This window comes from Schistocerca piceifrons, chromosome 3 (genome assembly GCF_021461385.2).
Source record: "Schistocerca piceifrons isolate TAMUIC-IGC-003096 chromosome 3, iqSchPice1.1, whole genome shotgun sequence".
NCBI classification, from domain to species: Eukaryota; Metazoa; Arthropoda; class Insecta; order Orthoptera; family Acrididae; genus Schistocerca; species Schistocerca piceifrons.
The window spans coordinates 94,277,929-94,422,107 of record NC_060140.1 but is presented as its reverse complement, the minus strand read 5'-3'; the positions used below and the strand labels follow the sequence as shown (position 1 = coordinate 94,422,107).

Genomic DNA, 144,179 nt, shown 5'->3' with positions numbered 1-144,179 from the left:
TGCGACCGTAGCGGTCGCGCGGTTCCTGACTGTAGCGCCTAGAACCGCTCGGCCACTCCTGCCGGCTAGCTGATGTTGTAAGCAGCTGGAATTCGCCCTGACTACTGTCAAACGATTGGCAGCTGCTGTGAAGGTGTTGATAGTTGTGTACCAGAGCTACGAAAGGAACCTCAAGTACTATCTACTCCTGCAGGTCTTGGCCTCCTCTGCAGGAAATATGGGATTTGTCACCACCCATCCACTTGACTCTGAGTTGTATGTCAGCAACAAGGGAGAACTAAGGATGTTACACCCATTTTCCCTAACCAACAACTTCAAGATGCAGTCTTCCAGTGAAACTGAAACTGAGTGAGTGAGACTTACTTCTTTTGTTGGGAAATGTGCTCTGTCCCTTGTCAAGCAGAAGTAAACGTACAGGGTAGGAGTGTATTAAAGGCGGCAGTTCAGACGTGCAGCAAAGAATGGTACCCATTAGGGAAGTGGCAGCAGAAACTCATTCACTATGTTGAAGAGTCTGCTACGGAAGCTACGGAGGTAACAGGGTGCAACCAACTCCACAACTCCACAACTCGGACACATTATGCCTGTCGCCTGGACTCCAAGGTCGTACTTGGTTCATTTCACCGACTGGGAGCAAAGTTGAGAAGATCAGAGCTTTTTTCACTGATCTTCAGCGAAAATCTGCAGCGTTGTCCCCAGAATTGATAGTGGCCCGCAGGTTCTGTATCGAATGGAAGGCTAGAACAATAGACTTGGACGGTTCTGTAACAAGTTAGGCTGTGACTCCCTAGACTTGTGCCATAGCGTTGAGAGCTGTAGAGTCCACCTAAGTTGGTAAGTTGGTAAGTTGTGTACTACACATAAGAAGCTGCTACCCATGTAAAACTGTATGAGGGTTTACGAAAGATTTTTTTTTTTTTTTTTTTTTTTTAGATAAGGTGACTCTCCATCAGTACAGATAATGGTAGCTGTACAAGACTCGGAAGTATCATTTTAGGATCCAAAGAAATACTCCCCCCTCCCCCCTTCCCGTGCCCTGCAGGAGAGAGTGTTGACGGCCTAGTGGTTAACTGCCGAAACATTCATCACAAAGTGCTAGAACTTGAAGTACTCCTGAAAAGTAGTGGAGCTCACGTGACACTAGGCAGAGAATGCTGGTTCAAAGCAGAAACTGATAACGGTGCAATTTTTGGGAAGATGTTAAGTATATATTGAAAGGATAGGCTAATGGGGAATGGAGGTGGGGCGATTGTTGCAGTAGACTGAAATGCACCAAGATAGCAATTGAAGCTGCATGCAAGAATTTTTGGGCAAGACTCAGGCACCTTTTAGTGATTACTAGACTTACTTCCACATGCAGCTGAAAACTTTAGAGAAAATCACAGGTTATTCATACGTAAATTCGCCAATCGTACTGTACTCATCGCAGGAAACTTATCTAACAATCAGTTGGGATAATCACAGTTTTGGTAGTGATGGGCGTGACAAGCCACCTTGAGAAAAATTGCTAAACGTCTTCTCCGAAAACTGTCTAGAAGAGATGATCCTGAACCTAACTCATGACATTACTGTAAAAGGTCGAAAATCTTATGTGATGTCATAATTAAAACAGGAACTGATGACGGCGTCCCGTTATGTTTGTTTGCTTACCATGAAGCGGGAGATTTGAAAGTGATTCGACTACAAATTTATTTTGTACGGTATCCAAACAGTTCGTTTCCGGAAGTGGGTCCCCTAACAAACTTTATCTACTACGTCCCCTCTGCAACCTCTAAAAGCCGGTAATTGGAAATGTGAAACAGACTTTATATTGGGTCTAACATCAACAGACTTGACCTCTTTGAGAATTTCCACTATGAAACTGATGTCAGTGACAGATGTAGCAACAGTAATAACCAAAAGTACAAAGGGCAACTAAAACAAGTAGAAAGATTTACATGTTCAGCAAATTAGATAAAGAGGCAGTAGTGTCATAGTCAAAGACGAACTTGAAATACACTCCTGGAAATTGAAATAAGAACACCGTGAATTCATTGTCCCAGGAAGGGGAAACTTTATTGACACATCCTGGGGTCAGATACATCACATGATCACACTGACAGAACCACAGGCACATAGACACAGGCAACAGAGCATGCACAATGTCGGCACTAGTACAGTGTATATCCACCTTTCGCAGCAATGCAGGCAGCTATTCTCCCATGGAGACGATCGTAGAGATGCTGGATGTAGTCCTGTGGAACGGCTTGCCATGCCATTTCCACCTGGCGCCTCAGTTGGACCAGCGTTCGTGCTGGACGTGCAGACCGCGTGAGACGACGCTTCATCCAGTCCCAAACATGCTCAATGGGGGACAGATCCGGAGATCTTGCTGGCCAGGGTAGTTGACTTACACCTTCTAGAGCACGTTGGGTGGCACGGGATACATGCGGACGTGCATTGTCCTGTTGGAACAGCAAGTTCCCTTGCCGGTCTAGGAATGGTAGAACGATGGATTCGATGACGGTTTGGATGTACTGTGCACTATTCAGTGTCCCCTCGACGATCACCAGAGGTGTAAGGCCAGTGTAGGAGATCGCTCCCCACACCATGATGCCGGGTGTTGGCCCTGTGTGCCTCGGTCGTATGCAGTCCTGATTGTGGCGCTCACCTGCACGGCGCCAAACACGCATACGACCATCATTGGCACCAAGGCAGAAGCGACTCTCATCGCTGAAGACGACACGTCTCCATTCGTCCCTCCATTCACGCCTGTCGCGACACCACTGGAGGCGGGCTGCACGATGTTGGGGCGTGAGCGGAAGACGGCCTAACGGTGTGCGGGGCCGTAGCCCAGCTTCATGGAGACGGTTGCGAATGGTCCTCGCCGATACCCCAGGAGCAACAGTGTCCCTAATTTGTTGGGAAGTGGCGGTGCGGTCCCCTACGGCACTGCGTAGGATCCTACGGTCTTGGCGTGCATCCGTGCGTCGCTGCGGTCCGGTCCCAGGTCGACGGGCACGTGCACCTTCCGCCGACCACTGGCGACAACATCGATGTACTGTGGAGACCTCACGCCCCACGTGTTGAGCAATTCGGCGGTACGTCCACCCGGCCTCCCGCATGCCCACTATACGCCCTCGCTCAAAGTCCGTCAACTGCACATACGGTTCACGTCCACGCTGTCGCGGCATGCTACCAGTGTTAAAGACTGCGATGGAGCTCCGTATGCCACGGCAAACTGGCTGACACTGACGGTGGCGGTGTACAAATGCTGCGCAGCTAGCGCCATTCGACGGCCAACACCGCGGTTCCTGGTGTGTCCGCTGTGCCGTGCGTGTGATCATTGCTTGTACAGCCCTCTCGCAGTGTCCGGAGCAAGTATGGTGGGTCTGACACACCGGTGTCAATGTGTTCTTTCTTCCATTTCCAGGAGTGTATTTAGCTCTAGACAGATGCATGTCAGCTGACCATGCATTGAATAGACATGTACCTAGTAGAACAGTTCATGATAGGAAGGAACCTCCAAGATCTACAGTAATTATAAAGAAACTTCTAAAGAAAAGGACACTACTGCATAATAGTTGTGAAAAGTCGTAGGGCTATAAACAGAAAGACGCTGAATGAAGTGAAGACACAAGTGTATAATAGGTATAGAAAAATCAGGGGGTTATAAATAGAGAGACGCTGAATGAAATGAAGACACTACTTCATAATAAGTGTAGAAAAATCAGGGGGCTGCAAACAGAGAGACGCTGGTGAAATGCATGTGGCTCTTAAGAGTGCAAGTCTGAAAACCCAGAACACCATAAATTTAAGAGGTGCAAAGCCCATGTTACGATACGCAGTAGCACCAGCGCTCCAAGTGTCCGGCCAGTGAACTTCGAATAAGGAAAAATATTGCGCTAAAAATCTCATTCTTGCCTTTCGAAAATCGCAAATTAGATGACATCATTTTCATGTGCTAGGTACTTCAGCCCAGTGGTGCTGCGCGTGCCTTGAAACCGAAATGTTTTTATCACCTGGCAGTGAACTCCGAATCCGGGAAAATATGAAGCAAAAATGCTTTTCGCAGTTATTAGATGACAACACCTTTCGTTGATACTTTGTAAATGGGCCTTGTGATCTGTTGGTAAAGTAGGTGGCTGGAAACTAAAAGGGTTCTTACTACCTTGAAAAGTAATATATGTACCGGGCACGTGATGCATTGTGTTACATGTGTAAAAGTGTGTTCACATAGAACCTACAAAATGTGTGTATGCATGACGTATGTCTGTATCCAAAAATATGCGCGCAGTTAACGAAACTCATATCATGTACCAGTATAAGGCCAGTGGTTTATTAGTAATTCCAAAAGATTGGTGCCGTATTTCGTCTTCAGTTTTTCACTCACAGTGTAACAACATAGGAATTAACTGGAGAATTTAATTCTGTCGTATCTTAAGAGAAATAACTGCCATAAAGTGTTTCAAACTGTTGTTACCCTTTCACCTGGTCAGATGAAAAACGATGGACTAACCTTCGCATTAATATTGGGACTTTCTGAGAAATTAGGTTAACTGGACTACTAGAAGTACAATACTAATACATATCAGTCATTCAACTGGTGAAATCAGTTCTGGATTTCAGCTCTAAATGGGAAAGAACTATAACTGTCAGTTCCAATTCGCAAAGTGACAAATAACAGAAACTCCACTTTTTGCGTCCAACATCTGTCTTGCAATTAGATGTTGGTTTCAAGCCGGCAGAGATAGCCCATTCGGTCTGTCGGACGTCCAAAACAGACGCACGATTTGTTTGCCGGTCGTCCGATGAATCTGTGCTGCCATGTTAGTTTATCGAACACATTAATCTCCGACAGCGTTTAAAATTGTTAAGTATTGAAGGGAGAGTGGAATATGAGCTTAAGAATATAAGGAGATAATGGTTGCAAGAATGTAGAGGAAGTCTGGTCCCTTTCACTGAATGAGAAGTTGCCCTGAATTCAGTGTGTCGCGTTTCTTTTTCTTCCGAGACACCTGAACTAAACGACTCACTCACATTTAAAACATAACTACTGGGAAGGAGAAGGAAGCGCATACTTAAAACTGCTGTTTTCGGAACCGCATATTCAATCTGTTGCTAAAAATTAGGAAAGATGTGTAAGAAATAATATTTATCGGGGCGTTTATAGTAACTCAGCCAGCGCATCTTATCAAGGAAGACTTGAAATCAACAATGAAAACCTGACAACAAATAAAATTTAGAACTCTGAGACGTTGTGGGCATGGCAGCTGAGACTACCGCAGGATCCGAATACATATTGTTGGGGTTAGAAAAAGTGCCTAATTCTCAGTGTGTTGCTAAATTCTATTAGAGTAATAGTTTTAAAATTTTAATTTCAGTGCTTTACAGCTACAGAGATATTATACGGTACCGCCACCCCAAGAAACTGCGTGTTCGTCGCAACAACTCAAGATTTGTAAAGGCTAAGTTTTAGTTTATAACATACTAATTTCATTTACGCAATTAGTAATTTTGATTCACTTCAGTGTTACCAGAACATTAATTCATATAAATTATTTGACAAATTTTTATGATTAATTTTATGCACGTGTAATGATTGTCGCCATATCTGGCATTCGATTCTGCAGCAGTTTCTTGAACATCACCGGCACCTTTGTCGTGCTGTATAATGGTCATTAATCAAACTATTGAGACCAGAGTGCCTGTTAAAAAAAAAAAAAAAATGGCCCAAATGGCTCTGAGCACTATGGGACTTAACATCTGAGGTCATTAGCCCCCTAGAACTTGGAACTACTTAAACCTAACCAACCTAAGGACATCATACACATCGATGCCCGAGGCAAGATTTGAACCTGCGACGTAACGGTCGCGCGGTTCCAGACTGAAGCGCCTAGAACCGCTCGGTCACAAAGGCCGGCACAGCCTGTTTTAACCTCGTCTTTTGTGCCTTCCGTAATTTTGATTTACGCCTTTGAATAATTCTCATTTACGATCTTTTTTTGGCAAAATAATCATAGCTGTCGTTGTTTATTAGTTCAATAAATCTTATTAATATTTAAGATGCATTTCAGTGTAGGACAGTATTAAGTAATTACAAGCAGTAGGATCAGAACAATTGTTTGTCTCATAACTGCCTTGCTTATACACCTACATAGAAGTAAGATGCATCCAAATATATATTTTTTTACTTTGTTATTCCTGTTGTAGTCTTCCGAAGTCATGTTTGATGCAGCTGTCAACGATAGTCGTATCTTATTCAAGCCTCTTTATCCCTTCATTTAGTCCATTTGTATCCTAAATTTCTTTCATTTCACGAATTATTTCAATACCAGTCGTGCACTGAGAAGAAGCTGTGTCGGAGAAGTAACTTTTTGACCCTCTTCCTAAGGGAGACTTTTTTTTTTTTTTTTTTTTAATATAAGTTGGTAATTTATGTAATTTATTATCAAGCAAGATCTCCTTATATCTCTTAAAACAATAGTGACATTTGCGAAACCTATGGCCTGTTAAGTGGACCTTGTTATTAGTATGAGTTTGATGACAGTGAATATCATTGTTCAATTGGAAGAGATGCATATTCTCAAGAATGCAGGGAAGATGTAAAATACTTATATTGGTGTTGTAGTAGTGTGAGGTGGTACTTTTTTGTTATCCTTAAAGATTATTTTCTTCATCATGAACCTTTTTTGTCTGTAATGAGCTTCACAAAGATATAGGGAGCATAAAGACAGAATTCAGTACAGGTCATTGTCACATCTTTAATGGAGTACTGTTAAGCCCTGCCAAAAGCTGCTCATTCTTTTAAGTAGCTTATGTCTGTGCACATTCTGTTGTAAAAAGTCCATCTGTATTCTAAGAAAGTTTATTTCTTTCACTTGCTCTATCACTTTGTTATGAAGAAATGTGGGTCTGGTGTGAATTCCATCGCTTTAAGGGACTTAATACCATGAGGGCTGTCCTGCTTCTATTTAGCAATAGTTTGTTGTTATAGAGCAAGTGCAGAAATCTTGCTATCAACTATGTCAGTATTTATACGTTTCAATGAAATGTTCTGGTAGAGCAGGTTCATATCATCAGCAAATCGACAGGATTTGCGCCTGCTAAATTACTGCGTAGGTCATTGATGTACAGTAGGAAGAGGGAAGGCACTATGGTGGAGCCCTGTCAGATACCTCAGGTTACAAGTGCTTTCTCTGGATTGAATTCAACAAATTGCTTCCCGGAGAGATAAGATCAGAATACTTCACTTAAGACTCATCCTATTCCATAAGCTTCCAGCTTATGCAGTAGCAGGGAGCACTTTACAAAATCAAATGTTTTTGTGAGAGCCATAAAGAGCCCAGAAGAAAACTCTCATTAACCCATTAAAGCCTCATTTCAAACTAGAGTGGTAAGGAGCATAGCATTGAATGCACTGAGGTATGTGGAACTCAACAATATGGTGAGTGTTGGTCTTCACCTATCTGTTGTGCTATCACAGAAGAAACAAGACGGTTGACAAATGCTGCAAGAAACATGAGTGTGCACTTTGAGTAAGTTTATTATTGAGTAGCCTACATGATTTTTCAAGAAACGTGTTAGGTAGTGGTGGTATATCTATACAGCTGAATGTGATACTATAATGGCTCTAAGCACTATGGGACTTAACATCTGAGGTCATCAGTCCCCTAGACTTAGAGCTAGTTAAACATAACTAACCTAAGGACATCACATACATCTACGCCCGAGGCAGGATTCGAACCGGCGACTGTAGCAGCAGTGCAGTTCTGGACTGAAGCGCTTAGAACCACTTGGCCACAGCGGCCAGCTGATATTATAATATTTAGTAATTTGAATAAATGATGGCCAGAATATCTTAGTTTGAACATTGCTGCTGCTGTATGGCACCATTAGGCATTTGCATTACCTGTGTTATTTTTCGTGTTTCTTTTATGCTTCATTGGCAGGACCTTCACTTCCTTTTCTATCTCCAACCAATGATGATTCTGTACCAATCCCTTCATTGTCAGAGATACTGAAATGGAGCAATCAAAGAGCAAGTCCATCACAGTGGATAAATGGAGCAGATTTTGACTTTCAATCCTATGCTTCATTTTTTGAAGCTGATTATTCTAAATATAGAAGCACATCAATTTTGGAGATTTTTGAAAAGTTTATAGATAAGGAGATAATTGAGCATTTTGTTGTTAAACAAGACTTCAAGTATTATTTATTAACTGTCCTGATCCATATATAACAGCTGATGAGATTCAATGCTTCATTGCAGTTTTGTTTGTTAGTAGGTTCAATATTCCACCATCTAAAAGATTTTATTGGGATAATATTGATGACGTGAAGAACAGAGCTATGTGTAACTCCTTGAGAGGTGGCACAGATTACTACAAATTTGGCAGTATGTGCATTGCACCAATACCACCAGAATTGACACTAGTGAAAGGCTTGGAAAATTCGTCTGGTTATGGAAATGCTAAAGAAGTAATGTATAGAAATTTTGCAGCTGAAGAACACCTGGCATATAACGAAGGCATGGTTAATTATTTTGATTGGCTCGGTTGCATGTAATTTATTAGGCATAACCCAATAAGATTTGGGTTCAAAATATGGAGCTTCAATGTAAAGAGTGGCTATTTAGTTATTTTTGAGCTTTACCAGGGCAAATGTCTGAAAGGAAACACAGAGTATGGGAAGGTATTTGGCAAGGCAGTGAGCCCCTTACTGGAATTAGATGATGAAATTCCACCAGAGAAGAAGGACTTAACATTATACATTTTTCATGGATAATCTGTTTCCAGGTTCTGCACATTTCTCATTTTTTAAATTCTCCAGATATTCAGCCATTGGAACTAAAACTTCCCACTTGAAAGTAAGGCATATTTTGCCAACAGGGTGGTGTTTCTTCTGGAAAACCTGGAATTCTCAGAGAATTACATTTGACAAGGAAAAATGAGGATATTTTAGGAATTTCATAAAATTAAAGGAATTCTGCATTTATAAGCATTGAAATGGAATTTTATTGAGTTTTATAAATCCTAAATTTCAAAATACTTAATATCTCAATGTGTGTTGATTATATAGATTATCGATGTTTAAAAACTGCAGTTAAATTAGATCGCTAATGGCTGGTATATAGCTCAGTGACACCATTTTCCTCCTCATACCTGGAATTCTCAGGGATTTTTTTGTTCAAGTTTGAGTAGCCATCCTGTTCGAAGAAAGATTGTGGGTACAGTGAATAGTAATTGAGAAAAATGATGGATTGCTGTATGTCTTTTGGATGGACAGTACCATACTCACAATGGTCTCCCCTCATGTGGTAGCCAACCTGTTGGTGCAGTTAATAGGTTTTCTCAGAAAAGAGGCATGTGACAAGCACGAGGCCTCAAGTAATTGCAAAGTATAACACGCACATGACAGGAGCAGACCAAATTGGATAAAAGCTGGGATGCTACTGAAGTGGATTTCATAGCAAGAAATGGTATTGGCCTCTGTTGACATGGATGCTTGATGTAGCTATGCAGAAAAGTTGAGTGGGAAATAACAAATGTGTTGTTGTGTTAGTCCCATGTGGCCCTGAAAGGAGCTATAAGACCATCTGCACAACACTTTGTACAAAATGCAGAGGAGGATTATGCATTGATTATTTCATGCCATTTCATTCCCACTAGATCTGTGATGTATTGTGTCATCTAATAATTCATTTACTATGTGCTTGTTATATCTATATTTTTTGTGAATGGTGCACTCTAAGGGATTGATTGTATATCTAAATATGGTCACATCCTAATTTTATTGAGTGCTTATGTAAATGCGGAATATTAGCTCCTGTGAGTGCCTAGAGTTGCCATATGCCAATGGCATTTATGTTGAAAATTAAAAATCTGGTAATTGTTCTTACACTGTGTTTCATTCATTTAATTAGCCTTGAGATGTAATAAATAGAAATAGAAAAAAAACAGTTCCAGTGTTAATGATTTATAGATGTAATGTAGTTTGTGAAAGTGGAGGTCCCTTCATTATTGATCAGTTTTTTCGAAATCCAAACGTGTTTGGATAATAAGTTGTTGCTTTCAAGTTAAGCTGCAGCATATGTATAGATGCCCTTTTCGGGCATTCTGTAAAAGCATGATACAATGGAGACAGGCAGATTATTGTTAACGTCATTGGAGCTGTCTTAGCCATCTTGAAAGTTTCAGGGGAAATGCAAGGGCAGAGAAAACAGTTGACAATGCCACATAGTGGTTGAACAGTTTGAATGGTTTTTTATTAAGATGCTGGATAGTCCATTGGTTTTGGAAGCATAAGACTATTTTATTAGCCTAATGATTTCAGAACTTCATGGTTGGATACAGGCAGCGAAAAAAAGCTGTACTTTTCATTATGGGTGTTTTAGAAGGGAGTCTGCACCCAGATGACAAGCCATTAGCAATGCTGGTGAAATGCAGATTAAATGCATCATACTTTCTGTTGTGCCAGCAACTAGATTGCTGTTTAGCATGTGTATTCTGGTTGTTGATGATTTGCAATGTTCCTTTGACAAGTGTCTCACAAGGCCTTACATTTGTTGGTGAATTCACTTACATAGCTGTTAGCATGCAGTTGCTTACTCCTCTAAAAGTACTTTATTTGGGCTTTTCTTTTGTTGGGAAATTCACTTATGTACCTGTTGTGAATTATTGGTGGTTATGCTTTGTGCATATTAGTCTTATGTGATATTCTAATTGCCTTCTGCTATCTGCCCATAATTTAGTCTTCCACTTGTGTTTTGTAATGCCACAAACTTTAGAGAAAAGAGATTATTGAAGTCTTTGAGTATTGCATCAAGAAAGGCTTCCTTTTTTCTTGCTTTGTTTCCTTTCTATATACTCTGTGCCTTGATATTTAGATATCCTGTTGGCTAACCATCATCTATCTTTAACCAGTTACTCAGTGAAACATAATTACTGTTATGGAATTGTGGAAACAGGTATAAATACATTATAAACAGATATAAGTGTGAAGAATCTCTTTGCGTTAATGAGGAATATTGTCCACTTCCAATTCATACATAAGAAGTCATGCTGGACACATTTGGTGTTGCAGTGATTGCATCCTTGGTTTACAATATCAGCATTGGAAAAGAGTGGCAGTCAAATTTCAAGTTTATTTGGCTATTGTGCAGGAAGAGTAAGCCCAATTGCAAGCTGCATTTTGCAGCACCTATGTTAGGGCCTGATCGGATCACTAGATAAGGTCAAACCATTTAAGTCCATGAAAAGTTTCAAGAGATGCTGCAGGGCATTAGTTTCAGTGATTCATACACCACATCCAAACTATGGAGGTATTCAGCTACAGTCTGACAGCACGTGGTATTAATATGCAAGGTATCAGTACATCAAGGAAGGAAAATGTTAGGAATTACTTTTTTATTTGTTTATTTAGCCTGTTGGTCATATGCAGAACAGTGCACTAAGTAAGTCTCGACTTAACTTCAATCTAGTGTTTACAAGGAAAAAAGAAACTATGTTTATATGTTCATATTACAAATTACCTATATTGAAGGTCATGTACTGACTTTCAAAATAAAAGCAGTAGTGTTGTAGACAGTCTCTATTAGATCTCCCAAGTGTGTTTGTATTTAATATATATTTTAACATCATCTGGCAACTTGTAGGAGACTTCTATTTCCATAAATTGTGTATCTTTCTGACATAAACTTGCATTTGCTTAGAGTATGTGTAAGTTTCCTTTTAAACCAGCACTGTGATTGCGTATGTGACAATTTTTTCTTATACTGCTATAATTGCCAATTACATTTTTTTAAAATATATGATAATGGTAGCACTTTCAGAATTTTGAACAATAGTTTACATGGTAAACTACGAGTAACATAGTATTTGGTTATTATTTCTTTTCATTGTATTATGTGACTTTTGCCACCACAAGAATTGTCGGTTTTCTTGTTGTTCTTCCATTTGGAAATTAGTGTACGCCAAGAAGGCATTTTAGTTAGATAAAGAGTGTTCAAACTTGATCGTTAGTTTTTTCCTGCTGACTGCAGGACTCTACAGTTTTTGGCAACAAGGATAAAACTTTCACTATCGTAAAAAATGGCCTCCTTAGAGGAATTTCTTCATTCTTTGATGGAAACTCTACAGCAGATTCAGGCAGTGCTCACAAGATCAGGACATCGCCCTCACTCCCCAGTAATGCAAGCGGTAGCTCATAGAGTTGCTTCCATTGTGGATAAATTCACAGCAACTTTGTGGCTCCACCTACGTTTCCGGGTTTCAATAGGTCTGTCGAACCATGATCAAATTATGTCGAATGGTTGGGACAACATTTACTGGCACATGAGATCGACAGCAAAAATCGAAGTCGGGCTTTTTTTTTTTTTTTTTTTTTTTTTTTTTTCGAGCAACAGTCGGTCCACAGGAGTATCGTTTAATTCAACAATTGAACCCTGCGCAGACCCCTCGAGATCTCTCGTTTACCCATATTAAGGACTGCCTTTTTGAGTACTTTAAAGCACAAATACTTGTCACCTCCACCTGCCAAACTTGCTTTTCTTGTCAAAAGTTCCCAGGTCAGACATATCGGGAACGGATTACAATGCTCCAGGGTCTCTCCTGCGACTGCAAATTCCAGTGTGCCAGCATTGCCTGCAAGCAGTCTTATGCCTCTTCATTGATTCGAAATATGGTGGCGTTTCACGCACCAGAAGAGGGTCTTTGGGCTGATTTTTTGAAGTTACAGGACCTGTCCCTTGACAGCTGTCTGTCATGTGTTGGAACAGTCTCACCGGCTACAACCACCATGTCTTGATCCAGCTGTTTTTGTGGCCCACCAATAGCCTAGTGCCGAGTGGGAGTCTTGTTGGTCCATTGGTAAATCCCATGACAGAAAGTCTTTGGCCCATTTCCATCATGTCCGGACACTTTCCGTATTCACCAAATGTCGGAGTGCCCCCACTGGTGAGCAAGGTGCATGGCTTGCAGCCAAACGGGCCATATCACCGTTGTGTGTCAGGCTTCGCAGAAACATCACCTAGATGCCACACTTCGTGCGGATGCACAGGCTTGTCACAAATCATCACTGCCTGACCTGGAAGCCTCGGATTCCATTGACAGAGAAGTATTCTCCATCATTCCCCAGTTGGGAGCCCATTTCCTGCTTACCTTGGAGGTCACGCATATTCCTGTGGTCTTCCAAATAGACACTGCATCTTCCATTTCTTTTGTGGGTGGTATCACATACCAACACTTGGACTCACCAGCTTTGTCTCCGTACACTTGTGCCTTGCGTAGTTTCAGTAATCACCATATATCAGTCGATGGAGTTTTTTAACACAGAATTCCTACAGCGTTCGTTCCTTCACCGCCCAGTTTTTGGTGGTCGGCTCCCCCGGCTTTACTAACCTTCCGGGTGTGGACATTTTTGGTCATCAGTGTTCGTCAGTGCAGGGCAAGATACAGGTGGTTTCGATTCCCTCCTTAGATACCCTCCTTGCCCCATTGCTCAGCAAATACGAAACATTGTTTTCACCCTCCACAACAGGGGTGAAGGGTTTCACTGCACATGTTGAGCTTCTTCCCTCTGCTGTCCATCATATGTTTAAGGCCCGTCCAGACCTCTTTGTTCTCCGCAATACACTCAAGATGTAACTTTGCCGCTTACAAGACAAAGGCATCCGTCCTACGTCGCGTACAGTCACTGGGCGATGCCTATCATGTTAGTCAAGAAGCTGAACGGTGTGTTGTGCATCTGTGGCAATTTTAAGGTCACGGTCAATTCTCAGTCCATCATCGGTGCATATCCTGTCCCATTGGTGGATGACATACTCACACGTCTTGCAGGCTCAACTGTTTTTGCCAAAATTGATTTGCGCGATGCTTATTTGTAGCTGCCATTGGATGAGGAATCACAGCAGATCCTAGTCATCAATACTCCATGTGGCCTTTTCTGGTACAACTGCCTCCCGTTTCGTATTGCCAGCACCCCTGCCATTTTACAATGCATTCGGAACACCTCACAAGTCAGGTGCCCGTTGCGACAAATTATCTGGACGATGTCATCGTCAGTGGCTCGTCCGCAGTGGACCTCATGGACAAGCTGGATAGGCTGTTTCAGGTTTTTTCTGAGGCTAACCTGCATTGCCGGAAAGAAAACTGTGACTTTTTTGCACACGAGGTTAGTTATCTTGGGTTCACGATTGACGGCCGTGGCCTACATACCTATAAGGAGTATGTCGAGGTGATTTGAAACCTGCCTCCTCCCATCAACGTGAAGCAACTAAAATCCATCCTCGATCAAATTAACTATCATCAGAGTTTTATATCCCACACTACCGAGATTTTGGCGCCCCTGACCGGGTTGCTGCACAAGGGTGTGCGTTGCATTTGGGACGTGGCGTGTGTGCAGGCTTTCACAAGTCTCAAGTTGATTCTCTCCTGTCCTCCGTGTCTTGTCGCTTATGACCTTTCCCTGCCCCTCATCATCACTGCCGATGCATCGGACTATGGCCTGGGTACAGTCCTCTCACAAGTGGTCAACGGCTTTGAGAGGCCCGTGGCTTTCGCATCCAAAAAATTGGCCAATGCTCAAACCAAGTGTAGTCAAATTGAAAAGGAAGCTTTGGTGCAGGTTTTCGGTCTGACGAAATTCTACGATTTCATGTATTGTTGTCATTTCACTCTGCAGACCAACCGCAAACCTTTGGTTTGTTTGTTTTACACGGGTGCCACAGTGCCCACTCAGACAACTCACTTCCTCCAGTGTTGGACACTCTTCCTGGCAATGTTTGACTGTGATACTGTCCATCGCACCTCTGAATGGCATGCAAACGCCAATTTCCTTTCCCGGCTGCCTGCTGGAGCGGACCATGAGATTGACACCTTCCCCTTGGTTTATTTCCATGTGTGAACCGAATGTGGACGCAGCTCTGGACATGCTCCCATTGGATGCCGATGCGTTCCGGTGAGCCACCGCTCAAGATCAGACACTGCAAGCTCTCCGCCATCAAATCGCTGCAGGTTGGCCAACCAGCCATCTTAGTGTCCGTGATGCAGAAGTCCATCATTTTAGTGATCATTGGGACAGTCTTTTTCTGCAGTGGCATCATCCTTCTACATAGTGATTCAGATGTTCCCAGGGTGGTAATACCACATGCATTGTGCCGCTGTGTCCTCGACCTCCTCCACACTGGCCATTGGGGAATCGTCCTCACCAAACAGCTTGCGTGCCGACACCTTTAATCACCTGGATTGGATAAAGACATTGCCTCCCTCATGTCAGCCCACACCATATGGCAAACACATCAGGCACCACCCCTGCACCAGTATTTTTCATGGCTAAATGCAGATGCTCCATGGGAACATCTCCACTTGGATTTTGCAGGGCCATTTCATGGTTCCCAGTGGCGTATTCTGATTGACTCCAGGTCAGGATACTCTTATGTATCCCGCATGATGAACACCTCTTCTGCTGAGACTATCAAAATTTTCCAACGCCACTTTGCTGTCGAGGGACTCCCCAAAATGATCATTACGGGTAATGGTCCACAATTTACTTCGACCGAGTTTAAGCAATTCTGTGCTGTCAATGGGATTTCCCTTACCCACGCCACCCTGTTTCACCCTGCATCAAACAGTCTGGCAGAACATTTTGTGTGAACATTCAGTACCCAGCTCGATAAGCTGCTGAGCCATCACCCGCTGAAGGAGGCCGTGCTCCTTTTTTTGCTACATACTGCGCCACCTCCCAAGCCAGCAAAAGTCCAGTGAAGATACTTCACGGTCACCCATTCTGCTCTCCCTTACCTCCCCTTGTTCCTGACACTTCTCATCCTCCTGCCCGCACTCCTTCCACGTCGGGCAGGAGGTCTGGGTGCAGATCTCTCATCCACAGGCACACTGGGTGCCTGCCATCATCACCAAGCTCTATGGCCTGGTGATGGTGTCTCTCCAGTGGGCCAATGGTTCTGCCACCCACTGGCACCTCAACCAGCTCTGCCACCATCTGGTGACCACGATGCCCCAAGGAGCTGCCAGTCCCTGTTGCTGGCTGCCTTGTGACAGACCCTCCGCTTTCGTCTCCACCTCAGCTGCTGCCTCTGCCGCTAGCTGCCCCATCTGTGTCGTCGCCTCCAATCTCTGCCGGCCATGAACCTATGGACATCATCCAGGATGCCCCTACTCCTATGGACGTTTGTGGTATTATGCATTCTTTTTTCCAGAGGAGAAATGTAGCGGACCCTTATCAGTTAGAGGGCCCACACAACAGACAAGCAAGGTGGGCTGTCGACTTCCCTTCAAGAGCTCGCCAGTGGATGTAAATAACAGACTCTCCACATAAACACAGCACTACTTGTGACAAGATCCACCAATTCCTACTAATGTATCTACGTGTAGCACTCCACCAAATCGGTGTTATAAGCACGTCAGCAGAGTCAGACCATTAGTGTGTAAGCACATCAGCAGAGTCAGACCATTAGTGTGTACCCACAGCTAGGCATATTCTGGCCAATACATATGCCAGCTCTAGCCTTGTAGACACTTGCCTTAGCCTTCAGTAGAAAGTTGTTTCTAGTTGGGCGTAACACCACTTTGTAATTGTGTAGCATAGTATTTTGGTTATTATTTCTTTTCATTGTCTTGTACTATTATCAGGCTTTTGCCACCACAACAATTGCTGGGTTTCTTCTTGTTCTTGAGTTTGGAAATTAGTGCACGACAAGAAGGCATTTTTAGTTAAATAAAGTGTGTTCAAACTTGATCATTAGTTCTTTCCTGCTGACTGCAGGACGCTACAAAGTGTGCTGTAATAAGTCTAATCTTGTCTTCATGATCCCAATGGGAGTTATACATATGAGGCTGTGGTATACTTATAGTTCCCTCACTTAAATGCCAGTGCTTGGAACTTCATAAGAAGGCTTTTGCATGATCGTTAGAGCCCAACTTCAGCTGTCTGTCATTCAGATTTTTCAGCATTTACGTGAAACTCTCCCATTCCTCAGTAGATTGGGAGGACATTTTATAAACCAATGACTTAATGTAGCCTTATAGAAAAAAATTCCAAAGGAATGAAATCTGACAATCATGCTGCCCTTTGGACAGGACCCCATTCCGGGAAATGACTGTTCAAGACACTTACAGACGTTAGTATCGAAGTGAGATGATGCTTTGCTGTGTGGAAACCATCCCCTCTCATGGACAATGAGAGGAGGAGGAGATTGGTGTTTGATGCCCTGTCAACAGTGAGGTCATTCGAGGCGGAGCAGAAACTTGGATAAGGAAGGATGGGGAAGGAAACCGACCATGTCCTTTCATATGAACAATCCCGGCATTTGCCAGAAACGATTTAGGGAAATCACGGAAAACCTAAATTAGGATGGCTGGATGCGGGTTCGAAGCATCGTCCTCCTGAATGCAAGTCCAGTGTGCTAAGCACTGCGCTGCCTTGCTTGGTAGACAACAAGAAGTAAATAAAGTCTGTAAGATCACTTACTTGGTTGTAGAAATTTTCTTCCTTGACAGCACCTTTAAACTAGTAGTCTCTTGCCAAAAGTTGGCTTGGCTATTTAACTATTTCGAGAAATAACACTGCAGCTTTTAAGTTCATTACTTGGTATATTTAATTCAGTTTAAATTAGATCAGTTCTTTATATAGTCCCTCATACAGTTATCAGTTTGTTGTTTTATCCCTGAGTCATGCACCTTCACTCATGATGCACGCGGTTTCAGAGATTGCGCGTCCATACAGTTCTCAGGCCTGCATATAGAGGCCAACTGGGTCAGCCACCTGGCGTGCTCTGGTGAGCCATCAAAGAAACAGTATGTTTAGCGTTAAGCACGACCTGTATCTTAACGTGTTGCTGTATAAAGTACTGTGTTCCATAAATCGTGTTTGTTCTCGCTATGGCAAACTCGGCAGCAAATGAGGGTTACATTTTCCCTGCGTGTTGCTATCAATGTCAAATTACCCAACAAACATCTTGATGGAAGAAATGTCTCGTTGCCCAGTAGCAAGCTTTCGCAGAACAACAGCACACTCTTGCCACTGCTCTCAGTCAAGTGGCGTCTACGTGTTCTTGGCAGGTTACTCACCCGTCAGTGCAACCATTGCCATTTCCGGCATACGATGAATCAGCTGCAGATTGGGGCTCCTACAAGGTGTGGTTACATCAATATTTCCAGATTTTGCATATGGATGATGCAAACCTGTGTAGGCCTTTCTTTCTTACCAGGAATTCAATGGATGTTTAACAGTTGTGCCAACTGGCACCTTTACAAGAGCCAGCCAGTTAATCATTTGATGAAATGTGCAAGCTTCTCTCACCCTATTACTTTGAATAATGCATGTCATTGTGATGCATGTAGAATTTTACCATTGGCAGAAATGCCCAAACCAATCTTACAAAACCTGGGCTGCAGAATTATATAGGTTGAGCCGTTTAAATTTGTCAATAGCAGCCATCATGAATCCTTTGCTGATCACAATGGCGCATGATGTTGTTATTTCTCTGGCCCTGGATAGGGAAATCCATGAAAAAGTGCATCAATGTGAGAATCCGATGTTTACAGATGTGTTCAATATATAATAGTGCTTTGAAGTGTCACAGACCGGAGGCAATCAGATTACTGCATGGGGGGGGGGGGGGGGAAGTACTGGAAGTTGCTCAGTCATCCCCTGTTAGGCACGCTGTAAGTGTTCAGGAGAATGGGTGAGTCATTGCAGCGGTACAATTGTGATTCAGCATTCCAGCAGGCAGCATCAGTTACAGCCATAGCACTAACAGGTCGCGTCACAGCAGTATCTGTGTGTATCTGTCTGCCCTCTTTCCGTCTTGCTCACACTGCTTTGTCCAACACGGCCAGCCGCTGTGGCTTAGCAGTTCTAGCCGCTTCAGTCCGGAACTGCGCGACCGCTACGGTCGCAGGTTCGAATCCTGCCTCGGGCATGGATGTGTGTGATGTCTTTAGGTTAGTTAGATTTAAGTAGTTCTAAGTTCCAGGGGATTGATGCCCTCAGGTGTTAAGTCTCATAGTGCTCCGAGACATTTGATCCATTTTGTCCAACACGAGTGTGCTGCGTGCCCTAAACATTGGGCTGTTTGCAACAATTGAAAGAAGTGCCACATTGCATTGGTGTGAAACTCCTCTTCAAAATGTGGCGAACACAGTAGTACTGATGCACATAAACTGTATCTTTTCAATGACTGTCCCCCCCAAACAAATTATTTATTACTTGCTTGTGTTTAATAAACCACTGCAGTGACTTTATTAAATACATGGACATACCTGGACTTGGACTCCACTCTTCCCATGCAGGTTTCGTGGAAGTTGGTTAGCTACAATAAACAGCAGATTACAAACTTACGTCAGTTCTCCACTCCTGTCTCTTGCAAATCTGTTGTTCTCCCTCTCACCTTCCTTGTTGTGGATCATTCCCATACTGCAGACGTGTTCACGTTACATGCATTGACATTTAAGATTCCTCCATTGCCAATGAGGTAAATTTAGTGTCAGATCAATTACCGTATCAACACTGGAGACTCTCTGCTCTGAGTTTTCGTCTCTGTTTTCCTCTGGGCACAGTTGTGCTATCAGTTTTCACGTACCCATTAACATGAAAGAGTCCGCCCACCCCCGTGTTTTTTGTTTGTTTCTTTCTTTCTTTTTTTTTTTTTTTCTTTTTTTGGCAGGTGCCTGTCACATTGCATGACTCTGCCATTGCTCGATGTCATTCAGCCTATTTCTTCCAGTGAGTAGGCTGCACCACTGATCATCATTAAGAAGCCAATGGGTTAAGCTTCACCCCTGCGGTGACTTCAGTGTCATGATTAATGCACAGTCTGTGACACGTACACACCCTTTGCCACACCCTGAAGAATTGCTCGCAAAATTATGAGGCAGCCACTAATTTTGAAGACTGATTTATCAGAAGCGTACCTCCAGCTCCCTTTGGATGAGGCTACTTGGCACCTTCTCATTGTCAATACACCTTTCAGGCTATACCAATGACAATGCTTGCCTTTTGGTGTTACCAGTGCACCCGCAATTTTTCACCATTTTTTAGAACAGCTGACAGCCTCTGTGCCTGGGTGCAACAATTATGTTGACGATATTGTTTCAGAATCTTCTATCAAAGACCACATTAGAAATCTCCGATTATTGTTTTCAGTTTTGCAGTCTGTGGATCTCAAGTGCAGTCTTGCCAGATCACAGTTTTTTCAGCTGTCAATTAATTACCTGGATTTAGAGGTTTCTCGCTTATGGGTCAAGCCACTGTAGCACCATGTTGACACAGCTGACCTTTGCCACAGCTGACCTCTGTTGACTAGGTAAAGTTGAATACTACCATAAGTTTTTAGTGGACACATCCACTATTGCCAGCTGTTTTTTGCATAAAAATATGCCTTTTTTTCTCGTCCCTAGATTGTAATCAAGCATCTGCTTTTCTAAAATCTAAGCTTCAATCTGTCCACTGTGTGGCAACTTTTCAGCCATGTCAGCATCTCGTGTTGGCTACAGATGCCTCTCAGCACGGTCCTGGTGCAGTGTTGGTGCACAAGTGCATGGACAGGTCTGAACAACCCATTGCTTAAGCTTCTAAGACTTAAATCCCACTCAGCATTGGTGTTCTCAGATTGAGAAGAAGCCTTTAGTGATTGTGTTCACCCCCAAGACATTTCTCATCTTCTTGTATGGTTGTAAGTTCCATTTAATCACAGATCACAAGTCAATGGTTGCTCTTTTCAACCCTTTGGCTTCCTCGCTGGACAAGGCAGCACATTGTTTACAGCTGTGGGCATTCTTCCTGTCGTGTTATCGTTATGGAACCGGCCGACAGTGCAACACGCCAATGCCAATGCCTTATCTCACTTTTCATTCGGGCCAGAATTGGCATTTGATCAGGACAAGTTGCTTTGTTTCTATTTATGTACTGAGAACCAGAATGTGGTCGATGGTTTTCTCATCGCTAGTGCACAATAGCATTGGCCATTGCCACGGATCCTCTACTCAGTCGAGTAATAATTGTTTCACCCTCCAGCACCGCCTTTCCGTGTTTGGCGAGTTTCTTTTGTTAGCTACAGAGGACACTGCTCCCTAGGTTGTGATTCCCTCTTCCTTACGCCGTAATGTCCTGTGGTTTCTGCAAGTCAGTCATTGGAAACCTCTCACAACAAAGTTTTGGCGTGCCGGCATGTGAATTGGTGGGGCATAGATGGGGACATTATGTGGCTAACCACTGCTTGTATTCAGCAACAGGTGACTCTGCAGACGTCTCTTTCCCCCTGGCCAATGTCGCAGCACCTGTGAGAGGTCTACATGTCGATTTTGCGGGGCCCTTTCTAAATCATTATTGGCTCATTGTAGTGGATGTCAAGTCCAAATTTCCATAGGTGGCACATTATCCAACCACATCCGCGGCAGCCATTATTTCAGCCCTGTCTAAGATTTTTGCAATTGAGGGACTTCCGTGTACTGTGATTACCAATACTGGCCACCAGTTTGTTTCTTGAGAATTTGCATCTTTTTGTCAAGCTAGTTGTGTTCATCTCACAGCTCCCCTGCTTCATCCACAGTCTAATGGTGAGGCCGAATGCACTGTCCAGACATTTAAACCTCAGATATGGAAGTATGTATCTGGCAGATTTCCTCAAGCTGATCAGACCATTTTTTAAATTCATACTGTTTGACTCCGGTGGGGGACAAGAGCCTGGCAGAACTGCTACATGGATGCCAACCATGGACCCTCCTTCACCTGCTGCATCCGATGCTGCATCCGCCATCTGAGCTCATGATTTCGGCCTCCAGCTGAACTGGGTTCTTGCCGTCATTGAGCATTACCGGGGCCAGTGCCTGAGTGTAACCCACACTCTTGATGGGCGGACATTCCATCACTTCCGACTAGCTGCAGCTGCATACAGCAGAGTCTGTTCCATCCCACGCCTCCCCCACCCCTGCCGCTGTTGATAACTGTCCCGTGTCTTAGACAGTCTGGTTCGCTCTGCAGCAGGGCTCACAGTCTGGCAAATCAGTCAGGGGTTCCTGCCCCTGCCCACACTTCTTGACTGCCATTGCCGGTGCAGCCCACGCCACAACTGATGCTGCAGTTGCTGCCATTTCTGTTGGTGGGTCCTGTGCGGCCGTCATCTCCAACGTCCCCACTGATACCTCTGGTGCCAACCACTGACCTTGTGGTTTTCCACTCCCTCATGATGCACGCGATTTCATGGATCATGCGCCAATACAGTTCTCAGGCCCACTTATAGAGATCACCTGGGCTGGTCCTCTGGCACACTCTGATGGGCCGCCAAAGAAACAGTATTATTTATGTGATCACAAACGAGTGCTTGGCCCTGTATTGATGTTGACCAGTCAATGCGTTCAGTGCCATGCTTAACCTGTGTAATACATGTTGCTTTATAAAGTACTGTGTTCCATAATTCGTGTTCAGACAGCATTACAATAATTCATTGGTAGCTTTTGTACAAGTTCATTTCTAATGCCTCTCTTCATATCACTTTCATGTAACACGGATAGCATGTTTGTAGAGTTCACACATAACAGTATCTATGTAAATATCCAATCATTGAAGTTCATGAGCTAACATCTGTATACACAAGTATGTTCTCAAACAACAGTCCACGTGGAAGACACACTACAATAAGAAATCCTTGCACCTAGGTGTCCAATTATTCACACTGGAGATGTCAACTGTATTGCAGTTCAGAGTTTTATGTAGATAAGTGCAAACACTAACTTGGAAAGGTTACTTGAGTGGATCTAGCTGTGAACTCTCATATAGTGACGTTAACAGTGTGACTGCCAAGCACAGACTGAAGCTTTGCTGGCTGGGGTGGTATATAAAAACTGACATAATGATATTTTGTAAACTGGGTGATTACATTATGATTTATACACTGGTGTGCAAAACTTAAGAATGAAAGTAACTTTAACATCATGTGTCACTGCCAAGTAACATAGCTCAATAAGACTTGGACCCAATGTAGAAAAAACTGCTACAGTATACAGAAGGTAACTAAAAAAAATACACAATGAGACGAACAGAAATGGAACTTTTATTCAAAGACAATAATTACCCTTGAAGTCGCCATGATTTATTATGGTCCCCTAAACATTACAAAAAGCAGGACATGGTTCTTAATAGAATGTGTAATCAATGCAGATGGCATTGCATGCTTTGTGATGTGCTCCCACATTTGGCCACAAGGTTGCAAGGAGTTCTTGTGATAGGGCATTCCGTCCCTCTACTAGCATGGTTGACAACTGTTGGATCGTCTTTGGTGCATTTGGATATGCTGCAATATGTCTCCCCAATGCATCTTTTATGTACTCAATGGGATTTAAGTCATCCACCAAATATCCTCTCATACCTATGCGGTTTACTGTAGTCACACAGTGTCGTCCATAAAAATGAAGTCAGTGCCAGTTGTACCCCTCAAAAGATGTGCATGAGGAAGGAATACAGTGTCACAATAACAGTGACTGGAGTTTATACTCGTACTGTGTTCAAAGATTCAGAGTTCAGTCCCTATGCTGTTTGTACCATCACAAACACTGCTGCTGATGTGCGGGAGTCAACAGAACACAACGTACTGGACATTGGGCAAAGAGACCACCCCCGTGCAGTTGTCATGCCATTGTGGAGCATGAGATTGCATGCCTTCCTGTCATGTTAAATGGACTGCAATTGCACCCAATGTTTAATGTGTACCCCTTCTAGCCTGCTGACAATGTGGTGGTCATCTGCTGCTGCAGTTGACTATGGTGGATCATCTCCTTTCTCTGATTTGGAATGCTACTTATGCATGTGAATCAACGTTGCGAGCAATACCAAACTCTGGGCTATGATCATCATACTCTGTTCGTCTTCAAGTTTTCCAGTGACTTCCCAGTGTGAAGTCATCCAGATGCTGTCTCTGAACCATGTTATAACAAAGAACAGCTCCATATTCCAACATAACGGCTTCCTGATTGACACACACTGTCTATTCCCATTCCTTCAATTGCCTAGTGTTGTGGGGCAAGCCTCATTTAGCACTGTAGTCATGCTGTCCTCATGCCATACGGCATCCAGCTTTCTGTGCATGATTGGGAGACATCTGGCAACATCGCCAAAATGTTAATACATAATGTTACTTTATCTGTCTCTTATTTAAGTTTAGCAGAGCATTGTAATACTGCAAGGTGAATATTTAATAGTGTTGTCAATTTCTTGGATCCAACAGTAATTTTGTTTAACTAAATGATATTTGGTTAGAAAAGTATTAGTTCAAGCTACCATTTGAATAAAGTATTGTATATCTACGTGGTGGATTCACTATTTTCACATAAAATTTCCATGTTTAGACTGTGGCCAATCTTTCATTATGGACATCTTATTAATTAGTGAATTTTTGAAAAGACTGAAGCAATTGCTGTGAAACATGATTAGGGCTACCCATGTAGTTAAGTTTTTTGAGAAGTAGCTGTTATTATCTCAAGTACATAATATTTCATGAATGATTACCTAAACAAGAATTTAGCATTTCTGTATGCACTTGCTATATACATTACATGCATAATTGGAACTATTTGAAAGAAAAGGAGAAACTAATTATTTAAAGAAGTAGAATGGTAGCAGGTGAATGAAATCCACATTCTATGTTTCAAGTCGGAGACAATTATTGCAGCATGTCTCAAATGAACACCAGGTAATGTGAACCATTCAAATGAGGTTGCAGAAAATAGGGTCCTGTTGGTTGATCTTGTATATTTCAACCCACACACTAATAAGGGAATCATTATTGGTTATGGGAGATAAGTGTACCATATCTCTCCAGACATGGCTGTCATAGCAATTGAAAACTCTATCTCAGTTGAAAGAAATGTCGTATCTCAGTTGAAAGAAATGTCGTCCTTCAAACCATAGGAATTCTGGCATTGAAGGACTGTGTTGGGGTAACCTATAGACAGACCTTGGTTCTGGATTCAAAATAATTTAATCATCATATCTCACACGCATTGTTTATGATATGAGTGTAATTGCTGCTCCACCAGGACAATTCACACTACATTTTTTCAAGTGTGTTGTTTCCAGGAAAGTCAATAGGCATGTATTGATTAATCTTCTCCACTGTATCCAAAACCATCTCTTCGATTTCAACTGAGGGAATAATCCTGCATTGAGAACCTTGACTAGTTCTTTGCAGCTTGTATAAACTAGTTCCTTATAAGTTCCTATCCACAGAGATAAATTTCTTCCAATTATGATGATGTCTGTTGAAAAATTTTTCTCTGTACACTCGTTCATCTTTCCTGGCACTAAATCCTGCTGCTCCATAGATTAAATGCATGTCTGCAATTCCGTATAATAATACTCCACTTGTACTCCACTTATCATGAACTGTAAAAAGTGGAAAACTCTACTGTGGAAACATCACAGATGGTTGTGGGTTGTGCTCAAGGTAGCTCAGCCAGTGTTGATGTGGCACTCATGTTATGTTATGAAACATAAGCAGTAGGCAGTAATGTGCCTCACACATATTGCTCATTAAAGACATCATAGTGCCTGAAATATTCATTTTTGACCATTGGTTCCTTATCTCAAAAATACTTGGTTTTGAATCCTCTTACCATGTTTATAATTTTGACCCTAAAGTTTTGGGAGATCATGTATATGTACTTCCAGATATTTTATACAACTCTTTTCCACCATCCCCCTCCATGATAATCTGATGCTTCTTTGATAAATAAATATTAGATTTTGTTGTTGTTTTGGTGAAAGGTTTTCCTTAAATCGATAAAAACTATCAATACACTTTGAATCACCAGAAGTAGCAGAATTAGACTAATGAGAACTTCATCACAGCAATTTTTTGAAGCTCTCATTTGTGATACATGGAAAGCTTAGTCTGGAACACTATGGCCTAAATAGTTTGCATCTCATTCCTGACATTCTGCTTGTACTGTGCCAGGCATCTGCAGAGATCTTGTATTCTCCAGATAATTCAGTCTTATGTGTGTGAGGGGAAAGGAGCAGACCTGTTGAATGATAACCTATAATTCACTAAACTCTTTAGACACCATTGACACCAACTGCAAAAGCCTTAGCACATATATTTGTCAGTAATTACCTCCATTGTTTATACTCATGTATTAATTATACATTCAAGTAATTATGTACTGTTTATACTTGCATATTAATTTTACATTCAAGTAACTTATGTACTGTAAGCAATTGCTGACTATGATCAATCAGTTTACTACATGACGTGTGTTACACCACATTTGCCATGCCTGATATTTAAGTTGTACAATAGTTGCAAGAAAATTACATTAAAATTCTGAAATGTGATAGTTTGTGTAGTTCACTTATGACATGAGATATTGCCATACTATGGTGTTACATTACCCACAAACATCTTAAGTTTGTATTGTTTTTATTTGGAACTTGAAAATACTATTATCAAGAGTTATGGATTAAACAGTAGTAGTACAAATCTGTGCTTTTCCTGGTTGACGACCTCAACAGTTTTGTATGTCACTGTGAGTGGTGCCTCCCCCCCTTAGTAATAAACTGATTAATCTTTTTCTTAGTTAGAGTAACATTTATGTTCTAGTTGGTTTTGTGACTACTCGGGAAACTTTCAGTCCTGGCTGTGTGTCCACGGATAGCAAATGCAGGATTCATCAGCTTGGAACTGGTCACTGCCTTTAGCCGCCTATAATCATAAATGCTGTGTGTTATTTAGCCATTAGCACTAGGCCCTGTGATGGACTGTAGCACATTAAGACTCGTGGAAATCTTGTCTTAAGCAGTTGGATTGTACAAGGTGCTACAAGACTATATATATATCAACATTATCTTCATTACCAAAACGGTAGATGACTGCCGAGGCGAAACAGTTCCTGGTAACCAACCTCTACACATGCTGCAAGAGTTTGTATTAGGCTTGCTCAACTGCATAGAGCTAGGTTAGGTCAACTATCTTCTCCATAGTTCCTTGTGGCATAAAAGTGTGTCATACACTACTGGCCATTAAAATTGCTACACCACAAAGATGACGTGCTACTGACGAGAAATTTAACCGACAGGAAGAAGATGCTGTGATGTACAAATGATTAGTTTTTCAGAGCATTCACACGAGGTTGACACCTACAACATGCTGACATGAGGAAAGTTTCCAACCGATTTCTCATACACAAACAGCAGTTGAGCAGCGTTGCCTGGTGAAACGTTGTTGTGATGCCTCATGTAAGGAGGAGAAATGTGTACCATCACGTTTCCGACTTTGATAAGGTTGGATTGTAGCCAATCGTGATTGCGGTTTATTGTATCGTGACACTGCCGCTCGTGTTGGTCGAGATCCAATGACTGTTAGCAGAATATGGAATCGCTGGGTTCAGGAGGGTAATATGGAATGCCGTGCTGGATCCCAACGGCCTCGTATGACTAGCAGTCGAGATGACAGCCATCTTATCTGCATGGCTGTAACGGATCGTGCAGCCACGTCTCGATCCCTGAGTCAACAGATGGGGACATTTTCAAGACAACAATCATCTGCACGAACAGTTCGATGACGTTTGCAGCATCATGGACTATCAGCTTGGAGACCATGGCTGCGGTTACCCTTGACGCTGCATCACAGACAGGAGTGCCTGCAATGGTGTACTCAATGACGAACCTGGGTGCACGAATGGCAAAACGTCATTTCTTCAGATGAATCCAGGTTCTGTTTACAGCATCATGATAGTCGCATCCTCGTTTGGCGACATTGCGGTGAACGCACATCGGAAGTGTGTATTCGTCATCGCCATCCTGGCGTATCACCCGGTGTGATGGTATGGGGTGCCATTGGTTACACGTCTCGGTCACCTCTTGTTCCATTGACGGCACTTTGAACAGTGGATGTTACATTTCAAATGTGTTACGCCCTTTGGCTCTACCCTTCATTCGATCCCTGCGAAACCCTACATTTCAGCAGGGTAATGCACGACCGCATGTTGCAGGTACTGTACGGGCCTTTCTGGATACAGAAAATGTTCATCTGCTGCTCTGGCCAGCACATTCTCCAGATCTCTCACCAATTGAAAACGTGGTCAATGGTGGCCGAGCAACTAGCTCGTATACACCAGTCACTACTCTTGATGGAACTGTGGTATCGTGTTGAAGGTGCATGGGCAGCTGTACCTGTACACGGCCTACGAGCTCTGTTTGACTCAATGCCTAGGGGTATCAAGGCCATTATCGTGTACTGATTTCTATGCACCCAAATTGCGTGAAAATGTAATCACATGTCAGTTTTCGTATAATATATTTGACCAATGAATACCCATTTATCATCTGCATCTCTTCTTGGTGTAGCAATTTTTAATGGCCAGTAGTGTACTAATTATGCCAGAAACAATCCCAGCAGTGCAGCTTTGAGCGAGTGAATAGTGACAACATCCAAATTATCAAGACATCCAAGAACGTTAGTCCTGATCATATATTTAGTAAGAGAAATATGTTTTAATTATGAAGAGGAGATGTATGAGAAGCTGTATCCATTCATAAGCTGTTATGTATTCATAGGGGCTTGGAAATGATATAAGCAATACTTAAATCAATGAAAAAGATTCACAGCTGTACCTGTGTGTTGCATATAGCCTTGGAACATCAGCCATCTGCCCTTATTAATAGAAAAATCCTAGAGAAGCACCCTGCCCTAATTGAAGAGTACAGTAGTCTAAATTTTAGTAAGTGTGCAGTTTTATGTACGTAAGTTAAATTTATCAATGTTGAAAAACTTGACAGAGAATGATAGGTAAAGTACTTAGCGTGAGTTAGTGACGTACCATATATATATATCTCTGTTTTAACAGACAGGTACTGATACTTCATGAATGAATTAACCCTTTTTAACATCAGTTGTATAGCACCAAGTAGTGACCTACCATAATATGGAATTGCTCATAGAAGTGAGCTCTGCTGTACATGTAAATTATGTCTCAGCACGTGGACAAATGGCATGAGACTAAATATGACAAACTTAAGTACATATTTCCCACTCTTCTCGTGGATTCAGGTTGTGGATCAGCACTGACAAGTACATTTTTCTGATGGTTGTTATTGTTTTTCACATGACATACTCAGTTAATTTTATGTAACAAAAGCGGGCACATATTACATCATTTTTGTTTTGAAAAGGAATGCCCAGTTGTGCTCAACAATAAAAAATGATTTTCCATATTGTGGTATTTGATGAGTGGTTGAACTACTACTTTTTCTGTGTTGTTGTTGGTATTCAGTTTTATGTTTTTATATGTCATTTTGTTATTGTTTGATATATTCTAACTTCAATTTCATTTTATTTTTAATTGGCAAGCTATAAATGGAAGAAAAATTAACAGATTGACTGAAATTTATCATCCACATAAATAAAAATGTGGATGTTTGTTTGTTCAAAATTGTAATCTCCAAAAGTTCTACACCTGTTCCGAAAGGAAGAAAGGGGAAGAAAGGTGGGGCAGTGGAAGATGGAGAGGGGAGGGGGGGAAGAAGATGGGCGTAGAAAAAGGGACGGACATGACAAACAGAGAGGGGTAGAGTGATTGGGCAGGAGGAGATAGAGAATGAGAAGGGAGGAGAAGATGGACAGAGAGAGAGAGAGAGAGAGAGAGAGAGAGAGAGAGAGAGAGAGAGAGAGAGGAGGAAGAGAAGGTGGACAAAGAGAGGGGGAAGAGAAGATGGCCAGTGAAAGGGGAGACGAGAAGATAGGACATATATTCAATTCCCACACATATTTGAAACACATGCTTTCTCTTTTCTTTCTTTTCCATTCAGCCGGACTGAGCCACAGCAAAGCATTGTCAGGAATAGCAAGTTTCAAATTTATATCTTACTTTACTCAAAACATATTTCCAAAATGGAGGTAAAAGAGGGAATGAATTGAAACTGTGATTCTCTGAATAACACTGAATAGCTTTTAAAAAAAGGTTTTATGTGGTCTATTTTGAAGCAGGATTCAGTGCACAATCCCACACCATTTATGTTGAACATTATTTTGTTATTTTTGCTGTCTTTTAGCATTGTAAATTGAACTTGGAAAGTGACATTGTGTTAGCTAAAGGTGTGGTGCATCTACTGATTTTTTTAAATGATGTAATTTTTTTTTCTTTGCTACGCAACTCCAAAATTACACTTGCTTCCTCAATTGATCCATTCTAACCTTTGGTTCAGTGCAGTCAAGAACACATCTGCAATTTCTGGACCTTCTTGCCAGTGTTGCAGCCAGATTTTTTTTCCACCCACTAACTCTGCTATGCTGAAAGTTATTATAATCCAACTTTATTGTATCTTTTGACTGTTAGTAACATATTAGACGGCGCGAACTGAACTTCTCCTTTCTTCAGATATTCTTTCATTGGCAGCATATTATGCTTGTTATTGCGGACAGTGTCACACGCATTTGTAACTCTGCTGTGTGACCAAATAAATAGTGCTGGGCTGGAGCAACAATTGTCCACATCAACAGCACTCCTTTTTGGATTGTCTACGAACACGTGCTATCGGTGGCCATCATATCAAGGAACTTGCAGTGAAGGCACACTTCGATTGGTCTGTCATTAGTGGTAGAAAAAGAGAAGAAGGGAGAGTGTGAAACTTGGTGCTAGCAGTAGAAGGGAGAGGGTGAGCTCGGTTCTGGCAAACAGCTTACTCCTCTCAAATCGTATCAAGAAGGCCATTGAGATATATACTATAATGCAGCGGACAGACCCACTATCAATAGTGACATAAATCCCCTTTCTATGAGATATCGTGAAGACAATTGGAATTTTGTTCATGATTTTATTGTGAATCTGGTGAACAAGAAGTTTATGCCATTATCTCTCCCCACCCTGCTGTGAAATATGTGCCTCCTCATGCGACAATGTTTTAGTGGACCAGAACAAGAGAAATAAATAAAAGTGAAATCTTTGTGCTGCTGTATCTGCAGCAAATATCTTTCTTTGATTTGAATGTAATTGGCCACTATATTACTTTATTTTATCCAAATAGTGGACATTCAGTAGTTGCTCTATATGACTACCATAGCAAAAGTTCTTGTTTGTTTTGTGTTGCACTAGTAGAGAAAGTAGCTACACTTCATCTGCAAACACAGATTAAGAAAATGTTTATTTTAACACACCATTATCTACACAAATATTTGTTCCTGCAGAAGAATAAGTTTGAATAGCAACATTGAAACATGCTAGTAGTATTACTTCTTAATCATGCAACTGAGTTCTGTGGTGCAAACAATCTTTTCTTCGCAGTCCACATACACTGCTTTTTGGGAAAGTCCTGTAGGAATGGCTATATGGAGATTAAATGTTTATGTAACTCACCCGACAGCATGCAAGACCAAACTACAAGAGGTAAACATGGCAGGAACATCAGGATTTAAATTCTTGTAGTCAGAGGGGAGAAGAAAATCTGCAGAAGGAGAAGAAAATCTGCCCTCTCCTTTCGAAAGGAACCATCTTGGCATTTGTCTTAAATGATTCAGGGAAACAACAGAAAATGTAAATCTGGATGGCCAGATAGGGAAGTGAACAGGTAAGCAGTCACATTATGATTAATGAAATTGGGATACAATTAGCTTCATGAGTCTGAAACTTTTAATCTGCAGTAACCTGCGTAGCAAGTTAAAAAAATGTTGCAACAGCCATGTGGTTAACATATTTTTGCACAATCAGTGACTTTTAGTGTATCAAATGGCAATATTGCAATCTTAAAAGAACAGTGCTGTTGCTCCGATTACTGCTGTCAATCAGGTTATGATAAACATAGCTGTTGTCACTAACAAAAAACTGATCAGGGTTTATTTAATATTTTTTATTACTATTTATTAAGTATTTAGAACATAGTGCATCAGACAACTTGAAGTGCTGAGACTGCATATGTTTGCAGCAGAGCATCACAAGCTTCATCACTGCTGATTTTATCATTATGGCTACAGAAACCATTTTGCGACCAACAGAGAATTTATGTTAAATGACGATCATGAAGGCTCTCTCTGCCAATCCACTCTGGTAATCGGAACATATTACTTATTACTTTTGAAGACTCTAGCAGAACACATGTTTGGTATTTAAAAAGGAATACACAACATTATTTACCGACCTTGTTACTAATTAATAACTTAAATGAGTTAGTAAGTTACCAGCCCCCAATAGAGTTGCTATAGTTAGGGAACAGTAAGTTGGCCTCCGGCACCAAGTACTAATCTTCTGATTGTTTTGTGTTTCCGATTGCCGCTACTCTAACAACCACAAAGTTTTGACATATAATTGCCTGTATTTTTGTCTTGTCTTTGTGAGTGGATGATTAATAAAAGTAATTATTGTACTTATATTTTCATGCATTATGATATACAATCACAAATTTTTATTGAATGTTTTGAATGTAATTTTTGTTCTGCTCATTGCATTCTACTGCAACAGCCTTAATTTAGTTCCTTATTCCTTGCTATGAATACTTTCACATCAAAATCACAAGCATTGCCAGATAATCCAAAAGGCAGGGCAGTCAATCAAATATACAACACTTAGCACTGATGCGAAAATATTGTTCTTGTTAAACCCAACTAACTCTTTATTCGCACAAAGTAATAAGTGCTATAGACGGGGGACCTCAAACTGATTCCATATTTCTATACTTCCAAAGGGTTTATGATACTGCTCCTCACAAGCAGCTTATAATCAAATTGCATGCCTATGGAGTATTGTTTCAGTTGTGCGACTGGATTTGTGATTTCCTGCTGGGAAGATTACAGTTTGCAGTAATTAATGGAAAGACATCGAGTAAAACAGAAGTGCTATCTGGCGTTCACCAAGAAAGCGTTATATGAACTCTGCTATTCCTAATCTATACAAACAATTTAGGAGACAATGCGAGCAGCCCTCTGAGATTGTTTGCAAATAATGCTGTCATTTACCATATAGAAAAATCATCAGAAATTAAAACCAATTGCAAAATGATTTAGACAGGGTACTGCATGGTGTGAAAAATGAAAACTGACCTTAAATTTCAAGTGTGAGGTCCTCCACATGAGTACTAAATAATCTGTTAAATTTTGATTACCCAACAAATCACACAAACCTAAAGGCTGTCAGTTCAACTAAATAGCTAGTAATTACTGTTACGGAAAACTTAAATTGGAATGATCATATAGATAATGTTGAGAGGAAGGCAAAAAAAAAAAAGACGTGTGTTTTATTGACAGAACACATCAACGGTCTACTAAAAATACTGCCTACACTATGCTTGTCTGTCCTCCACAACAGGCCTATCACAGAGATTGCCTGCTACGCTTATCTGTCCTCTGCTAGAGTATTGCGCTTAGTATGGGATCTTTACCAGATTGGGTGGACAGAGGAAATTAAAAGTGTTCAAAGAAGGGCAGCTCATTTTGTATTATCGCAAAATTGGGGAGAGAGTGTCACAGATGCGATACGTGAGTTGGAGTGGAATCATTAAAACGAGTATTTTTCATTGCAGCAGGTCTTTTCACAAAATTTTCAGTCACCAACATTCTCCTCCAAATGTAAAAAATATTTTGTTGGCGCACACCTACAAAAGGGAAAAATGATCATTGTCATAAAATAAGAGAAATCAGAGCTTGCACAGAATGATTTAAGTATTTATACGAAGACAGTAACTTGTTCTCGAAAGAACAGTTACTGTTGATGACCGTGCAGCTTTTCCCTGGAATAAATGATGACTAACTGACAACCTCAGCTGCCAGCAGGTGTTGTTGATACACCTCGATGTGGACAGCTGAAAATGTGTGCCCCGACCTGGACTCGAACCCGGGATCTCCTGCGTACATGGCAGACGCTCTATCCATCTGAGCCACTGAGGACACAGATGAATAGCGTCACTGCAGGGACTTATCCCTTGCACGCTTCCCATGAAACTCACATTCTCAACTGTCCACCATTCTACAAGCTGCACGGTCATCAACAGTAACTGTTCTTTCGAGAACAAGTTACTGTTTTCGTATATGTAGTTAAAGGCTACCCAGCCATTGACCTTCGTCTGTGCGAATGCGCGCAGGTTGCCCAAACTCTTACGGGAATCGCCAAAGCATGCGCAAGTAATGAGTGGATGGGCAAATGTCTATAAGGTACAATACATATGTAGAATTGTGGACAGTTGGGAATGAGAGTCTCACAGAAAGCGTGCAAGGGACAAGTCCCTGCAGTCGCGCTATTCATCTGTGTCCTCGGTGGCTCAGATGGATAGAGCGTCTGCCATGTAAGCAGGAGATCCCGGGTTCGAGTCCCGGTCGGGGCACTGATTTTCAGCTTTCCACATCGAGGTGTATCAACACCACCTGTCGGCACCTGAGGTTGTCAGTTAGTCATCATTTAAGAATTTGTTTTTGTCACACACTGTTAAGAGTGTGGACGCATGTGTTCCTGTTTCTATGCATTTTGGCACTGATGACCATACTGTTTAGCACCCGAAAACCTCAGAACACACACACACACACACACACACACACACACACACACAAATAGTGTGAAAGTGGTAGAAGTGGTTCAGTGAACCCTCTGCCAGTAACATACATGTCAACTGCAGAGTAGTCAAGTAGCTATAGATGAAAGCACGTTTATTACTAACACCAGCGTACATCCAAACAGAACTGACTTCCCGGATGGAGAGTGCAACTGTTTATACAAACATTGAATATCCAGAAAATCAAACATATGATACTTCAAGAGCATTCCAGAAATGATAAATGCTAAACAACAAGCATTTGCCGGTAGTCAGATTAGAACTGGCAACTCACAGCATGCGAGCACTGACGCTAACCACTATGCCACACTGCACTCATTGCAGTTTGTCACAGTAAGTACCACATTTGAAGATGTGTGTCTCTATTGTGCAGTTTTTCTGACTCCATATTAATTCCATTTGAAATTTACACCACAGCAGTTTATCACTACAAGTAACTCGTGTCACTGAGCAGTCTGTACTTCTAATCCTACAGTGCCCATGCTATTTATACATCAGAGGTAAGCAGCCAGTTTTATTTAGCCGACATCCAGTTGCACCAGTGTCAATTAAAATTAAGCACATACTAAAATATTACGGTCTCTAAGCATTTGTGTGTGTTATTGAGCAGAAAAATTACACTCAACCCTTTCAGACTGGAAATTTTCTCTGGAGGAAAGAAAATTTTTTTGTTATGCTTGTTCTTAGGTGATTTTTTAAAATGACTTTAGATGCAAGACTTATATGAACATCCACAAATGTGTACATGAGGTTTCCATTGAGGAAAAATATTTCTGTTGCAGCTAATTCATAGCAAACATTAATGTACACAGTTTTAGCCAGAGGGTCTGGAAAGGATTAACAAGCTCTTTTTTACATTAGTGGAAGTTTTTGCATTTGGCTGTTAGTTGCTAGATACATATTACTATGAAATTGGATTAAACCACAGTCCACAAAAATACTTGATTTGGGCTGCAGTTTGACAACCACTGATCTAGACTATGTACACACAGCTTTCATTGTGTTTGCCTTTTCCTTCTAGAGACTCGATATCAAACAGCTGGTAGTAAAGCCTAAATACAAACTTTTCACACTATTGTTGAGAAAAATCATCTTAACCATTGTCATTTTATATAATGTATTGTATGCATAAATATTGTACAAAATGTTGTCTCTGCTGGACATAAATTACATGGAAAAGGAAGAAGGTGAAGAAAGTACGAGAAAAGATTATTATAAACTAGGACTTTATTTACAACAGATACATATTTCGATAATATGTCACAAAGAATCATTATAACAATTTTTTCAGAAAATTCTGTAACAACACAAAGAGATCATTGTTTTACTACAAACCTGTTATGTACTGCTTGCAATTTTTCCCTACAGTATGACACATTAACAAGCAATTTTTGCAATGACAGATAACTGATAGTGCTATACATAGCTGATAAAAATAGACACAAGATACTTTGTAATAGGAACTATATTTCTGTCACTACGTCCTTACTCATCAAAGTTTACACAGAGTTCCTTATATGTAAATAATCAATAATAAATTTCACGACAAGACTTTTTCTGTGGCAACAAAGTCTCACTGCCAATATTGGTACAGTTATAGAATTATCACTTCCTGGATAAAATATTTTTGAAATATGAAGCACTGAAACAAGTCACTCAATTCCTGAAATACCAGACATGAAGGAGAACCACAAACACCACATACTGACTACAACTCACCACACATTGCAAAATAACATTAAGCAGTTTCTCCTGCTATCAGCCATTACAATCTGTGTAATTTCCAAAATAATTTTCTGCTGTGGCAATTTATATGTAATAAATTGATGTAACTGTGTTTCAGAAGCCCTTGATAATGGAACTAAGCCAAAATAATGAAAAAATATCACATTCAAAATACAACTGAAACATGGAATGCAGTTCTGGTCTTGATTAAATATTTGTGTCAAGACTGAAATGGAAAAATACTATTTGAAAAAGGAATTCATAGACATAAATAAAACTAACTCTTTAATCTGCACTGCAAAGAAACAAAGTTTGGAATTTTGAGAAAGAAAATTATTCCAGAAAATGAGGCACTGGGGCAGAGATTTGCGTAAGGAGAAATACCATATTTTCATATCTTTTTCTTTGAAGACTGGAAAAAAATTAGGTCTGCATTTATCTAAACTTCTCTCTCACATTAAGTCATAGAATGTGTGATTTTTCATGAGCTCAAATTATTTATTTTAACCAGTTTAGAATGTTTTCAATATATAATCAGATAACAGTGAAATATTTGTGTCAGTTATCAGCTGCTAACAATCATGTTTATACTACTTTTTCTTTCTTTTTGGTCTAATATCAAAATGTCATTTGATTTGCATGGTCCTCTATTTTCACACAACATGGCTGTCATTACTCCCCAACATGAAACATACATTTTCTCAGTATCTGCATGTGAGGCAAAGAAACATCTCTCCTGTGTCTTCATAGTTTTACACAGAATTTTTCAGAGGTTTCTAGATGATATCAGCAGAGCATCATAACCAGTATTAGTCCTTCTTTCACAACAGCCAAAATGATTTTAACAGTGAGACATCTAATTCATGTGTCACCATTAAGAGCACGATTGGGTGTAGTTTGGTGGAAATCTCAGAAGAAAGAACAAACAATCATGCCAGAAAAACCTAAATCAGTGATGGGATTTGCCATCTCTCAAAATATGCTTCTAAGGAATACAACTATAAACCAACTACATACAAAGAATGCTAATGGTTAGAACACCTCATCTGCAGGAGCAGCTGGGCAATAACTGGAGAGTGAATAAATGTTTCTAAAAACACAATTGAATCTTTGACATACCAAAAGAGGGAATTGAAATTATGGGTTGCAAAATGGTGAGCTGAAAGGCAGGCAAAACTTGCTGCCAAAGAAGCAGAGAAAAACTGAAGTCCCATTGCTAGTTTTGGAATATCAATACCCAATACTTCTTTTAATATCAAGAGTGTGACATTGAACAAATGCATATAATTTTTAACGTGACACATTTTGAAAATTAAGGGAAAAGAATTCTACAACTAATATGAAATAAATGAAAATCAGTTCTACCAGAAGCTGCATAAATGGGACAAAACATTCAGTGTTCCATTAATACATGACTCTGCAGAGCACTAATTTTCCAATCCCTTACTTAGTCACACTATCCTATTTTCAGTCATTGCTATTTGAGAGAAAATATCAAATATAAAAAATTATATGTAACAACACACCTTTCAAACTATTCCATCAACTTTTATTCTCAAATTACATAAATGTAAATGGCTCCCAATAGGTTGCAGAGCATACTAAATACAGCAGTCAATATATTTGCTTTCTTTTTGTTTTTCCAATGTTAATAGGCACACACTGTTTAGTATGAGTTTGGTTGAAACGTAAAAAGACTAGCCTTATGAGCACAGAGACAAAAAGGTTGTTCTAAAAAATACAAATACGAAGAAAGATGTGGGGATATTTGCTCATGATTCTCTGGTTTATGACTTTTTCTGCTCTCTGAACACATTCAGCATTTTTTTCTTTTACTACTTGTATTTAAGAATGCAGAAGATTTTGACGAGGATGAGATAGACGCATAATAGTTTCATATGGTTTTCCATGTCAGTTACTAACAACAGTTTTTTCTTTAAGTACGTTTGCTGAATCAGATTTGCATTCAGTTGTTTCTCCCCAAATTTATGAAGGACCATGTGGCAGCAGCACATCATATAACATTTTAAACCGCTTCATTATGATTGTGTTACAGCAAGAAGAATACTCAAGAAATGTCCAAATATTTGCTTCAGTCTTCAGTTTGGCTAATTGATCTCCTTTGTGCTAACCATCCAGCTGAAAAAATTACTGAAAATTTAAATGTACTTTTTTACAGGAACCAATAAAAAATATATATTACTGGTTTTGCTGTTGCAAATGTGGGAAAATAGTGAGGATTGTCAGATTTTAAACAGCAACATCTATAAGTAATGTCTCATAACAGAATTACAAATTTCTTGCTGGATTTGTAAGAGAATACACAAAAACATTTTAATAGTGACTACCACATACAAATGTAATAAAACAGAGGGTCTAGACAGCAAAAAATAAGACATAACAGGAAGGTTCACATGTACATGAAAATTTTAAATACTGAAAGTACATTTTAACAAAGAAAAAAGTTTTCTGTAGAGTATTAAAACCAAGCAAAATAGTTATTTATAATTACACGGTAAAAAAATATGTAAAACTGTTTATCGGAATTACCTAAGTTCAGCATAAATTAAGTTCCACTGATACCGCCATCACACTAATTTCACGACAATGTTAACCTTAATCAATGATGCACAGAATCAAATAACCTTCGTGAAAACACAAAGGTAAATTCTGTGTTTCCAGTAATTCAGAATTTCAGGCTGAAGCCAGCTCCAACTGCAACACGTCCTTTCTCAACAACACCCATGTGAAACCCACCAGCAGGGACTTCTTCATCATCTCCCTGAAACAATTGAATTATACTTAAAGTCACTAACCCAAAATACATTGATCTTGGAATTCAGTATTTTTAAAAAAAAATATGTATGTACTAGAAACAAAAATTATATAACACTGAAATAAAATTTTAGGGAAAATGTTTACAAACTGGAGGTGTTTCAAGGCAAGAGTGAAAAGAAAACTGGCACAAAGTGGGCTAAAGACAGGAAAAAGAAATAGTGAAAGAATGAAGATACTGTAAAAGAAGAAAAAAAGCAAAAAAGACTAAGAATGAAGGCACTAATGCAAGAGTAAAAAATAAAAATTAACAGTTAATAACAAACTAAAAAATGGAAACTGAGTGTCTCTAAATCTTGCTAAACTTTAATCCATATTATTAGTTTCAGCTGTTGGTATGGCTCTCTGGCAGGAACATATGCACTAACTAACTCAAATTATTAGTATCTGAACAGTTTTACAGGAAAAGAACAGTCACTAAGATGGATAAATGCTCACATAAATCTATGTGAGGCATGGTCTGCAATCCTGAAACTGCCAGCAAACTTTTCTGGTTATGTAGTGTGCTTTGTCTAGTGAAGAAGACAAAATAATTATTATGTTGTGTGGCATTAATAATACATGGCATTGTAAGCAGGTGAAGAAAGGTGCTATTATATGCCATCAGATGAAAATTTATGATGGAAAATGCAATAGAAGTAACTTGTGCAAGCTGCTTGCTGTAAATTATACATTTTCTTCTCATGGGGAAATGCAGCTTAAGAGCAATGAAGACATTTGTAAGACTATATTTTACACCTCAAGCTATAGCTAAGGACAATAAATATAGTACTGTTTTATGACCAATTGTGCTTTTTGTTCTGACAGTGCATTTTAAACATGTTCTTATTTTTGTTTTATTTCATTGTCTTTCAGTATTATGTTGAAAATATTTATTTGCACTGTCATCATCTTTATTTAATTAATGGAAAATGAAATGTTTACCTTAAACCTGTCAAATACAATTGACAGGCATAATAATTCTGTGACCAAAAAGTTTTACAAACTTCAAGTCCTCTTGTGAGGCATTTTGTTGCTGATCTGTCAACATTTCATTATAGTGCGAAAAGAGCCTCTTGGGGTCTAAATTTGACGATGGAAGACAAAGTCCATCCAGGATGAAAGCAGACGTTTGACAATGCCAATATTGCTACTAACTTGCCACATCATTAACAGTCAATCATCATCATCATCCTGGGGGTTGAAACAAGAACCTAGACCCTATAGCAGTTAACAGAGACTTGCATGGATCAGTGGCTGTAAGTGTTGACAGCTTCATCTGGAGGGGCATATCACTGTTTAGTGTCATCATTATATGTTCCTTTTCCCAGAGTCCATCAAGTCAAACTTGAAACAGAGATAACAACATATTTTGGGGCACTTTAAGGCAAATTCTACCAAAAGCAACACATTTTGAAAAGATTTCTACTGCAGTGCATCAACTGGACAGCATATTTTCCATAGTATGCAATTGTAAATAACACCAACTACAGCACTAAAGCTTCACAAACATGATGCCGACTTGATTGAATTCATGCAAATGCAGTAAAACAGAACACTGAGAATATTATTTTTGCTATTTTGCGAAATGAAGTTTGTTGTTCAGTTTGATCTCTAGTGTCGTCCCACTGTTTGACTGGTTAATAGAAGCAAAGCAAGCAGACAACATGTTGATTCAGGTGCATGAAAACCTGAAGTGCCATATATGATGGTACTTGTACCTATACTTCATACTACGAAAATAACGTAGTTTAATTGATGCACCATATTGAAGATCTCTCCAAAATAATTTTCTGGGGTATCTGTTTACCAAAACAGTTGGTTAGTATCCATACATCCAACAATCAGTTCAGATAATTGCAGTTTTTGAAGTAGTAGGCTTGACAAAACATTCTGCGTAACAAAAATAAATCCCTTTCTAAAATCTACATAGGACAAATAGTTCAGAAGCCCACTCATTATGGAAATAATTGGATCTAATGACAACAATGTAGAAACTGATATCAGTGACCATGAGGCAGATTTAACTTGGAACAGAAGCTTGCAGAAGAACTATGGCTCAAAATTACAAGACTAATTGACCTTCCACTATACACCTATGTGCCTAGATCAGTTCGTGATGAGAAGAACCCTCTGTAATATACAGTCACTGTCTGGTGCTAAACACATTCTCTGAAAATTATTTCGAGCAGTTTGTCCATGAGCCCTTGTGAATAGCAAATGGTTCTGAAAACACACTTTACCTCTTAGCAACAAATAATCCTGAGTTAATAGTGAGCATCAAAACAGATACAGGGATAGTGAACACAGGGTTGTCGTAGTGAGATTGAATATTGTAACCCCCAAATCCTCCAAAAATAAATGAAAAATATACTTATTCAAAAAAGCAGATAAAAATTCACTTGATGCCTTCCTGAGAGGCAATCTCTACTCCTTCCAAATTAACAATGTAAGTGTAGGCCAGATGTGGCTTGAATTCAAAGATATAGTGTTGGCAGCAATTGAGAGATTTATTCCAAATAAATTAACTAAAGATGGGGCTGATCCTCCTTGGTACACAAAATGGGTCAGAACACTTGCAGAAACAACGAAACAAACATGCCAAATTTAAACAGACACAAAATCCCCAAGATTGCTGAACTTTCACAGAAGCTCGAAAATTAGTGCAGACTTCAATGCGAGACGAGTATAATAGTTTCCACAATGAAACTTCGTCTCGAAACTTGGCAGAAAATCCAAAGAGATTCTGGTTGTATATGAAGTATGCTAGCGGTAAGACACAATAAATGCCTTCTCTGCACGATAGCTTAGGAAATACTATCAGTGACAGTGCTGCAAAACAGAGATACTAAACACAGCCTCTGAAATGCCTTCACAAAAGAAGAAGAAGTAAATATTCAAGAAATCGAATCTAGAACAGCTGCCAGCAAGAGTAATTTAGAGGTACACACCCTCGGAGTAGTGAAGCAACTTAAATCACTTAATAAAAGCTCAAGTCTTCTGGTCCAGACTGTATACCAATTAGGTCCCTTTCAGAGTATGCTGATATAATAGCTCCTACTTAACAATCATATACAATCGTTCGCTCAAGGAAAGATCCGCACCCAAAGACTGGAAAGTTTCACAGGTCACACCAATATTCAAGAAAGGTAACAGGAGTAATCCACTAAATTACTGACCCACATCATTAACGTCGATACGCAGCAGGATTTTGGAACATATATTGTGTTCGAACCTTATGAATTACCTCGAAGAAAACAGTCAATTAACACACAGTCAACATGGATTTAGAAAACGTCGTTCCTATGAAACACAACTAGCTCTTTACTTGCACGAAGTGTTGTGCTATTGACAAGTGATTTCAGATTGGGTCTGTATTTCTGGATTTCCAGAAGGCTTTTGACACTGTAACACACAAGCGACTTGTAGTGAAATTGCGTGCTTATGGAATATCATCTCAGTTATGTGACTGGATTTGTGATTTCCCGTCAGAGATCACAGTTCGTAGTAATTGATGGAAAGTTATCGTGTAAAACAGAAGTATTTCTGGCATTCCCAAAGGAGTGTTATAGGCCCTTTGCTGTTCCTCATCTATATACACGATTTGGGAGACAAACCGAGCAGCCGTCTGAGGTTGTTTGCAGATGATGCTGTTGTTTATTGACTAAGAAAGTCATCAGAAGATCAAAACAAATTGCCAAACGATTTGGAAAAGATATCTGTATGGTGCGAAAATTGGCAACTGACCCTAAATAACGAAAAGTGTGAGGTCATCCACATGAGTGCTAAAAGGAATCGTTTAAACTTCAGTTACATGATAAATCAATCAAATCTAATGGCCCTAAATTCAACTAAACACCTAGGAATTACAATTATGAACAACTTAAATTGGAAGGACCACACAGAAAATGTTGTGGGGAAGGCTAACCAAAGACTGTGTTTTATGGCAGGACACTTAGAAAACGTAACAGACCTACTAAGCAGACTGCCTGCACTATGCTTCTCTGTCCCCTTCTACAATACTGCTGCGCGGTGTGGGATCCTTACCAGATAGTATTGATGGAGTACACTGAAAAAGTTCATAGAAGGGCAGCACTTTTGTATTATTGTGAAACAGGGGAGAGAATGTCTCTGAGATGATACAGGATTTGGGGTGGACATCATTAAAACAAAGGCGTTTATCGTTGTGGTGGAATCTTCTCACAAAATTCCAATCACCAACTCTCTCCTCTGAATGTGAAAATATTTTGTTGACACCAATATAGGGGAAAACAATCACCATGATAAAATAAGGGAAACCAGAGCTTGTATGGAAATATACAGGTGTTTGTTCTTTCCATGCAGTATACGAGATTGGAATAACAGAGAATTGTGAAGGTGGTTCCATGGGTGAACCCTCTGCCAGGCGGTTAAATCTGATTTGCAGAATATCCATGTCAATGTAGATGTAAACAAACTTCTGAAGAAACTAAAGATTACTACATAGTAGGAGGAGATTACCCATTGACAGTGAGATCATTAGAGACTGAGCATAAGTTCAGATTAGAGAAGAATGGAGAAAGAAAGTGGCTGTGTTTCAACAGAACCATCCTGGCATTTGCCTTAAGCGATTATAGGGAAATCACGGAAAACCTAAATCAGGATGGTGGGACGCGGGTTTGCTGCCATCCTTCTGAATGTGAGTCCAGTGTGCTAACCACTGTGTCACCCGCTCGGTTACAGCATAATAGGTGTAAAACAAAAAATAGGTTACAGACAGATTTTGAATGAAATGTGTGTGTCTGTCATGAGGGCAATCTGTTGTGCCTTGAATGACTGCTGTAAAAGGATATGCTTGGCAGATTTCTTACAAATGCAAAGAAATTCTGGTCACATATAAGAGCTGTTGTAGCACCAAAGTTAGTGTTCAAACATTTATGGATGACTCTGGAGCTGAAATTGAGAATGGTAAAGCAAAATCAGAAATGCTGTCAAACATTTTCAAATATTCCTTTACAAAAGATTAGCCAGAGCTACTGCCCAAATTTAATGGTTCAAATGGCACTCAGCATTATGGGACTTAACATCTGAGGTAGTCCCCAAGAACTTACAAGGGAACCTCTCCATCACACCCCCCTCAGATTTAGTTATAAGTGGGCACAGTGGATAGGCCTTGAAAAAATGAACACAGATCAATCGAGAAAACAGGAAGAAGTTGTGTGGAACTATGAAGAAAATAACCAAAATATACAAACTGAGTAGTCCATGTGCAAGATAGGCAACATCAAGGATAGTGTGAGCTCAGGAGCGCCGTGGTCCCGTGGTTAGCGTGCACAGCTGCGGAACGAGAGGTCCTTGATTCAAGTCTTCCCTCGAATGGAAAGTTCAATTTTTTATTTATGTGACAAATCCTTATGTTTTCATCACTTTTTTGGGAGTGATTACCACATCCACATGAAAACCTAAATCAGGCAAGGTAGAAATATCTTTTTACCATTCGTCAATTGTACAAGTTAGGTGGGTCGACAACATATTCCTGTCATGTGATGCACATGCCGTCACCAGTGTCGTATAGAAGATCAGACGTGCTTTCCTGTGGAGGAATCGGTTGACCTATGACCTTGCGATCAAATGTTTTCGGTTCCCATTGGAGAGGCACGTTCTTTCGTCTACTAATCGCACAGTTTTGTGGTGCGGTCACAAAACACAGACACTAAACTTATTACAGTGAACAGAGACGTCAATGAACGAACGGACAGATCATAACTTTGCGAAAATAAAGAAAGTAAACTTTTTACTCTAGGGAAGACTTGAACCAAAGACCTCTCATTCCGCAGCTGCTCACGCTAACCACGGGACCACGGCGCTCCTCAGCTCACACTTTCCTTGATGTTGCATATATTGCGCATGGACTACTCAGTTTGTATATTTTGCTTATTTTTTTTCATAGTTCCACACAACTTTTTCCTGTTTTCCTGATTGATCTGTGTTCAGTTTTTCAAGGCCTATCCACTGTGCCAACTTATAACTAAATCTGAGGGGGGGTGCGATGGGGAGGTTCCCTTGAACTACTTAAACCTAACTAACATAAGGACATCACATACATCCATGCCCGAGGCAGGATTCGAACCTGGAACCGTAGCGGTCGCTAGGTTCCAGACTGAAGTGCCTAGAACCGCTCGGCCACAATGGCTGGCCCCAAATTTAATTTTTGCACCACATTTTATTGGCACTAGTGTCTGTAGTTTAGGTAAACAGCTGATACCATTATATAACTGAACAAAGCTCCCGTGTCTGATGTAATCCCCGCCGGATTCTACACCAAATTTGAAGCTGAGCTAGCCCCTTTTGGAACATAATGTATCATAAATATCCTGAACATAAAACTGTGCCCACAGTTTGAAGAAATCCATCTACAAGAAGAGTAGCAGAAGTGATCCACAAAACTACCATCCTGTATCACTGACATCAATTTGTTGTAGAATCTTAGAACATATTCTGAACACTCAAGACACTTTGAACAGAATGATCTCCATACCCACCAGCACATGGATTCTGAATTGTATTTTTCTTACATGAGATAATGAAAGCTGTGGATGAAAGCAGTCAGGCATATGCAGTACTTCTCAACGTCCAAAAAGCATTTTACTCAGTACCAGATCCATACGTATGATCCAAAGTACACTTGTATGTGGTATCAAGTGAAATTTGTGACTGAACTGAGGATTTTTGTAGGAAGCTGCAGCACATTATCTTGGATGGTAGATTGTCAGAAGAAGTAGAAGTAACTTAGGTATAGGTGTGCCCAAGGGAAGTGTGTTGGACTCTTGCTGCTCATGCTGCATGATGTTGCAGACAATATGGATAGTAACTTGACTTTTCACTGATGTTCCAGTTATCTATAATGAAGTACTGTCTGGGGAAAAGAGATACCAGTCAAATCTTGATAAGTTTTTAAAGTGGCGCAAATGTAGTACCCTATGATTACAATATCAGTAAAGAGGCTGCTTATAAAACATTGTGTTATTCATTCCAGAATATTGTTCAAGTGCGTGAGGCCTGTACCATACAGGGCTGACCAGGGGAAACGATGGTCACATGTATTTGTGATCCACAAGAGATCATCCTAGAGATGCTGAAAAAACTGAATGGCGGACACTTGAAAACAGGTGCAAACTATCCTGTGAAAGCCTGCTAACAAAATTTCAAGAACCAACTGTAAGTGAGGAACCTAGGAACATACTATAAGCCCCATTGTATCATTTCCGTAGAAATCGTTACGACTAGATTACACTAGGTCCACAGTGCAAAGTGATGTTTGAAGCAGTCAGTGTTCCATGTGTAAGTGGAATGGGAAGAAGCCCCAGTAGCTGGTATAATAGGAAGTATCCTGTGCCATGCACTTCACAGTGGTTTGCAGAGTATAGACAGAGATGTGGAACTGTTACTCGAAAGGAATTTGTGGACAGTAGGGTATTTTCGTGTGATATCAATGTAGGACTTTATTTTACATGAAAATTGAATGGTCATTTGTCTGTCAGGCATGAATCTCAGCCATGACAGAAAATTCAAGATACAGTTTCAACATTACAGAACTCAGTTATCAAAATTAGTAACCGCTGCATTCAAATTTACCTTTTACCATGGGCATGGGGAAAATACCACATTTTATGACATTTCATAAAAACTGCTGACTTCATGGCCTACTTTACAGTATTATTATAAGTTATCACGATCTGAACCTACTAAGTGTATTAATACGTTAGTGTTTTACAACAGAAAGTAGGTTTGTGTGAAGAAAGGTTTGCAGCTGAGACAATGAAGTGCTAGAAAACCTTACGTAAACACTTACTGGCACTATTCCATTTCTACCTGCTGAGTATTTGAAAAGCATCACTGGTTACCAATAGAACTGCATAACAATTGAACCTATGGGAAATATGTAGGGGGGGGGGGGGGGGGGGGAAGGAAGACATACTGAAACATTTGCTCATTCTCAAATTTCATTCATGCAAATACAGCAGTTTACTGTCAAGCACACTGTAAACTGATTAACATTTAAGATCAACAGACTCCCTGCAATAAGGATTTAAATATGAACAGAGCTTTTAGCTGTGTAATAGATTATAAAACGTTTGGAAAATGAAACAGTGTCTGATTGCAGAATAACCTATTTTTTACACATTACAGATGTGGACAGACAGCATTAGTTTCCCTAAAATATGTCACACCATATCTACACACCTACTCCACAAGCCACCATATGGTGCATGGTGATGGGTGCCATGTACTACTACTAGTCATTCCACTTCCTATTCCACTCACAAATAGAGCACTCTGTGCCTCCACATGATCCCATGTTTTATCTTGTCTTCACGCTCCTTATACTAAATGTACACTGATGACAGTAGAATCGTTCTGCATACAGACACAAATGCTGGAACTCTTAATTTGAGTGTTTTATAACATCTTCCCTCCAGGGATTCCCCCTCCAGGGCTTCCCCTTTGAGTTCACAAAACCTCTCTGTAATACCTGCATGTTCGCCAGTAACGAAACTAGTAGCATGCCTCTGAATTGCTTCAAATGCTCCAAATGCAATGTTGCAAAGGATAACATACTGATTCTATTATTTAAGAAGTCTCTGAGCCATTCGGATATTGAGGAGCCTATTCCTTATGATGGGATCTTCATTTAACAGTCGGCAGTGGGGCATTGTATAAAAAGCTTTCTGGAAATCTGCAATCTGTCTGCTGCCTTTCATCCATGGTTCACAGGATACTGTGCAGAACAGGGTAAGCTAAGTTCATAAAAGTGTAGCTGTCTAAATCCATGTTAATTTATGGACAAAAGCTTTTCTATTTCAGGGAAATTTATTATATTTGGTCTTGTAATACTGAATTCTACAAATTTTATGGGTTTGTTTTTTCACACTTATTATATACAGGACTCACCAACAATTGTTTTCAGTCACTTGGGAATTTGTGCTGCACAAGAAATTTGTGATACATGCAAGGGGCCAACTGCAAAGAGTACTCTCTGTAAAATCGAAGTGGATCCCATCCAGAATTGATGGTGGCTTATTTGTTTTCAACACTTTATCAGTTGCCTGTCACCAATGCTTTTTTTTCTAAAAAAAAAAAATAAAAAAAATTTGACGGTACTCTGACACTGGATGTAATGCAGCGAAAATTACTTATAACTGAAGCCTGGGATACCACCCGTCTGCTTTTAGCCATGACGTCATCAACATGTCGAACTTAAAAAGGGTATCGAACTCTTCAGTTGACTTCAGTTGAATGAAGCAGGTGATACCGAAAAACAACGAAACATACAAGAGAATGTGGTATCAAACACTTTAGTTTACATCACATCAAATGAAGCATGTCATTCCTATCAACCCCTGAACAATAAAAGAAAATGGTATCTTACACTTCTGTTGATCTATAATACACCTCCAATGAAACAGGTGAGTCCAATCAATCCTCTGACATACATAACAATACAAGGAAATATTACCGAGCATATATTTTAACCCATAAAACACCTCTAAAAGAACAAGTAAAATAGTTTGTTAGTTTTCTGCTCATCTCTCACCTCCAACTTAACTTACAAGTTACAACGAAAGACAAGACACACTGTAAAATTTCGCACAATCGACAAGAACAGAACATCAAATGCAAACAAAGAAAGAACAACAAAATAAAGTGGCAATGAACTGCGAAGGATCATGGTAGCAGGACTGTAGAGACATCTATCGGTAGCTCGGCGTTTGAGCGTACGCATATCCGTTTAGCACTACCATCGCCCACTATTAGCGGGCGAGGGCACTACATGCTTGTCAAACTGACTGCCAGCGATTCAGTTGTTGAGGATGGTTGCCGCAGCTTCGAAATGCTTGAAACAGTCAATTACATCGCTTTTCCCACCAGAAACTGCACTGGTCTCATTTGTATTGCAATTACCAGCACGAAAAAATGAAATAAAAAATTTACATCCGTGAAATAATTCTTTGGCACTCTTCAAAGTCCTCAACATCGTAAAAAAATTACTTTGTTGATGAAAAAGTTTAGGGGTGCGCGTTCCCCCAGAAAAACAGCACTGCCTGTCACCATCAGGGATGTCTAATTCTATGTATTCCTGTGTGACATCAAGCAATGTTACATCTGCACAATCCTCTTAAGTGAATGATTTTTTTTTTTTAATGCAAAATTTAAAACTTCAGCTTTCCTATTGATCACTTCTGTTATCAGAGCGGACGTGTCACTAGTGATCGGAAGAGGAGCCTTCAATCTGCTTCACGATTTGACATGGGATCATTTTCTTGGGTTCTCAGCACGATCTTTAGCTAAAGTATGTTAATGGAAGCTGTTTATGCTTCATGCATTGATATTGTTAAATTGAAATCTTAAAACTGCACGATCAGGTTGATTCCATGCAACTGAGAGTAGATGCTCTTTGAATTATTCAACTATTCTAGTGGAATCGGTTAGCTGGTAAAACCATGCAGTGATTAACCCGAGTTCATCTAGGCGAGTGATCAGCAAACTCATTAGTCAACAGAGCAGAATCTGGCAGCAGAATGGCTGAAATTTCTCTTGGGAGCCAAAATTTGTAAAAATAAATATACAGATAGGTACATTGTTATTAACTTAATTAGGGTACTCCTAAGCTGGTCCCTACTAAAAACATCCTCAGTCTGACTGAGATATGACCACTAAGCCCTGCTTCCAACTCTCCCATCCACATTAGTTGTTTTGTCTGTCTCCTTTAGTTCATCCTCTGTTATGTCCATACCCTCTCATATACCTTTCTCAATAATTGAAATTACATGTTGTTCTCCATATCACTTTCTAAAATTAAATCAATAAACTTTATTTAAAGTCTTAAGTATTACTTAAACTATTCGTATGTTTAATAAAACTGGATAACATAATTAATAGTAAGAGGAGAATGACAGTGCAGAGGCAAAGTGCCTCAGACAAAGGCAGGTTGAATTACCAGCCAAAGGGGTGCAGATTTTAACTAAAATTCTTATCATTATGGCCCTGAATGCTACTTTCTTAAAGGATTCCATAATACGCCCAACATTGGAGCTCCCATAACTAGCAAACCTGCCCTCCCTTGTACCTGCTTGTATTCTGCTGAATGGGCAGCCACTTGTTCATTCACAGAGTGAATGGGTGACACCAGACAGCCAGTCCCTACATTGAATCTCTGCTTGCTTTGAGCAATGCAAACACTTTATAACCTGTCTGAGGTGAGTGTATAAAAAGGTGCCTAGCAATTAAGCCTCTGGACCAAACAAGTGAAACTTGAGGTATCTCATGCAACATACCAGTTTCTCCATCATACCCACACCCCAAAGAAGCCAACTGCAGGTGGCTAACAGTGGCTTCAGTTGTTTGTGAATTGCAGCCAGCTCCTGCATCCACACACCCTCCCTGTCCATCCTACTATTAACACGTTCGCTGCCACTGTAATTGGCCTTGCGTTGCCACGTAACCAATTATTATTTTAATAGAATCTCAAACTGTATTGCTAAAAGTAATATAAAATGTATTTATTATATAAGTAAAAGATAAAATTTACTCTCGCGAATCAATTTTTTTTTAGGCGCATTAAGGCGTCAGTGGCATATCAGGCCGTATTCTGTAGCATGTGGCCATGGACGCGCTAGTGCGTCTCGTTTATTTTTCCCGAAAATTGTGGCAGTTTAGAGTACTACATTTTTATTTTATATTCATAAATAAAACGAAAAATCCTACTGACAAACGACTTATTTATTGAACAAAAATATAGTTGAAACAGCATTCAAAAACAAACACAAGATCTTGAAGAAACTCCTGAAATAAAATGTATATCAAATCTCAGAGAAGATACAATCAAGAACTTTACCGACTACACTCAAACAAATAAGTATTAGAAGAAAACGATTTCGTGAAATACAGTCGGCAATTCCTTTCACGTGAAATAAAGGGTCCTTTTTCAATAGTCCTGCAACTTCCTCATCCTTACATTTCCCATGTGCAAGAAAACTGGCCGAGCGGTTCTAGGCGCTTCAGTCTGGAACCGCGCGACCGGTACAGTCGCAGGTTCGAATCCTGCCTCGGGCATGGATGTGTGTGATGTACGTAGGTTAGTTATGTTTAAGTAGTTCTAAGTTCTAGGGGACTGATGACCGCCGGCTGCGGTGGTCTCGCGGTTCTTGGCGCGCAGTCCGGAACCGTGCGACTGCTATGGCGCAGGTTCGAATCCTGCCTCGGGCATGGATGTGTGTGATGTCCTTAGGTTAGTTAGGTTTAAGTAGTTCTGAGTTCTAGGGGACTGATGACCACAGCTGTTAAGTCCCATAGTGCTCAGAGCCATTTGAACCTTTTTTGACTGATGACCTCAGATGTTAAGTTCCATAGTGCTCAGAGCCATTTTGAGCCTTTTTTTAATTTTTTTTATATTTTTTTATGCAGGAAAACTCCCAAGAACACTAACAATTCGCCAACCGTCCATCTTTCCAACAATTTATTCGTAATAGTTCTTTGGTTCCCACAGGAAGGAATAATTCAATTACGTTTCGATTTGTTCCTTCTACAACTTTCAATAGAAATTCGTCCGTCGGCAAAAGACGAAAATAATCTAAGGGAGTGTTTCCCGTTGGTTGAATTAGCCGTCCCTCATTTTTTATAAACGGGCAATTTACCATTCCAACTGGCTCGCATTCCCATGCAACACTTGTATCAGCTGCGTTACCACTTGCTACCGCTCCTTCTGCCCTTTCCCTGTCGCTTGGATTCAAGCCATTTCTACAGTCTCATCTAAAGCAAACTCGGCTCCGTCAGACTCTACATTGGTTCCCCACCTGTCCTCCCCACTGGCCAATTCTGTTTCCGAATCGCTTTCTTCTAATATTCGTAATAATTCCGCATCCGTTAGTTTTTGTACGTTTATTGTGTCCCGTATTTTACGTTTCTTAGGTTCTGAAGGGCCCGCCGTGTCACGATTGTTTTCCATTTTCAGTCCCACAACAGAGAAAAACTGAGGGAAAAACGCGAACCGCACCAGTAAAAATTGAAAACAATACGTTCTTAGAGTGCCTGGGCAATAGACCACACCGAATGGCTGTGCCGACTAAACCGTGGTGCCTCACAACAGCTGAGTCTCCCTCCGCGCAGGCGCGTCCACGGCATGTGCACCAGTGTCGGCCGGGCGCGCTGGTGCGCCGATGGCAGCGAACGTGTTAAAATGCAAGTGGAAGAACAAGAAAAAAGACAAAAAGGAGCTCTGTTTTCTATCGTTACAATGTTCAAGTTACCTGACTGTGGTGCTCCTGGCAGCATAAATCTACACTACTAAAACTATTAAAATAAACAAGAAAACAAACACTAGCACTGGTGACTTTTAGACATGGCTGAATGGCGATACTAATAATTAGTACTATAAAATGAGAAGCGCAAGCTTCTACGTGAACACTGAACTCAATGGCATAGCACGCAAAGCTACAATGAAAGGTCTGTAACTGCCAATAAATGATTTAACTTAGGAGAGAGTAATAAATTTTTGGGTACTCTTCCTGTTTTCATATATGCGCTTAACAAAAATTATTGCTATGGAAATTCTCTCATGCAAGGCACTTATAATTTACTTTTGCTTTACTCTTACATTTTTCAGCATTTTATGTGCTATTCTGCAGTTTTTTGTTAACAGTCGGTTGTTAATTTATTTTTATGCCTGAAAATTTTGTCAGTGAATAACATTTTAAAAACTGTCAGGGGGAAACATTAAGATGGTCTAAATTATAAGTATCTTGCTGAGTGAGGTATGTTCATACTTACTAAAACACTTTCCATAGCGTAAAGCATTTATGAATTATGTGGTAAAGAAGTGAAATAATTATGAAAGTTAGCAGGATGTGTGTGCACGTGCATGCAAATTTGCATGTTTATACACTGACTAATATGCCTTTCTCTGATGAAAAATAAAAACAAAACCTACGGAGTGGTTTGGAGAACAGACAAAGGTCACATGCAAAAATATTTTTTTTCTTGGAATTTTGTATTAGGTTCTCTCTCAAATCGCTGTTTCCACTCTTAATTTATATTTCACACATCAAGAAAATGTGCGGTGGCAGAAGAAATGCACGTACACTGATGTACAAAAAATGTGACTATATTAATAGTTATCAGAAGGTATATTTGTTTTGTTGCTACTCTTTGCAAAACTAAAAATTCATTTAATCCTGAATACATCATTAATGGCAATCTTGACCCATCTTTTATAGCAAAAGTTTTAAGAGCTAAATCAAGATGACAGCTACAGGAAAAAACATTTACAAAATGTATTCCGAGCTGCTTCAATGCAGATAGAGCACTTTCAATTAATTTATGTATCATCTCAATTTAACATAACGTACTAGTTGCTTATATTCGTGACCACCAGGTGGTGGTTTAGGAGAAGCAGCAGCTGCTTTGCGATGTCCAAGCTCACTCTTTGCTGGCCATGTTGGAAACATAGCAGGGTCAATAGGTAAAGGTGCCTCCTTAAAGTAATCATGGTTTAAGGCTGCTTCGGCGGTGATGCGTTGTGCTGGGTCATATGTTAAAAACCTGTAACACAACCATTGTGTTATTAATATATCAGTGTTTCAAATATTTAAACACTCAATTATAAGATAAACTGTATGGCTATAAACTCCATTCCACTTTGTGAATAAGCTGTACAGCAAGGAATTACATTATCAGTTCATTGATATTTGCATTTTAATACTGGCTTGAAGTAGAGAAGCATATGGAAGTTGACACTAACAATAAGACAGAGAATAAATTAGCTTAAAATGGTAGCTAAAACAGAAATAATTAAAGTACAATGATACACAATCAAGTGAGAAACAAGAAACATGGCTTCTGGATGCACTGAATGAGGACAAGAGGCATCAGGTGAAAAGCTTTAACTGGAAGCATCAAGTACATTTACATAGAAAAGAAATACACTGAATGTAAAGAGCAGTGAGACAGATACATCACCAATGCATGAAGATTACAGGGAAGGAGATGTTTTTGTAATTTAATATAAATTTAAGTAGTTAACGAGTTAACCTATGGTATCAGTGTGCAGTCTGGTAACTAGAAACTATATATTTTCATTCATCTGAGGTTCTGGGCAAAATTATGGATGTTAAATAGCTGCAACACACAGTTATATGTCATCAGCGAACTGCAGGTCACAAGGATATCTTCAAACAAACTACCCAAATTCATATCAGGTTGTGCACAGCAACTTATACCCATATTACTGCACAAACTAGGCAAAGCCACAAAAATAATCAAATGACAAGAGATTAAGTGATGGATGTTATAGTTCTAATCAAAATCAATAGCAACACTTTGCCACTCAGTTCATAAGCTACCACTTCACAGTGCAGTACTCTGATAAACAGTGCCCACTCAAAACATCTAAGCATGCTATGCTGAGACTGTGTGGACAAGGAAAAAAATTTCCTTGATTTTTCTTGGTAAAAAATAAACTTTCTCCTGTGTGAAAATACACATTTTCCATGTTAAGTAACCATATACTATTCCTCGAAACTGTAAAACTTATCAATCCTTTGAATGGTTATGGTTTTATACACCGGCATAGAATTTCCCGGCACTTTAGGAAACGAAATTCAGGGGAAAAACACATTTTGGAAATATGTCTGATGTGCAGCAACATGTACACCATATTTTCACATTACGAAAGTATCAATTCGAATTCCACCGAACACCGCATGTTACTTTCCGAAGCATTGAAATCGAGATTGCGATGCGCTTTTGTAAACCAGTCATAGCTCATGTCACGTGATCTCGCCAGCCGACGACAGCGGATATTCAGAGCACAGGACACGTGATGTAGTCAGCCAATAGGAACATCACTATTAAGAGCGTGAACACAAATAGGAAACGTTAATGGTTTAAATTAACATACACAGTGTTGCTACAAGAAATGAAAAGCTTCCATATATTAGTCTTGAGGATTAATAAGCTGCAAGAGAAGCTGAGCTTTCACATATAATGTTGATCTTTTTAGCGCGTACTACATTTTAAGAGACATTACACAAATGTGCCAGTAAAATTTTTAACAACATAAATGTCTGAGCTTCTGGACTCGAAATTATTTTAAATGGTCATCCTCAAAGAGTTGTTTTTTAAATGAGAGTAAAATGCTCTGTGATTTAAGAAATGCATCGTACCTTCTCGCACATAGATCATCTTGCGTAAAAAGAAATTTACTTTGAAAGTAATGCTTTTCAAACAATCATTCACAATATTTTCTCGCGACCTGTTGGAAATTGGTTCGTTTTAGCAGTTGCCAGAGAGCGACAGAAAACAGGCGTCACTGCGCTTGCGCAGCTACGATGATGCAGGAAGCCCGATTGTTCGTGTGTGTAAAACATTAAAAGATCTTACATTATGTCATAAAGGAAACAAGACTTAAGAGAATACTCCAAGAGCATCCGAATTTTGTGAACCATACTGAAATGCATAATTCGGCTTAAAGTGCACATTTGCGTGTCCAGATTTGGATGTAAATTTTTTTGGAGTACCAGTACTGTATTATCTCATATTTAGTTCTTTATTATGACATAATGCCAAACGTGCTAGAAGATGTAAACGTGCACTTGAAATTCAGCAACAATTAAAGCCAGCCAATAATGTGGAATTAAACACTTAATTTCAAATAAATTGACTGGCTCAGCGGGAAAGATTAATAAAAGCCACATTTCTTTAGCAAACCGACAAAAATAACTTCATTTTTCTGCAATGCGATTAATGCTTGACTGTCAGAAATGCAGAAATAAAATAGTCTGAAACTAATAACAAATAGTAGCCTTCCGTAATTATGTGAATGTATTTTATTTCACTTGATAGTTACCAGTCACAGAAATACATTTTGTTTTCATTTGACGTGAGAGTAGTAAACGAAGAGAAAATGGCAAAATCACTAAACGTAAACACGGGTCACGTGGAGAATACCAACCTCTCCACAACAACTTTGACTGCTCTGCGTGTTTGCCCCACATCTACGATATTTGCGTACCCCGCCCAAAGTGTTTGAGATAGAATGCCAAAAGTTTAAAAAATCGACTTTTCAAAAAATGTTCAAATTGCAGCGCACATCTTTCTGAACAGTCCGATACATAAAACACACATGTTTGAGGAAATGTAAGACTTGATAGTTGGTCTTTAGTGTGTCAAAGTGCAGTGCCACGCCTCTTCACACAACATTTTTCTATTGCACATTACTGTATTTCGCTCTGTCGAATTCAAATGTGTAATATTTTGTAATGGATGTCAAAAAGAACATTTGAGTGAATAAACAATAATACAAACAAATTACTTAAAGAAAAAAAAATCTTTACTATCAGTGACAATTTAATAATAGATCTAATGACTAATAAAATGAATATAAATAGAACATTTGGAGTTAATGAACACAGATATATGACACCTGACTTGTCCGGTCCACTTGAAGGAAGGAAGATTGGTGTTAATGCCCCATTGACAATGAGGTCACTATAGATAGAACACAAACTACTGTCAAAAAAGTATGGATAAAGAAATGAGCATGTCCATTCAAAAGAACCACCTAACACTTGCCTTAAACAGTTTAGGAAAATTGCAGAAAACCAAAGTAAACTTGAAAAGTGTATCAACAGCGAAAATGACTGAAAAATCTGTAACATTTATAAGATGTATTTGCTTGGATGGGACAAAACAAAGCAATTCATTAAAAAATTTGAAATAGCATGATGAAATTAATGAAGGTTGGTACACTGGACTAATCACTGTCAAACAAAGGGCTACATAATGCTTGTATTTGTGAATGCAGTACACATTATTTCTTGCATCTTGCAGTTTAATAGAGACTGTTGCTACATGGAAAGAAAGAAAACACTGAAAATTTCTAGCATTCACTGCATAAGTTACTTGATTTAAGTTTTATAAATTTATTGAATGATGACCCTTTGTTGTCAAATACCAAAAAATCCGATTTCAACAAACTGTTTCACATCTAACAATCACTTTAGTAGGTCCAAGTAGGAAAAGAACACACCTGGCATCTAATAATGATAAATAATGTCAACACTAGTGCCATCTAGTTTAGTATTAACCAGACAATGATGACAAAAACTTGCAAATAAGAACGCACCTGTTCATAAGGTCCATACCAACATCAGTAATCATAGCACCAAACCTGTTGCGCAACTGATTTACAGGATATTCAGCAAATGTCATCTTCTGAACAGCAGGAAGCTTACTGTAACCAGGCCAAATTTTCTCATTTGGAGTGCCCAGATCCTAGAAAGGAATAATAATAATGTTACTATCAGAATATTAATTTTATTAAGAGAGTCTGAAACAATCAGTTAGAGATACTTGCGATCGACAATAGTTCACTATAAATTTATTTGTCTAGATAGGATCACAACGAAGCTGTTAGGTAAGCAGTTTCAGCTGCTGAACAATCATCTCCAGATCTCTGAAAAGAGGAGGGAAATCACATACGTGAAGGCTCAAGATGTAACAAATATGATAGCTCTAATACAACTGGTACCATACACCACTTAGTGAGGTAATCAGAGTGCACAGCAATCAACTGATTGTCAAGGAACCAAAATATAATCAATGCATTACCACCCACAATAGACAGCCACCACAAGACTGACCACTAACAGTTTTGAAACTCTACAGGAGAAAATATTGTCGGTGTTAAAAATACAAGGTCTGCTCAAAAAAGACCAAGAATTTAGCCCATAAAATATTTCTGCACTTACCTTTTACTTATTGTGCATTGTCTGCTTCCAAATACTCTCCTCCATAATAGATAGACTGCTCCTGATGCCATTTCCACTTCTGGATCACGCAAAGCATTATCTATGAATTTTCTTTTATGTTGTCTACAATTGCAAATCTTTGTCCTTTCAACAGAGTTTTCAACTTTGGAAATAAAAAAAAAAAGGTCTGCAGGGGCCAGGTCTGGAGAATACAGAGAATGAGGCAGCACAGTGATTTCATTTTTGGTGCAATAGTCACGCACCAACAGGGATGAATGTGGGATGCATTATCATGATGTAAGAACCATGAATTTTCTCGCAACATTTCAGGCTGTTTCCTTCTCACATTTTCTCACAGGTGTCTAAACACGCCCTGATAGTACTATCGATGAACAGTTTGGCCGTGTGGTAGTGAATACATGACGACCTAATCCCTCATAGTCAAATAAAACTATCAGCATGGTTTTGACATTTGACCTGGCCTGACGAGCTTCTTTTGGTCTTGGAGAACCTTTCCCAACCCACTGTGAAGGCTAAACCTTGGTCTCATAACCATAACCATAGATCCACGTCTCATCACCAGTTATTATTCTCCTAAGGAACACCTCACCTCATTCTCATTTGCGTGATCCAAGAGCTCTTCACGGATTACGAGGCAAAGGTCTTTCTGGTCTTGGCTCATGAGCCATAGGACAAATCTGGCAGCAACACGGTGCATTCCAAGATGCTTTGTACGGATTTCATGACACAATTCAACTGAAATGTTACGTTCTTCTGCGATATCTCAGCCAGTCAGTCTTCACTTGGCATCAGCGTCGTCGGTAGATGTTGAAGGGCATCCTGAATGAGGATTATCTTCAACTTCCATTCGCCTTTTTTAAGCTGTGTGAACCATTTGTAACATCAAGTACAGCTTTAGCACTCATCACTGTAGGCTTCCTGAATCATTTGGTGTGTCTCCGTAAAGGTTTTCTTGAGTTTCGTGCGAAATTTAATGTAGACGCATTTCTCCTCTAACACTGCCACCTTGAAATTCGCAAATTGTGCAATACAATGTTCTACTCAAAATAGCACTGAACAATAACCAACAAACATAAAACATGAAACTTCCGGCAATTATACATTAAACACAGGCTTGTGCAGGGATGCCAGCGGCATTTCGTTCCAAAACACCATCGGCGTGAAATTACGAATGTTCCGAAATGTTTTGAACAGACCTCGTAAAACGTACAGAAAAATATTAATATCATTATAAACAATGGCAAGTCCAAAATGGAATAACAAAACACGGAAAGGACAGATTGCTACTGACTATGTAGAGGAGGCATTGAGTCACAGGCACAAGCAATGAAAAGACTCTTAGAAATATTTGAGCTTTCGGACCCTTCCTCAGAAGTAAAACACACACACACACACACACACACACACACACACGGCTACTGCCTCGCCTGACTGAAACTGCATCTGATGTGAGCAATGTGTTGGGTGAGTGGTGGTGGGGAGGGGGGGGGGGGGGGGGGAGATTTAGGAATAGAGGAGAGGAAAGAACTTATAAGTGCACTGGTGGGACAGGAACCGTGTGTTGTGTAATGGGAGCAAGGAAGCAGATAGGCAGGTGGAGGACAGGGAGCAGCAGAAGTTGAGGTTGAAGAGGTTACAGGAACACAGAAGCTGTAGGGAGAGTTCCCAGCTATGCAATTCAGAAAAGCTGGTATTGGTTGGAAGAATCCGCAGCATAGTGTTGGCAGCTAAGTTGGTAGATCACATGGCTGCTTTCATACATACCCCTGCCTTTGGTGGGGTAGGAGATGCCAGTGATAGGACTGGAGTAGGTGGTGGTACCAAGATTTATGGGGCAAGTCTTGCATCTGGGTCCATTGCAGGGATATGAAGCAAGGGGTTGTGAGCAGAGTTGAATTAGGGACGTACAAGGATATTGTGTAGGTGGGCTCGGTGGCAGTTACCACTGTGGGAGGATAGTTGGTAGGATATTTCTATTACAGGGCAGGATAGGAGATAGTCAAAATCTCGGCACCGAATGTGACTCAATGACTCCAGTCCTGGGCGAGAAGTGCTCCATTTTGGCTGGACTGTGAGTATGTGGGCGATGATAAATGGCTGGTGAGACAAGGCATCCCTGCAATAGATGCAGACTGAAGACCTGTCACGTACATCTTACCACTACCACTTTGTCGAGAAACAGCTTCCGTGCCTTGTCTTCAGCCTTTGATCACCTCTTACTTTTGCTGAACACTAGGGCCCAGCACACTGGTATTTCAATAGTGTTCTCAGTCCCGTATGCTGTCTACAACATATTCTTTGGTTTTACACATCATCTGGTTTATTTTATTAGCCAATAACAGACTGATTGTCCAATAAAGTCACTTAATAAGCTTTTAGTGATCACATTTAGGGAGCTGATTGTATAACAAAGGGCAGTTATATGATCCCCCCAGGCTCTTTTTTTTTTCTATATAGCTGAAAATCATTTACCTATAAGAGCATGGGTGCAATACATCTTCATGCTGAACCAGTTTCTGAATGGTAAACAAGAATGCTTCTTGCTTGAAAATCAATTATATCCCAAAATACATTCGTTTTATATTCTGAAATAGATAGCAGCAATTTCCACATTTCTCACCAAGTACATTAGAGTAAAATTAAAAAACGTAATCACCTTGAATATCCTGTTTAACTGATCTACTTCAGTCTTCCCTGGAAAAAGTGCTTCCATTGACAAGAATTCACCAAATATACAGCCCACTGACCACATATCGACAGGCGTTGAGTATTCCTATACAAATCAAAAACAGAATTCTTTGTTTCAGGTGTTTTATAACAGTAAATACTGCACATCGAACAACAACAACAAGAAGTAATTTACAGACTAAAAACATCTAATTGCAATGAATTACTGTTATTTCTTTTTCAGGATAACAGAAAGTAGTGAGGATAGACTGCTACTCACCACATCAAAGAGGTGTTGAGTGACAGAGGCACATTTAAAAGTAGAAAGCCATGTGTGTGTGTGTGTGTGTGTCCATTTTTCTACATCTGATGAAGTTTGAACTACTTTTAAATGTGCCAGTCCGCTTCTCAACATCTCCTGTGTGGGGTGAAAAGCAATCTGTTTTAAAAGATATTGTTACACTGTAATGGCAATGAAGTCAAAATCTGAAAGCAGGGCTATCAATGAAGTACAACACATAGCACTAAAAGAACATTTATTGTTAGGAACCAGAACATTTAGCATCTATTTTTGAACAAAATTTACATCTTTCATTTTTCTCTCTTCTTTTATGATTGGAATGGAAATGAAGTCTCATGCTTCTTGACAGAGTGTAGGGGAACAATGCAGGAGACCCGCGCCGCCTTACTAGGCAACGTCTTAATGGAGGTGGTTTGCCATTGCCTTCCTCCGACCGAAATGGGGATGAATGATGATGATGAAGAGGACACAACAACACCCCACTAGGATTCGAACCGGGGACCCCATGCTTGGGAAGCAAGAACATTACCGCGAGACCACGAGCAGTGGACTCTTTTTATGATTAGACACACAAATGTAAAAGGTCATCATTGTTATGTGAGTGAAGACAAATCCTTAGTGCTTTGAACTTTCTTTTTAAAAAAAAGGATGCTGATTGTGAACTTTTTGAATGGAACATTTGCTACTGTGAAAACTTCGAAAGCTTTTTTTTCTGAAATGGCCTTTTGTTTTCTTCATTTGGCTATAATTAAAAAACCTGCAGAACATTAATTTCAATCTTTTGTGGGAATTAATAGCTGTGCGGTCCATGCTTGAGAATGCTGCTGTGGATAGAACTGACAAGCCACTTAGCTTGTAAGTAGAACCAAAAGAAACGCTGTTTAATTTTTAGGGGAAGAATTCCAGCGTGATCGAAATAGGTGACAATATTGTTTCCCAATTGCTATAGTGCACCATATACTACGTAGTGGTGGACTGCAAAAGTAGTTTTGACCACCAGAGGGGAGAGGATTAGTGCAGGGAAACAAGCCCCATTTCCTTCTCACAGGGCAGCAACCTACACTAGGGCTGTTGATACAATATCAATATACACATTTTTTCCCAAAAAAATACTGATATATATTGGTGACATTTCTTTTCCCAATATATTGATATCAAAATAGCAATATCGAATGTCTTTTTTTTTTTTTTTTTTTTTTTTTTTTTTTTTTTTTTTTTTTTTTTTTTTTTTTTTTTTTTTTAAAAAATTGTAGTAGAACATAATTTTACTTTCACTGTGTGAAGGAGTCTTACTTTGTGAGCTTTCATCATGTCCAAGCGATTTCTTTGTCTGTGTGAAACACACAGAAGAAGTCCGCTTGCACTGGGCAGTGGCAGTGTGAATTAAATAACAAGATTTTGAATGTGTAAAAATAGCACAACTAGTGTTCTATTTCTTCACACACAACTAGTGTTCTATTTCTTCAAAACTAGTTTCCGTAAATGATGAACAAAAATATAAATAATAAGATGGGTCTTTGCAGTGGACAGTGACGTGTGAGAGGAAATGCTGACTTAATGAGCGCTACTAACAGAAACTGCAACATTTAACTTCACCACGTAATTTTGACACTACAACTAGGTCACTAAGTTTGCAAAAATGAAAAAAAAAAAAACAGGAAGTCAACGTGAAGTGTTCCGGACAAATCTGATAGTGATGAAAGCGAATGATGGATCCATCTATACCTTTTATTGTGCCACTTACATGCAGTTACACGTGTTAGCAAAGTGGTGATCACCAAGTGTGAACAAGCATTATTTTTCTTTCAATTCTTGCTCTAAGGGGGATACGCGAAGGATGCTAGCTTGTTGATGTACAGAATATCTAATAATAAATCAATACCAAAATATACAGCTCTATAACCGTCATTTTATTTACAATGTGCAGCCAATATTTTTATAGGGCAGTACATCGATATTTTTCTGTTGATGTATTGAGACCCAATAATGATATTTTCTTAAATATTGATATACCAGATTCCCAATATTTTTAAAAATATCAACAGTCCTAGCCTACAGCTATTCTCTGTGATAACAGAACTGATACACTGACAAGGGGATCGCTGATCCCTTCTGGTGTTGGGAGGGTCATAATCGAAATCCGTGATTTACCAGGTTTAATTGCTTCACTCATTTGAAAATCAGAAAAGAAAACAATGGGCAACAAAGTACTGGGAAAAGCTACCATGCAGTTGAATGTTGAGGTTGGTAGATTATTGTTAACCCTTGGGTAGTTGTGCCTCTTTTTGTTCCTTTATTGCTTGCATGGTGTACTGTGTACACCATTCTCCTGAGATGCAGTTTAGAGCCTAAAATTATGCAGTAGCAGTTGGTTTCTTTGTTCTTTTTTCTTCTTTTTTTTTTTACATGCAGATTAGTTTGATTTAAGTAGGGGTTCAGCAATTAAACATAATAAAAAGCAATAAATGTAAATCAACAATCATCATCAATTTTTTTAAAATTAATTGGATGGGTAAAAAACCTACTCATCAAGCAGTGGCAGGAGAAAACTCATATAAATGTATAGAAATGTCAAGCTTTTGGAGCCAGTGGCTCCTCTTGGCAGAAGGGGTGAATGGAAAGCACTGGTAAGCTTCAGAAAATCGGGACAGTTCAGGAAAGTCACCTAGAACCCCTGGCCAGGGGAAGCTTCCTGGATGGGATGAGAAGGAAAGAGTCTTACAGTATGGAGATAAGAAGTATATACTTAGAGGAGGATCACTATTCAATGGAAGAGCAGAGATAAAATTAATGTATATCTGTTCCCTAACTACTGTGGTGGTTATGTTACCTTCTATTGATTGTACATAGAATCATTGCTGAAGTGGTGTTACTCACATAATCCATGCAAGAACAAGAAAGTCTTGTTTACTTTATAAGTTGATTATATATAAAAACAAAGATGAGGTGACTTACCGAACAAAAGCGCTGGCAGGTCGATAGACACACAAACAAACACACACACAAAATTCAAGCTTTCGCAACAAACTGTTGCCTCATCAGGAAAGAGGGAAGGAGAGGGGAAGACGAAAGGAAGTGGGTTTTAAGGGAGAGGGTAAGGAGTCATTCCAATCCCGGGAGCGGAAAGACTTACCTTAGGGGGAAAAAAGGACATATTTAAATATGTCTGCTTGTGTCTGTATGTGTGGATGGATATGTGCGTGTGTGCGAGTGTATACCTGTCCTTTTTTCCCCCTAAGGTAAGTCTTTCCGCTCCCGGGATTGGAATGACTCCTTACCCTCTCCCTTAAAACCCACTTCCTTTCGTCTTCCCCTCTCCTTCCCTCTTTCCTGATGAGGCAACAGTTTGTTGCGAAAGCTTGAATTTTGTGTGTATGTTTGTTTGTGTGTCTATCGACCTGCCAGCGCTTTTGTTCGGTAAGTCACCTCATCTTTGTTTTTATATATAATTTTTCCCACGTGGAATGTTTCCTTCCATTATATTTATAAGTTGATTATTGAGATTTACACTTTTTCATTATTGAAATCATTACCTGAGGTGAAGTTCGCCTTATTATTTATGGGTTCTTAAATGGAAATACAAAAGTTTATGTTTTACATAACCTAAGAAATGTTATTAGGTGCACATTTGTTTTCATCTGCTGCAGCAGAAAATTTAGAGTTAAATGTATTTGCTGGTTCAGCAACAAAGCATAAGCTTAAAATTGAACAATTCTCTTGCAGACACTATGGGGTTGCTGCACATTAAACCCAATCTTCACTTCATTAGAATTGAACATTAAATGGAAACTGAAGATTTATTTTAGGGATGTGTAAGTCACCCTTTACGTGGGCTTGCAGCACTTATAGGAAGAGAAATAGCAAGAGATTTACCTTGAAAGGAATAAGGTTAACCAATAACAAGATACTAATTTCATTTTGGTAAAAGTGGGCAAAATGACCTTAGATAATGAACATCTTAATTCTTATTGAATGCTACTAATACTTATTGAAAGAACTGATATAGAAATATGATCAGACATGTTTTTATTGTACGAAACGAAAAAAGAGTTTGGTCTTACAAGACCTTAAGTTTAGTAGTAACAACAATTTAACAGAAAGTTAAAGATAATAAAATGCATGTAATTAGTTAAGTAAGTTGTATTACGCAACTTCTTTCATCTTGGCAGGGGGGATCTGTCGTGTGACATGTTGTTCATGCAGAGTAACATTACATTTCTGCCTCTCAAGCCTATGAAAGATGGTTGTATAAAAACACTGTTTATATAGAATTTAAGTGGAAAACATCCCGCTGTGCACACTCTGATTTGATTCATGTGCAGATTGATGGGAGAAGTGTGAGCAAAGCACGATGGGGACTGAGTGTCCCCATCTCAGTGGCAGCATCATGGCTTGGCGGTGTTTTGGAAGGCACAGCACGAGAAGCACTGCTGGCAATGATAACACCCAAAAACAGTTGAAAGAAGCTTAAGAGAATAATATCATTCCATTCGATTATGTTCTGGAGATGATGTTCTGCTCTACAAATTCACAAGAGATTTGCACACCCACTGTGGTAAATGCTAAAATACACTGAAAATTAAATGTATGTGAGTTATTGAAAGACGTTTACTTCATTCAGTAACTCAAATAGTTTGAAGCTCTCTTCCAGCCCTTGACCCTCTGCAGAAGATGACAAAGTCACACGGCACGAATTGGTGGCTCTGCATAGCATGTCCACTACATCAAGGAATTTGAAGTGAAGCGAGTGCACAAGAAAATAATTAAGGTAATATTATCACTGATAGCAGCAAGGTGACAGATCGTTTGAAAGGTAACACATCATCTTTGTTCAGTTCAGCTACAAAACAGCGATGTTACATTCCAAAACCATAATCAGGATGATGAGTATGTGCAGCTCCCTTAGACCATTAACATAACCGCTAATACACAGCTGACTCCTAAGGTCTACATGTTTTCAATTATTTCAAAGGACTGTCTGACCTTGTGAAGGTCACAATAAATTCAGTTAATTGCATGAGCTATGCTCATGTCAGTTTGGCTTTTCTATAATGTTTGCACTCTGAACAAAGATCAACATTATATAACACTTTTTCACCAAGTCAAATAACACGTCAAATATACCAATGTTACAGTGCTGTGCGCATGTGAATACAGATGGTCAGCAATGCACAGTGGAAGGGAGATGCATGTCACATGATGCTCTAGCCAATAGCATCACTCTTTGGTGTCTGTCTGCAGCATGTGCTTTAGGTTGTGCACAGAAAATTTAGCTTTGATTTTCGTGTTAATTTAGTTATGGTGAGGGTATTTAGCCACTGTAATGTTAATTATGGGTGGCATAAAACAAACATGACATGTTTTTCATTAAAGTGAGAGTCATAGTTTTCCAAGTGAGTAAATTTTTCTAGGTATTGTAAGAAGCAGAAACAGTGGCCTGATGTGGTGCGCATCACAGCTTTGCCAGTTGGCAGTGCACACAAATGGCTGGAACATGCGGCATGAGACAGCAAGCATACTAGTCATGCCGCAAAGTCATTTCCATCCTTCTCTGTGAGGAATGCAGCTGCCTTCTTACATGTACACCACTATAAGAGCTCAAGATTTTTATGCTGAGAATGTGGTTCCTACTCAATCCACAGCAAGGAATCTGATTAGTGTTTGTACTGTCCAAAAACTAGTATGGTGTTTCTGTATCATTTGTTGAGAGATAACACTTAACATTTTCCACTTACTATGCCAGAACAGATGATTTTACTAATAAAGGAATAGGGAAATATTTTCACAATAATAATAATAATAATAATAATAATAATAATGTGATAACTGCTGTGCTATAACACCACTCCTTTTCAAACTATAAAGGAAGCTGCACAAGCAAATAAACACTTCTGATGGTGTTCCATCAAAGGAGTCATAATTTGTGCTTCACCCAATAAACTATTTAATAAAAGACCACAAACCATTCACCCGATTTGCAATTGTTAGAGGAGGAGGAGGAGGAGGAGGAGATTAGTGTTTAACGTCCAGTCCACAACGAGGTCATTAGAGATGGAGCACAAGCCTGATTAGGGAAGGAAATCGGCCATGCCCTTTCACGGGAACCATCCTGGCATTTGCCTGAAGCGGTTTAGGGAAATCAGGGAAAACCTAAATAAAGACGGCCGGACAAGGGTTTGAACCATCGTCCTCCCGAATGTGAGTCCAGTGTGCTAACCACTGCGCCACCTTGTTCGGTGAAAATGCCAAACAGCTACAATGAGGAGATGGTATTTCAGTCTTTGTGAAGAGCCTAAATCATAAGTACGTGATTGTGATTGCCTCTCAAGGAATCAATTTCTCCTCCTCCTCCCTGGCCTTATACCATATCTTGGATTTGGCTACGTTAGTGGTAGAGGATGGCTGGAGACCATTCCTACAGACAGTTTGAAGTAGATATACAAGCCATGACTGATGCAAACAATGAGATTTTGGAAAATAATTTTTTTCTCCGATGAGCTAACATTTCATGCTCCAGAAAACTGAACCATGATAACTTTTGTACATGGAAACCAAAGAATCCTCATGTTACACACAAAATAAAGAGAAATAGGAAAGGCCAATGTGTGGTGCAAACTTGTGCACAATCGGATCATTGGTCCATTCTTTTTTAGCGAGTCTCCAGGGAATGATGAGGGTTTAACAATACTGGTGTTTAGTCGTGTTTGAACAATAAGAATTGCCTTATTCGTTAATTGACATTTGCATCTCAGTATTTACAGTTCTAACAATGCTTGTTAGAAATGACTGCTTGTTGGTCTAGGTTTGTGAACATTTTTGTTTTCTGTTAATACAGAAGTCATGCCTAGTACCTTATCTGTGGGGAGTTAGTTCTGAAACTTCAACTTGATTCTCTTGTAAAGAAGCGCTAATAACTACATTGTGTGTTTGTAGTTAGGGACCAGGACAAGAAATGTCTTTGTACATGTCAACCAATCCAAATTAAGTCATAGTCTTCTACCTAAATGATATATGGTCAATAAACATATAAATCCTATACCATGTTCAGTTTACTTTGCAAGCATTCTGTTTCCCCTCGCTACACTCGATATTTCTCTTTCAGTTCTTACATACTACTGTGTCATCCTTTCTTCTGGTGTATTGGGAATACATTTTTGTGTTTCTGTATGCCCACATGTAGTTCATAATTATCATGAGAGCAGTCTACAACATTTGTGATACGTGTAAGTCATTACACAGCACAGATGTACTAACCTTTGTACACAGAAGTAGTTCTGGTGCTCGATACCAAAGTGTTACAACTACTGGAGTATACGGTTTCAGCGGAGAACCATATTCACGAGCCAAGCCAAAATCGCCAACCTTCAGTATCCCCTTATGGCTCAGTAGTAGATTAGATGTCTTGAGATCACGGTGCAATATCCAGTTGTCATGTAAATGGGCTACTGCACGCAAAAGTTGCTGCATAAGACACTTCACTTCACCTGAAACAGTGTTTAAAATCAACTACACATATCTTCAAAAAAATACAGTACAGTTCAAGTATTTCAGTGTGAAAAGCTAAATCATGAGTACACTGACCAGAAAAAATGACTAAAATGTCACTGGTCTAATTTGGTTGAAAGTACATTATAATGTATATGATTTAAGTGGGGTGAGAGAGAGATAATGATGAATTTTTAATGTAGTAATTTGGTTGAAAGGAAAACAGGATGTGGTAACAGGTGGTCTCAATATGCAAATGAGAAATAGAAAATATCCCAGTTCCCATAACAGTAGAACAATCAGCCTCAAACTATATTTTTTTGGAATTTGCACAGTTTATTATAAGTAATAGAGATGGCATACATTGTTATTTCTTCACAATACACGGAGTATCAAAGTATTTCTGCAGAAACTATTAGGGTACTTATTGTATCAAAAGAATTAGCATTCCACATAAAAGAAATAAACAAAAACAACATACAGAATGAATTAGGTGAATAAATGATAGGGATAAAATAAATGAAGACCTAACAGTGTCAGCCAAAGATGGTCAAAAAATTTCAAACAGCAACGCCATTAATATTTCATAGCTAATGAAAATCCGTCTTGGTCTGTCTCAGATTTCCATTAGCCACAACATACTCTTTACAAAACAAACATAACTATCATAATTGTGAACAATTACCTGGAATAAACACCTGCTTCTTTTGTTTCATGGTCTCCATTAGTGACTTCAAATCATGTTCCACGTAGTCCATAACAATAAAAATTTTATCCATGTTACTGCCCACAACTATTTCACGTACAGTCACTATGTTTGGATGCTGGGCCTAAAAATAAAACAATTAATATTAACCAGGAATATTAATGAAAATTAGCTTTTTTAAATGTCACTGCTTGAAACTAATGAAGGAAATTAGGATTTTTGTTGTACCAAGAATTTGGAATTAAATTTTTGGCACTGTGTGTTAATGTATACTGAGGGTGTTTAAAAACAGATTGAACAGGTGAATTGCAAATGAAAACCACAGGCTACAGCAAAGCTCAGTGAAACTACCATACTTGTCAAAAGATAGTACATTGACAGAATATGCCAAATTTGAGCATAAACGAGATGCACACAATTACAAAAGAAAGTGTTAAACTACACGACAGGAATTATATTTGTTTAAACAATCATCAAACCTATGTCACTGACCTGCAGTTAATGAAACTAATTTCTTTTTCTGTACTTCTTTATCCATCTCCTTTTTTTTTTGCTCAATCTTTATTATCTGTGCTATCTCTGAGCAGTTATTACTTTCTTTCTGTTATTTCTTCTACTTTTCTTCCAGTTTCCCCTTTCCAAAGCCCCACTAGTAACTGACTCTGGCTTCACTGAACTCTTTTTGTCATCTTTCCTAACTTCTGTGTAACTGCAACCTCTCTCCCTTTAGCAGCACTGTTCACTAAGGCCTTGCAAGTGTGACTGAATACAATGTCATGCATTCTTATCCCAAACACCAATAACAATCTAGTGTGTTGACTAACAATTCAATTTTTACAGTCTATCTTGACTTTTCCTGTGTGTCAGCCTCACAAGTCAAGTCTTATAGTTTGCTTTGTATTTGTTTGCTTTTCACTCTTTCCCTTTAAGGACTTTGAAATAATTTCACAATTTATCTTCAACATAGTACCTTTACACTTAAAGACACAAGAATGCTCAAAACACTAAGTACAATCTAAAAAGGCAAATTTATGCCAGAAAGTTCCTTGACCTTAAACAGTGTTCTTACTCTAGGACACATTTTATCAAAAGGACTGATTTAGTTCTAGTGGACAAGCAATTTACTACTGTAATTACTTGCTTTTCTTTGGAAACTATACAATTGGCTAATAATATTCACTCTTATTGCACTGAGGTAAGGTCTAAGTTATCTTAATGCACAATATTGATTGCATTAACTAACCTTCAGAAGTGTATTAATTTCTCTTAGTGACGTAATTGGAAAACCTTCTTTCTCTTTCTCCATCTTTAATCTTTTCAGTGCTACCACTTCACTGGTTCGTTTATCACGAGCACGATACACTACACCATACGTCCCTTCTTCAATCCTACAAGAAAACATTAATGTAAGATTCATTTATGCAAACAGTACAAATAAAAACAATTGAAAGTTTTCCATTCTGGGCATACTATAGACAGAACTTAAGAATTTTTGTCACCACAATTATGTCATTTGTCAATGTATTAGGTGTTTCCCACAATGACATGGCCAAATCTGCACTGCGACTACTACAGCATTTATATTCACATTTAAATCTTATGACATGTGGTGATTTATCAGGCAGTCCACATTACAGCGGTTGTCGTCCTCGATTGAAGCTTCAGAGACAGACTATCCTACATCCAGTTGTACATGAATCTGCTTATGAACACTCTATTCATAAAACATATAGTAACTATTACTGGTAAAAATAACATTTTAAAGAAAGAGTAACTATAGACAAGTTTACTAATGTTCAATATACATACTGCTTAAGTTGAAAGGGAAACAGGTTTTCTTTTATTTACGTGACGGTAACATGTAGAACTGTGCATTTATGTTTTTTTTGTCATTTACATGGAATCACTAAAGCTTGCGACTACGCAGTGGAATAAAAATTTATGGAGTTTTTGTATCATTGACAGTGACTTTTGGTGGCTATCAACTCATGATAATTTGTTTTCTGTTTTCAACATGGTTACATCAATTCTGCAACAAATTAAATGTAACCTGATGAGTCATTCTGAAATAAATATAATACCATTTATAATCTAAACAAATTAATGCATGAACTTCTAATCCAATTATCTTTCTAAATTTGTGTCACAGAGATGTCAACTTAAATTTCTCAAAAAGTTAACCTTCCCTTACTGTTTCTGATATGAGGCCAAACATTTTCCATTTGAATGAATCCATTTCCCTTGCTTTCATCATCTTCCATTACAGATAACAATCTTAATTTTTCTGTTGAACCAGTAGTTTATTTCCAGCATGCCACTTTCCCCCTGCAATTGTGGTCACATTTGTCTCTGCAGATGACATATGTCTTGAAATGTGGGGTCATCATTCACATATCAGTAAGCCACTGATATCAGTAGTTTTCCATTGTGATAGGACTTACACTGGCTGGAAAGTGGGGATATTACATTTTTATTTTGTTTTTAATAATTCCAACTATTGCTGAGAGACGAAAATAGCAATCTGTTGGTGATCTGTTGGTTGCCTCCAAATCATGGAAACAGCTAAAATGTTACATGATCCTTTTACTCAACCAGTTAGTAGTGCTACGTGTCAAACAGCATATGTGAGAAGAAGATTAAACTTTCATGTAAGAGTTGAATATCCATAGCTATAAAAAGGAATTTGTGCTACTTACACAAATACAAGTGCATTGATGGATGTGTTCCTTCATCAGAGTGATTGCATAGTTCCTTAAGAAAGAGCAGTGCATCATTTTGTGAAAGAAAGAAATCCTATTTTTTTCAGAATATGGAACTTAATGTGAAAGTGTCAAGCATTGTAGTACCTTCACTATATGCCCCAACCCTCTTTTCATTAGACAAAATGATGAGAAAAATTTGTGGAAAATAAAAATAAAATTATGCAGCTGAGCACATATTTCAAAAAAGTTCAATTTTTTTCTATGTTTTATCATACCAACCTATTTAAACACTGAAACTCTTCCACGTTACGACATCCTTGGATGGCAGGGAGGTATGGGGGCAATTCTTCTTTCAATGCATTCTCGGCCTTCGGCGAATCACTGATGAATGGTATGCCATTCTCATCTGTTTTTGTAGGTTTTTTCTCATTTACTCCAACAGCTGCTGCAGGAGGACTTTCTCTCTCAGGACTATCCCGCTCCCTCTTTACAGATCCAGGACTACCTTCATATTCTTCATTTTCAGTGTGATGTCCACGTGAGTCATCAGTATCAGCAGCTGCTGGTAACAAAAATAATCCTGAATCAAATTCTGAATCAATACAATCACTGTAACAAACAGAGGGTCTGACAGTTTATCCAGTGACTTAAATTTGAACAATACAAGTTGTGGCATATGGGAAAAACCCATACAAATATGAATTTAATCCCCAAATTTAAACAACAATGACTTAAGTGTCAAATTTCAAATTAGCAATAAGTGGCACAGACGTGTACAAATTCTCCCTCCAGCTTGCCTGCTCCTATCTCCACCGCAACCATTAAAGCACCTCAACCTGTCACAACGGAGACATGAGTACATCTGTATTGAAGCATTGAAGCACAACTGGCCAACATGGGTTCCTGTAAGTCTGGTAAGCTTCACTGACCCATTCAGCCAGCTGCGACTGACAACAGGTTGTGCTATAAAGTCCAATGTGCCTAGTCGGGTATATGTTTGCGTAGGTAGTTTCACTGCAGCTCTTTTATCATAACGGCGGAAGCATCAAAATGAAGAAACTAAACTTAAGGGACATTGAGAAGAAATCAAGATTTCAGGAATATATACCAGTCATGAAACAGAATGCATGCGTTTAAGAAGTTACTTAACACGTATCCAGGAACCTCGAATATGTTATGACATGTTTGTGAATTTGTCCAGTAATTCCTCATTACATAAATACTTTGAAAGAGGAAAAAGACTTAGTGGTTGACAAGAGTGAGGAAATGTGTGCTAAGGATTTGATGTCATTTAGCAGCATATAGGCTTTCTAAATTTAGGGCAAACGTTGACTGAAACAGGAACAATATGGCACAGTGGATATTAAAAACCAAGTTCTGGTGGTGTGTAACATAGTGTGAAGAAAGCTTAGTATGAAAAAAAAGTTTCTTCTTTCAGACACATACATTCTGATTAACATAGTATGAAAAATGAGCTTCATGATATCTTCAATTCATTTGGGGAATGAGACTGAACTATCGCGGGCACTTAGAATGGATTAGTGAACCCACAATACACATTATGGAAAGAGTAATTAAAATTGGTAAAACTAGGGTAATATTCGACTGAAACACACTAAGGTACGCAGAATCAAACAATGGAAAATCCAGGATGGAATGTAACAATATTAGAGAAAGAAAGTTGCTACTCACCATATTGTGGAGATGCTGAGTCGCGATAGGCATAACAAAAAGATTCACACAATTATAGCTTTCGGCTATCAAGGCCTTTGTCAGCAATACACACACACACGTTCGCGTGCAAACGCAACTGCAACCAGTGTGGTTTCAGTTATCTGAGACTGCAGACGTATGTGCAGTTGCGTTTGCGTTAATGAGTGTGTGTGTGTGTGTGTGTGTGTGTGTGTGTGTGAGAGAGAGAGAGAGAGAGAGAGAGAGAGAGAGAGAGAGAGAGAGATTGTGCATGCGGACGCGCCCTTCTGTGTTTGTGTCTATTGCTGACAAAGGCCTTAATGGCTGAAAGCTATTATTGTGTGAATCTTTTTGTTGTGCCTATCGTGACTCAGCATCTCCGCTATATGGTGAGTAGCAACTTTCCTTCTCTAATAAGGTTTGTAGAAACTAGACTTCCAAAATCTTACTTTAGTTTCCATTGCAGCGTAATAGACATCTTCAGGTTCTTAGTTGTAAAGGATCTCAACTTTCAGATATGCTTCTAATGAATACAAAAACAGGTATCAGAGGCCACCTGATGATGATTCGATTTGAGAATAGTGAGTACTAGCTGAAAGAGGGTGTAGCTGCAGAGAAAACCATTCATATTGAAATAAATAAATAAGCCCAAAATACACCAAAATGGAAAAAATGACAAATAAATCCATCATTTTCCAGCCTACAGTAACTCTAAATGAATATATATGTCACTGAGCCTCATCCTGTGATAGTCAGGTAAGAAAATACTTTTCATCAACTTCCGAAGCCATCTCACAACACTATAATGAAAGAGTACTGAATAAACTGCTACATGGAGCGATACATAGAGGACTGTAGTCTACTGCTGAATTCTTCACTTACTACTTGTTCTTCAAATTCTTTAAGAACACTTTTGTGAAACTGTTTCTATCTATATTCAAGCATCTGCCTGTTCAGGTTTTTCAACATTTCTGAGATGCTATCCCACAAGTCAAACAAATCTGTGCTACCCTTCTTTGTATCCATTCAATGCTTCTTGGCTCTGAGCACTATGGGACTCAACTGCTGTGGTCATAAGTCCCCTAGAACTTAGAACTACTTAAACCTAAGGACAGCACACAACACCCAGCCATCACGAGGCAGAGTCAATGTTTCTTGTTAGGCTTATTTAATATGAGTCCTACATACTAAAGGAATTTCTAGGATGGGACACGCAAATGTTTTATAAGCAATCTCTTAAGTAGACTGGCTGCATTTTCCTACTATCCTACCAAGGAGCAAAGTCTGCTACATTGTTTACCAGCAACTGAGCATATGTGGTCAACCCATTTCATATCCTCAAAACTGTTATACCAACATATTTGCTGAGGTTGACTGATTGCAATCATAGGGTATGATGTTTGTGTGTTTTGTGAGGTGTTCAATTTCTGAACATTTAAAACAAGTTGCAATCATTGGACCACTTTGACAGCTTATCAAGATTTGACTAGATATCCACTAACTTTTCTCAGGTATTACTTAATTGTACACAACAACATGATCTGTGAAAAGTCTGAGGTTACTAATAATATTTTCTCCCATGCATTAATATACAACATGATCAGTAAGGGTCCGAACACACTTCTCTGTGCCATGCCTGAAGGAATTTCAACAGTTTTCTATGGCTCTTAATCCAACATAATGTGTTGTGTCCTCCCTGCCAAAAAAAACTTTTATTAATATGTGTTGGAATGATACCAAGTGAAATGCTTTTCAGAAGTCAGGAATAACTATGTCGACCTGATTACCTTGGATCACGGCTTTCAGAACCAAAAAAATGTGAATTCAATTTTGCACGATCAATGTTTTTAAATCAGTACTGGCTGGAATGACGGAAATAATTTTGTTTGCAATACCTCATTACAGCTGAGCTCATAATATGTTCCCAGAGCCTGTAACAGATAGATGTTGATTGTATGGTACAATAGTGCGTCACTACTGCTATTCCTCCTGGGTAGGTGTGACCATTGCTTTCTTCCAACCAATGGGCACAATATTTTGTTCAAGAAGTCTATGGGATACTTTAGCTGAAAGGGAGTCTAACTCAGGTGCAAATTGCTTATGGAATCTGATATAGTTTTCATCAGACTCTGGGGTCATTTCTAGTTTAAGTGGTTTCAGTGACATAAATATCTATAAAATTAATCCTCACAGTGATGTGAGAATTAGAATGGAGCAGTACTACTGGAAGTTCCTTTGTAAAGGAACTTTTGAAACAGTTCAGTATTTCTGATTTTGCTTTCCTACCCTCAATTTCAGTTTCTGTACTACTGACAACCCTTACAACGACCAGGATTTCTGTGAATCTTATGAGAGGTCCAAATATGTCTCGTTTTGAATCTATCTATAGGCCTACGCATTGTTTTACATCCATTTTTCGGTAACCACTGTTTCTTGAGATGATCCTTTATAGCCTGTATTCCATGGAGGGTCTTTTCCATTGTGAATTGTTTACTATATACATATCTATCCAGTACTTGGTAAACTACTTCTATAAACTCCAGCCACAGTGTCTATGTGCTTACGGCCAGAGCTAAACATTTTGAGTTCTTCCTTGATATGACACTACCGTATCTAGTTTACTGAACTTTTAAATCTTTCTACTTGTTTTAGATGCCTTTGTAATTTTGTAATCATTGTTACTAAAACTGCATCGTAGTTACAGAGGCTAATTTTAATGTAGGAATCTTCAACAAGATGATCATTTATTTGTTGCAGTTAAAACTAATATATTTCTGTCATGAGTGCACTTCCAAACTATCTGTTCTAGGTAGCTTTCAGAGAAAGTATTTAGTGATTTATTGTTCTCCCCAAGTTGTGTTACTGTTTCAAAGACAGCTTTGATGTCAACTGTGTATGCAGCTTTGTTTTCTGAAACTATCACAAGTACATCCAAAACAATGTATGATAAATGACAATAAAGACAATGTTTTTGTACTGAGAGGTGCAATTTGCTAACAACAATTTTGAGTTTTTGATACAATAAAATTTGTAAACTATGAAAGACATAAATATTCAGTCATGCAATAAGTTTACACTGAGAAATATCCCCTTTATCTATGATCAGTTAAGAAAAAAACATAAAATAGTTTGCAAATGCAGAATATGCTATCTACATCAAACCAATAGTCATTTAACTGCATCAGGAAGTTGAATAAATTATTAAATTGTGAAACATGAAGTGATTAATAAAAAAACTATACAGAAAAAGCAAATCATTCTACCGTTCAAATTTTCACAACACAGTGGCAGCACCACAGATACAGTAATTAATTATCTATTCCCTAATTTTATAATTAGCATCATCTACGAACAGCATTAACTGTCCCTGTATTGACTGACCAAATGCAACAGGCATGAAACTCCATCCCACAAACTGACATCTGGCACCTGTACAATACGATGCATGCACATTTGTATGCTTATATTGATATTCTGGCGATGACTAATGTACCACACATTTTGCATTTGCAATGACTTATCTCACACTTACACTAACCTGTGGCCTTGCAATGTCTGTACATATACTACCTAAACAAATTTATTCCCGAAATTTCATTACTCTACATTCATTATTTTTTGATGTCGCTATTTTTTTTCCATCAATATATTTACTAAGTGATACAAACCTGCTCCATCATCATCTGACCCAGAACTCGTTTCACTGTCTTCCTCCTCATCATCATCATCTTCTTCTTCTTCTACATCACTTGAAGCTTCCTCACCTCCACTCGACACTTCTTCTACTACTATATCACCTTCTCCTGCGGAAACATTTGCACCTGAGTTTGTCTCCATTCTTTCTTCTTGTGAACCATCTGAATCATCTGACAGAGTAACCACCATAAGTTCATCTTTACCAAGTACATCTGCGAAATGAGAGCTAATGAAGGACAAGATTTAAATTATTTTAATATAATGTCACACAAAAACATTGAGAAGACAGCAATGTATTTCAACAGACATTGCACACTAAGCAATACACCTAAAAAATGCAAAAATGGTTAATTAGGTGAGCTACTTTATATCGATGCTTTTAAGCATAGTATGCATCAGATACCTGTTAAATCATTCTGCACAGCTAAAAATTTTGTTTCTGTGTGGATCCAGAGCCTCTAAATATTTTACAAATGAAAATATGGTCCACTGTAGGCTGTATATTAACCTTCTTTATTTAATCTATATAATTAATTTGTCTCAACTTTGCACCATTTTCGAGCACACAAGTTTTTCAAGCACATCACATTTTACAATGTGAAAGTAACGGACTAATCTTGCAAATATATGGCCACACACCATAATCCATAAATACATGTGGACAGGGTCCAGATCATAATACTACACTATCATGTCACATAATACTAACTGTATTATGATCTGGACTCTGCCCTCATGTATTTATGGATTATTGCATGTGACCATATATGTGCAAGATGAATGTGTTACCCATACAATGTAAAATGTGATGTATGTAAGTTGATATCATGCAAGTGCTTGAAAATGATGCAAAGTCAAAATAAGCTAATTTCACAAATTAAATAAAGAACCTGAATAGATTGCCCACAACGGACCATATTTTCATTTGTAAATTTCTCTACTTCACTGAGTAATTCCTATAGCAACTTGGTGCAACATAATGCTGTATTTGTAACCCAAGACAAAAATCACAATGTATCATGCAGTCAGATAATCAAAATGAAACATTTTATTTTCCTTCTTCTACATGAACAAGAATGCATGTTGTTGAATCATAAGAAGAATTGAAGACTGTTTCCACTGAATGAGAAGAAGAAGAAGAAGAAGAAGAAGAAGAAGAAGAAGGACGAGGAGGAGGAGGAGGAGGAGGAGGAGGAGGACTGGTAGTGCAAACATTTCTCCCGCAACTAGTTTCTATTTTTCATTAAACAGTACCTCTCATTTTATGCACATATGAAAGACAAGAAATTTACAATGACTGTGGTATGTATTTACAAGGACACTTCAATTTTTGGCAGTTTTGCGACAAAGTATACATCAGAACTGTTCGAAGATGTCCTACATTTATGAAATGTCACAAATTATCTTAACCCAGGTGTCATGGAGAAGAGACAGCTTGCCACTGCTGTGAGCTTCAGAGTTGTATAACAGTCTAAACAAATATTTATCAGTTAGTAACTTTTGTAGTTAAAAGAATATTAAATTAACAATATGTTACAAATGAGACTGCATCTCTATTTTGAACTAAGGTTCCCAAATAGTAAGTTTGTATGACTGACTGTTAATTCTGCAATTCTCGGCACAAGATTAGTTTTTCCTCTTGTCTTGTTTGCCAGCCTAGATTGAAATGTGGCACACTTGGTACCTTTCAAAACTTTCTTAACCAACTAGCACTGAAAAATCTCTAAATTTCAAACATGCTATTACATACAACCATTTTTCTTATATCACACCTCACAAATTTCAAAATTAAATCACAAATCAGAAATAAATTCACAACAGCAACATATTGTTGCTGGTGGTATGTATGGCTGCACAGTCACGAGAGAATGCTATGTGGCCCCTTCATACCTTTGAGTATGGGGAAAAAAAAAAAATCTTCCAACCGTGTTTCACACATGAAGACTTTTTTAGAAGAGTAAATTCATGTTAAAAGTCTAAGATCTCAGAAAATTAACCAAGAACAAACAAAGTATTATAACATCAACCTGTCTATCTAAAACGAAAAAGATACAAAGAATAGAAAACAAATTTATTATTGACTATTATTTTTTAAAACTTCAATGCACTTATCCAATGGTCACTTACATTTACAGCTTCTTTGGATTTTATCTGCCGAATCTTCTGAACAGTTACATGTTGTCCCTATTAACGTGCATATCATGGGAAACATTTTTAACTTGGAAGATTTAAAATGAAACTAAACTGAGGGAAAGAAATATTTGACAGACATACAAACATTTGTGAAACTTGAGCTTCTCCTTGAGTACTGAATATTGAAATAACTTACAAGAATGCAGACAAGTAACATCCTTGACAGCCATGGATATTTCGACAGGTGAATATCCCACCATTTTCAAGGCACAAATGCATGAGATATTGCTGTGCATGGCAATTTATGACATTGGTAGGCAGGGTTGTTCTAATATTGAAACCAAAAGGAAGTGTAAGCAGAAAAACAACTTGCACTGCCAAACAACCAAAGACGACGAATGTCAGGCTAACTGAAAATGAAATGTTAATCAGCAACAGGCGGGTAAGTACCGCTAACTCCGCCTCAACTATAAATACGAGGGGGGGGGACCCAAAAGTAATGGGAATTGGGCTGCGGTGAGGAGGGAGAGTGTGGGAACACAATGTTTGTCCAGGTGTCTGTTACTGTCATGCCACCTGAGACAGCGTGCGAAGTTGTGTCGCTGTGAGTGCATCAATTCGCTCACGAGAGTTTTTAGGAAAACAACTTTCCATTTCGGTGAAAACGTGATGGAAGATTGTCGAGAGCAATGCGCGGCTGTGAAATTTTGTTTCCTGTTGAGGAAATCAGCCCCAAAACTATTTTAATGCTTAAGACTGCTTTGGGAATGCTGCCCTAAGTACAACCACAGTCTACCAGTGGTTTTCATGTTTTAAAAATGGAGAAATGTCAATTGAAGACCAACCACATTCAGCATGCTCTTCAACATCAAGAAGTGATGAAAATGTCAACAAAATCAATGCCTTTGTTCATGAAGACCGTTGCCAAACCACTGATCAACTCTGTGAGATGTCCGGAATATCATAGAGTTCAATTCAGAAAATTTTATCCAAAGATTTGCACATGGGAACAGTTGCGGTCAAATTTGTCCCTCGCCTTCTCAGAGACGGGCAAAGGGAGCTTCGACTTCAGGCATGTTTTGAGCTTCAAAATCAGCTTAAAAAAGAACCCTGAATTTTTTTCCAAGGTGGTTACTGGTGATGAATTGTGGTGCTATGGATATGATCCTGAAATAAAGCAGCATTCAAAGCCAGTGGAAGACAAGTGGCTCTCCTTGTCCCAAAAAAAGCTCACTAAGTGATATGAAACATTGAGACAATTTTCATTTGTTTCTTCGATTGAAGAGGTGTTGTGCATGTGGATTTGGTTCCCCTGGGTCAGACCGTCAACCAGGAGTTCTACTTGGAGGTTTTAAAAGGACTGAGGGAGAGTATCTGGAAGAAAAGGGCAGACCTTTGGAACACACACAACTGGTTTCCCCATCATGACGACGTGATGGCCCACACCGTCAGTTTCTGACACCGATTGTCCGCCCCTTTTACTCACTGTATCTAGTCCCAGTGATTTCTTTTTATTCCCCAGACTCAAAAGGGACATGAAAGGAATGCATTTTGCCACTGTGGAGGAGGTAAAACAAAAAACACTGTAAGGCATAAAGAGCATACTGATAAGTGAATTTAAAAACTGTTATGACAATGGAGGGATCATTTGAAGATGTGCGTTGTGGTCAATGAAGAATACTTTGAAGGTGATCAAAATTTGGTGTAAAAATATTAAGAAATAAAGAGGTTATGACAAATTTCCCACTCCCTTTTTTTTTTTTTTTAATCCCCCCTCGTATTTGTTGTCAAGGATATTGGTTGCATTACCATAAGTTATTTGAACACTGAATACATGCCATGAGAAGCTCGAGTTCACATTGCTTACCTCTGCATGAGGAAGTTTATCATCACTTGCAGAAGTTACATATGCAATGCTTTGCAGTAGAAGTGTGAGACTGCAATGAGAACTTTCATTTTTGTTATAGTGTCAAGACCATAATACTGTTTTACCAGAGTAAAATTCTTTACATTAATTCTCCTCTCCAGCTGACAATCACAGCAAGGAATACGTCAGTTTGGTTCTTGCTCATGAGATGATCTGATATACTCACAGATAGGTGGATTTAATTTCTAAAGAATTATTTCAGCTTCACTTGAGGATTGCTTGAACAATATTGATATTTTCTTGGGATTGGCTAGACACTGCTTCTTGGCCCCAGCATCACTGGGAACCTTACATCTCAACTTTTATTGATGAATTTCATCAAGAAATCTTTTGTTAATGTAGCTTGATCTGTCCTAGGGACAACGGGTACTTGCCAGTAATGATTTTGTAAGGAGAGAAGCATGTCATGTGTTGATGAGGACACATTTGCCCAAAAAGTGATATTACAGCAGCAGAGAGACCTGCTATGTGTTCCCTCAGGCAAATCCTGGCATTGTTATCTTACCTGCTGGCACGGGAAATGCAACACTTGTGTTGGGATAAGTGGGGTTATGTTCAGATAATACAATGTTAAACTATCTGATCCCGCATTCAGTGTTGACATGACGAAAGGGCTGCAGAGGCAGACTAACATCCTCCCTGAAAAGAAGTTTCTCCTCAGAGAATATACAAAGAGTCTTAATTCTTATTATGATGTCACAACCTAAATTATACAGCCTCTCAAAGATACACAAGGAAGGGATTCCTTTTAGGCCAATAGTCAGTAACACAGAAGCTCCAAGAAATTATGTAGCAAGATACCTTGTTACGCTGTTGACAACTGGTAGGTTAGTGTCCACATCACATTAGAAATTTGGCAGATTTTGTAAGTAAATTAGGGAGACTGCTCATGTGTGTCCTTGACATTCTAATAAGTTTTGATGTGGCCTCTCCCTTCACTCACATTCCTCTGTGTTGACTTCCACTTAGGTTTTATTCAGTGACCAGTGCTAACTGCAGACAGATGGAGAGCCATGTTACCTACTGTTGCCAATATTTTTATGGAAGGTTTGAGGAACGTGTCTGGCAGTTGAATATGTTGAAACCTGCCTGTTATTTGACCTCATGGCAGTGACAATTTTCATACCTTTTTCAAAGCTCTCAGATAAAGCCACTAAAATATTCATTTCGCTATGGAATTTGGAAATGATGGATGCCTTCACATCCTTGAAGTGGTGGTCATTGGAATATGCTGTTTATAAGAAGCCAATCTGCACTGATACGTATTTTCAGGCTCATAGTTGTCACAATCCATGCCAGCAAGAAGGGGTAGTCCCTGTCTCGACTCATAGGGTGCATATTATCTAAAACCCGGAAAGTTTGTCAATCGAATTAGGCCAACAGAGGTTACCTTTCACCAGAAGGAGTGCAGTGAGAGATATCAGATTCACATTGCGAGTGATGAGAATAATGACAGGATGCCCAAGTTTTTAGCATTTTTGCCTTACACAGGTAGTATCTGCAAACGATTGTTATATTCTGAAATAACACAATGTGTTTTTGACCACTGTCTAATAATAGCATCCGTACGCTCCTGTAATGAGTTAGCTTATTTTGCGTAAGGTGGTTGTCAAACATTGAACTCACCTGCAGTTGTTGCACTTTATCTAGTAAGACCTCTTTTTAACGAATTTACAGGTCGAAATAGTTTTTCCCTAAATGGAAGTTTAGTTCCATTATGCTGACAAAGTGACCAAAAATTGCAATTTGGAGGTTTTTAGACCGTATCACCACCGCACAGGACTTTGTGCCACACACTCTCATAAATTCATTAGGTATCTGTTTTAAAGTCTCATCAATGGGTGTCTCCATTTAAAGCCAGCATCCAGGCTGAAGAAGAAACTGTTTATATTCAGAATTTGCTTTATTCAACTAATGGGATAGAAAAAATGGCCTACAATTAAACAAGAGGGAAAAATCCTTACATATTACCCTTTATATCTTGAAAAAAGAAATTACGTAAGAGTTCACTTTTTCCTGTCAGCATAATGTGCTGACAAAGATGTAATACAAAACTTACAGCTGAAGCTCCCATCTCCTCCTCCTTCTCCTCATCACAATCATCGCCCACAGTTCGTGGTCTCGTGGCTAGCATTGCTGTCTCGATCACGGGGTCCTGGGTTCGATTCCCGGCCGGGTTGGGGATTTTCTCTGCCCGGGGACTGGGTGTTTGTGTCGTCTTCGTCATCATCATTTGTGACAGTGGTTGGATTGGAACGTGAAAAACTTGGACTGTGTGAAAATTGGAACTTTGTACGGGTGCTGGTGACAGTGCAGTTGAGCGCCCCACAAACCAATTGTCATCATCATCATCATCATCATCATCATCATCCCTCACCCTGTTTTTCATCCACCTCATCCCAGTTTTTTTGCATAAGCATTGCATAGTTCCTTACACCTACACCTTGCTGAAATTTCTGTGCCAGCTTTCAGGATAATCATAATCGTTGTCATCTTTTATGGCAACTGATGCCGGTATTTGTAAACTGTCTCAACACATGCTGGATTACAGCATTCAAGCCAGTAACAAACATGTGCACAGTCTGTAAGATATTCATTCTCTTTAGATCCTTTTTACAAGGAATGAAATTTACTGTACAACAGTTATTCTCAATTTAGCTTTCACAGCATGAATTATGCCCTGGTCTAGAGGCTACAGGTAATCTGTATACAGTTAGTGCGAAGAAACGCGATGTCGACACACATGAAGTATGTCATCATCTTTTGGTGTGTAGGACATCTGTCAATCTAGCTTCCTGTTGCATTTAAAATGCTAAGAAATTTCACATGACACTGCCAATACAATCATAGGTGCACAGCAGTGTTTAAATCACAATAAAATTTACAATTTCTGTTGTTGCTATTGACTTTTTTGTTCATTATATTTTCTGTTTTTGAGGGAAGTAAATTACAAAAGAACCCTTGTTCCATCAGCATCAAAGACATCCCTGGGCCCATATCTGTTATCACCCATGGTAAAACATTCTTCTTCCATATTCATTACCCCCTCTCCCTCAAGCAATCCTGACAGCAATTTGATGCACTGAAATCTTCAATCCCGAGCTTCGGGGCAATTTATCGGACCTTTCCCATAATAAATTTTCGCCTATGGGAATGTTTCCACTTATCATTTCATGAAGCCCTTTTATGACTAAGATGATGATGTATAAATCCTTATGGGGCCTACACACCACGCGTTCAGCTGTGCAGCTTATCAAAAGTGATATCATGTCTGTGCATAAAACTGTACAATTACTGAATGTAACCATGCATTTCAGGCAGGCTGTCTGTACGGTCTTTAGCAGTCTTGAACTGCACAGTTCATTCTGGTAAAGACGCACCTTTGGATTTTGCTGAAGGTTTCTAGAATCTTCCTGAAATTTTTTTAAAAGTATAGTTGTCACGTAGAATGTATTAATACAAAAACTGAAACATTCTAGGGCCTGACATAACTTTTGATGGTGTGATGATGAAAATAAACAACTACTGATCAGTGTTTTGGAAGGAATTAAAGAAACAACAAAACTGCAACTGTGCAACAAACTACAATTCCCCTTTCTCCCCCCCCCCCCCCATCACCACTAACACTGCACAGGACATCAGAATTGGGAGAAAAACATGAACACTACTCACGTATTAGTCATTAGGCCTGTTCCGACTGACTGACTGCTGCCTACAGGCAATACGAGGAGCGACCTATGATTGTGAGGCAAGTGATCTGCATGTCGCCAATCCCTTCAGTCATTATTGCCAGTAGATAATTCCTGATGATGCCACCACTCCTTTATCCAAGCAGCTCCTCATTTGGCCTCAGAAGGACTGAATAGACCCCCTACCAGACCTGACTACCGCAGAAAAAATTTGAGATGGTACAGGGCATCAAACCCATTCAGAAATGGGGGTGGTCTGGCCTACATTCAGTTTTAACAAATCCTTTTTAATGCAGAAGGATTGTGAGTTTCTGCATTCATGATAGCCTCCTCATTCTTCACTATGTACCAGATAAAGAAGATGGCACCAAATTGTGTTTCTTAGCCATATTGATTAATTTATGCTGAATCTTAAGCTTTCTGCTTCTGCTCGCCATAGCTACACAAGACTACCATTATGTAGAAATCAACACTTCGATAAACAACACAATGTGGTTAATCTGTGCACTTTGCAATGCTTTCTGTGACATCTGATCACAAGACCTACATGTGGAAACTGGCAATGGTTCAAAATTAACAAACAAAAACTATGACCTAGATATCAGCAACAAGAAATGATCGAGTTGGGTTTCAGTTTGCAAACTATTTAATATTTATTTCTTTAAAAGAAGAAATGAATTTCGTCAACATTGTTCTTATGAAAACTTCACTGGGACCAATGGAAACAAACATTTGTTAATAGCGGGAATCATTTAAAAGAGGGTTCATTAATATGGAGTTTTCCTGTACATCAGGCAGATCATTAGGACCGTTCTATGGAGCATAAGCATTACATATGTTTACAACAGCCAGCAATGCTGCATCTACAAAACAGTTGCTTAGTACCGGTCATCCTATGGAATATAACAACACATGGATTCTGTCATTGCACTTATTCAAATCATCAAGTTTTATTTAGAAATCTATTCAGATTAACCTAGCACTGTTATAGCAAGAACAAACAATTTATGTAACGCAGTACTTTATAGAGTCAATGTAAGAAACAATGAAGTACAGGTTGCGTGTAGCACTGAACCCATTGAATGGACAACAATAATACAGGTTACAGAAAAGGCCGAACACTCGTTTGTGATCGTATAAATAGCACTAAAGAAATAGTGTGGCTCACCAGAGCACGCAAGGGGGCCAACCCAGGTGGCCCCTATAAGCATGTCTGTGAACTGTATGGACACGATTCTGAAACCAAGTGCATCTTGCATCAAGTCTTAGACTTGAAAACTGACTGCTGGTCAGCCGCCACAGAGATTAAGTCCAAGTCGTTCACTAAAGGTGGCCAATAAGACCAAATGCCCCTGACCACACTAAGTCCAGCCATCTGCACAATCTGGCAACACTGTAAGATGCGGAAGTGTCAGGAGGAAGTGTTGTCTACTTCCGAGATGATGTGTCATGTGAGCCTGTGGTCTAGTGGTAATTGTCATGCATTCTAAACTTACAGTCATGTGTTCGCGGCCAATGTATCCCCCCCCCCCCCCCCCGACATTTCGGCCCTCTTCTAAAGCTATGAGTCTGATCGAACACTAAAGGTAATTTGCTTCACATTATACCCACCAGTAATAACAAATACTCCCAGAAACAATTTCGCAGGACAGCTTGTGGCTGCATCATGATCAGAACACCTTACACTTGAGCGTTTCCTCACGTTGCAGCGGCTACTGGCCATCGGCCAGATGCCTGTTGCCTGACATTGAGCGCTGCCTAGGTGAATGCGGCGTAATGCTGTCAGTGTTTGTCTCAACTGTCGTTTTCGAATCTGAAGTTCTAGTTATCATCTCACAGTTAAGCATTGGATTTTGCATACTTGAAAATCATGAACTACTGTTAGGTGTTGTAAAACTGGGCAGGCCGGCGTGGTCAAGCTGTTCTAGGCGCTACAGTCTGGAACTGCGCCACCGCCAAGGTCGCAGGTTTGAATCCTGCCTCGGGCATGGATGTGTGTGATGTCTTTAGGTTAGTTAGGTTTAAGTAGTTCTAAGTTCTAGGCGACTGATGACCTCAGAAGTTAAGTCCCATAGTGCTCAGAGCCATTTGTAAAACTGGGTTGCAAGTGGAAAAAGGTGTAATGTCTGCAACACAGTATTTACTTTTGGTATAACAGAGGGGTGAATGCAGAGGAGGCAACCCGAAAGATTTGAACAGTGTGAGTGGAGCAAATACTTTTGCGAAAAATACGCCAGAAAAAGATATTCTTGTTTCAACAAAGATCATTCTGGCACGAATGATTTTCCACATTATGGAAGTCTCGACTACTAATATAAGTGATGAATTACCATTTAATCATCATGCGACATTTGCATTCAACAGGCAAGGTTCAGAAGTCAGGTGTGGGAGTACTGAATGCTCTAATTAGAAACAACAAAAATCAATGGATGGCTATTACTGCAGTTTTTCTTGAACGTCATCAGGTCACTCACTGAGCATACCTATGCAATACTCTTACTGGTGATGTGTTATGATGCCTTTATCGTTAACTTCCTAAGAAATGAAGGGCTAAACCCTACCAAAAAACGTAAACTGGAGCAAACAGTTGTGTGAACATAATATTTTCCATCTGATAGCTCCAATAGTGTGTTTTGCACTACGAATTCTTCCCCAAGGAAGTGTCAATTACAGCTGGAATTTGTTGCCAACAACTGAGACACCTTTCGGTCACAGTGTATCTGCGTAACTGATTGGCACATGTGTTGTTCACAGACAGCAGTTCACTCTCACTGGAATCAATGACTGTGTGCTCTCTCTCTCTCTCTCTCTCTCTCTCTCTCTCTCTCTCTGTGTGTGTGTGTGTGTGTGTGTGTGTGTTTTCATGTTCACACACAATCTGAATCAATACTATTAACATTAGAGAGACAAGCAAGAATAAATATTGCATCAAATATAACTGTCAAGTATTTTAATGAAATGGCCAGTTACAATTTTTACCCAACCCATGTCCTGCATGTTACATTAAGTAAGAAAGATGTATTAACTCCATAATACTGTTAGCAGGGACAGTGCACTCTTGTCATGGCTCATGGCAAGTGCAGTGATTAGCAGTGCCCAATGTTGCCCCGATTTGTTTATGTTGGCTGAGTGTGGACACTGCAACTATTGGCTGAGTGTGGACACTGCAACTATTGGCTGAGTGTGGACACTGCAGCAGACGCTTCACCATAAACATAAAGAAATCACCTTGGCTCTGACTGCAGTGAGCATGCACTACTGGCTGTATATTCTTATTGCAACCAAAGTGAGACTATGATCATAGGTGCCATGGAGCAATTGGAATGGGTATCATGTCATCAGCCATCAGAATATTAACCAGTGATGAAATGTCTACTCTGTTTGAATCCCAAGAAAATAGGAACCTTCTCACAAAGCAATGTGAGGTGATATCAAAATTTATCCAACACACAAAAATTAACTGCTGAGCTTTCATGCACGCAGTAGTAGCACACAAGGAAATATTACGTCTTGGAAGCATATACTTCATTTCCTCCTCTCATCTCAACATTCTTGTTTTAGTATAAAGTGCGAAAGTAAAGACAAAAAACTAAAGTTTCTGAGAAGCTTGTAAGTCATTTCCTCTTCTCATACCACAGATTTAGTATGAAGTGAAAGATAAACAGTTTAGGGTTCTGAAGTATAATGTGACACCAGATTGTTATCGTAGGCCCTATTGGAAATGCAAATAGCAGGGAGCCCTCCATTCTTTTGTCCAACAGCCTATTTCCTTTCATGCATTGCTACTGCATGCAGATTTTTATTTAAGGACTTGCGGGCATCAAGTTCTTCAGCACAATGAGCCTTACGTTACTGTGCTAATTATGATATGGGAAAAATGCAACAAAGACGAGTTCCCCTAGAGCAGTGAAGATATTTGCACATGTGTGTATTCAGCAATGACTGCCAGCTGCCACAACACTTTACAGAATTCATGCTGTGTGTGATATTTTTCTGCTTACACTATCTTTTGATTAACCTCCCACACAGCTACGCCCGCCCTGGGTTTAAATTGCCACACAGAGATCTCTCACTGCATTTGTGCCTTAAAAATGACAGGCTGTTCAATTGTCAAAATAACAGGGGTTGTGAAGGATGTTACCATGCTGCATCATGCTAAGTAATTTGAACATATCCATTCAATCTACAAATTCTGTTAAGGACACAATTACTCAACAGATCTTTTAAAATTTTTCAAAATAGAACACATTTTTGCCAACAGCGTGCAGAGTCATTTTATCTTCACACCCTTAACACTACACGAAAATTCATGTAGTAATCTATCATTTCACGTAACTCCTTGAGGCAGTTGTTACCAACATCTAACAGGTTACAAGACCCCCAATTATGTGTCTGTCCTATGCAGAAATAGGTTTGTGATCAGTGACCATTTCCAAGTTTTCAATCAATACGTCTACTAAAGGAAACATGTTTTAAGGATATGTATTCTGGTTTGTCACTGGAGTGAATTGCCTGGCAGGCAGGACAAAGCATTTTATCCTGGATGAACAGCCCTTCAAAGAAGAAGAAGTAATAGTAGATGTGTCATAAGAAAATGTACAGACCCGTCACCATAACTGTAACACAAGCAGCAGTTGGAAACTCGAGACTTTTGCAGGTGAAGCAGTTACTTATGATACAATATCCTGTAGAAACACCACTAACACCCGATTGGAGCTAGATAAAACGCTGCCTTGGAGTAAAGACAGACATTTAGCTATTGAGACAGAGAAATTTTGAGGTGGGTACTTCAGGAAAATATGTGATTAATGAAAATACACGATTAAGTGGTCACAATTAATTACACCTGAGAGTAACAAAGAGTATGGATATAAAGTTCAACAATTGCCGACACTAAAGATTTGGGAAAGTTGGCTTTGGTTTATTGGTACAATGTGGATATTGGTCTATGAACTGCTTATAAAACACATGTATGGCTTATACAGGAATAGATTGGGCTAACAAAGAACATACAGAGTATATGAAGAGCAATGCAGATGGTGACAGTGTTATTTGGATTACAGGAGAGTGTCATAGCAATGCTGAAAAACCTCAACTACTGTTAACTCTGAAGGAAGGTGTCTAACATCTAGTAAAAAACTACTTGCAAAATATCAAAAACCAATTTTTAGGATAGAATTTGTGAACATTTTTTACCACTTTACTTATTGTTCCCCCCCGCAGAGCCTATGAAGATGAAATTTGTAATAAAAACTTGTAGAGATACCTTAGCATGCTTTAATCACCCACTCCATCCATAAATGGAATGGAAAGATACATTAATGTGTCATACAGTGAAAAGTATCCTCTGCACTGCACTTAACAGTGATTCAAAGAGAATAACTCTTGATCCGTAGATTCTGAAATGTTGCACTCTGTCCCCATCCTCCACCAGCATTTATTGGTATATTATTTGCCTAAGATGTAAAAAAAGAAAAGTTCTCCGTCTTCAGGCCACGAGTGGCCTACCGGGACCATCCGACCGCCGTGTCATCCTTCGTGGAGGATGCGGATAGGAGGGGCGTGGGGTCAACACACCGCTCTCCCGGTCATAAAATGGTATTCTTGACCGAAGCCACTACTATTCGGTCGAGTAGCTCCTCAATTGGCATCACAAGGCTGAGTGCACACCGAAAAATGGCAACGGTGCATGGGGGCCTGGATGGTCACCGATCCAAGTGCTGACCATGCCCGATAGCGCTTAACTTCGGTGATCTCGCGGGAACCGGTGTAACCACTGCGGCAAGGCCGTTCCCACATTTGCCTAAGATGTACATAATATTTTTGTCTGAAGCTAATGGAGAGTTTCAGGTGCCGGTTAATATTTTTAATATGTAGATATAAGTGGTTTTAGGGGGATAGAATGAATTGCCTGTAGTTGCCTTCAAAAGATAAATTTAGGTATTGCCAATAGACAAACACAAAAGTACAAAATGCCTATCCCAGCTTTTGGTACTACTGAATCTTTAGCTCTCCTTGTCCTCACAACAGATGAGTCCATCTCACCCTGAGAAACCCGTCCTCCTTTTATAACCTTTCCCAGCCCATCCTCCTTTCCTCTCTCTGGAAGAAATTAATAGCTCTGAAAATTGGATAGTTTTTTGTACTTTTATTTGTGTGTATCAACAGTGCTGGAGGGTCATCTCCTGGCCATCCATTCTGCCTCCTTGTCACTTCTCTAGTAATTTTTCCTTTCAATGTGAATGTTATACTTGGATTACCAACACAGAAAAAAAGGACAGATTAGCAGATAGATAATTAAAGAGATCAGATTCTTATGATCAGCCTAAGAGATGTTCTACAACTGTTGCTGCTGCAAGCACCACGTGCAGCAGTTCAGAGGTAGCATTAGTCAATTGCAATTGTCAAATGGTTATTTTGGGTGGCAACAACCTTTTCCCAAACTGAAGGTGTATTATTCCATTCATTTGTAAGCAGGAGCTAGCATAGGTTACAGAAACCCAGTACCAAATGTGACATATGTTTTCCACAGTAGAAACATGAGAGAAAGACACTCAAACAACTGAACTTCACTGTTATTCGTGAAAGAGAACAATCCTCCTACTCATTAGGCTGGTGAGAATGTGACAGCGGAAAAGCCAGGCATCAGAAAGCTGTCCTTCATTTACAAGAAAGAAAAGGGTTTAATTCATGGCTAGTTAATTAGCATCAGCTAACAGAATGTTTCCAATAAATTCTGTACCTTCACCATCAGATTCACTTTGTTGTTCACCACTTTCCAGCTTTCGTCTCTTTCGCTCACGGCTCTCACTTCGCTCTCCCTTCATGCTGACCTCGTGTAAGGTACGTTCTTTTTCTTTCTCTAAGTGGCGTCGCTCTCGTCTGGCTTCTAGTTCTCTCCTGTATACCTCTTTCTGGCGAACCATTTCCCGGTCTGTAAACACATAACACAGTGCAATCTTTAACCTCACCGGAATACCATGATAATTCAATTTAAAACACCCCAGCTATCTGATTGAGGTAACAATACAGGCAAATAAAAGAGAAAAATTCACTGACAAAGAGGAAACCATATGGTCGAGCCTTTTCTATGATGAAAGAAATTATCAGGCAACAGATACTCAGAGGAAGACAAATCATTTCAACATTTCAAACACCACTAGGAGAGAGATATGGGTACGTCAAGATAAAATATGAAATTTCTACCTTCTTTCTTTAGGAATACGTACTACCAACTCCGTTTTGGTATATTTTGAGGAATGTATTGCCCATGATCTTGATGAAAGAACCAGTTTGCCATTCCCTAGGAGTGATTAGGAAAATCCATAGAGATTATAATAAGAATTGCCAAAACCAGGATTTTACCCTGGTATTTGCTGAATGTGCGTCCAGTTTCTGACAGACACACCAAGTCACTTGACACAGTATCAAAGATCCAGAATAATGAACTTTTACAACATCCAATTGATCTGAAAGCTTAAATTTTCACAAAGCTTTAAAATAGAGACAAGTCAACAAAATACACCATCATATTTTCCACCTTATCAACAAAGCCACCCGATAAGTTAATGGTACCAATGGTCTCCATCAATTTAGCATTCACTAGAGTATTTAAATTCAGTTCATTATCATTAAAGCATTACCTGCTTCCAAAAGCCGTTCTTTCCTCAACTCTTTTTCGAGTCTCTCTGCTTTTTCCCGTGCTGTCTCATGTCTAACTGGTGGTGGTGGCGGTTGTTGCTGCATCTGTTGTTGGTGTTGCTGCATCATCATATCCTGTTGTTGTTGCTGTGAGCGTCGACTTCGTTGATCCATCTTAATTCTTCTATCAGAGCTTTCCTGGGCCCTTCTTTTATCCAAAAGCCGTTCTCGCAGATCCTCCAACATACGGTCTCCCCTCTCCTGCTGCTGCTGTTTACTACTGCTGCTGCTACCACCTCCTCTTCCATCAGAAGAACGCTTTGACTCACCACGACTGGTCGGCATCTGTTCTCGTCTCTCTCTGCAAAAGTGACGGAAGTAATGTTAGTTTGTTTCTCATCTGACAGTACCGGAGATTATTGTACATTACTGTACCACTTGGGCTCATATCCTCTTTTTTTAAAAATACTAACAATAAACTCAAGTTAGTTACCACAGATCAAAGAAGAGCACATAACAATACTGCTCATAAACTGGCCAGGTCTGATATTTCCGTCATTTGCAATTTGTACGAACTGCACTATTTCTGCACATGCCGACTCACCCCATACCAGATAATTAATCACCTCTCCAAATCTAAAAATATTATCATACAAGGCACAGTTTGTCCACCCATAAAATGATCATTCTAGCAGACTAAGTCCAGTGTCAATAAGAAAACACAACGGTTCATCATTAGCGTCACGGACCCCAATAAATTTCATTAACAAAAGCACTCAAAATTTCTTCAAATTCTTTATATGTCTCACAAAACATCTGTATTCCAAGAGAAACTTGTCCAACACCATAAAAACAATGCTCAACTGTAAACCAAACAAACGACTGCCTATGGCTGACATATGATTTATGACAGCCATGTATGAAGAAGACTGTTCAACAAAACATACAGCCATGTGATCACTTCTGAAAACTGTTGTTTATATCAACTGTTGTACAATTTAATACATGTATTAAAAGTTACGTGGTTTACCTTTGCATTCATGCTACATTCAACTATATCTCAATACTAGATTGAAAATGTTAGAGCAGATGTTAGGTGCTAGTGAAAATTTTAAAAATGATAATATGAAGGACTCTATAACAAAATTTAGTTCATCAGTAAAATTCCCAGAGTCCCACAACACACAAATAAAGTTCACTTAGATAATATTTGCCATCCTTACAGACAATTATTCTAACTGTACCCTGGCACAGAGTGGGACTGTCTTACACAAGCTCATCCCTTTATGTACTCATAGCATTTCAACATCAAAGCATGTTTAAATCACCTGTGGCTTTTCTATTAGCCAGACCTTATCTCATGTGTATCAATTTGTTACCTAAAACTTAAAATGTCTTCTCTCCTATTTCCAATCACAATTTTGCTTTCTATATCTACATATACACTCTCATGCTCATAAATTAAGGATAATTGCAGAATGTGGTGTCACAAAACGTGGCACTACACAAAACTGGTGCTAATAGCATAGGCACATAGGGAACACACATGACACAGATCTGTAAGTCCACAGTATTGGTAATAAGTTGAGAAAACTGTCCCGAAACACATGCTACAAAACGTCACCGTTTCCTGTGCATGTACCCCAACATCAATATGTGATGCACACGTACACAGGCCACAAAACGGGTTGGCATACTCTGGATCAGGGGGTTGAGCAGCTGCTGGGGTACAGCCTCCCATTCTTGCACCAGTGCCTGTCGGAGTTTCTGAAGTGTCGTAGGGGTCTGAAGACGTGCAGCGACACGTCGACCGAGAGCATCCCAGACATGCTCGTTGGGTTTAGGTCTGTAGAACAGGCAGGCAACTCCATTTGCCTAATATCTTCTGTTTCAAGGTACTCCTCCACGATGACAGCTCAGTGGGGCCGTGTGTTATAATCCATCAGGAGGAAGGTGGGACCCGCGGCACCCCTGACAAAGTGGACATACTGGTGCAAAATGACATCCTGATAGACCTAACCTGTTACAGTTCCTCTGTCAAAGACAGTCAGGGGTGTACGTGCACCAATCATAATAATAACCTCCATACATGTCTATTTCAAGGACATTAAGGGGTTGGAATCTGGTTCCTGGTTCACGCCAGATGAAAACCCAGCGAGAATCACTGTTCAGACTATACTTGGACCCGTCCATGAACATAACCTGGGACCACTGTCTCCAATGACCATGTACTGTGTTCTTGACACCAGGCTTTAAGGGCTCTCCTGTGACCAGGGGTCAGTGGATTGCACCTTGCAGGTCTCCAGGCAAATAAACCATGTCTGTTCAGTCGTCTGTAGACTGTGTGTCCGGAGACAACTGTTTCAGTGCCTGCAGTAAGGTCCCAAGCAAGGCTACCTGCAGTACTCCGTGGCTGTCTGCAGGCACTGATGGTGAGGTAACGGCCTTGTTCACTGTGGAGGTCCCGTACTGTAGCACCTGGACACGTTTCCTGTCTGCTCGAATCATTGCCATAATCTTGAGATCACACTTCGTGGCACATGGAGGGCCCATGCTAAGACCTGCTGTGTTTGGCTAGCCTTCAGTCGCCCTAGTACTCTACCCCTCATAATGTCATCAATATGTGTTCTTTGAGCCATTTTCAACACACAGTCACCATTAGCACAACTGAAAATGTCTGCACACTTACTCGCTGCACCGTGCTATGACATGCACCCATACACCTCTGCGTATGTGGACTGCTGCCAGCGCCACCATGTAACGACCGCAGGTCAAATGCACCGCATGGTCATACCCCGAGGTGATTTGAACCCCCAAACCACCCACCAGAGTGTTGTTTCACCATGTATCAGCATTATCCTTAATTTATGAGCATGAGTGTACTTCACAAGCCTCTGTACATTGGAGGCTTACTGTTATTACTGTTGATCTGATTTAGGGTATGTCACATCATAGTCTTTCGTGATCCTATTAAAATATAACACACACACACACACACATTCACACACACAAGTGACACCACATTGCTGTGTGGCAGTGTGGTTTCAATTGCCTGAGACTGCAGTTGCGTGTGTGAGTGTGAGTGAGTGAGTGAGAGGGAGTGTGTGTGTGTGTGTGTGTGTGTGTGTGTGTGTGTGTGTGTAGTCTATCATTGACAAATGCCGTAACGGCTGAAAGCTTTAATTGTGAGAGTGTTTTTGTTGTGCCTATCTGTGACTCAGCATCTCCGCTATATGGTGCATAGCAACTTGATAAGTTTTTCACACTTTTCTTATTCTCAGCTAAAGTAAAAGCTAGGCCCAACTTATGTTTGTTGCCATCCTCTTGTCAGAATATAAAACATACCCCTCTTGTCAAAATATAAAACATATCCTGTGAAGGTATAGCTTACTGAAACTTGAATGGCACAAACACTACAAAAGGAGGATCCTCCTGTGGGAGCAGAAGTCATGTGAGGGGGAACTAAGTCCTCTAGGGAGACTGGTAAGTTTGAATCGTCCAATCTTTGTAACTGTTTGCTTTTACTGTCACCAGCTGGCTTTGACTACTAAGTGCTGCTTGCACAGATATTCTATTTTAAAGCCGCCTTTGCAGTGGCAGGTTATCAGTGTTGGAGTAACCCTCCTGGACCCACAATGATAGCGACAAAGGAGTTGCCTGGACTCTAATATCCAGACATGGCAGAAGCTGACTACCTGCTCCACAGCTTTGCCCACATGGCTGGTGAATGTAACCTTCCCAATCAAAAGGACAGGGATTAAAATAGCTTCCTTTCAGAAGTAGAAAAATGGTCCTATATTAAATTAAAATGTTCAAGAAGTATATCCTTGGCATCCCTGTTATAGTGCTGTAAAATGCTGTAATGGATTTTGTTTTAACATAATGTCATGTCAAGTGCAACAATGTCATATCCACCAGGGACAGACAAGGAGCAAACCTATTCAATGATGGAAATGAAGTCCGAACTGCCCCTCACTACAAGCATTTGGGAAAGACAGAAAGCCATATCCTGGTCTGCAGTGGTAATGACTCGAGCAAAAGCTCCACCACAGTCTGTGAAATGTCTCCTTTGTTGGGCATGAGACTGCTCCTCTTTGTTACTGAACTAACAGTGTGCCCTCCACTTCTTACTGAAATTCTTCAAAAAGTTTCTCATACACAAGATGTTTGCTGTTGGTACAACACATCAAATACACAGGGAGAAACTGAAGAATCACTTCTGTCACTTGTTGATAACAGTTTGGTTTTCTTACTGCATAGCAAACATTCCAAGAAAACTGATAAACTGTGCACTTTGCACTACCCTTACAAGTGCCTTGTAATGCTTCATAATGCAGTTATGTACATCAGTTGCAAGTATATAAGTAAACAAAAAATGTATTATTGTAAAAACACTGTAATTTACCTTTTAACTATAAAGTAATTATTTCTGTGAATATTAGTAGATACATATTTGATAGGCTTTCGTAAACTGAGATGTGTTATTGGGTGTACTTGCTGGATGGACACCAACTAACAGGCAGTGATTACATGTAATATCACATAGAAAACTAGAAACAGCAACTTGGCTTAATAACTGAAAGCACTCCATTAATCGTACTGAGGAAATCTGGTAATTCATTTTCATTTAACTATTTTTTTTTCTCTCTTTTTTTTCCGGGAAACTGGGATAATAGCCAAAGCTACATATGCGGCACCATCATCTATTAACATATTCATCTTTTTTCGTGACATGGTTGGTTCACCAAAGTATTGCAGCAAATTACTTTTGAATCAAAGGAGACCACTCACTGAAAAGCAGAAGAGTTCTGTTGTTGACAGGCACATACAGAAGAAAGAAAGCTTTCTAGCTTTTGGAGTTACGGTTTGACAAGCTATAGTAAAACACGCACACGCACACACACACACCTACACCTAGGCCCCTGCATGGTGCTGGCTGGACTAACAGAGCAAATGCTATTTTTAGAGGCATGTGGCCTAGTTGTGGTGAGGGTATTGTCAGTGGGGAGCATAGAGGGAAAGGGAGGTGGGGGGCAGCAAGAGGGATTGGGGGTGAGTGGCTAGTGGCTCGGAAGGAGGCAACCAATTTGATGGATAGAAACGTGGAAGGGCGGGCTGGTAGATATACAGTCATCATCATCATCATCAGCAGCAGCAGCAGCAGCAGCATCATCATCAGTTTTCTGCTACATTATCAGGCCCTTTGCCTCTCCATTTTCTGTGATCCATTTCTTCCTTCTTAAGGCTGCTGTATGTTGTACCGTCCATCACATCATCCAGTATCTGAAATCTCTTCCTTCCTCGCTTCCTTTTCCCTTCTACATAACACAGATATACAGTATAACTAAACTTTTATGTTCCCTTAATTAACATTTTCCGGCTGTTTACGACATTTTTGATTGGTCCCATCAAATTTTCTATGCCCACAATGTTAATTTGCACCTGATTTTGCATCAACATATTTATAATTTTCCCATGATTTACACATTATGAAAAAATGTTTGTGGAGAAAAAATGATGCAGGCATGATGTTGGCCGTCCAGTAGTGGCTAATCTTCTTGACACCAAGGCACTCTACTCAGCAGATTTGAACTGGTAAACGTGTAGAAGTTGGAACAATTCATGCCATATCTCCCATCCTGCCAAGATCTACTTGGCATGGTGGCTGATGGGAGTAACTAGGTTCGTTTGAATGAAGATATTATGACCAATCACCACCATTTCCAAACCGTCTCTACTGCACAAACAAAGTTTTGTGATTGTTGTGATCCTCAAGACACCTTTGTCGAACAATATTTAGCGTGTTTCAGCATATGGGCACTTAGAGCACTAGGTGACATCGTCATTCACTTTGCACTGCTCAAATGTTTTTAGTTTAAACACAGTGCCTGTTACATACTTTATTCATACTGAGCAAAACACGTTTTGAGAATTTATTTTCATTGTCAAGTGCAGTGTTTACGTGTATATTTTTTGTGATGTTACACAAACAAACAATGTGATTGATAGTTTGCATGTGTGTGCGTGGCTTTCTACATAACCTATGAGGCACAGTACCTGGTAACCTCAAAAAGACGACTACAGTGCAAGAGACGTAGAATAACACATATTCAAACACCACACAAAATACTTATTTACATATTTTCACTTGACAGCGAGAAAAAATTCTCGAAGCACGTCCTGCTAAGCATGAAAAAATATGTAACTAGCGCAGTATTTCATTATTTAAATAATAAATGACAGCTGCAGGCTTCCAACAAAATCAATTATGACATACGAAATTGAGTTAAACGTTCCTACTTCCTAGACAGTTATCAGTTCCAGTTACATCAGCGATTTTTTTTAGATAATGAACCCTTCATTAGATAATAAATAAGTCCCTGACAAGTCTTTTGATGCTCGTTATGTACATATACCATACACAAAGTGCAAGGGGGTACCCTATATGTAACTTTTACAGTTTAAAATGTTATTTCCCACATTTTACATTTTCCTGTGTTTTACACCATTTTTGAAGTCCTTTGAAAACTTTAAAAGCAGGGTCTCACTGTAGGGGCTGTCATGATTGTAGCGGCCGGTGGGAAGTTGAAGCGGCACACACTGAAGGTGATGTGGGGACGTGAATTGAGAGGAGATGACAGGACAGAGCAAGTGGAAACTTGAGTGGAGGGTGTGGGGGTTTGGGTTACCTGATATGTGTTGTAAGGTAACTCCTATCTGAGTAGTTCAGAGAAGCTGGTGAGGGAAGGATCTACATGGCTCAGACTGTGAAGCAGCCACTGAAATTGAGCACACTGTTCTCAGCTGCATGTTGTGCCACTGGGTGGCCAACTATGTTTTTGGCAATAGTTTGGCGGCGGTCGTTCATCCTGGTGAACAGCTTAGTTTGGCGGTGGTCGTTCATCCTGGTGACACAGCTGTTTGGTAGTCATACTGACATAGAAAGCTGTGCATTGTCTGCTGCAGAGTGGGTATATGACATGGCTGTTTTCACAGGCAGCCTGGCTTCTGATGGGTTAGGATAAACCTGTGACAGGACTGATAGGATAATCTTGTGACAGGACTGGAACAGGAGCTGCTGGATGGGTGGATTGGGCAAGTCTTGCATCATGGTCTGCCACAGGGATATGATCCCTGGGTTGTGAGTGGAAGTGGTATCGGGATGGACTAGGATTTTGTGTAGGTTTTGCAAGTTACAAAACGCCACTTTATTAGGGGTAAGGGGTAGAAAGGATCTTGGGTAGTACCTCCCTCATTTCAAGACAGGATGAGAAATAATTCAAGCCCTGATGAAGGATGTGGTTCAGCTGTTCAAGCCCAGGATAATGAAGTGGCTGCTCCTTTGTATGAGATTCTTAGGGATGGTGGGAGGATTGGATGTGTGTCAGGATATGGCACGGAAAATTTGTTTGTGGACTAGGTTTGCGGGTGGGGTGGGGCAAGTGAGAGGGGGGAGGCGGGGTGTGTGGGTGGTACTGCTCATCTGTGAAGGTCTTTGTGAGGCCCTCAGACTACTGGGCAAAGAAGTTCTCGTCACTGAATTTACGACATCTGGCTAGAATGTATGGGAGCGATTCTTTGGTGTGGAAGGGATGGTAACTGTCACAATGCAGGAACTGTTCATGGTTCATGGGTTTAATGTGGACACAAATATGGATGGGGCCATCAGAGAGGTGGAGGTCAACTTCCAGGACCACGTGAAGCAGATGGGGTAGATGGTGATGAGGTTATGATGAAATCTAAATAGGGTGTTTTGGCCCTGAATCCATATCACAAAGATATTGCTAATGAGTCTGAATCAGATGGGGGGTGGGGGAGTGGGGGGGGGGGGGGGGGGGGCAGCTAGATAGGTTTCTTCTAGATCGGGGACTCGCAAGTTTTCCTCTGACGAAACATGAGCTGTGGCGACTGGCGCTATTTAGTCGGGGACTCGCAAGTTTTCCTCTGACGAAACATGAGCTGTGGCGACTGGCGCTATTTAGGCGCCACTTGTGTCGCTGATATTGACACTCGTCTGCTCTTGTATCTCTGACTATTCTGCTTTGGTTTTCCGGCTTGGCGTGTGACCAGGCTCTCTCTCCGGTCAGCGTTCAATGAGGCAACATGTTTTGAAAACAGGCCCTCGTCTCTATCCACTGCGCCCGGGCCTCGCCGTCCACGCCATTTTGCCGCACGCCGGGTGTACGGAGCTGATTAGTCGCCGCGTTTACGTGTGAAATGGTGGTGGGTCCATCATCTCATACTGGACATCTCCTCATCGCGTAACTGGAAGCATTAAGTTACGTATGATTCATATGCTGTTGTTAACCTGTGAAGATTTGGGAAACTTATGGTGGCATGCTGTACCTGCCGGAGATCAGTTAAGTGTTATACTGAACTTGCAAAGTCTAGAGTTTTACTGCCTGTTTTAAAGGTTCCTTGCAGTATTAATTTGATGTAGTATATTAATTAGTGTGATCACTCTTTGCTCAGTTTTGGTTTTAGACTTTTTTTTTAATATGAAGGACAGAGCTCTTGTCAACTCAATGTAATTTTAATTGTTCTTTTATTCGGTAAATGTCTCAGTTTGGTTTTCAGTTATGTTACAGATAGTCACGTAGTTAGTAAGCCTTGCATGGTCTTGAAAAGGGTGAATCACGAGTTGCATTTATCTGCCATGTGAATTATTTGCTATTAAAGAAATAGTCTGGTATGTGCGGCAGCTGGGGTTCGTCGCCTTGGAGAGCAGGCTGAGATCGTGTGTGTGTGTTCAGCATGTCTTCTGCTCTGGCTTGCAGCCTGATTATCTTCGAAATTGTTTGGCGGTTGCTTTCTACTCGTTTGTTCTGAGTACCACCGTGTATAAGCCACACTTCCGTCCTTTAGTTAATTATCTGGCCTGTCCGCCGGGATGGATGATACCTTTTCTTAAGTAACTCAAGCTGAATCATTAGTGTTGTGTAAATTTTGGTTACGATAGCAATGAACTTGATAGTCTGCTTATGGTGGTGACTGTCTGTGATCCTTTTGCAATCAGATCTAATTATTACTTTTAAAATACTGTTTGTTATGTTAATCCATGATCCAATCACACAGTTTTTCTGGTTAAAGTCAGTTGTATATTTTCTTAAGGGGACAAAGGTCTGAATAAAATTTTCATACTGTTATCTGATTTGTAACTATGTAACAATGAAATTTGTCCTGAAGTTGACATTAAAATTATGTACCAACCACGAGTTTGTGCATCAGCATTTCACTACAGCATGTATTCAGACATATCTGAACACAAACAACTGATTGTTACTCAACTTCTCGGAGCCAAAAGTTGCAGAACATTTCTCACACATTTCAAAATCAGCTGTATGACTACATAAGCCAGCCTTCCATACTACAATTATGCGCCCACTCTTTAGTTGTTCTACTTTAAAAATATGGTGGCAAAATTATTTTATAATTTATATGGAGAAGATAATTTTCTAAATATCCAGAAAGTTGGTGGTTCCAATTTTCTGGTACTGAGAACTAACTTAGCAGCATTTATCAGGCAATATGAGGAATAGTCTTAGACATAACTACAGTCTGGACACACGAAATACAATTTGATGAATCAATAACACTAAGAAACCTTCAGAAATCATAATTTTATCTTGTATATGTGAATCACCATGCATCAAAAATTTTAAAAGAAACAAATCTCAAGGATGCAACTTAAATTCATGATACAATCACTTCAAACTATTAAGTTTTTTCATGTCTCTTTATGACATGCATAACACCACAGACAAACACTGGAAAATGTTTATACTGCGAGGTATCAGTATAATAAAATTTTAACATGGATTGAAAACCATTTTGAAAGACCAGCACATCTGGGTACAACTAAAATGGATAAAGTAAGGTCATCAATCATTTTATTGGAGAATCAACAACTTTTATTAGAAAAACCGGTGACACTACAGACATTTTAGTCTTCCAAAAAGGTTAAACTGTACCTGTGATGATGTTTCTCTCTGATTCTCTCTTCTCTACGCTCCCTGTGCTCCCTAGATCTGTGATGGGTTTTTCTCCTCGATGACGCATCAGACTTGTTAGGATGAACCTTAAACAAATGTATATGTTAGACATTATAAGCTGGAGAGTTCTCAGAAACGTATGCAACTTTTCACATGGCTGTTAAGTTACACAGCTTTTATTTAATATTACAAAAGGTACCACTTAAAACTGTAAATTGTATAAATACGAAACTGTTGTTATGGGTGTGTTAGGTAAACTGATTTATGCAAAAACTCAAGTATAGAAGTCTTGAGGACTACGAGAGGCATGTTATTCAGTTTGGTTTTACCTAGTGGACGAGAAAGCATTCTCTCCCTCCCTCCTAACCCTCGCCCCCTCTCACTCCTTAAAAAAAATCATCTTTTCTCAGACAATGCATTTGCCCACAATGGTCTTATTTCAAAAAAAGATTAAAGCATGACTTGCGCCAGAGTTGTCAACCCTCTGTTTTTTCAACCATTTCTGCACCCAAAGGAGATTATGACCGGAAAAAGTTTTTAGTCCAATGAGGATATTTTATATGTGTATTTTCCAAACCTTTCATAATTATTATTTTATTTATTTATTTATTTATTTATTTACTGTATGACAACATCGTAAAAATGAGATTACAACTATCTAAAACTAAAAATTAATATCTAGGTCACAAACATAATATACACCTCCAGTATGACCAGGAACTCGATTGGATCTCCAAGGAACGCTCTCAGAAGACTTTCTCAAATTACAAGGGGGGTTTGAAAAGTTACATCACTGAAACTTTTTTTTATTTTTCAGTGTAGTCTCCTTGTAGACTAATGCACTTGGTCCAATGATGTTCCAGTGCCTTGATCCCATATCGAAAATGAGCTTCCTCCAGGCCTGCAAAATAGTTATCAACTCCGGCTATCAATTATTCGTCTGAAGTGAATCTTTGTCCACCATGAATAATTTTCAGTTTTGGTAAGAGATGGAAGTCTGACAGAGTCATATCAGGTGAATAAGGTGGGTGTGGAAACAATTTGTGCCATAGTTCATGTAATTCTGCCATGGCGACAGCACATGTGTGTGGGCACGCATCAAGAGTCACAGCACCCATCTCGCAGATAATTTTTTCATTTCTAATTCTTCAGTTAAAAATGTGATATACCCTTTCAGATGACATATGGCAAGTGTTAGCAATTTCATGCACTTTCAATCGGAAATCCTCCATGATCATTTTGTGTGCTTTTGCAATGATTTCTGGAGTAGTGACACATCTTGGCAGACCACTGCATGGATCATCATCTTAAGCTCTCCTGACCAAATTTAAATTAATTTGCTCTCTTGACAACAATTGAATATGAAGGAGCAGAGTCCCCCAGTGTATTCTGGAAATCGGCATGAATGTCCTCTCCTTTCATACCTTTCTTTACGAAGTACTTAATCACTTTTTGAATCTCGATTTTTTCCATCTTCTCAAATCACTAGGCAGGAAAAACAGTAGAGCCACATCACCGAAAAAGCTTTCTTCTAAGAGCACTGATGTGGCATGTGTTTACAGGCAACAACAGTCCAATGAATATCATGTGAACAGCTCATTGCACTAGTGCTGACCTCTCGTGGTATTTTCGAGAACTTTTCAAACCACCCTCACACATGGCAAATAGTCTGATTCTCAGCCCCACAGTCAGAACTAGGAGAAGTTATTTTCTTGTACATCTGCAAAGAGTTGGGATGCCGTCCAGTGCTGGTTCTTATTTGGTTAACAACTGACCAGATCTTGTGTGACAATTCAAAGTCTGGTGACTTGGTCAATAAGCATGGCATCTTAGGTTGTTCTGTCGCAGCATTAACCTGCCGTGCTTTACACATGTCAAAAAAGATGGCAACCAGGTGTTGGTGGCTGGAAAAGGCTGTTCAGATGACAAGACTTGAGGGACACGAGATTATCAGTGGTAGAGCGACCCTGGCGAGAGCCGCCCTGACATGGAGCCAGTAGGCCACGTGACTCCAGAACCCCACCCAACCACCGACACCGTACATTCCAGCAGCTTACAAAGAACATTGATGAGGCTGACGGGCCGATAGCTATCAACATCAAGCAGGTTTTTACTGGGTTTGAGCACTGGAATGATGGTGCTCTCCTGCCATTGCAATGGGAAGATGCCATTGCACCAGATCCGGCTGAAGATGATGAGGATATGTCGCTTGTAGTCAGATGAGAGAAATTTAATCATCCGGCTGTTGTGGATCCGATCAGGCCCAGGAGCTGTGTCGGCGCAATGTGCAAGACGTATCTCGACCAACACTCCTGCTTCCATCGTTTGATAAGTTGGTGAACACGGGCACGTACCCGTTTAAAGGCTACGAGGTGCTCCAGGGAAGGGTGCCGCTTATACCGCTGTAGAGCTTGCCAACACTCCTTAATTGCTTCAGTGACTTCCAGCGACCACCAAGGGACTGCCTTACGCCAGGGGCACCCTAAAGAGCAAGGGATCACGTTTTCTGCCGAGAAACAATTGTTTTTGTGACCTGCTTAACCATCATATCGAAGTTACCGTGTGGGTACGGTGACAGCAGAGGTGGTGAAAGTTTCCCAGCCTGCCTTGTTTAAAGCCCATCTGGGCAGGTGTCCATGGGCCTGACACCACGGCAGTTACAGGAAGATGGGGAAGTGGTCCCTACTACACAGGTCATCATGTTCTCTCCTATAGATATATGGGAGAAGTCTTGGGCTGCAAATTGATAAATCAATGGCCGAGTAATTACCATGAGCCACAATGAAATGTGTGGCAGCCCCAGTATTTAAGAGGCAGAGGTCGAACTGAGACAGTAAAATTTCGACATCTCTGGCTCGGCCAGTAAGCACAGTGCCACCCCACAGCGGGTTATGGGCATTAAAATCTCCCAAAAGTAGGAAAGGTTTAGGGAGTTGATCGATCAGTGCAGCTAATACATCCAGAGGTACTGCACCATCTGTAGGAAGATATACATTGCAGACAGTTATTTCCTGTGTTGTCCTTATTCTGACAGCCATAGCTTCAAGAGGGGTTTGAAGGGGCACAGTGTCACTACAGACTGAGTTTAGGACATAAACACAAACTCCATCCGACACTTGCTTATTGTCACTACAGTTTCTGCAATATCCCTTAAAGCAGAAAAGGCCAGGGCTCCGCATTGCCGGCAACCAGGTTTCCTGGAGGGCAATGCAGATAGCAGATGTAAAGCTTAACAGTTGCCGTAGCTCAGCCAGGGGGTGGAAAAAACTGCCACAATTCCACTGGAGGATGACATCGTCACGAGACTGAGAAGGCATGGAACATTCAATGAGGCAGTTTACACCTCAGAGTTGCCTGCTGCCACCAACTTGTGTCTGAGGGTCTGGCGAGATCTAGGTCCTCAGCAGACGCCAGAATCTCCATCCCCTCCTCAGACACAGAGCTTGTAGGTAGCAGTGGTGTGGGTGCCACCTCAATTTCCTTGGTCTTAAGGGTCTTCTTTTTGGATTTCTCTCGCTGCTCCGTGGGTTTCCTGTGTGGGAGGACTTCACTGGCTCAGTCTCCAGGGCTGAGGATAAGCGTGAAGCCCTATGACCAGCTGCTTTTGAGCTCTTCAGCCACTGGCCTAACTGAGGCTTATCACTGCCCCTTACAATAGCAATAGTCAACCAACTATTACCAGTTACAACCTCTGTAGTTGTACAAGAAAAATTAATCTTAGCTCCTACAAAAGTAATAGGTCTATTTAGCAACTCTTCCTGAGCTACATTATTAGGAGTAAGACTAAAAGTATCCACAGTCTTGTAAACAGGCATTCTTGTTCTTCTAGCATATCTTCTCCTCCTGTACGGCATGGCTGTGTGCTCAGTACGGCTGCCTCGAGTCAAATGAGCGTGCAGCTGCCTGTACTGCGGAAGTTTCCACTGATAAGCGCCGCCACACTGGGCGCGGCAGGAAGTACCGCGCTGATAATCCAACATGGCGCCCACTTCCGGTATTTTTAACTGCGGATCGCGCTTAGTTAGAACTATAGCGCGATCCTCCAAGCTCTAGCGGCGGCCGAGCGAAACTCGTTCAAGGTCAAACACCAATATGGCGGCACACACAGCCATGTGGCAGCTGAAAACCGAAAGCCATGGATGAGAGCCCACGACTGCACCTTTCATATGGCACTCCGCAGGCAATGCTCAGCAACACTCACACCAGAGGAGCAATAATAAAAGCAAAAATTGTCGACATGTAACAAGGGTGATACCAAAGACCCGACGCTAGACCGCTGATGGCCACTAGAAAGAGGGGCAGAGAGCCCTGCAGGACGCTGTTCTCTAGGATATGGGGGGGCACTGCAGGAAACACCCACTTGAACCTGCACATACAGTGTGACAGGAAGTTCTTGACAAAAATCGGGGAGTGGGCTCCAAAGACCCCAATCATGTACCTTAGTAAGGATGTGGTGACACCATGTTGTGTCATAAGCCTTCTGTGAGTTGAAAAAGACAGGGATGAGGTGCTGGCAACATGCAAAGGCTGTCCAGATGGTGGACTCCAGGTGAACCAAATTATCAGCAGTGGAGCGGCCATTGCAAAAACTGCCCTGAGATGCGGCCAAAAGATCCAGAGACTCATAGAGACAACACAGCTGCTTGCTCATGATGCGTTTGAGCAACTTACAGAGAACGTCATCAAGGCTGTTAACTGTTCATCTCTATGGGGTACTTACCCAGTTTCCATACCAGAACTATTGTGCTCTCTCACCACTGAGAAGGGAACTCGCCCTCATTCCAGATCCGATTAAAGAGGGCAAGGATGTGACACTGACAATTCACTTAGAGATGTTGCAGCATTTGGTTGTGGATGCAATCTACCCCTGGGCCCGTATCAGGGCAATGGGCTAGGGTACTGGAGAATTCCCATTCACTGAGCGGAGCATTATATGGCTCTAGATGGCGGGTAGTAAAAGATAAGAGCATTCGCCCCACTGGCTGTTTAATGAAGTGAAAGGTGGGGCAGTAGTTCTAAGTTGAAGATATGTGGGCATAATGTTCAGCAAAATGTTCGGCAACAGTGGATGGATCAGTGTAAATGGCGCCATATAAGGAAATACTTGGTACACCTGTGGGGGACTGGAAGCTGTAGAGATGTCTGACTTTGCCCATACCTGTCATGGAAAAGTACATGATCCAATGGCGGAAACGTACCATTCTCAGAATTCTTGCTTTCGCCGTTTTATGAGGCAGTGGACAAGGGCAAGGAGTGTTTAAATGCAATATGGTGCGCCAATGAAGAGTACCACTTATGGCATTGGAGAGCCCGTCTATGACCTCTAATGGCCACAGCAATCTCTCGGGTCCACCAGGGTACAATCTTCTGACAGGGGGATCCCGAGGAACAGGGGATGGCTTGGTCGGCTACCAAAAGAATGGCTGCTATTGTACACTGAACAGCCTCATCAATACTGCCTTGCAATGGGGAGCTAAGGACGATAGCAGAGGGGAACCCATCCCAGTGAGCATTACGAATAACGTCCAAGGGAGCAACGCTAAAGGAGGAATAGGAAGATAGGAAAGGGGTCACTACCACACAGGTCATCATGGACCATCCAATGGAGTGATGGTGAAAGACCAGGGCTACAAAAGGAGATATCAATGGCAAAAGAAGTGCTGTGTGCCACACCTAAGTGTGTGGCGGCACCCGAGTTCAAGAGGCAAAAATTGAGCTGTGCCACTGAAGTTTTGGTGTCTTTATTGCAGCCATTGATCATTTGTACCACCCCACAAGGAGTTATGGGTGTTGGAGTCACCCAAGATTAGGAAAGGTGGGGGTGCTGAGAGACTAATGAAGACAGTACATCCTGGGACACAACATCATCGGGAGGGAGATATTATGGATAGTAAAATTCTGACTTGCCCTTACCCGAACAGCCACAACCTCTAACGGTGTATCAAGAGGCAGAAGGTCACTGTATATAGTTTCCAGCACATACAAACTAACTCCACCTAGTACTCTCCCACAGTTGGTATAATTCTTTAAATAACCCTAGTAGCCACAAAGGGCAGGATTTCGAGTTGCTGGGAACCACATTTCCTGGACGGCACTACAGAATGCAGGATAACTGCTTAAAAGCTGCAATAGCTCAGCCAGGTGGTGGAAAAATTCATTACACGCTTCCACTGGAGAATAAGACTGTCTGAATTTTGTTGGGGCTTGAAGTGACCAGAGTGTGGGGATTATGAAAGGAGCTATAGTTTTGCATACACACTGCTATGTCAACCTACTGTTTTATGTACTACAACATGCTCAGGCACCAAACGAAACACTAAATCTTCTGTAACTTTTCTGGTAAACTAAGGTTGTCTTACATATTTCAGAATAGTTTTTGCTGTTTGGTACTTCTGACAGCGAGAATTGAGTAAATGAGCAAGCTCTTCCTTCACTCGCGCCAGATGTGCTCCAATACCTTGCCATATACAGTGAATTTATTTGCAACACAACTTCTGAAGAGGGAGTTGTGGAGATCGATGAGTTAATTGCTTGTTTAGGGTATTCAGTAGCAAGGTTATTAGCGTTCTTGCTGAAACTGACAGATGTGATTAGAATGTCAAACTGAAAATTGAATAACTTAAAAGCTTACTGACCCATACATACATTTGGCACTCAGAATTTAACTTCGGTGATATAAAATGATCAACCCCCCCCCCCCCCCCCCCCCAAACACCAATGGCCGAAGTCCTTTAAAATGTTATGTGGCTTTTACGGACCTAAGGATTACATTGTTCAAGTGTGGTCACAGAGGGAGCTTGTGCTCAAAAACAGAACTCAGAAACTTCAGTTTCTCTCTCATACTCAGAATGATATATCTCATTTTCAATGCAAGTGGAGGGCAAATGTGCCATGTATGCAAACTGTTTTCTTTCAATTTCTTTAGCATCAGTTGTAATAAACATGTTGATAGGTTTAAGGTGCAAAAATAAAAGCAAATATGTTTTTAACACAAAGCACTATACTGCTCTTCAACATAGCAAATACTAAAATATCAGGAAAGACTGTATGAATGTAGTAACACGCTGCTGAGATCCCCAAGCCTCCACAAGATCAAAAATCTTGCCAACTAGATGAGACTTGCATAGAAACAATGCTGTATTGCTGACTCTAGGTGGTTTATGTTATTAATGATGGGATGGTATCTCCTGAATCCTCACTGGTAGCAAGTACAAAGTTTGGCTTCAAGAACCCAGAAAAGTTGGCAGTTCACAATACACTGAATTCCTAAGCAGCTGGCAAGCACAATACCACAACCACTGTGTTTCAGAGTTCATGAGTGATACTAGGATCCATGAATTGGGTTTCCAAGATGTGTTTGAACTGGGTGAGGAGGATCTCCCTGGTCATCTCTGTGAGGCGCTGAAATTGGCGTAATAGACTCAGTAACGACCATGTGTTGCATTACAAGATACAGATGGTCTTGAAACCAGTTCACATGAAGTAGTTCATAAATTTTTGTCACAAATTCCCAGTGTCTTTATCTGGAACAACTGTGGCCTCTCAACCAGAGGCAGTCAGTCTACAGATTTGTAGCACCATTATCTGTGTTACACATACAGGTTTTGTCAGATCATGAAGTGAGTCCACTAGTAACTACTGTGATGCAACATATCACTTCAGGGAAACTGATGTGTTGGACCACAGCTATCTTACCAATGAATGATGATTGTGAGATTTGGAAGTAATTTTCGTGTTAGTTAGGTAGTCCATTTCAGCTAGCATACTGTACAAGGAATTTTGTGTTTCTTATATGCATGTGCCCAAGTTGGGGCAAGAACAGCATATAAGCCAGATGGGACAATGACAGCAGTCTTTCCACAAGTCACAGCACTTGGTGATTGGCAGTTTCCTCTGTGCCACTGCCATCCCACCTAGAAAGTGCACTGTGGGCAATAAAAGAGAGGACTGCAATGTCTTCATGTCAAAATAAATGACTCTTTTAGTTTAGTCTGACAGCTATGTACTGAGAAAGACAATTTGTCCCCTTTCCGTAGGTTTTACTTTCTTAGGTAGCATTTTCCTTCTTTTCCTCCTTTGTTTGAGTGTGTGCTTTAGTTTTCTTAGGTCTGTCCACATTCGTTCCTTTTAATGTGTGTCAGGGCGCTGATGACCTCGATGTTGAGCACCCATAAGCCCCAACACACCACCACCACCACCACAGTTCTGTAAATGTATATTATACGGAGTGATTCCGTGATGTTTTGGAAAGCATAATATATGCATACACATCAAAGAAAAACTCTATATTATTTGGTAGAACTTAGTTTCTCAAATGGTGTTTCAGCTAGCACACAAGAAGTTGCAGTGGGGACAAAATCTAAAGATATATGTTAAAGTGACAGCCCCCGAATACTTCTGTGTTACAAAAGTGAGGAAATTTTAAGAAGAAGACTAAATCAAATACAAATTTTAAAAAATACATTTGAAAGAAGTTATCATAAAGATAAATCAGTGTTGTTCTTAACAATAAAGTCAACAGTGGACACTAAGACACAGGGTACAAATTAGATAACTGCATTGGAACTAAAGACATTTTAAGATGAATTTGGTAGTCGAGGGAAAAATATTAAATTGCTTGGCAACAACTACATTAAAGAAGATTATGTAATTCCACGAGTCGGAAGATGGTCAACTGCATCTACAAAGGTCTACAACTGGGTCATCAATATCTAGATGACACCCTAGTAAATGACTGCAGTCATGTCTGTGGCTCATCAGTCTACAGCTCTGGCAGCTGTAGTTATGCAACCATACCCAGTTATGCAGTTTGCTGTTCACATAACTTCACCTGCACATTGATATCATGATGCCGCAAATTATGCAAGAAATTTTGTGAGCTGTACTCAGTGAAAACTGGATTATTATTGTTGTTTATTGTGGTGGTGTGTTTGTTGTGGGGAATTAAGAGTGGTGCGACAACCAGTTTATGGAGGGGCGCTCTAATATACTGTGATATTTCAGAGCTGATCTGGACTGATAATAAGATTATTTTCTGTGTCACTGCATGCCAGTCATGACAAAACGTACGGGGGCAAATATACCAGGTGATTCAAAAGTTGGAGTGCACAATTCAGCAATAATTTAAGTACAGAACTTAGTACTAGAATAGATACTCCAAATACTGATCTAAGCACTAAGCTAAGTACTGAGTTAAGTACTAGATTAAGTAACTCAATCACTGAGTTAAGTACTAAAGCAGACACATGAAATACAAAGCTTGAGTAACAGTACTGATACTCAAAGAGAAAAATGAGATCTATATTAAAATATTTATGCTACCCCCTTTAAACGAGGAGTTACATAATGAGAAAACTAGACAATGTTGATTTAGTAATAAAATAACTTAATAAGCAACCCATGGAAGTAAATAATCATTTGAAACATATTAAAGAAGTTGCAGGCCAGGAAGTTTTTGAAGTGCCTAGGCAGATATAAGACAATACAGTCCGGTTATATGTTTTAGAACGAGGGAAAGATAATATGATGTAATTGAAATCACATGATTTAATCTTTCAAGTTTGGTGGAAGATAGTAATGAACTATCAGAATTATAGGTAAGATTATAGGTAAGGAGTGCTACCAGAAGAGGTTGAAATCAGCTCCTGTGTCAAACAGGGAGATGGACTGTCACCAATTTTGTTCAACATACAGTTGGACGAAATGATCAGACAATAGAGAGCAAAAAACAAGGAAATGGGAATACAAAAAGATGTAAAAATTACAACACGGCTCAAGTGGACTGCACAGCCTTTGCAGAAAAGTAATAGTAAGATGGAAGAAAAGGCATGGAAATAACTTGAAGACCTACACATGACAGCCTGAAGAATGGGACTGAGGATCACCAAAACAAAACAAAGGCACTGGGGGTAAAAAGTGGACAAATTTAAATACCAGGGAGAATACATATCAGGAAAAAATAGAAGCAATGAGGGAGTAATAAAGAGGGTGAGGTCAGCCTTTAGTATGACCCTAAATACAATACAGAGAATATATCTACAGATGTTAAGATTAGACACTACAGAGCAATGGTGAAGACTGAAGTAGTACATGCAGCTGAGACAGTAACACTAGGAAGACGTAGTGTCGAACAACTAGAGAAAGAGGCAGAAAAATAATGAGGAAAACACTGGGATTTAAAACAAGGCATCAGGAAGATTTCTAAAGCTGGGATTGCGACGAAAAGTGATGGTGTGAGATGGATGTGAAGACCTAGTGAAGAACTGTACAGGAGCATGAGAACAAATTTAGGAGAAATCAAACTGTAAAGGACAAGATTTGCAGGATATGTGATCAGGATGAAAATGGAGAGAATGACAAAGAATGTACAGGAAATAATGGACAGGACACAAGGAAGGGCAAGAACCAAATAGGTTGTTCAACTTAAGAACTGGTTGGAACTGGGAAACAGGATGGAAGGGAAGGAAAATAGGGGAAGCAATTAACCACCAGTGAATTCACAAGAGATCAATGACAGATAGATATAGAGCCACCAGTGGAGCAGACATAAGGAATCAATACTGAAGATCTCAGAACAATTGGATTTAACATCCCATTGACATCAAGGTCATCAGAGATAGAGCACAAGCTTGCATTGTGTCAAGGATGAGGAAGGGAATCGGCCATGCCCTTTCAAAGGAACCATCCTAGCATCTGCCTGGAGCGATATAAGGGGGGAATTCAGGGAAAACCTAAATCTGGGTGGCCGACACAAGTCTGACCCGTTGTCCCCCCGAATGTTGTGAGTCCAGTGTGTTAACCACCGCACCATCTTCTTCAGTTTGAAAGAACAGGAAGGATGAAGAGGATTTCGGAGGAGGAGGAGAAGAAGAAGAAAATGCAATCCACAAAGGAGCTATCCACGGTTGTGAAGAGGCTATAATGAAAGAAGAAGAAAGACTGTCAGTAATGTCTGCAGATGAAGGAGATGCATTTTTGACTAGCTCTGTCATCTCTGATAAAACTTGCATACAAAATTACATGGTCTAGTCAAAACAAGCCAGTAAGAAATGGTGAAGGATGGGTGAGGAAAGTCTAGTATCAGTAACATTAATGCAACGTTTTTTGAGTAGAATGTCATTTTTCATTTTGATTTTTGGCATGAGCAACACACCAGCAACACAGCACATTTCTGGGACCGTTGGAGTGATGTTAGATTTGAATACTGCGGCCTGTGGTGCATCCACTCAAGCCAGTCTCCTTTATGAAAATACCTGCCCCCAATGAAAGAAATGAGAGTGACAGCATGATTGCCCTCCTTACACCCCTCTTTGAACTACACATGCAGGCACTAGTGTGTGAATGCTTTGAGGATGATGCAACTTTAGAAAACATACATATTCGGCTGGTGATTCAACCTTACTCTTTTAATGGTCAGGGCATCAAGGAACAGCTAACACACTGGGTCAATAGGATTTCTAAAGTAGGGGATTACACAGAAAAGAGAAGTGTACTTGATTTATGGTGCAATAGTAAATAAAAAAAAAAAACGAAAGTCCCACAGCCTGAAATAAGCATCAAAATCTCCACAAAACACAAATAGTTGTGGAAGCTGTGATGAAACTGTTGACAGTTCATTGCCAAGAGTGTAATGTAATGGGAGATAAAGGAGCAATAAGTCACATTATATGGCACACGGTCAATAACCATAATTTGTTACAGAAACAGCGACACCATCTTCAACCCCTCACCACTGAGATTATCCTTCCTATGGAGTTTTACTCTCTTTTCCGCCATGTGTATCTCATATCAGAGGCAATATTCTTTTCCCCTCCTCATACTCTTTTGCTTGCTCAGATACCAACAAATGGATTGTTGCTGACTAACTGGGAGGTTCACCCATGCAAACTGTGGATTGCACATCTTCAAAGTTTAATTATCAAATGTACAATAATTTTCTTCAATTTTAGTTTTTCTGTACTCTGCCCCCTCTATTAGGTGGATGTTGGTGATACAGGCTAGTCAAAAAGCCACTGTCACTTGTGGAGCTTCTATTTCATATTCCAGTACTGATTTCCTCAATTTTTGGCTCAGCATTTTTAGCAGCATTTAATTGGTGTTACAGCAATTCATGCTGACTATGTATTCTTATTGCCACTTTGGCTACTGACATGATCACCCTAGTTTAATTTTTTTTCTTTCTTTCCAGTTATTCTGACTTGGGTTACACTTCAAGCTCTCTTTTAGATGAGTCCATCCCATATTTCCTATTATTTGCCCAAAGCAAGAACACTTAAATGGTACCTGTATAAAATTTTCTTCAAATACAGCTGTAGTCTATATGGCAAAAGACAGGCCCTGAAAGTTACAGTAGCCTTTGCACAGGTGTTGTGTGTATCTACAACAGTCAATCATGTAACACAATTTTGTATACATCTCTATGACAAAGGCTCAGTGATGATGCAACTTTATATGCAACTGTTGTTTTCAGTCATGTAGCTTTGGTACTGCCAGCAGTCTTCTGCAATTTGCAGTTGAAAGCTGGCAACAGCACTGTCAGATGTCAGGGCTTCACTTTCGCTGTACAGAGCACAAATACTTACATGATCTCGGCGTCCGCTTTCAGAGTGCTTGTCACGCTTGGTGCTTCCACCACTGCGTGAGCTCGATTTGTGATGATGATGATGCAGAATTGCAGCTTGTGGTGGTTTAATGTCTAATGAATCTGCAGTGTCATCTGCCTCCTCTTCTGACATTCTGAAATAGTATATGATGAAAAACATTTCAGCAACAATTTATTTGACATAATACTGAATGAAAGGAAAGATAAGAAGAGTTATACACTTTAAGCACAAAAGATATTAATAAACTTTAGCCACAGCATATTTCTGAGAACTTCTCAGTGTATTAAAGATGAGCAAGATCAAGTCTAAAACAATGAGGTTACTAGGAAATCTATATTATTCACTCTGCCCAGATGAGTCACTTTGGGGAAAATATCCCTAACAGGGTGATTCCATGTAAATTGTTCTAGGGTTAGTTTCCTTTCCTCTGTCAAAGCTCATCCAGATGTTTGATATTCTGTCACATCTCCTCACCATAGTTTTTTGTTGTAATTCTTCAGGATTTCCCAGTGATTTGCCACCATTCTTGAATAGTTGGGTGTACTGCTGGATATTGCAGTCTTCCTTGCATGATATTTCAGTCACCTTACTTGTCGCCTTCATCAGATGCTATCTAACACTGAAGGATAGGTCATATTCATAATTTGTACCCTCTGCCTTCTTACTCTATCTGCAGTCTGATCCCACTTGTGCTGCTCTCAGATGACAGTGTCTGCTGGCACCGCCCTCAAGTGTTCCTTTTTCAGTACAAGTCGAATGGTCACATTCTGTTTGGGTTGTACCGAGATGTTCTGTTGTCAGTCTGTTCCACCTGATAGCATGTTAGAGGTTCCAGTGGTAATGAGTTCTGCATTTGTTGTGTTTTCAACAGATCTAGAGCAGGATTCCAGCTTTACTCAGCCAACAGTCCATTACCCTAATGACTACGTTCTCCATTACATGAATCTCTATCAACTTCCTTGTTACACTGTCTCAATATCGGGTCTTTGGGCCAGGACTATATTCTCTTCACAGCTCATAGAATGATCAAGGTCCAAGCAGTGCCCAGCGAAGGCTTATTGCAAACAAGTGTGGCACTGATATTCTTGGCGTCTGATGTCAACACTTCTTGTAGATTGTCCAATATGTGACATGCCGCTGCTTTGGCAAGACATATCATAAATTCCCAATCATCTGTAATGTTCCATAGTAGCCGTCCTGTAGCGATGCAAGGGGTACCAAATGTGTTATAAAAGTCATTAAATTACTCAATGGACAGTATTTTTCAGTACAGGTATTTCATTCATTCCAAGAAAGTGTCAATTCGTGACGTCATCATCCAGGCATGAGTTGACTAATCTGAATCCATTTTAGCAAACTAATAATTTCTCTCAGGTGATAAAATTTTATTGATTGTGAAATACAAGTTCTTGAAGTTTATTCAAATCAGAAATGTTTAATTAGTAATTACATGCCATGATTTATTTGTTTAATATGAAGGTATTTTGAATTTTGTATGCATAAAAATTTTACTCTGAGATGAGTTATCACTTAAGAGTGCTAAAAGTGGGCATGTACAGTTTGCTGACCTATGTGGTGAATTTTATTTTGTGATCTTGACCTGAATGGAGAGTAGATCCAGTTTCATTTAAACTTTACGTGAGATAGACATATCATGTTATTACAAAAGAGTCGTTTAGCACATTAGGGAAAACTGAAACCAGCATGCTCGATTTGAAATACGTTACACATGTAAATCGCGTACATTAGTTGAAAATGCGTTCGGATTTAATGCACGAAGTAGTAAATTAATTTTGAGACAAGTGCTGATTTTGACAAAAAAATGAACCAAAAGTTTATTCAAAATATCGAGGTCCAGTTTTAATTGAGAGACATATCAACTTGTTGATTACGTTGCCTATCAACTTTGCAAAATAGCTAAATAAATTCATTAGAATGATTTGTGATGTAGTAAGGCCCTTTACACACAAAATGTTACACAAAGTTTGCTGACCGCATGAGAGTATGAAAGCATTTTTCTTTCCATAAATGCCAATAAACTGGCAATTTCAAAAGTTAATAATTTAACTGCTGCGTAACTTCATAGATTGTCCTACACCACTACAGAACTTGTATCGTGTGTCTTCACAAGAGATCTCAGGAAGCCGGGATAAACAGGAAGAAGAAAAAGACTAAAGAAGAGGCATTGTTATATTTGGCACTGCAACTTGGGGCTTGAAGAGGATATACTAACAACTTCAGACCCAAGGCACGAACTTTAACCCATCGGAAAGGATAAGTACTCACAGCTAACGTGAGATACTCGCAGGTATAAGTAGGATAGACACAGCACAAAAGAACAGTTCTACGGTTGGTGAAAGTATATTTTGAGTTGATATTGATATTTTAACTTTGTGTAAAGCTTTACTGTATGGTTAAATGATGATGGCGTCCTCTTGGGTAAAATATTCCAGAGGTAAAATAGTCCCCCATTCGGATCTCCGGGCAGGGACTACTCAAGAGGACATAGTTATCATGAGAAAGAATACTGGCATTCTACCGATCGGAGCGTGGAATGTCAGATCCCTTAATCGGGCAGGTAGATTAGAAAATTTAAAAAGGGAAATGGATTGGTTAAATTTAGATATAGTGGGATTTAGTGAAGTTCGGTGGCAGGAGGAACAAGACTTTTGGTCAGGTGAATCCAGGAAATAAATACAAAATCAAATAGGGGTAATTCAGGAGTAGGTTTAATAATGAATAAAAAAATGAGAGTATGGGTAAGCCACTACAAACAGCATAGTGAACGCATTATTGTGGCCAAAATAGACACAAAGCCCATGCCTACTACAGTAGTACAAGTTTATATGCCAACTAGCTCTGCAGATGATGAAGAAATTGATGAAATGTATGATGAGATAAAAGAAATTATTCAGGTAGTGAAGGGAGACGAAAATTCAATAGTCATGGGTGACTGGAATTCGAGAGTAGGAAAAGGGAGAGAAGGAAACATAGTAGGTGAATACGGATTGGGGGTAAGAAATGAAAGAGGAAGCCGACTGGTAGAATTTTGCACAGAGCATAACTTAATCATAGCTAACACTTGGTTCAAGAACCATAAAAGAAGGTTGTATACATGGAAGAATCCTGGAGATACTAGAAGGTATCAGATAGATTATATAATGGTAAGACAGAGATTTAGGACCAGGTTTTAAATTGTAAGGCATTTCCAGGGGCAGATGTGGACTCTGACCACAATCTATTGGTTATGAACCGTAGATTAAAACTGAAGAAACTGCAAAAAGGTGGGAATTTAAGGAGATGGGACCTGGATAAACTGACTTAACCAGAGGTTGTACAGAGTTTCAGGGAGAGCATACGGGAACAATTGACAGGAATGGGAGAAAGAAATACAGTAGAAGAAGAATGGGTAGCTTTGAGGGATGAAGTAGTGAAGCCAGCAGAGGATCAAGTAGGTAAAAAGACGAGGGCTAGTAGAAATCCTTGAGTAACAGAAGAAATATTGAATTATTTGATGAAACGAGAAAATATAAAAATGCAGTAAATGAAGCAGGCAAAAAGGAATACAAATGTCTCAAAAATGAGATTGACAGGAAGTGCAAAATGGCTAAGCAGGGATGGCTAGAGGACAAATGTAAGGATGTAGAGGCTAATCTCACTAGGGGCAAGATAGATACTACCTACAGGAAAATTAAAGAGACCTTTGGAGATAAGAGAACCACTTGTATGAATATCAAGAGCTCAGATGGAAATTCAGCTCTAAGCAAAGAAGGGAAAGCAGAAGGGTGGAAGGAGTATATAGAGGGTCTATACAAGGGCGATGTGCTTGAGGACAATATTATGGAAATGGAAGAGGATGTAGATGAAGATGAAATTGGAGATATGATCCTGCGTGAAGAGTTTGACAGAGCACTGAAAGACCCGAGTCAAAACAAGGGCCAAGGAGTAGACAACATGCCACTGGAACTGCTGACGGCCTTGGTAGAGCCAGTCCTGACAAAACTCTACCATGTGGTGAGCAAGATGTATGAGACAGGCGAAATACCCTCAGACTTAAAAAAGAATATAATAATTCAAATCCCAAAGAACGCAGGTGTTGACAGATGTGAAAATTACCAAACTATCAGTTTGATAAGTCACAGCTACACAATACTAATGCGAATTCTTTACAGACGAATGGAAAAACTGGTAGAAGTCGACCTCCGGGAAGATCAGTTTGGATTCCATAGAAATGTTGGAACACATGAGGCAATACTGACCCTACGACTTAGCTTAGAAAATAGATTAAGGAAGGGCAAACCTACATTTCTAGCATTTGTAGACTTGAGAAAGCTTTTGACAATGTTGACCGGAATACTCTTTTTCAAATTCTGAAGGTGGCAGGGGTAAAATACAGGGAGCGAAAGGCTATTTACAATTTGTACAGAAACCAAATGGCAGTTATAAGAGACGAGGGACATGAAAGGGAAGCAGCGGTTGGGAAGGGAGTGAGACAGGGTTGTAGCCTATCCCCGATGTTATTCAATCTGTATATTGAGCAAGCAGTAAAGGAAACAAAAAGAAAAATTCGGAGTAGGTATTAAAATCCATGGAGAAGAAATAAAAACTTTGAGGTTCGCCGATGACATTGTAATTCTGTCAGAGACAGCGAAGGACTTGGAAGAGCAGTTGAATGGAATGGACAGTGTCTTGAAAGGAGGATATAAGATGAACATCAACAAACGCAAAACGAGGATAATAGAATGTAGTCAAATTAAGTCGGGTGATGCTGAGGGAATTAGATTAGGAAATAAGACACTTAAAGTAGTAAGGGAGTTTTGCTATTTGGGGAGCCAAATAACTGATGATGGTCAAAGTAGAGAGGATATAAAATGCAGACTGGCAATGGCAAGGAAAGCGTTTCTGAAGAAGAGAAATTTGTTAACATCGAGTATAGACTCAGGAAGTCTTTTCTGAAAGTATTTGTATGGAGTGTAGCCATGTATGGAAGTGAAACATGGACAATAAATAGTCTAGACAAGAAGAGAATAGAAGCTTTTGAAATGTGGTGCTACAGAAGAATGCTGAAGATTAGATGGGTAGATCACATAACTAATGAGGAAGTATTGAATAGGACTGGGGAGAAGTTTGTGGCACAACTTGACCAGAAGAAGGGACCGGTTGGTAGGACAAGTTCTGAGGCATCAAGGGATCACAAATTTAGCATTGGAGGGCAGCGTGGAGGGTAAAAATCATAGAGGGAGGCCAAGAGATGAATACACTAAGCAGATTCAGAAGGATGTAGGTTGCAGTAAGTACTGGGAGATGAAGAAGCTTGCACAGGATAGAGTAGCATGGAGAGCTGCATAAAACCAGTCTCAGGACTGAAGACCACAACAACAACAACAACAACAACAACAAAGGTATTAGGAAAAATGTACACCCGAACAAGGAGAGCGTGAGATAATGCAACCCAGAGTTTGGAAGTGACAGGTGAGAGGAGTGAAACTGGATATAATCCTCATGAGGAGGTAACTAGGGAACCAATTATGGACCAGCGATTACATAATTTGAGTGAGGAAAATCTTGGTGAAAGAGTCCCAAATGTAATAAACATTGGACAGCAATCACATAATTTAAGTGATAGTAATATCATTTATGTGAAGGCGACAGTAGAAGCAGACCCGAGTACAAGTAGAAATAGTAATATACAGGAGTCTATAAATACCAAAGTTACATAGGAAAGAGTGAATCTTACATCAAATGTTACAGAGCTTGAAGATGATGATATTATTAAATTCACGGCGAGTATGCAACATCAGTTAACTGAGAATATGTGACGTTTAAATGATAAGTTTGATACTAAATTTGATTCACAAACTGAAAAATTCAACACCCAAATGGGTTTACTCAATGAAAAATTTGACAACAAGTTCGAGTCACTTAAAGATGATAATACACAATTAAATGAGAAATTCAATAACTTAAAAGTCGAGTGGGGAGAACGATTAAATACTAAATTTGGTGAATTAGAAATAAAAGTTTCCATGGATATGACTAACCTACACACCGAATTTACGGGTAAAATTAATGAAAATCTGTAACTGTGAAAGTAGTTACTTGAAGGCTAGTGTGCAATTTGAGGATCCGTCTAAAAAGATGTCAGAATTCGAAATAAACACTTGCAAGGGCATAGATAAATATTTAAAGGACCAAACTAAAAAATTAGATGATTATCTTTTTGAGTGGATAGAAGTTAAAAATAAGGAAATCGAAGAGGAGGTCAATACCACTCTCGAGTTGAAACAAGCTGAGGTAGTTAAGGAAAAACATATGGCAAATGATGAACTTATCAAGTTATTTACTAGTGAGTTTCAGGCTATTAAAGATAAAGTAATTGAAGAATTACCGAAGTGGCAAAGTGAAACAAACTGTAAATTGTCGGAATTAGAACAAAAATCTCCACGAAATGTATCGACTAAAGACAACTATTCCGAAGGCATGCTTAAGAATAATAAATCCTGTAGTGAAGTAAAATGTAACCGTTGTGGGACACATCCTATAAATTTTGTGACTGTTATGGAAATGAAAATGATACTTCTGTCCAAAGAGGATACTTGTCATCTTTAAAGGTTGAGACAAGCATATTCAAAAGCAGACACTTTTCCTACCTTTTTGACTGAAAAAGATGACACCCACCCAAAAATTTTCATCAACGATTTTAAGCGTATTTTTCCTCGCAGTTGGTCTGAACATGATAGACTTCAGTTTATTGTGTCCAAGATCACAGGTGAAGCAGCACTGTGGGCTGCATAAGTGAGTGAGATTTGTAATACATGCACGGAGTTTGAACAACTTTTCTTAGCGAAACACTGGTCGAGTAGCAAACAAGAGAAGCTACGAAAGGAGGTGTATCAACTGGAATTTTATAATCGTAAACGAGGTTCATTAAGACAGTATTTCGAGAAATACATTAATAAAACAAGGTACTTGAGTGATCCTATTTCCCATAGAGAAGTGACACATATTTTGAAAGGAAGATTACCTATTCATATACGTGAGAAACTTATAAATGTCCCTGACTATGACATGGAACAGTTCCTGTCTGTGGTCGATCCGATCAATATGGTACTAGAAGATGCCTGAGTATGGAATAGTAATCAAATGTCTACCTCACAACATAATAATAATAATAATAATAATAATAATAATAATAATAATAATAATAATAATAGTACTAACAATAACGACAACCAAGATAGAAATACTAAACCTATACTACACAAAGGAGGGCAAGCAACATCTTATGGCTATAGTAAAGGCAATAATAATAATCAATATAAATATAACACCTATTATACTAAAGAAACCTATGGGAATAATAATAATCAGGTGAATCAGATTAGTACAGGAAAACCAAATCGCAAATGCAGACAGAATGATTCAAATAATCAGTAAGGTCATTCACGCAGACGAGATATGTACCCAGAAGATAATCCTGATAGTGACTCAGAACTAAAGCTGAATTCAAATGTTAAAGCAACCTTGGCAAACATTCCAAAAAATGTAAATTGTCATAAAAAAGTTACGTTTGATTTGCCAAAGCCTAAACTTCCAGCGTTGAGAAGAGAAATTTCTGCTGTGAATAAAACAACAAAGCCGAAATGGTAAAAAACAGTTGTGGCGATGTTTGTGGAATCGTGAAACCTGGTGCAAAAATTCAGGAAGTCATAGCAAGCTGCTATCCTGAAAGAGTAAAAAACAATTATGTGATTATAATAGGTGGTTCGAACAATGTAGCCTGCAATGAAGGTTTTGATGTTACATGATCACTTAAGGAGAAATTAATGGTGCTTCAGCATTCTAACGTATTTATATTGTGAACATTCCAAAGAGACACGACTTAATCCCACAGTCCTCTGTAAATGAAGCAGTCTCTCAAATGAACTCTAAATAAGCAAAGACTTGTAAACAGTTTAGCAATACTTGTGTTGCAGATACGAGTAATTTTCAAAGAGAGTTGTTTACCAGACACAGCATGCACCTTAACAGGTCAGGTAAACAAACTTTAGGTACTCTATTAAATGCGGCAGTTATGAAAGAAATCAACAAAATATCTCATCACTCAGAACCTATTCCCCTTAAATGGCCCCAGCAATCCCATCAGAGTAATTTTCAAGCTCAGAATTTCCGCGAAACAGTTAACAATGAACCTATTGTTTCTGAGACCACAAATACTTCTTTAGGCAAAAGCAGCTGCTTTCAGCAAGTACCAAAGCTATGACAATTTTTCACCATAATGTAGGAGGACTTATAAACAAAGTTAACGTAATTTCTGTTCTTTTAGATGACCCACAAGGGATAAAGGATGCCGATGTTTTATGCTTCAGTGAACACCACATGAGAAATGTTGAAATGTTACAGCTCAGTGGTTACTGTCTAGCAACACATTACTGTAGATCCATCATGAAGAATGGTGGAGTAGTAATTTACTTAAAAAATAACATATCATATAGCACATTGAATTTAAAGAGTCACTGTATCGACCAAGATATTGAAATATGTGGCGTAGAAATTACTGTAAGTGGCCATACAGTTATAGTGTTAGCACTATACAGAGCTCCCTCAGGGAACATAAAGGTGTTCCTGAGGCAGTTAAGATTCTGTCTTATCACAAGTGTACTCAGAATACAAGGATCTAATAATTACAGGTGATTTCAATGTAGATTTCCTAAATGAAAGCAATGGTAAAGCAGATCTAGAACATCTAGTTGATTATCATCATCTGATGACAGTAGTAAATTTTCCAATTAGAGTGACCGAGAACTGTCAAAAGCCTGATTGACAACACCTTTATAGATAAGTCAAGAGTCAACAATATCAGTGTATGTCCAATTCTTGGCCTTTCTGACCATGGTGGTCAATTGCTTACTCTCACCGACATCAATCTGAGCAACAGTTCTGAAAATTCTTGGAAATCTTTTAGGATAATAAATGATGAAATCCTCCAAAATTTCAACACCAGCCTGCAAGAGATATACTGGTGGCCAGTTTTCAATGGAACAGATGTGAACAAAAAGTATAATACATTTCTGAATGAATTTATGTCGATCTCTGAAGACACATCTCCCAAAAAGATAATTAGAAACAGTCATGTAAGCACTGTCAATAAGTCATGGATCACTGCAGAAATAAAAACATCCTGCAGAAAAAAGAGGACACTATATTATTCCCTCAGAACTTGCAACGATCCAAAGAAATGTCAGCATTACAAACTTTACAGTAGCATCCTAAAGAAAGTAATAAATAAGTCAAAAAATACGTGCATTAAGTCTGAAATTGATAATTCTAACAATAAAATAAAAACAATTTGGAACGTAATAAAGTGGGAAACTGGCAAAAAATGGGGAACAGGACACCCATTGAAATTCAACAAGGTACCAATATTGTAAAGAAACCTGAAATGGTTGCAACAATTTTCAACAGGTACTTTTTGTCAGCAGCAGTAAAGACAGGCTGTAAAGGTTATGTCAACGAGTCATTGGCTCTTCTACAGAAAGCTGTCAGTAATAGACCCCCACAATTATCATTACCTCATGTTACAGTAAAAGAGATTTAAAGAATTATTACCTCATTAAAAAATAAAAGTCTGTTAGTGTGGACACTATTTCCTGTAAAATAGTGAAATAAAATATATAAGTCCAGTCTTATGCAACATTGTCAATACATCTCTGCAAGAAGGAATAGTCCCCACCACACACCCTGAGATTGCGAGTTTTTACCAACCTTGCAATCTGGCAGTCGGGCCAATTTTCCTACTCCCTGTGACACACAACATGCCACCATTGCGCTGCACAGTGGTCGCTGTAGCGTGCGAAGAGCTTACAGTGACACAGGACTTTTGGCACATACCGGTCCCCAGCTCAGGAACCCCGGGGTTGCCAAGACAGTACCCAGAAAATGAATGTTGAGTCCCTGAGGGCTGTAGGGATATGGCACAGGAAATTGTCTGTGAACTAGTTCTGGAGGATAGTGCCTGTCTGTGAAGGCCTTTGTGAGACCTTCAGCATATTGGGTGTGGGAGTTCTTACCACTGCAGATATGCCATCCCCAGGTGGCCGGACTGTATGGGAGAGATGTTTTTGGTGTGGAAGGGACAGCAGCTGTTGAAATGCACATAGTGTTGGTGGCTAGTGGGTTTAATGTGGAGAGAGGTGTGGAGGGGCCATCAGAGAGTAGGAGGTCAACATCCAGGAATGTGACACGCTGGGTTGAGGAGCACCAGGTGAAGCAGACAGAAGTGAAGATGTTGGAGGTTGTACTCCCACTGAAAAAAGTGGCCCATATTAACTAACATCTCCAACCAATTGCCTAAAATCTAGCCTCCCGCATCAAAGATACCAATTACTTCCCTCACCAACTCTCCACCATACCCACCTCTTTACATCCTACATACTTACTCTTCACTGTTAATGTCTCTTCCCAACATGCAAACAAGCCAATGATCTTGCCACTATTGGACACTACTTTTCCCAATATCCTTCAGACTCCAAACCCACTACTTCATTCCTCTTACACCTTACTACCTTTATCTTAACTCTCAACTACTTCTTTGAAGGGAAGGTAAACAAACAAATATGTAGCACAGCCATGGGCACCCGCATGGTACCATCCTATGCTAACCTGATTATGGACCATCTAGAGGAGACCTTCCTAGCCCCCCAAAATGTCAAACCCTGGTGTGGTTCAGGTTCATTGACGATATCTTCATGATCTGGACTCAGGTCCAAGACACTATCTTCATTCCTTCACAACCTCAACACCTCTCCCATCTGCTTCATCTGGTCCTCCATAAGCCAGTGTGCTACCTTCATGGAGGTTGACCACCTCCTTTCTAATGGCTCCATCCACAAAGAGGCTCCATCCACACCTCTGTTAATTTTAAACCCACCAACTTTATCTACATTTTGACTGCTGCCATCCCTTCTGCACAAAAAAGTCCCTCCCATACAGCCTGTCCACCAGGAGATAGTGTATCTGCAGTGATAAGAACTTCCTATGCTGAAGGTCTCACACAGACCTTCACAGATGGGCACTATCCCACAGACCTAATCTGCAAACAAAGTTCCCGTGCCATATTCAAACAACTTCAATCCTCCCACCACCCCCAAGGAGCACCTCCTTTGTTACCCAGTACCACTCCGGACTTCAGGGCTTTGATTCTCTATGATTGATATCCTATCCAAGATTCTTCCCACCCCTCCTCTAGCGGTGTTCCATCACCCGCCCATCCTCCACATCCTATTTCATCCATTTGTGACAGGATCTGCCTGTGGACGATCCAGGTGCAAGACATGTCCATTCCACCCATCCAGCACCATTCCAGACCTGTCACAGGCACAGGCTTATCCCACCCCATCAGACACTTGGCCACCTGTGAATCAGCCATGTCATATACCAGCTCTTCTGCAATTTTAACACAACTTTTTATATTGGCATGATTATCAGCCAGTTGTCTACCAGGATGAATGGATGCTGCCAAACTGCCAAGAGCAAAGCAGACCAGGGACACAACATGCAGCTGTACATAACATGCTTGATTTCAATGACTGCTTCGCAACACGGGCCACCTAGATCCTCCTGTCCCCCACTAACTTCTCAAAACTGCAGAGATGGAAGTAATCCCTTTTAACACATTCTCAGCTCCCAAATCCATTGCAGCCTCAACTTAAGGTAACCTACTTTCCCCACAACCTCAATTCAACAGTTTCTGCCCCCTCTGTCTTATCACCTGCTCCAATTCACATCCCCCGACCCTCACAGTGCTCCGATCTCTGCCAACGCCTCTCTCTGCTGCTCTTCTTTTTCACTCACCATTCTTCCCTCTTCCCCCCACCCCCACCCCAACAGCTACCCAATACCAGGCCAGGCAACCCTGTCTGTCCAGCATATAATCCATGCACACTACATCAGGCAGCACTGACCCCTCTACCCCCCTGGCTGCAGTATCCAGAAGAGTGGTCACGTAGAGAGGTGTGCTTGCTTGTGTTTGTTTTTTCTTTTCTTTTCTGAAGAAGGCTTTGGCCAAAAGCTAAGTGTGTAACAGTCTTCTAATTGTCTCTGTCTGCAACTCAATGTGTCATCTTTATGGCGAGTGCCATCCTTTTCTCAATATTGTTGACTGGATACATGAGCTAGCCTACAGTGAACAAATGCAAACCAAATCCTCAGCTTTGTACCTGAGCAATACTGAACTGATTTTCATTTGCAAGTTCTAAATTTTAATCAGCCTGAGCTTCCAAGAAAGAAGATTTTCTTTGACTTTGAAAGTTGCTGGAATAAGAGAAAATCAGCAGTTTATTCCATCTGGCTGGAAAATAATTCAAGTGACAGGGTTGTCAAGGAGCTTCTTATCATTTGTTGGCCTTGAGTACAGTGCATTGCTTCCCTCTTTCAGTGAGAATCTTTGCACTTTTCAGCAGACGACACACAGCTGGGGCCCAAGTGTGTGCGTTTGTGCAGTGTGCTTAGGTTATGCAGTGAAGCGATGTACGTGCAACGATGTCTGTCGACTCGAAACGAAGCACGCTTAAATTTATAGGTGATTACAGACAAAGAAAAGTCTTGTGGAATGGCACTTGTAAAGATTATTTGAATAAAAACTTTAGCTGTGATGCCCTGACTGTCAAGAATTAGATAACAGGTTTCCCATCATACTGCTGTAAACAATCAAGACTGTACGTTTCAAAGTAAGAAAATACAGAAGAATAAGCCACAAATTTATGAAAACTGTATATCTACTTTTAATCCTTAATGATTAAAATTGTGTAAACAACTTTTTTCATAAAATAAAATGCAAATAACACATTGAAACTTAATTAACCTTTTCATAATGACTAAGAACCTCCCTTAAGTATTTCTCGGTGTCAGGAAAAAAATCACAAAAATGCTCGTTTCAAAATGTGTTTACTAGCTATCAAAATGTTATTGCCAGCCTTATTGCTACAGTTTCCCAAGCAGAAAATTTATAATCTTGCTATGACCTCCTGAAATTCGCAAATAAAATATCGTCGTCAATTTGTATTTCTTCCCCTACATCTGTTATTAGATACTTCTTTATCTATAGCCGCTTTTGTGTTTTCTTTTTCTGTGTCTTTTCATTAGAGAGCTTTTCAGCACAAGCTCCCAAGCAAAGATGGGGATTCCCAGCAGACCGGTTGCGCAATGAGGCAATGTGTGGGCACAGGAAAACACACACACACACACACACACACACACACACACACACATACAGTGGCTAATTGCAGACCCTTCTGTGAAAGAACATTCACAGAAATCTGATATTGTGTAGAGAAAAAGATGCTATTTTAAATGGTGATTGGTGAAAGTATGTACCAAGCATCCCTTCTGATATAAAAGGGTTCAAAATTCACATTCATTGGCAGAAAATTTGTTTCCAGGCAAACTCATTCCTGTCTATCTAAAAACTATGAACCTAAAAATGAAAAACCAGGATTAACACCAGTTTCCCAAAGTGAAATTCCCTGATTTCCATACAAGTATTAGCATTTTTCCTTGACAAATTTTGAGATCTCAAGGTTAACTCGTAAGTTAACAATCTATCTTTGTACCTACAGTATAACAAACAATAGCGTGGAGGAGGAAATATGTAAAAAAACCTTGCAAGTAGATAACATTTCCTGATGGGAACAAAAATCTGATGTACTAACATCAACATCTTCAGTAATGAACTGTTTTTAAATGGAGAAAGCAAACCAAATGGTGTATGTGTTTCATTAAGACCACTGATGTTTCTTTATTTCAATAAAATTTGATGACAAAAATATGCATTTCCTTGGAGTCGCCAGACGGATTTAAGATAGCTTCACTGATTTCAGAAATAACCTCAGAAAAGAGTAGGCCTGTTGAAAGAAGTGTATAAGGTGGGGAAGAATTGTGTAAACCAACACTGTAAGTGACCGCCAATAAAATGTGGTTCAACTATGTTCATTATTGTCACTTATTATCCACTATGTTATATCTACTATTTTACAGGTATTGGGTGATTTTTCTTTTAAGAAATATATGAGTACATGGCATACAAACCGCCAGTGAATGACACAATTCTCTTCTTCTTATCATCCATACTTTCTAACATTTAAACTCCTTTTGAAGTGTCAAAATGTACTAGAACAAATAAAATGTCTTTAAAACGCCACACCGTACAATGGCTTGTGGTGAGACAGTTGCAATTACTGAGATCCATCGCCCATGGTCTCTGGCCCACTGAGGAGCATAGTAGTCCCGGGTCCATGGATAAACCATGAAAATCTGCTGCATTATGCCACACACAAACAGAACCACCTTGCAGGAAGGTGAGACTAGATCCAAAGGGCAGGCCCTGCACATTAGTGGGTACTGAAAGGCTTCAGATTGGCATGCTCGATCCATTTCAGATTCCTGCAGAAACGGCCTGCGGTTTTGGCCTTCTTGGAAATCCACTCATGTGGCCAGCTATTCACGAGCCACACACAGCATGTTGATGAAATATGCCCACGGTGATCACTTCATGCAACAGATAACAAGCATGAATACTCTGAGAATCAAAACTAATGAGGATAGGTAGCAGCTCACTGTATAGATGATCACTGAGTCACAGACAGGCATGTAGAAGAGACCATCACACTCTCACAACTAAATTTTCAGCCATAGCTTTTGTCAGAAAAAGAGAGCGCACACACATTCATACAGTCACTCAGACACAACTCACGCACACATGAATGCCATCTCTGGCTGCTGCATCTACAGTCTCTGAGAATCAGATCCAAACAAACCACTCCTCATGCCTCCTTGCCTCTCATCTGAGCTGCTAGGCAAGCGGAAATAAGTGGTGGCAGCACCAAGTGGTAGGAAGGGGAGAAGCAGTAGGAATGGGGGAGTACGGAAGTGACACACGTATTTAGCTGCACCCAGCTGGCGACGATACATGACACCTCAGTAACAAACCCTTTCATCTACTGAGACAAAAATGAGATTTTTCTATTTTTTTTCAGATTTCCCTGGTGTGTTTGAAATTCCCTGATATTCTCTGATTTCCAGAACCTGTGGTGACCCTGAAAACTTATAGTCTTTATAAAAAGCTACCAGACAATAAGTTCACAACAGGAGAGACTTCTAAACCATCTACATACTGCGATCGCTACTCCAACTTGGAAGAAATTTAGTTGCAGTAAAATTAACTGGCAGCTATGAGTGCCACTTGGAGCAAAAGTAATGGGACAAATGACGTGACAGGATGTGCAAAATGAAAACTTTGCACCTTCCTGGTGACATTTTGTAGCTTTACCACAATTATTCACTGAATTATAGCACTTCAAAAATGACTAAAATATTTTGAAATGTTGCCGCACCATTTGAGTATCCTTTACTTAAGAGGCCCCTACTCTCAAATTTAAATTTGTGGTCATTTAGCAAATGTGCATTTAGTACTGACCAAGTTTCTTGAAGAATATAAATGCTATTAAATCCAATGTAGCAGCAGTTGTACTAATGCTAATTACAGCGTCCACGAAAACTTATTACCTTAATCTCTCAGTCATCTCACTACAAGTTTTCAGAAGCGTAATGTGGAGAGGGGGGGAGGGGGGGGGGGGGGGGTGGAGGACACACATCTGCAATAGCAGTTCATACTGGATGCAGTGAAGTTAAGATCAATATTTTGGGCTTTACTCACAAATGACACAATGGTGCCTTTTTTGACTTGCTTAAAAAGAATGGAAGCCACAGCAAAACAAGAATTAGGGCATTAGGGAAATGTCCAGTTCCAACCATCTGCTCTGACCTGTGACGTCATCAATATGGCAGAAACACCTAGGTCCAGTGTATACAAAATGGTGACAATGTCGTCACTATATTCACATGCCAACAAATGTGAACAAAAATAAAAACAACAGAAGAATGTCTCACTCCACCAAGAAAATAACACTAGTGGAAAAACCATGTGACGAACTAAATATATAACAATACAACACACTGCATCAACCAAAAACAAACATTACAAAATAAAAAATTCTCAACTTTCAATATAACGCTACAGCCACAAAACCAAAACTTCACTCTATCTATATAGCTCAAACGAAGACCTAGAAAAAAAAAATCAATGCACACAACTCCAAAAAGTGGAAACAGATATTTCCCTTGACCTGTATAGCTCAAACGCAGCTCTCAATACCGACTTTAAAAATAAAAAATAATAATAATAAAAAAAAACCTTCACACACCTACATCACTCACAAAACCCCAACAACTAAAAAACCCAAAAACCGCCATGTTCACTACACCAATTAAAACACAACCAAAATACCATAGATATAAAACAGACAAAACATCACAATAACTACAGAATAAAACCAAAACAAAATTTACTTACCAACAAAAGTCTCTGACAAAATTACCTAGGTTCCACCCCCCCTCCCCGCCCCCCCATGCACACACATAAAAGAACATGACACAAGACACCAAACCAATCATGGCTAACAGAAATGTCAAACACATAAACAAAAGAGAAAAAACCTCTGAAAACAAAGCAAACATTCAAAATCCATGTTACAGAGTAAAATAAGCCCACATTGCTAGTGTAATAACCAAGACTCAAATGAACCGAATACCACACTTCAAATTCAACACATCAAAATCCACCATCGCAGGGTGCTATCCAATACAACAACACATCTACAAATACGAGTCAACTCAAAAACACTGCACGATAATGATGTCACACATCATAACACCATTACGTCATGGGTCAAAGTAGATGAGTGGAATCTGACACTTCCAATGATCCAGGAGTAGTAAGGTATGAAACAACAACAGCCTACATCAGAAAGAGAAATCACACCACTCCAATGGAAAAAACTTGAAATTGGGTCTGTTCATGAAGGAACAATTATTTAAAAAAATAAGTAAGTAAATGAACATGGATATGGCAGAACAGAGGTATGAAAATAACCTATGAAGACTGCACTGATACTAAAATTATGTTTTGGTGTGAATTACAGTATAAACAAAGTTTGAACAGTCTTACAATGCTTGAAAGGAAACAATAATCACAATGGTATGGGTTCTTGCTAAAATAATTACACTGAAGAGGAAGACTACATGTAGTTCACAGCCCCAAAATTATGGTCACTATGGACAGAACACTAGCTCAGTTAGACATAGTCGGATGAGTGTGTCATAATTGAGCAACTCCTGTAATCACTTGAAGTGACATCAAGAACCTTAAACTCAATGACCAGCCAAAGATCAGCTTTGCTTCTGCTGAGAGGGAATCCAGTAATGTAACAACTGTGACAACTCAACTAGTTAACTGCAATTGAAACAATTCCAATATAGGTGGTGTGTACACAGAGAGAAACATAATTCGACGAATACAAGGACTGAAGTACTCCTTCCAAAGACTGTGAATAATCAAGCCTAATTTTTATTTCATAACAAGGAACTCTGTAGTGTAGCAGAATTGCAATTTAGTTAAAGTAACAGTTCTTTTTGCAATCTATATCAAATGTGCTATACTTAAAATAAAGGCATGCTGGGATAAGTATTATAAGCCAAAAGTATTATGATTTTAAAGTAAAGGGCTAATTATCAGATCTGTGGTAATTGCATTTCTAATAGTAAAAGTATGCCATTCTCAAAAATATTATGAGAAGGAAAGTTGCTATTCACCATACAGCGGAGATGCTGAGTCGCAGATAGGTGAGTAGCAACTTTCCTTCTCATAATATTGTTACATTCCATGTTGCTGTTTCCACTGTTTCAGTGTACCATTATCAGTAACATATTTTTTGCACAAAGTTACTATCTGATAGTAGCTATGAAAAAATTTCAAAAAATATCTGAGAGTAGTTATTGGTAACATTTACACTATTCGCAGTTTTCAAGCTAAAAGCTCACTCATGACAAATAATGGCAGTACATGGTGCGACATCCATTTTTTGCTGACAGCAATCAGAGAGGTGGCAAATTTCTCTCCATGAATAGGGTGTTTCCTTACTGCAAAAGGCTCTGCTCACAATTATCAGAGAGCAGATATCAGCTGTAAAATATTGCTGGAGAGCTAACATTTGGTGCTGCTAACAGTGATTAACACACAAAAATTCTCACATATATTCAGCCCTAACAGGACACATTTTCAAGTCAACGGGGAAATAATCTGTTCCACTCATTGCCTGCATGCAACATTTTAAAAAAAAAAAAAAGGTTCTGAGCACTACGGGACTTAACATCTATGGTCATCGGTCCCCTAGAACTTAGAACTACTTAAACCTAACTAACCTAAGGACATCACACAACACCCAGTCGTCACGAGGCAGAGAAAATCCCTGACCCCGCCTGGAATCGAACCCGGGAACCCGGGCGTGGGAAGCGAGAACACTACCGCACGACCACGAGCTGCGGACATGCAACATTATACTTTGAGAAATGTATTAATTATGTTCCACCGTTCTTATTGTAAAACAACACAGAAGTTCGAAATTTATAAACAGAGAGAACAAACATAAAAAAAGAAAAAAAATTATACCCTATTTACATCAGGGTCATTCCATGTCAAGAGGACCGGGGGTCCCCACTTGAACATCTCCAAAATCTAATGAAATCTGGTGTGAAGGTTCTGTATGGTCAGTTCAGCACCTTCAGTGGTTGAATTTTTAGAGGCTTGTAAAGAGAGGCTACTCATATTCGCATCACAAATGAGACTGACAATGTGCCAGGTTTGCTAGGCTTTCTTAAAAGTTCTTGCAAATGTTTCATTTGCTGTAATATATGTAGACAACTTTTTATGCTGAATCACACCATGGCAAAAATTAGGGATTTAGCCACACCTAAATGTAGATACATGGCTCTAAAGTGGCTAAAAAATTCGCCACGTTATTCGAGAGCCAAGGTTTGACTGACCACTGCTACTTTTCGTATGCACTAACCACACATCAGAGGGTTATTCCTATTTATGATCCCTATATATGGATCAAGTTTAATGAAACTGGATGCCTAGATGAAAGTTATGCATCTGCAAAGTTGGCCAAAATTTTCTATGTGCAAATTTTAAAGTATTTTTGGGGGGCAATATCTCAACTGTGTCTTGTTCAATCCTTTTTTTCTTGCCACAGCTGGAAAGAGCATGCTTTAAACTTTCAAAGCTAAATTATTTAATTTCTGGATCTTGCCTACTGATAACCAAGAATATCTATCAAAAGTAGGGAAAAATGGATTATCAATAAATACAAACAATTAATACAATTTGAAGTTGTAAATCAAAAAATGTGTAATTGTGGTGTCTTGTAATACAATAAGTTTAGGGAATGTAACTATACTAGTAACAATTGTTTTTACATTATTGTATGGTACAGAATACACATATAATAAAACCTCAGGAAATGTTCCCAAGACTATAAAATCAAGATGATAATGGAATGTTATGTTGCTTTAGAATGTTTTAACCCTACAATGCATGATGGTGCACACATGCATTGTCACTCAGTTTCCATCGGCATTATAAAGCAGCAATAGTTTTTTAACACTCTATCCTCACAGTGGTGACAGATTGCTGAATCACCATTTTCAATTGCTGCTTTCATTATTGGCAATTTTCACAGTGTCAGTCTTCTGTGCTGTGTAATCTTTGGTGTTGACATTGTACAATCTTAATTTTAAGTATTGAGTGTTTGAATAATCAATTATCATTGTTGTAGCTGAAGGAAAGCACTGGAACAATATGTTTTGATAGCCTAATTTGTATATTTTATACATGAACAAGACTGAATCTGCTATGCTTCAAAGTAGGATATTCATGAGCTTTCAAAACTGCTTGTTATAGGCTAATAAACTACTGTATAAAACGAACCAAGAGCCCCTTACATCCTCCTACTTTGGTGTATCAGATGGAGCTGATTGTCATAAATCACTACCATTCTATTATGGCAAATTCAACAACAATCAGTTAAGAAAATGTCATCAATAGACAAGGAGCTTCTATGACCAAGATCTGGGCTTGATTTTACTGAAGATGCCCAAACTTGTTCATATCATAATGCCTTGTTGATCATAAAATTTCAATCCCTGCAGAAGACTAACAAGGGTTTAACACCAGTGACCACTGCAATGTCCGATAGATCAAAGGTACTGACTAATGAAGTTTTTAAACCTGGTTAGGAAATTTGTACCAAATGTAGACACAAAATAGCCCAAAAAGAATCATCCTACCAGAATAAGCAAGAATCACCATCCACTGAAGACATGGATGTTGCTGATGCTTGTTTTACTGCTAATACTTCATTATATAACTTGAAGAGTCACCATTAAATCTTCACCGGATCAGAAAAAGGGATTCAATGGGATACATAAAGTGCTAAGTTCTGAAAGCCCATGGCAGCAATACTAAGGTAATTGCCACATCTGCTGGTGTGAGCCAAGTAGATTTTGCTCAGATATAAACGGACTAGTGCCAAAAATGAAAAGATATGGACTTCTTAAGTGAAGAACTTAATGTTAAGCTTCAGACTTCAAGTAATTGCAGTAAAGTTCAAAATTGACGTATCCAAATAGCTGGACTATTTGGAAAAAAAAGGGCTAAAGAATTTGCTGTATCAAAAAATGGTGAAGCTAAAGATGGAAGATGGGACTTTGGCAACACCTGCAAACTGAAACGGGAAAAATCTTAATGCCGAATTAAAACAAAATGTCCTCACTTTTTTGGAAGATAATGAGTTTTCTCGTTAATGCCCAGGCAAAAAGGATTGTATTGCAGTAAGAATAAATAGGGATAAGACACACGAGCAGAAATGTCTGCTCCTTTGTAACCTGAAAGAAATGTTCACTGCTTATTGTAAGCAATAAGGAAATCAACTGTGCTTCTCAAAATTTTGTGAGCTCAGGCTGAAATGGTGTACTGCAGTTGGTGCTTCTGGATCACATTCAGTATGTGTATGTGAAATTCATCAAAATGTCAAATTAATGTTGGCATCTGCAACATCTATCCAAGATGACTACAAGGATCTAATGGAAAAAAACCATATGCAGTTTGGATCAAAAGATTATATGCTGCATTGTTGCGAGGAATGTCCAAGGAAAATGCAACTAGTGGCTTTTCTTGAAGACGCTTTCAAAAACTGCGACCCCAAAGAAACTATGGAATACAAGCAATGGGTCCATAGGGACAGGCACACATTGGAGACATGTCAGAGAACTGTTGAAGATTTCATGGAAGCACTGATTTTTGAAAATTACTAGTTTAAGGAAAACATCAAACTTTATACCTTAAGCAGCTAAAAAGAAATCTTGCAGGAAACAAATTAATTATATTGAATTTTGCTGAGAATTATTCATTTGTTGTTCAATATGCTGTGCAAGGATTTCATTGGGATAATAGTCAGGCCATATTAAGTGCATTTCTGGCCTCGTTTGGTGGCATAGAGTATCAGAGTATTAGCATTTAAAATACCAGCGACCGTCTCCGCCATGATGCCATTGCTGTCCATGCATTTCAGATAAAGTTAATAGCAAATTTAAAGACACATACTGAAAACATAAAGAAAATTTATTATTTTAGTAATATATTCAGCTACCCAATACAAGACTTTCGAAAATTTCATCAATATATCTCTGGACAAAAAGCACTGCTAAATGGAATTTTTTTGGAACAAGCCACTTGACTTGTGATGCCATTTGGGGAATAGAAAAACGACTAGCAGCTCATGCTAATCTGCAGAGGCCCTCAGATAACCAAATATTGATTCCATACGATATGTTCAAATTCTGTCATGATAGTATTCCAGGCATAAAGTTTTAGGATCAATGGAAGTGTCCGATTCCATGCATCTGCTTTGAGCTGTGGCATAATAGTTTTATGGTGTGTGATGTCACTACAGAACAGAGTTTTTGAGTTGTTGTGTTTGCAGATGTTGTGTTATCATATGATGCCCTCTGCTGGTGGATGTGGAAATGCTGAGGTTAACATGTAGTATTGGATTCATTTGAGTTTTCGTTGTCATCGTGCTAATGTTTGTGCGATAACATGGGTTGTGGAAGTGTTTTCAGTGAGTTATTAAGGTCTTTTTTTGTTTGTTTACATGTTTAGCATTTTTTTTAGGTCTGATTAGTAGGGTGTTTGTTGTGCAGAAAGAAGTCTTAATTTATTTCTCTTTTTGTTACGTATGGATATGACAGTGAAGTTTATGAGTGTATCACTACATTTTGAGATGGATGATGATACAATGTCTGCATTACAGTTTCTGCATATTTTCAGTCTTATTGCAGAATATATTAGGTGTCACGTTTGTGGCAACAACAAGAGATTGATGAGAGTTCTGGCGTCTCAGACCATGGACATGTGTATGTGGCATTGTCGATGCGTATGTGTTCACGTGTGCACGCAAGCGTTCATGTGGTAGCCAACCTATGTGGTACTGCCGGAGGCTTTTGTTGGTTTTGGATTTTGTTCTATAGTATTGTAGATTTATGGTAGGTTGGTTGTGTTTTAATTGATGTAGTGATTATGGGGTACTTGGGTTGTTGGTTTTGGATTCACTTTTTCAAGTTGTGGCTGTTGGTTTTTTAGATACTGATAGCTGAGGTTGAGTTGTATGTGTCGAGGGAAATGTCCTTTTTTGAGGTTGTAAGTGTTGCCTTTTTGATATCGGTATCTGTGGTTGAGCTGTGTAGGTTAGGGGAATGGTCCATCTCCTGTAGTTTTGTTGGTGTAGAGGATTTCTGTAATTTAAATTATTTTGGGTACCATATATTTTGGAAAGACCTGGTGATTTTATATTTTGTATAGTTAGCTTGTCCCCACCCTGAACACACCCTCCCTCCTCCCCCCTCCCCCCATTTTCCACGTTTGTCCAATTACTTTCATTTTATTTTTGGAGCCAGACATTATTGTGTCATTTTTATTTTTGTTCGCATTTGTTGGCGTGTGTACGTAGTGACGTCATTTTGTATATGCTGTGAGTTGTCATTTCTGCCATTCTGATGATGTCATGGGTCAAAGCAGATGAGAAGACTTGGATGCTTCTGTAATGCCAAGGTTTTTTATGCAACAAAAGAAGAAATTCAAAAAATTAAGCTTGGTCAAGTAAGAAGGTTTGCCGTGGGCCATACAATATCAAGAACAAGAGAAAATGATGAATTTAAGCCAATTAACTGTAATCAGCTCGTAGTAAGCAGAGTTTCCAATGATGCTACAGCATTCACAGTTAATGACCTTGAAGCAGATGAAGAAATTCCAGCAGTTTCAACTGCATGTTTACAACCAGGGACATATGTTGCAGGTATGTATGACAGTTCTTGGTGGGTTGGAAGCATGTGTGAAGTTTCACATGAACAACACAATGTCCTCATCAGCTTTAAGCACCCACATGGTTCTGCTTGTTCCTTCCATTGGCCAACTGCTAATGCTGAAGTTCTGAGCAACATATTTTCATGACTTTGGAAGGAAGACAATGACTTTAGAAGGAAGACAATACAGGTATCCACAATCTGTCCTTGACAAAATTGTAGAACTGTTTAACCAAAAAATGGATCTGACCCTTTAGTATTTTAGTTTTGCAGATTTGCTGTGTTGTGTATTACACTTGTTTTTATGGCATATCTTAAATTCATGTCTGAAACTGAAGTAAATACTCGAATAAAAAATGATTAATTATGGGACTTAATCAGCAAAGTATTTCAATTTTCAATCTTCTTGAAGTGCTAAAATAATAACTATTGAAATGTATTCTTACTCAACAAATTGCAAGATCCAGGAATTTAACAATATAGCTTTGAAAGTTTAAAGCATGCCCTTTTCAGCTGTGGCAAGAAAAAAGGGATTGAACAAGATACGGTTGAGATATTGCCCACCAAAAATACCCTAAAATTTACACACAGAAAATTTGGCCAACTTTACAGATGCGTATCTTTTCACCTAGACATCCAATTTTAATTAAATTTGATTCATATATAGGGATCATAGGTAGGAATAACCCTCTGAAGTTTCGGTGTGATTGGTTCGTATGAAAAGTAGCAGTGGTCGGTCAAATCTTGGCTCCTGGAATAGTGGGAAGAACTTTTTAGCCACTTTGAGCCTTGCATCTACATTTAGGTGTGGCTAAATCCCTAATTTTTGTCATTGTGTGATTCGGCATAAAAAGTTGTCTATGTTTATAAAATTAAATGACAAAATGTTTGATAGAACTTCTGAAAAAGCCTAGCTAACTTGGCAAATTGTCATCCTTGTATGTGACGTGAAGATGAGTAGCCTCCCTTTAAAAGCCCCTAAAAAGTCAACCACTGAAGATACTGGACTGAAATTTGTGACATAGCATTCAAAGACCATATAGAACCTTCATACCAAATTTTATTGAATTTGGAGACGGTCGAGCGGAAACACTTTTTAATACTGATCCCATTGACGTGGAAGAGCGCATCACACATTTCATTTGTTACTGTCATTTTGAATATCGAACTAACAAACACAAATGTAACAAAGGGGGCATTAAAAAGAATTTGTTCCCGTATCTTAAGAAAAGCATGTAGTATTAGTAATTTATTCGTCCCAGGATAGTTTCGCAATAATATAGGATTAGAATGAAATTTTTCACTCTGCAACGGAGTGTGTGCTGATATGAAACTTCCTGGTAGATTAAAACTGTGTGCCCGACCGAGACTCGAACTCAGGACCTTTGTCTTTCGCGGGCAAGTGCTCTACTTGCCTGCGAAAAGCAAAGGTCCCGAGTTCGAGTCTTGGTCGGGCACACAGTTTTAATCTGCCAGGAAGTTTAATATAGGATTAGTCAACTTAATACAAGGATAGCTGTATGATTAAAAATAAAGTGTTACAAACTGGGAAGAACAATATTCTTTGTGTTTATATAAATACCAGATGCCCCATTTGAATTCAAGAGCGTTAATATCGACATAGTTCGTCTTTTAAAAATACTAATGATAGCCGTCTCTCACAATTAGTTCTTATTATCTGTCGTTCACGTTTGCCACAAAACCTATAATCGTGTTTCGCATCTTTTCATTATAAAGCTACAACACAACGAAAAAAAACTTATGGAAGGCTGCGTATAAAATTTCCTAAGCTTCTCGTTTCACTGCTACACCACGACCAATTCACGACAGTTACAAAAATCTACAAGCCACCTGAAATCTTCCTAACATTGATGGGCAAAGACGTGGTACAACTGTGGCAAAGAATGAACCTGGAACCGGAATCATTTTGAATACACTATCTGCAATAGATTGTACCTTAAATTGCACAACTGAAATAACGTTCAACATGAGTCAGAGCGGGTATCTAGTTCAGAAGACAATATCATTTATTAAAAAAAAAACCTTTTTATTTGCGCATAATGATATAGCCCCGCGCGTGTAATGTTTCTAATGCGAAACCTCTAACATCGATACCTTCTCCTAACGAAGAAAACAAAACTTACGTGAAAACCGTGTCATCCATTTCCTTCGACAACTGTATTGGAGACTGTTTCAGTGGACTTCTCAGTAACTCCCCATCCTCTATCTGATCCTCAGATTCCATATCCAATGCATTGTCAGACATCTGTTGATGTCAACCAACTTTGTATAAAACTTTTTGCCTTCGTATGTACACAATCAACTCTATGCTCCACAATACACAAGTCAAAGATCATCAATGAAAGGTAGCAACTAGCAACGATTGTCGCCCAACAAAGAAACACCAGTATGTTTCATGCGAGGTTTCATGTGTGCCATGGTGCCTTTCGGACAAAGACTTTCGCGTGCAGTGGTTCTGAAGCCAGAAAAACATTAATTCAACAAAATATGTTCACCGAAATAAGTCAGTTACCATGAGCGTAAGTGAGCTAATACTTCAAATTTAAAATGAAGCAACGACTTAACGTCAAAAGATTGATGTCAGTCAAGTTGCACCACGAAATAACGTAACTACACTGACGATTACCTGGTAGTTCCAGGGCTTAGACACCGGAATAAAATTTTACAGTCATTTAATTTTTTGCACAAATAAAAATTAATGTAACATTGTCCTACAGCTTCTGCTAGGCGCTTACCCACACATGATGAATCTAAATTCGGGCTTCTCCATGTTGGCTAGTCGAGGCAAAAAATAGATGAATGTTTGCTATAGATCGGTGAAATATGTGACATTCTCAAGCAGGCACGGCTGTATAACGTATTTCATCTGGCCAGGTTAGGGAAGTGAAGTGAGACAATCGAATATGTGGTACTACGAGCAGGTAACAAACAAACTCAGTTACAATATTGACAGTAATCTTGCAGCTTATATAGTGATGGCAGTCGTGGGCACGTCACGTGCTAAACGATATTACGATGGACAATAAATACTTTTAATTTCCTTTTCATTTCTATATCTGCACCTGTATTTATTGTTTTCCACATTTCATTACAATTGACTTCGAAGTCAATTTTCAAGCGTAAATGAGGCAATCGATATACAGTACAACTAGATCATTAAATTTATGTAAACCTACATTCTGTACAGCGATTTCCACAGTTTGTGTCTGAAGAAAAATCGTTGTGGTTTCGAAATAAACTGCCACCAAATTTAGAAAACGGTAAATACAATTGCTGGTATAAAAAAAGGAAGAAGGAATAAAGATTTTCGATTTTCTTCTGTGAACCTGTTGATGATGAAATGGTAAACATTGCTGAGAAACCACATCGCTCTACTAACTCTTCATCAACAATCCATGAAATATTCTTTCGAATATGTTGCTACAGAGTGTAGCATATCATGATTGCTGCTGGAATAAGAACCTAACATCACCATCACCATAAGTATCACAATTTGTAACTGTCTGTAGCAGAAAGAGAGCTGCACTGGTTATCCTTAAAACCACAGCAAAGAAATTGAATGTAACTGCCAAATTCCTTTAGGTCCCCTACATTTACAGTACTATATCTTTTGTTAGTCTATAGTAATTGTAAAACTCGTAAAGCAAACCATTACGACTTGTACTTGAATATAACAAACCCTCAGGGTATCTTTAGTTGTGGTAACTACTATAACTCTAAGATGTGCCATTAAATATAACAATCTTACTCAAAAAGGAAAGAAATTATGACATACTATTTTTCATACATGAAATAATGAAACTTCGAGTGTCATTCAATACTTAAAGAGACAAATTGGTCTGGGGAAAAAACTGTTAGTAGGGCAAGTTTGGTACTTTTATGGTTTTAATTTGGCGTCACTGGGATGAGCCCTGATCAGCTGATATATCAACATTGTTCTGTTTATAACCTAAAAATACATTTCAAGATGGCGAGTCAGCATGAAACGTCCACATTAGTTGAACGAAGTTCTGTTATTCGTTTTCTATTTGCTGAAGGCGAGAAACTAGTGAATATCAGAATGTCTAATCTTATTGCATGAATCGTGCAAATGTTTACAACTGGATAAAGCAGTTCAAAAATTGTCGCAACTCAGTGACTGATGCATACCTTGCTGGCCGACCAGTTGCAGTGTCAACTCCCTCACTTGGAAGTCGAATTGATGACAGTATTCGTGCCGACCGCCGCATGACTGTGGAAATGATAGTTGATAAGGTTCAAGTTAGTACTGGTACAGTTCATAACATTATCTGAAACAAGCTGAACTACCGCAAAACATGTGCTAGATGGGTCCCAAAGGAAACAAGGTTGAGAGTGTGCACAGAGCTAAAGGAACATTATGAATGAGAAAGTGAGTGCTTCTTCAATAAAATGTTAACTTGTGATGAAACTTGGGTTCAATGTTATGAACCAGAATCAAAAAGACAAAACATGGAGTGGAGGTGCACCAACACTCTTGTCAAGAAAAAATTCAAAACCCAAGCATCAGCAGGAAACGTCCTGTTGACAGTGTTTTGGGATGCTGAAGGTCCAGTTTTTTTGTGATTATCTCGAAGAGCAGCATACTATGAACAGCCAATGCTACTTGGATTTGCTTTTAAACAAGGTGAAGCCAGCCATGAGAGAGAGAGAGACGTCATGGATCTCAGAGGAGAGATGTGATTTTTCAGGAAGACAACACACGTCCTCATATTGCTCAACTAGCCCAAGAAACCATCGACAAAATTGGCTGGGAAGTAGTGCCTCATCCCCATTACTGTCCTGATTTAGCACCTAGTGATTTCCATTTGTTTGGTGCACTGAAGGAGGCAGTACATAGGAAGAGGTTCCAGGACAATGAGGACGTGAAAAAGTTTGTGGGAAATTGGTTCAAACATCAACATAAAAGGTTCTTTGCAGCCATAATAAAAAAGCTTGTAGCTCGTTGGAACAAGTCCATAAATGTTCAAGGGGATTATGTTGAAAAGCAGAAAAAGTATTGTTTTGTAAAAATAAACGCTTTTTTCTCCAGACCAATTTGTCTCTTTAATTATTGCATGAACCTCGTACATGCCATATTAACTGATGTGCTCTGACTTCCAGAATATCACACGTAAGCTATAAACATTTTACAAATGCTTGCTGGACGCCTCCAGTGCTTCCATTCAGATCTGTAACTTCTTCCACTGTCAGAGAGACACCACATCTGCCCCTATGGCTTGTGCACTGACTCCAGATTAGGCTTGAATTCCGTTTACCATGCGATTTTACGCCATGTGTTCTTGGCTGTCTTTGATATGTATCCTGGCTCAGAGGCGGTCTTCACTGATCGCTCAACAGTCGACAGATGAATAGGCTTTTTATGTGCACATGCATGGTGCAGTGAACTCCATGGTGCAGTGAACTCCACTGTCTGCCAAATGACTGCAGCGTCTTCACTGCTGAATTGATGACCATTAAACATGCCCTTAGCAGTGTTTGTTTTTGCACTGGCAAGAGTGTTCTAATCTGTAGTGACTGCTTGGCAGCATTCAGGCTATAGATCAGTGTTACTCTCCTCACCCACTGGTTATGGCTATCCAGGATCTGGTCTCTGACCTCCATCAAGCTGCATGGCAGTCGTTTTCATTTGGACCCCGATCACATAGGGATTTAGGGAAATGAATGAACTGACCGTTTGTCCAAGCTGGAACCAAGGTAGTTACTATTCATCTCTTGAAGGTAGAGCTTT

At 39.6% G+C, this 144,179-nt stretch overlaps 1 protein-coding gene and 1 non-coding gene across 7 annotated transcripts; one reads left to right on the top strand and one right to left on the bottom strand.

Moving 5' to 3' along the window:
• Nucleotides 1–34,219: 34,219 nt before the first annotated feature.
• On the top strand, nucleotides 34,220–34,293 carry Trnat-ugu. The gene has a single exon. It is a non-coding gene; the product is annotated as a tRNA-Thr (tRNA).
• A 1,434-nt stretch (nucleotides 34,294–35,727) lies between these two features.
• Nucleotides 35,728–140,754, bottom strand: LOC124788017 (cyclin-dependent kinase 11B). Of its 6 annotated transcripts, XR_007016047.1 has the most exons (15): nucleotides 140,554–140,754; nucleotides 115,076–115,229; nucleotides 102,474–102,580; nucleotides 92,505–92,863; nucleotides 91,604–91,795; nucleotides 77,085–77,324; nucleotides 72,004–72,286; nucleotides 70,266–70,410; nucleotides 69,002–69,146; nucleotides 68,086–68,315; nucleotides 60,520–60,636; nucleotides 57,218–57,366; nucleotides 53,442–53,634; nucleotides 38,794–39,025; nucleotides 35,728–38,382 (listed from the first exon to the last, which is right to left on the bottom strand). XR_007016047.1 is itself a non-coding variant. In XM_047255069.1 (14 exons), exons 1-14 carry the CDS (start codon nucleotides 140,673–140,675, stop codon nucleotides 38,930–38,932), a joined length of 2,532 nt encoding a protein of 843 aa, XP_047111025.1. In that variant the 5' UTR covers nucleotides 140,676–140,754; the 3' UTR covers nucleotides 35,728–38,929. The 6 variants fall into 6 exon arrangements, 5 of the variants coding, with proteins under 5 accessions (XP_047111025.1, XP_047111026.1, XP_047111027.1 ...); XM_047255069.1 differs by having other exon boundaries at nucleotides 35,728–39,025; XM_047255070.1 differs by having other exon boundaries at nucleotides 35,728–39,025; nucleotides 72,004–72,283.
• Between the last annotated feature and the right edge of the window lie 3,425 nt (nucleotides 140,755–144,179).

Excerpts from the sequence above, each read along its gene's own strand:
- LOC124788017 (XM_047255069.1), bottom strand. The coding sequence starts at position 140,675 with ATGTCTGACAATGCATTGGATATGGAATCTGAGGATCAGATAGAGGAT. Across the intron at positions 102,581-115,075 it reads AAAGCGGACGCCGAGATCAT|GTTCATCCTAACAAGTCTGA; the intron begins GTAAGTATTTGT and ends CATTTGTTTAAG. Across the intron at positions 70,411-72,003 it reads GAGTTTCAGTGTTTAAATAG|GATTGAAGAAGGGACGTATG; the intron begins GTTGGTATGATA and ends GTTTTCTTGTAG.